Source organism: Lepisma saccharinum, chromosome 30 (assembly GCF_977018435.1).
Source record: "Lepisma saccharinum chromosome 30, izLepSacc3.1, whole genome shotgun sequence".
Lineage (NCBI taxonomy): Eukaryota > Metazoa > Arthropoda > Insecta > Zygentoma > Lepismatidae > Lepisma > Lepisma saccharinum.
In genome coordinates, this window is record NC_139258.1 from 263,195 (window position 1) to 385,090 (window position 121,896).

At 38.9% G+C, this 121,896-nt stretch overlaps 1 protein-coding gene and 1 pseudogene across 1 annotated transcript; both read left to right on the forward strand.

Annotated features, from left to right (window-relative positions):
- The first annotated feature begins 7,532 nt into the window (after nucleotides 1-7,532).
- On the forward strand, nucleotides 7,533-121,279 carry LOC145981709 (ABC transporter G family member 2-like). The gene is made up of 23 exons (XM_083115111.1): nucleotides 7,533-7,725; nucleotides 28,010-28,127; nucleotides 31,654-31,843; nucleotides 41,499-41,644; nucleotides 43,131-43,369; nucleotides 51,255-51,392; nucleotides 52,160-52,299; nucleotides 53,788-53,956; nucleotides 54,351-54,451; nucleotides 62,185-62,340; nucleotides 63,443-63,819; nucleotides 70,927-71,032; nucleotides 76,938-77,100; nucleotides 86,654-86,771; nucleotides 95,547-95,736; nucleotides 99,899-100,044; nucleotides 105,354-105,592; nucleotides 106,217-106,324; nucleotides 106,857-107,008; nucleotides 112,703-112,871; nucleotides 115,874-115,974; nucleotides 118,839-118,994; nucleotides 120,864-121,279. The coding sequence occupies exons 1-23, from the start codon at nucleotides 7,578-7,580 to the stop codon at nucleotides 121,239-121,241; spliced, it is 3,948 nt and encodes a 1,315-aa protein (XP_082971237.1). The 5' UTR covers nucleotides 7,533-7,577; the 3' UTR covers nucleotides 121,242-121,279.
- On the forward strand, nucleotides 71,088-75,111 carry LOC145981983 (ubiquitin carboxyl-terminal hydrolase 7 pseudogene; annotated as a pseudogene).
- Nucleotides 121,280-121,896: the final 617 nt, after the last annotated feature.

The following is a 121,896-nucleotide window of genomic DNA, read 5'->3' on the forward strand; positions in this document are numbered from 1 at the left end:
AAGAGAAAGAAGAAAGTTGGAGAGAAAATACAAGGAAATTGTTGTTCCATGGCTTCCTGCACTTCTGAACTTTGCAAACTATTGCGATAAATTTGGTAACTAAGCTAAGAAAATTGATAGAAAGCTGGAGTAAAAAGCATTCTTTTCAGTACATTTGAAGCTACATTTTATGTCCTGTACTTGAAATTTATGACCAATACTGATATTCACATTTCAACAAAAGTTGAAGTTTATGATTTTTTTTGTTATGAAGGAAGTAATGTAATATCATCGCTATATATTTTTTTAAAAAATAGGAATATACTGTCTATATCCAAAGTTTTATCAGAAAATATTTGAGCTCTCTTACTGGTTTCGTCTAAAGCTTTTAGTTCACTTGAAATGTAGCTCTCTCTTTCTGTAGATTCAAGATGTTGCCGTTTCTAGCTAGCTACAGGCCGAACAAAATGGTATAATATTTATCCAAGGTCAGATAAATATAAATCGCGTTCTAGATTATTATTATTATATCTGACCCCTTCAGTGTGATAAAAACTTCACGGGGAAATCCCGATTTGCTGGCTTCTACCTGTTGCTTGTACGCACGTATTGATCTTCATAGTTGCAAACTCAGGCAGAAATTACTAGATTTAGTTAATTGTAAACCAAACTAAAGATGTACAGCCAGCGGCACCGTCTATTACTGTTTTCACTCTATTCTCGTTTACAAGGTGTGCATTTCACTAAGGGGAGCAATTTGTGTTATTTTGGAGCAGATTTTGTCATCTGCTTCGTTGGCACCTCTCGTTAAATGGGCGTCTGCATGAACGTCCACTTAAAAAGTATATATTTCACACATAATTTCATTTCAGTCACAGTAATTTATGTTAACTATTACAAGTGCATTGAAGGAACATGATAATTTCTGACTGAAGCAGTGTTTTTTGAGGGGACATCACCATTATAGGGGAACATATAGATCCGAAAAAACTATCTTATTTGCCTCTTCCTGGTGACGTCCATCGCGATGAGGTGTGACTTGAAAAATTCTCGAGAGAAAGAGAAAAATACAATTTTGACGATGTTGATGATCGAACCTAAGACCAAAACTGTGAATTATCACTGGTGGATCCAGACGCTACAGTTGGGAGGGGCGAATTTCAGTCCGGTGCCTCACTTCACCGAGAATCATTTCTAATCTATTCTTGCACTGTTTTTAAGTAAACAATATAGTACTGTGAAGAGGAACCAAGCTGACTTCCATGTTCTAGAGATTAGAGTATTGCTTTGCAAAGATGGGAGTCCAGGGCTGAAATAGATGGTTGTTATTCCTCCAAATGCCACACTAAACGATCGGATTGATTGCATTGTTGTTTTAAGTCCACTTTATGCACAGAGAGGCCTCGGGACTGGAACTACAGTTTAAAATTGGATCCGAACCACTGTGACATTTGCCTCCAACGGGTTTAACGACCAGATGTTAGTAGTAAAGTGAATATACAAAGAAAACAAAAAACTATTCTGTCGTGTCCCAAAGGTGCAAGACCGTACTTGAAGCGAGCATCCTCCGAGCATGGTCTTGGAGTGCGGTCTTCAAGTCGTGGACTGGAAGTGAAAGTCTTTCGGATTGCACTTCGGCTGCAGCGCCAAATACGATCAGTAGATAAAACTGAGTACTCGTTGTTTTCCCCACGTTTAAACACTTGTTTTTCACAATAGAAATCACGTTGCATTTTCAAATGTTCGTACACATACATTTCCACACATTAGAAGCACTTTAACCAACAACTTGTTGACCCATAACGTATATTTAACCTGTGTTACTGGCTTTCCACCTCCGCGATATTAAACAAACGAACATCGAGTGTTGAAATCACGTGACCGAGTCAGCTTCCATCTGCACTGCGAGCTATGCACTTGCGTACTCCTGTTCTTGGCGCTTTGGAACTGTACTAAGTGACGTAACTTCTGACAAAACCATGCTTCAAATACGTCTTTCGGACAGAGCCTCTGTCTAGGGTCTCGACTTCGATCCCTCTTGAGGGATATTTCGCAGAGGTTTAGGTCCAAATTTAAACTGTAGGTCCAGTTCCGATTAGTCTATCATGAGCACAAAGTAGACTTAAATCGAACTTTAAAAAAAAATCTCGATCATTTCAAACTTGGTGATAAAAGGGCGTTGATAATTGCTTGTGTTTTTTGAAGGGGCATCATTATCATGGCCGTAGGCAAGAAAAATTTTCGGGGGGGTTCATTCATAATTGTTCCCATAATTTGAATAATAGAAATAATAACAATAATTATACAATAATAATTAAAATTTCATAATAATAAAAATTTTATTCCAAAATAATAATAATTATTATTATTATTATATCCTTAAAGGGGCTTACTCAATTCAGCAAGTTTTTTTTTTTTACGTTTCGTACAGTGTGTACTGAAATGCACAATTATTATACTCTGTTATCAAATTTTAAGATACCTTCAAGAAAAAGCTCTAAAATTTAGATAGAAATTTTAGTCATAAAGTTTTTGTTGTTTGACCTTATAACTTAATTTTTGGAATTTTGAAAAGTGTGGAACCAGTTACTCGCTTTAAAAACTTAGCCTGGTGCATGGATTGTAACCTCAATCGCGTAATGCGCTACGAAACTGGAGATCCTAGGTTTGAACTCCTATCAAAGGGGGATTTTCAACTTTATCGGACAGAGAATTTAAAAGTTGGAAAGGGAATTTTGGGACAATCATAAGGGAATTTTCAGTGTATATTCCTTGTGACGCAGGAACTAAACTGGAAAGAGGACAGCATAAATGAAAATGGAGGGGTCATGGGTGGTCTGCAATTCCGAGAATAAATCCTGTTTCACTCAACTTTCAGAATTCCAAATGTGTGAAAATTCTAGCTCTATCGTCTCAACATTGTTTCCTTGTATTTGTGTGATGCTTCGAAAAAAAAATTGAAAATAGTTATAGATTTTGGTTTCTGAACTTCCATTAATCCAACATGTCAGATGTTTCGGGGGGGTTTGAACCCTAGAAACCCCCCCTCTAAATACGGCCATGATCATTATTATGGGGAAAAATATGCCTTCTTTGACCCACTTGAAAGAAATTACCTTGCTTGCCCCTCCCTGGAGAAAATCCTGCGGACCAGGCGCTAAAATACAGGAAATAATAGACTCGCAAATTTAACCGATGCTTCACTCTCAAGTAACGACCAAGGTTTAAGCGGTAGTGTATAAAAGTGTAAAGTAAAGGGTTTCCCTGTGCATAGCACCACGCCATGAAGGCGTAAAGGGGGTGTGGGGGTAACGCCCCACACTTTCTTGATCCGGTCGTGAGTGGGGGTGATGTGATCAGCATCACGCCCCTGACCGCCTTTACCCCCCAGGGTTTCCCCCAGGTACCCATGTTATTCGACGCTGGGTGGGCGCCGGGGCCGCTTCCACCGTTAGAAAAGTTCCCGGATTTGAACCGGCCGGGGATCGAACCCGGGACCTTGAGCATGGTAGTCAGACGCGTTACCGACTGAGCGGTAGTGTATGGTCGCCTTTATTTATCGTCAGGGTTCTTCGTCTGAGGCAAAAAACGTCTTTGAACCAGCAGGCGGTGCTTTCAACCCATGACGTATTTGTGCTGGCAGGGACGACCTTGGTGATCCCCTCGTGCTGGCTTCCAACCCCAAGCGCTGTAGACTGAAGGCTTCTCTGCATCCTGGCGATCTTGTAGTGTTGCCAACAATGGAAATACGAAATTCGCTAAATCGCTGGAAAAAATATTATAGGCGAGGGTGCCAATGCAAATTATCCAAGCTAGGGGGATGCCTCATGAAAATTACATCACCTCCTCCCCCCTCCATCCCTTCGAGCATTGCCCGTCTCTCTTCCAGTTCCATGAATTTCGTCACATGCAAGCATTATAAATCCACCAAATTTAGTAATTTTCTCCTGAAGTTGGCACTCTGCTTGTCGTTGGAATTCCACTATTCTGATGACGTCAGCCATGTTGTCATCCTGTTTACTTCTGTTTACTCCCCCTGTCAAAATGTCAAAACCTTTGCGCTCGCAGTGGGGTTTCGGCCCGAGCCATCCCTTCTGAACGGAAATATGTTTGGCAAAATGAACAGTCCTTGTTGTCATAGCAACTATTCACCGCACGTGTTTTCAACGACGCGGGTCGGTGTTTTTCGCAAAGTGTGTATATATGGTCAAACGTGTTCGAGATCAGAGTTCCTTGTGTCGCCCTCGTAGCGTGTACACCATTGATGGGAATTCTTTATATTATATTATATTTATTTATATATATATATATATATATATATATATATATATATATATATATATAGTGACCGAGGCCGTTTTGTTGTGCTGTGTTGTTGACGTGTGTTGTGTTGTTCTGTGTTTTAGTAATTTTCTTAGAAGTTGGAGACATTGCCCGCTTTCTTTGAATTCCCGAGACGGCTGGCCCAGCTGGCGGACAACTCCACGGGGGTGACGGGTAAGCTTGACAGGGCTCCGATCAATGTTGCAAACCAAATTTTCCCACCATGTAATTTCCCCAGGATCGGAGAACAGGGTTGCATATGGCGGGGAAAAAACCCTCTGAACTTCCTCAACAGTCTGGGTCAATGTTGCAAACCAATTTTTCCCAGCACGTAATCTTCCCAGGAATGGGGAATTTTGAAGCCAAATTATGGCGGGAATTATCATGTGGCAGGGACAAGAACATAATTGAACGCTTGCAGAGGAGTTGAAAAAGAGGTCGTTGACCTTCAAACAACTAGAGATACAGTGGGGAGTAGAAAATTGTTGGCTGAGCGGGAATGGTTTTACCAGTTCTAGTCTAGATCGCGTCGAGTGGTCTTGGTGCGTGGAATTTATTTAGAGGCAGTGTGTGAATACAGTATTGATTTAATTGATTGTATTTTTGTGAATGATATGTGCTGTGTGTTGTGTAGTGAACTGAAATGAGGGATATAATTAATAAGCTGTCTTTTCGGCTTACGAATTACGATAAGCTCCAAATCGTTGTGGATTTTTCTTGTATGTCCACTTTATGAACAGATAAGCTAATGGGGATCGGACCTACAGTTAAAGTTGTGTCTAAAACACCATGCATCGAACCCGGGACCCCTTAGTTTCAAGGCAACGACGTTATTACTGCGCCAACAAGGAGTAGCCGAACTTAAAATCGTGAAAATAGGTAGGTTGAAATTTTATTTTTATTCTCGTATATAGGCCTACACAATATGGGTCTCTCATTTATACAAATAAGAATGAAATTCTTGGAATCCTTTCCTTACTGACAGTGTATATTTCCATGCTTTATTTATGAGGTACATAGTTTTAATCACAGAGTCACATCACTTCAACCCGCCACCCCAAATGGGTTAAAAAAAACAAAAACAAGAACACCCCCACCAGCAAATTTTTATCCATTCGAACACTATGATATGGTGCGATATCCCAGGTTCTTAACCCAGTATACGCCACTGCTGGCGTTGTATCGCGCTCTGCTAACCACTTCGCAGCGGAGATCGACACAGGGGCCGGCTATGAAATAGTTTATGTCCATTGCTTAATATTGTTGTTTTTAATGTAAGATTTCGATGTAAAACAAAAACAAATCCAAAATGAAAGAGGAAGAGCCCACCCTTTTTTTGCCGGACAGATTTTCATTTAAAATTCAAACACTACTATATCTGGAGATAGCCCTGGTGTTGGTCTCAGCATACGCCACTGCTGCGGACGTATGATTCAATGAAGCTCACAGCAAAGAAACAAGTCGAACTAGGGTGGGGAATCCTGGGGGGACACCAACAAACTTAGGCTCAACCCCCCCCCCCCCGCCACCAAAATTTCCGGCAACAAAAGATAAGTAATTAGTTTTGATTCCAAATATACTTTATGTGATTTATGAGAAAGTAACAAATTAATTCTCTTATACTATATATTTAATAATATTTTTAAATATTTAATAACTTTTATATATAAGAACATTACAAATATGTATATGCAATGTGTATATATAAAAATATATAAATAATATTATACATAATGTTGAAGTTTTAAATATTTAGTAACTTTTATATTTAATAACAACGGAAAAGGATTTTAAGCTGCAAAATTATGGTCGCGAAAGGGAAAAATGGTTCTGAAAATATTTTCAAAAAGGTGCTGAAAAAATGCCTTTATTCAATGCTCTCTTTTTCTGCACCTTCTGTATATATAATGCGCGCGGACCGCAGAGAGAGCTGTGGTTCTGCCGAATAGGTTTTGTTGAAGTTTGGGTTTTCTCTCACGGGTTTTGCTACGTTATCTTGGAAACTATTGGAGCTACAATGATTATATTATTACCATTTTATAGCTCTCGTTCTGCTCTACAAAATTAGACTATAGGATTTTATGTAGCTGCTCAAGAAGAGTGAAAATTATTTATTTTTCTGTCCAATTTCTTAACAAAGAAAAGGAAGGAAAAAGGTGCAACAAATTGTGTTCATTTTACTTGACTTCATGTTCTGAAATACATATCTCAAACGATTGGTATGAAAACAGGCTAACTTTACAATCCCTTCCCTATTAATAACATAATAAATATGTATATCACGTGTGTGTGTGTGTGTGTGTGTGTGTGTGGGTGTGTGTGTGTGTTCCTCCCCCACCAGTCTTCAGTGATTTGAAATTTGCATTCCCCAAAAAACCTACCTCCCGAGAGGGGGAATCCTCCCCCCAAAGCAAAAAGCTTAATTCGCTCAGTGGTTTTGGATGTCTCAATCGACAACCTGCAACCACACGGAAAGGCGCAGACCTCGCCTTTATAAGAGCACGGTGAGGCACAAGGACTCTTGCTCATCGCACGGAGTCCGGTCAAGCCATAAAAATGTCAAAATATAATGAATGAACCGGCTGTCGGACAGGCACCTTGACCACCTTGCAAACGACAACTCTGAAAAAAAAAAACGTGGGGAAAAAGGAGGGTGTCTTCCAAAAAAGGGAGAAGTAACCTTGAATGGACCAATCACAGAGCCTCTCGCAATGAGCGGGGTTCCACTATGCTTTACCCCATTTAACTCCATGGTTTTGAATTACCGGAAACTTGTCCTCCCGAGTTTCTGGCGATGTACTCCCCAAGTACATTATAGCCCCATGTCTGGTCTTTTGCCTAGGTGTAATCTTCCCATCAGAATAGATCCAGTCAAGCCGGATTTCTCCCTTGCGGAAGCCTTCATTTTCCATGTAGTCATGCACTAGTATGGAACTCCAAGGAATATAGAGTATTTCTACCTACGTAGGACATCGGGTTTTAATCTAAATCTGGTATCAATCTTGTGGAGAGAAGATTAGATAGACGGGAAAAAAACTACAAGAAACAAAAAAGAGAAAGAAGGGGAGCTCCCGAGGATAAAATTCTGCAAGCAGACAAAGCAGCTTCTGGCTTCCTCACAGTGAAGAAAAAAGTCGAACGGAAAAAGTTATTTCCGCTTCCTCGGCCGAGCCGCTTGCATCGAGGTCACGTGATTTGCACTCGTTGTGGGCGGCGCTCCGTGACTTGGCTGCGACGAGCAAAGTAACAAGAAGGCACAAACAGCGGCCAGCGACATGGAAGAGTCTCCCGGCGCTGGGGCTTCCGACACCAGCAGCGAGTGCGACAATGACCTGAAGACGCTCACCAACCTCCCGAAGCGACCTGCCGTCGACATAGAGTTCAGGAACATTTGCTACAACGTAAGATGCGGTTGGAAAATGGGTGCGTATTATTGTTTTCCGCAGTTTTGTTATTTCTTCTACTTTTGACAGATCGCTACGATGAGGATGATGATGGAAAAAACACCCAATGCGAGGCAGACACCACCTTATTTAGAGGCGAAAGGATTGATTTTCTCAGAATATTACAGTTATTATAAAATATGTATAATGCTGCTAAGGAAGTAAAATTAATTAGTACTATACACTATTTAAATTATATATTTGTAGGATTTCGGGCCGGGGGGGGGGGGGGGGGCTACGTGCCTGTTGCGTGTTGCGAGCTTATTCTCCCTCCACTCAATTTGGTACGTCTTGACAATTTTCTCAGGTTTATATTTTAAATATTGTAATTTAAAATTAGTAAAGTTTCAAATCTCTCCGCTTGACACATTATTTCTCACACCCTAAGAAAATTTTCTTTTTTAGATGGTATGAAGTAACCATCAGTTAATAACAGTATTGCGCTCAGGAAACAAACTCTTTGGAGCACACGGAAGCGCCAATCTTTTGCCTCTAATTTTCATTGTACGTACTTCTGAAACATATTATTAGGAGTAAAGGTTTACTGCGACCTAGGTGTTCCGTTAGGTTAGGTTAAAAAAAAATGGAAACCAATAATTATTGCTTTCATGCATTTGTTGTAAGTTTTCCATCTGACTGAATCAAAAAAAAGATAAAATCGACAAAAGCAAAGTGATGATAAACCGTAAGGAACTGTTGTTTAAAATATTATTCATTCCGGTGGTGGTAAATGCTTTAGGTTTGTCACTGTAAATACTTTTCTTTACAGTGCTGATAGATGTTAACATGAGTAACCAGTGTCGTGGGCCGAATTTTCGAAATGAGGGCGATGCCATCCTACAGGTCTATTTTCCATAACTTAATGTTCTTTCACTTTAGGAATAACTTGGCAAACGCTACTGTTAACAGTTTTTATTTGCAGCATTTAGAGTTCGATAAATGATTGAAGCGAATGTGATTCAGGTTCGGATAAAATGAACTAATGTTGAGAAACTTCAGACAAGGAAATTACCGCGTGATGACGCGGATGAAAAATAAACAGAGTAATGTTTGTTTATGAACGCAGCTCAAATAGATAAACAGACATTACGTAATTTCTGGGAGGGGATCTTCTGGAGAAAGGCCTGTGTTGTCTGAATGAACCTCATCGTTACCTCATGCAAATAAAAGCAGCGATACTTGACTTTCAAAATAGAGAGATCACGCTCTTTTCTTTCACCAAGAAGCTTTGTGCAGGGAAAAACAAGTACTTCAAAAGTATTGTTTTCTGTGACTTACAGGCCGTAAGTTACAGCAACTATTATTATTATTATTATTATTATTATTATTATTTCAAATAGGGTTACATTTAAGCTTACAATCTATTTTACACTGATTTTTATCTAACTATGAAAAACAGTTTTTTGTCCTACATGAATTAATGTTAAGGGTTTTATACCCGGTAGACGCACACTGCAGTGCATCGTATCCCACTTTAAATTATAGATCCAGTCCCGATTAGCCTATCTGTACATAAAGTGGACTTAAAAATTCAAATCCCCCGTCATCCATTTCATCGCTCATCGTCACGATAACCCCAGAGGTAGGAATGAGACCTAAGAAAACAGGATTGTTAAATGTCCAGGACTCTTAAATATATTCAATTCCAGTCCAGGAGAGAAAATCAGCAAGCGGAAATGGGTTATGTACCATTTTTACGGATCAATTTAAATACAGTCCAGGAACCATTTTTTCCGGATCAATTTAAATACAGTCCAGGAACCATTTTTCCGGATCAATTTAAATACAGTCCAGGAACCATTTTTTCCTGATCAATTTAAATACGGTCCAGGAACCATTTTTTCCGGACCAATTTAAATACGGTCCAGGAACCATTTTTTTCCGGATCAATTTAAATACGGTCCAGGAACCATTTTTTCCGGATCAATTTAAATACAGTCCAGGAACCATTTTTTCCGGATCAATTTAAATACGGTCCAGGAACCATTTTTTCCGGATCAATTTAAATACGGTCCAGGAACCATTTTTTCCGGATCAATTTAAATACGGTCCAGGAACCATTTTTTTTTCGGATCAATTTAAATACGGTCCAGGAACCATTTTTTTCCGGATCAATTTAAATACGGTCCAGGAACCATTTTTTCCGGATCAATTTAAATACGGTCCAGGAACCATTTTTTCCGGATCAATTTAAATACGGTCCAGGAACCATTTTTTTCCGGATCAATTTAAATACGGTCCAGGAACCATTTTTTCCCGGATCAATTTAAATACGGTCAGGACAGACTGTAAAAAGCTCAACTTGGACCTAATTTAATTTGTGCGAGAAAAAAGTTTCCGGTCCTGTTCCAGAATCCAATAGAACCCGTTAGAATTTACGGGTTTCTAGACCTTTAACAACCCTGAAAAAACTTTAATAGAACGAACGAATGAAATGAGAACAACCGGTCCCTCGTATATACGTAATGACGCAAATGATGTGTAATGATGCATTACAATTCCTGAAACATAAGTCACACTGGGAATCAAACCGAATAGTTATTGTTGCCAGCCTTTCATCTACGAGGGGGAGTCAAATGGAAACATAAAAAGCCTGGAAAAAACTACAGGACACACTGTAAAATGCTCAAATGTACATTGACTGTTATCAACAAAACGACCTCAAGATTGCAACACTGATCAAGTGAGCTTCACACCACCATTTTTGTCATTTTAAAGATGGCGCCTCCTGCATACACATGCACCAGCAAAGAGGAAGAGGAGTGTTTTTTGTCCTCTGTCAACTAAAACTTAGACATTCCACGGCAAATGAAAATTCAATATCTCTGTGCATGCTTACCACGCCAGCAAGTTTACATGCAGATGGGTGGAAAGACCTTCGCGGTGGCTCATAAGTAGGGAGCGGAAGTTGATGAAGTGTCATCTTTTTTCTGACATCTCGGACACGATGCCCATGAAATATACACAATATTACACTTCGTCCAGAACCCAAAAGAGGTAATCTTAAAGTGCAATTTTTTGCATTTTTTGCCAATTTTCGGGATTTATGTCATTTTCCCCGATTTTCGGCATTTTCCCGTAATTTCATTTTGGTAATATTGTTGAGTCTATTCACCAAGGTGAAATATATATCTCGCAGGATTGCAATTTACGAGCAAAAGAAATGCTGAACTGGTGACAGTCTTTGTTGTGTCGGGGGAAACCACCAGGTGTCCGTCTGGGGCAAACTCAAATTTAAGATCATATAAGGAGATTGCATTTTGTTTAATTTCCTTTTTATTTTAATTTTTAACCTGAAACTCACAAATTGAATGGTAATTTTTTTCATTTTTTAGGTCATTCTATAGGTCATATACCTATATTTTTTACGTCATCAACTTCCGGTCCCTACTCATAAGTAAACATCTGATTTTTAGGTTCTAAAAAGTGTGCTTTTAGGTTCCTAAAATACTCTAAAAATCCTAAAACAGGTCCAAAAAAATCTTAACCGAGGCTCGAAAAATCTTGAAGTAGGTTAAAGAAAACTTAAAATAGTTCAAAATTCCTGAATGAAAATGGGACACCTATATCCTGGAATAAGCACTTTCTCGCATAACGTTATGTGTGTTGCCTAACCCTACGGCGATGGCAGAACTTAACATTGGAAATTTGCTATTAAAATCCACTCTTCGCCGTATAGTTAGGCAACAATGGTTTCTCATGTTATCCACAGTCAAACTCCGCAATTTTGTCTGTGAGGATCATCTTATATGCTGAAAATAATCTTGCAATAAAAACTTAGTCAGTGGTGCAAACTTCAATGCTGAAATGTTAGTTTCCAAGGCGTGAATGCCACAAAGCAACGAAGTGACGCGATCAGACACACAGATCAGACCACTTTGGATTGTACAGGTAACAACCACCATGGACTTGGAGAAAGATAAATCGATAGAGAGTACGTTTCAAACAAGTTCGTCATTACATTTCTTCGTGACCAAAGAAAGCAAATGCCTGTGTGTGACAAAACAATCCTGTAAAACCTTTAAAAATATAGGAGGCGTATTCGGAAATTAAGTACCGAAAGGGTGTAAAAAATAAAGTAATATAGTTTCGTACCTTTTTTTTTATTTGCATTGTATTCTACAGACCTTAAACTACTTTTCTACGTAGTTTCCACCATTGTTCAAGCATTTGTCGTAGCGTGGCACTAGTTTTTGTATCCCATCATCATAGAATGTTCCCGCCTGTGACGAAAGCCATCCATGCACTCTGCTGCTTCGACGTCGTCATCCTCGTCGAAACGCTGACCAGCAAGAAACTTCTTCTTCAGATGAAGAAAGAGATGGTAGTCACTTGGTGTCAAGTCAGGGCTGTTGGCGGATGAACAAATTGTTCCCAGCCGAATGACGTGATAACATTTTGAGTTTATTGGGCCGTATGCGGACGAGCATTGTCGTGAAGCAACACAATGCCTTCGCTAAGCATTCCGCGTCTTTCTTTTTGAATTGCACGACGCAGCCGGATTAATGTGTCACAGCAGGCATCTTTGTTGATGGTCTGTCATCTAGGCAAGAATTCAACCATTCTTGCATTGAGAAAACAAATCACAGACCGGACTTCACAGTCGGCGGGCCGAATGATTTTCTTGAACATTTCAAACCTTCAGATTACTACGAAGAAAAAGCATGACCTGCTCCCACGACTGCCTGTGGCTAACCATAGACATACTGGCTAACTAACGGATGAAGGACGTCAGCGAGAACTCACACGGTCGCGACTGCAGCGCTACAGCGGCAATATTTGCAAACTGTACTTACTTTACGAATACGCCTCGTATAAAATCCTAAAAAAGCTTTGTTTAGGCTCATAAACCTAAAATAGGTTCTAACAAGCACTATAGTTTTTTTAGGTACTGTAAAGCTTAGTCAGTTGTTGCATTTTTTAATGAGACGCTGACATAACTTATTATTTCTTACGTATCTGTAAAGGAAAAAAAACTAAAATCAGAGGTGTATTCATAAGTGACTGCACATGATTGTAGATATTCTTCTTCTTGAGGTATACAGGCACTAACTCGGACCTCGTATAGCTATGTGGGTCAGCAATAGGTCTGTGCTAAAATGCAGCAAAGTTGTGCAACTTTACATGCAGAAATATACTAGATAAAAAACAAAAAAACAAATGAAGGTTGTTCCTCGTAACAATGGAGGAGAAGAGATGCTATCAAAACCCGTTTCCGTGTTCAGCGTTCTTTCATTGATCCGTGGTGGGTCCTTTCAAAGCACGAGAACCGGTTCGTTATAATTTTCGACCCTGGCATTCGCCAATCGTCACAGGAACAAATGAAGGACATCCACTTGCATGTGGCTGTCATATGAACAGGAAGTTCATATTCGTGGTTTCCTGTTTATGAAAGATTATGAGTGGTTGGTGCAAAGAATAAAAGAGTTTTCCAATGAGAGCAGCAATTATTCTTAGCTGATAACACCCAAATAACCTTCAGATTTCCGCCTTTACTTGTTTTTAATTAAAAAAAAATTAGCAGTATAGATATTTGATTGACTGAGTTGGTTTTTAGTAAGGCTAATCGGGACTGGACAGTTTGAAGTTGAATCCGAACCACTATGTGCCTCCACCGGGTATCGAACCCGGAACCCCTTGATTACAAGGCGACGACGATACCACTGCGCCATCGGGGGGGGGGGGCACGGAATTGCGTATTGTTTCATTAAAAAAATGTTTCTGAACCGTATTTAAATTCATCCGGAAAAAAAGGTTCCTGGATGGAATTTAAATACTTGATACATTAAAAGGTTCTTTACGGCCTAGAACCCATTTACATTTGCTGATTTTCTCTCCTGGACCGGAATTTAATTTATTTAAAATTCCGGGACCTTAACAACCCTGGTTTAGATATGTACTTTGAATAATGCTGGGATGGATCTAACTAGGAAAGCAACGAATTTAGAGTTTTACATCACTGTAACTCAGAGGGGAGCATATTTTAGTCTCTCTTTCTCATACAAACACACACGATATTATCATAGGCGTAGCTACGGGGTGTGCCGGGCGTGCCTAGGCACACCCTAATGTGCTGCTTTATTAAAGAGAATTAAAGACAGATATTTCAATAAGAGAGAAAATAAGCGGCAGTAAGTTGAAAATGTCATTACTTGGTACAAACGTGTGCATTATCACTGATGAAACGAGTGTCTATAGATTTTCAATTTTTTGATGTCATTGGAGAAAGAAGATATTTACTGCATTCTACTCTGTACTGCAGCGCCATTATTCTATACCTGTCACAAGCTGCACGTGTGAGAGAGCTTTCTCCAAGCTTACCCAAGTTAAAACTAAATTAAGAGCAACTCAGAAGCAGGATAGATTGGAAACCCTGCTCTTGCTATTTGTGGAACAGGAAAAAGCTTAGTCTATTGATGTAAATGAAGTTATTGACGAGTTTAAGAACATTGTACCCTTTGACAGACGTCTCTTGTTATAGATGACGTGTATTTTGATGTATTTGTTTGTAACATTTATGAACATTTTGTGTGTGTGTAATTTCTATGCAATTTGATTTTTTCTACTACATATATTCAGAAATTTTCAACACTATCATTTAGTGAATTGATATTCCTTTACAAACATCAGTCCAGTTAAAGAGCCAAGTGATTGTGTTGCAAAATATGCTATTAAAAAGGTACAGTGTCTCTCAAAAGTTTTAGGACAACGACATTTTAAACTAGGCAACCCAATTTACACAAGCCATTGGTGGGTTGCGTGCAGAGTTAGGCTCAATTTCAGGGTTGCCACATGCACAATAGATATTTATAAAATACGCGAAAGAAATATAAACAATTATTATTGTATAAAATTATTAAAAATATCACTATTATATCGCAAATGACAAAATTCTTTCTGAAAGAAAAAAAAAATAGGTTTTCTAGTATTTCATCGCTGATGAGTCTACAGTAAGGAAAAGAGGTGAGAGGAAACGAAGGAGAGGAGAAAGAGAAAGCGAAAGGAGAAGAGGAAAACTAGAGGAGAGAAGAACGAGAGGATAGACGAGGAGTGGAGATGTAGTGAGGAGAATGGAAAAAGATTCGAGGAGAGATGAGGAAAAAAGACCAAAGAAGAGAAAAGAGGAGGAAAACGAGAGGAGAAGAGAGGAGAGGAGGAGACGAGAAGAGGGAAGTGGAGAGTAGAGTAAAGGAGAGAAAAGGAGAAGAACGAAAAAAGAGAGTGCAGTGGAATCGGAAATCGAAGACAGGAAAGGAGATAAGAGGAGTGGAGAAGAGTGGGATGGAGATAAGATGCGAGAAAAGTAGGGAAGGCGATATGAGATAAAAGCAGAACAGAAAGAGGGGAGAGAAGAAGGAGAAGGAACTGGAGAGAAGAGGTAGTTGCAGAAAATATCGTCTGAGCGTCAAGAATGGATGCATTGGTCAAATTATCGACATGAAACATTCAATAACATTTTGAAATGTATTGGAGAATATATTAGATCGGTGCGAAATGCTTTTTGGCTGAGTTCAGAGCAAATTAAAATCTTCCATGTAAGATCTTTGATTTTACCTGCGATTACACCACTAAAAAAATGAACGTAATTTTTAATATTTATAAGAATTAATCAATTTTTCTCTACTTCTTGGTTCGTTGAAATTGAGATTTTGTAATTCAATATTTCCCCTCCCCCCATCGTTAATTCCAAACTTAATCATTCCGTTTCACACGGCGTGGACAATGAACACAATGGGATATGTCTAAAACTTACGAAAATTTTCTGCCACCTGAAGGGTTTGAACCTACGACCATCAAACTGACAAACCTGAACGGTAGCCACTACCCTACAAGCCTTCGTTCCTTAAACCAGGTAGAAGAACCGCTACATCACGCCTTTACCTTCGAATGAAACAACATTTTTTTTTAAGTATTCTGTCCCTTTAATATTGTAAATGTCGTTTGGTATACTTGTAGTTGAACTTTGACTTTAATTTTGATTTCCTTTCTTGTAGTATAACCGATATCTTCGAGAAATAATTTTCGAAGTGATCAAAGCGAGAATATTGGTAGTTGTGAAAATGCCAGTTATTTCTTCTAACTTATTATTGTGATTAGACATTACTAATGGAAAATATCTAGAGGCTTGAACATTACAGGACGATGTTCTTTTCCTGTGATACTGTAACAGACAAGATGCTTGTTTACTGATGCAAGTCTTGTGTCCAGAACAGTCTTATGAAATGTATTTGCTGTTGCGTAAGGTAACACGAAATAATTACACCGTGTGCGAACTACCAAATCTGTGCAACGTTATACGTAAACAGGCGGAAAATTTTATTCATAAAATCATGTCACATTTGACAGTATTAGTCAAGAGAGACTCGTGGGACACTGTGTTAAGGTGCTGGACTAAATCCTTCTAATTTTTCTTCCTCGAAGAACAACAATTTCTAAGGAAGAGCAACAGTGATGATCTTTCTTATTTCTTTTAAATGCTTACACTTTCCTTTAATTGGGTTAAAAATAAATAAGAATATTGCTTGTATTTCTGTCATTGACGTAGACCAGAGAGAGAGACAGACAGACAGATATTACAAAATAGTTCAAATAATGCGAGCGCCATTAAAAAGTCATGATAATTCTACGTTGCGTACTTAGAATTATTCATACAATAAAGAACATGTCTAATTATGAGTTAACAAAAAAACAATAATAAAGAGATATTTTCGCATCACGATTGCAGTTCGAAAAATTCGGGACAGGGATTGAAAGTAACGCACTGTCCTGACTAAATCGGTGAATCGGACGTCTGCTAGCCTTGCATCAATGATTATAAAACTAAAACCACCCAATATTGCAGCTTGAAGACTTTTGCGCAAGAAACAGATTCATTTATGCAAGAGCAAAATTGAAATTTTTACACATTTCAAAAATCGACGATGTTATTTTCGTATTTATTTATTTATAGGTTCACATTTAAATATTTTAGGGTTCGAAGGGGGAGCATGGCTCACATGGACCCTCCCCTGGGTACTGATCTTACGTAGACAGTGGAAGAGAAATTTTGGAGAATCTTTCTATTAAATTTAGTATTTACATTCACCTTATGCTCAGATAGATTAAACCGTTTATTGACAATCGTGAACTTTTCGTTTAATAGATACTATTTGGTTTTAGACGACGGGAGAACATTGGTCGAATTTCTTTTCTTGCTCTTTTGAGAGAATATATATATGGTAGTCTAGCTTGCTCGCGATCAAAGTGACTCACTCACGCTATTCAAGGCCGCTTCTTATCGCAAACACTGTGGTTCGATGCACAGTGTCTGCGCCCAGCACGTTACAAGTGACCAGAGTCGAATTTTAAAGAGAATCTGAAGAATGGTAGATTTCATCAGAGGCGGCTAGGTAGGCACCAGCTCAACATGCAATAGTTTAAGTGATAATTCCTGACAAACAAAAAAACGTATTGAATAGTTATTGGGATAGTAATACGTGTATCCGCTCCTTTTTAACAATGTAAGCTCGAAGACAATCTGTGTTCCATTTATTTATATTGGCAACTTGGTCAACCGGAGGTTATTTTATCGCCTTCGATGATCGAATTGTCTGATCGATTATTTTTTGTTTACCCAGGAACATGCCCCATAGGAGATTTCCGAGACCGGGTTACGCTACTCACTCGTAGCTCCCCAATTTCTTCACGATGGTGGGTTTCTACCGGTCCCATACACAGGCCGAGAACCTAGAGAGTGAGCATAGGCGGACTCGAATCCATGCCGTCCTGCAGTCGGAGTCCAAAGCACAGCTCCTTTGACCGCACGGTCACGGAGGAGGACTTTTCTTATCTTACCTTTGGCTAATCGCGACGATGAGGATGAATTATGAATAGAAAAATAAAGAAGGTCACGCACAAAGTAGAGGACGATCTTCAACCTCTTGGGATGACGAGTTCAAGCCCTAAATATGAGGATTTCAACCTTAGACGACCTCAATTTCAAAATTATAACCAAAATGCCTACTTACACTAAACTTCTCATCAAGGCCAAAATAGTTTGTAACTGTGAAACTACCCCTGAATACAAATTGACATTTTTTTCCATGTGAGTAAGAATTCAATGTGTGGCATACAGACATAGATGATACCTTTTGAGAAACAATTAACTGTACCCTGTCCCAGCATCTCTGGAGCAAAGCCACGCATAGCGGAAGAGAAGTGGGGAGAGAGGATCGAGTGGACAGAGCGAATCAGTGCACGCTGCTGGGAAGGTTGGTAACTGCAGTGGTTTTCCTCTCTCCACGCAATCCCATTCCTCTCACGTGTTCATCGCTGCTCAGATACTTTTTTTCGTTCACCTGCTCCAGAGATAAGTGGGACAGAGTGTAGTTCGCATACATGTAGCAAGTAAAGAAACTTATCCCAGAATGAAAATTCCACGTAGTTTTAAAACGTTTGTTTAAGCAATGAATGACTGGAAACGGATCACACATAATTCCCTTTCCAAAAATGTCGAAAATTAATTTCAAGACATTTCATATCTATTCACCATATTCCAAGTTATAAGGAACTATTTCGTAGATGTTCATGAAACCGTTATAAAATTACAAATAAAATATATTCACAAGCTTAGATATACTAATACGAACAAAGAAATTTAGAGTTAAATTTCAAATGCATGTGTATAAAGTAATTCTAGAAGTAGAGAGCTATATCTGAGTATTTAACTTCTTTTTTGCAGATAACGTTACAATATTGAGGCGACAGAATAATTAGGAACTGTAGCTCCAAAAAAACAAAGGGCGTAGTGTATTGGTTAGAGTTCTTGAAAGCATTGCGGTCCCACGTTCGATCCTCCATACTAGATGTTCCTTAAAAAAGAATCCCTTCCATTAAACAAGAGCATGGTAACATTATTTGTAATAGCAGTATATAGTCGCTACATTGTTCTGCATATGAAATTTATAAAGAAAAAATAAACAAATAAATGAATTGACACACGTTCAACGGGATATTTTTATATATAAGATCGTGAATTATGATACTCTAACGATAATTGTGTACTGCTTCAAAGACATTGACACATATTAATGAAATAACTATTTATATGTGTGGCAATTCAGGACATGCTAATTTTACCCCTTTTCCCACTTGAGTTCAATGCAAGGATACCTCCGCAAATATCGAATGAAAAGTTCTCACCATGTGCAATTCTCCATTAAATGTTTTCGCCGAGTCTTACTACTTTCGTTTTCTTTGTTACAAACAATACTTGTTTGAACGTTACATGCAGGAGAGTTACATCTACATTTCACATTGGTCAGCTCCTTTTACCTTGCTTAAGGAGCGAAAGCTTGTAGGGTAGTGGCTACCGTTCAGGATTGTCAGTTTGATGGTCGTAGGTTCAAACCCTTCAGGTGGCAGAAAATTTTCGTAAGTTTTAGACATATCCCATTGTGTTCATTGTCCACGCCGTGTGAAACGGAATGAATCAGTTTGGAATTAACGATGGGGGGAGGGGAAATATTGAATTACAAAATCTCAATTTCAACGAACCAAGAAGTAGAGAAAAATTGATTAATTCTTATAAATATTAAAAATTACGTTCATTTTTTTAGTGGTGTAATCGCAGGTAAAATCAAAGATCTTACATGGAAGATTTTAATTTGCTCTGAACTCAGCCAAAAAGCATTTCGCACCGATCTAATATATTCTCCAATACATTTCAAAATGTTATTGAATGTTTCATGTCGATAATTTGACCAATGCATCCATTCTTGACGCTCAGACGATATTTTCTGCAACTACCTCTTCTCTCCAGTTCCTTCTCCTTCTTCTCTCCCCTCTTTCTGTTCTGCTTTTATCTCATATCGCCTTCCCTACTTTTCTCGCATCTTATCTCCATCCCACTCTTCTCCACTCCTCTTATCTCCTTTCCTGTCTTAGATTTCCGATTCCACTGCACTCTCTTTTTTTCGTTCTTCTCCTTTTCTCTCCTTTACTCTACTCTCCACTTCCCTCTTCTCGTCTCCTCCTCTCCTCTCTTCTCCTCTCGTTTTCCTCCTCTTTTCTCTTCTTTGATCTTTTTTCCTCATCTCTCCTCGAATCTTTTTCCATTCTCCTCACTACATCTCCACTCCTCGTCTATCCTCTCGTTCTTCTCTCCTCTAGTTTTCCTCTTCTCCTTTCGCTTTCTCTTTCTCCTCTCCTTCGTTTCCTCTCACCTCTTTTCCTTACTGTAGACTCATCAGCGATGAAATACTAGAAAACCTATTTTTTTTCTTTCAGAAAGAATTTTGTCATTTGCGATATAATAGTGATATTTTTAATAATTTTAGACAATAATAATTGTTTATATTTCTTTCGCGTATTTTATAAATATCTATTGTGCATGTGGCAACCCTGAAATTGAGCCTAACTCTGCACGCAACCCACCAATGGCTTGTGTAAATTGGGTTGCCTAGTTTAAAATGTCGTTGTCCTAAAACTTTTGAGAGACACTGTACAAGACGTCATTTTTTCTTTGTGCACACCCAAATATAAAGTTCTAGCTACGCCTATGGATATTATTAGCCCCTGCAAATGTAGTCACGGGCAACACAAATGGGAAACACCTAGATCCTGAAATATTCGCTCCCCTGAAAGGCGCTATATGTGTGTTACAGCGGTAAGGGGAGCGAATATTTCAGGATCTAGGTGTTTCCCATTTGTGTTGCTGCCGACTGTACATCCGGGTGTGGGTAGGGTTACAGTCGCCAGAGCCTCCTTAGCTTGTTTATTGTATTTTCCAATGCACGCCGTGACCAAGAGACCCTAACGCAGTGAAAAACGGGATTCGACCAAATGTTCCCATAAAAGTGCATGTACGAGGGTTGTTCAAAAAGTCAGGGTTTGATCCTTCAAACGAGCCCTTGCAGAATTTCAACCCAGTGAGTTGCGAGGTTGTTGTTTGATAACGCGACGTAGGTGAACGTGCAAGCGTTTGGAAAAGTGATGGTCAAAACCACCTGTTGACACGTCAATTGTTTCCATGCCTAAAATCCATGAACTACCCTCGTAGAAATTCAGCCGACGGTGACCACTCATCCTTCAAGCAGCATTTTTTGCTTTCGTCCTTCGACAATCGGCGGAAGAAGCTCTATTCTCCTCGAGCTGCACAACGGCTTCGAGAAGAAAATTAACAGATTTGCATTCATGATGCAGTAAGGCTTCACCTATTGCGCTGCTGTGAAGGCCACGGATGACGTTTGGTGTTTTCGCTATTCACTGCTGTCGAAGCCACCAATCGTTTGGCTCATTTAATATATCCAGTCTGGGGAAGTGAATTTGTAAATAACAGAGTCATAGTTAGTTTCGTCGTCATAAACTAACTCAGTTTGAGTTAATCTTTTTTTAAAATGCATCTTAATTATTATTCAACTGTTATTTCATACTTCAGTAATATTATTACAGTTTCATTTATAAGTCGTAGAACGTGTTACATGCATAAACTCAAGCAGTTTTTCTTTAATGATCATTACCTAAAATTTTTATTAAGTTATAATTGATTGATTTGGTTTATTTTACTTCGCTGTTCTGCCACTTTTGGCAAACCGCGACGATGGATTGATTGAGTTCGTGTTTTAAGTCCACTTTATACACAGTTAAGGTTACTCGGGACTGAGCCTACAGTCTAAGGTGCCATCCGAACCACCATGAGCCTCCACCGTATCGAACCCGGGACCCCTTGATTACAGAGTGATAACAATTCACAAACAATACCCATGGCTAGGTCGGGATTCGAACCCGGGACCCTTGGCGTCGTAGCTCGCCATGCTAACCACTCCGCCACGGGAGCCAGCGATTAATTTTAAGTTAAAAAAAACCTGACTTATTTTACGTAAAAACAAGAATATTCAAAGTAAATCTTTATACGTATTATGAAAAATATTGATTGATCGAGTTTAAGTCTACTTTATGCACAGAAAGGCCAATCGGGACTGGACCTACAGTTTAAAGTGGGATCCGAACCACTATATGTGCCTCCACCGGGTATCGAACCCGGGACCCCTTGATTACAAGGCGAGGACGCTAACACTGTTATGAAAATATTAAGCGACCCATAGCTTTTGCTCGTATATGTTTGTGTATGTTTAATAAGGACCATATACATAAAATGTGTGTTATGTGCTGTGCATGTATATCATATATTTATATACACATGTATGCGTGTGTAACATTAAAATTGTATTTGTATCTTTTTTAATGTTATAAATTTGTCCATTACTTTCAAAACCTAAGGAAATGTAATTTTTACAGAATTAATACAGTTACCGTTGTTTGAAAAAGTAACTGTCGAAACACACACAAATTCTTTGTGCTACTTTTTCTAACACAATGCAAAAATTGCCAGAGAACACGTTTACCTTCAGAATTCTTCCTTTATAAGCGAAGTTGCATTCTAAGACAATAATTTTTCTGGTGCATGAAAAGTAAAATGCTGGCAACAGTATTTACCAAGTTCTGCTTTGATAGGCTACAGAACTAAGAGATCAAGTCCTCAATTTCGCTTGTTACGGAGGGCAAACTTTTCTCACGCTAATTACTTATATTTGAGAATCAACACAAGCGTTACGCAATATTTCGCACATGTCAGTACATGACATGCATTGTTCCATCAGGAAGTTGTAGCTTGATTTGTGTTGTGTGTGAATTTGGTAAATGTAAGATTTTCAATCATGGACGCCCGGAGGGGGGGAGGGGGCACTTGCCCTCCTGAGATTTCTGGAAAGAGTTGATGTAATTCGAATGTTGAAATTGTTGGTATATTTCATGACAAAAAGTATTGCTTTCTGTGACTTACCGGTCGTAAGTTACAGCTACTATTATGATTATTATTATATATAGGGTTACATTTAAGCTTACAATCTATTTTACACTGATTATCTAACTAGAAAGAAACAACTTGTTGCCCTTCATGAATTAATGTTAGATATACAGTTGTTAAATTGTACATAGATATACAGAATATGGAAATTACAAGTGTATGTAATTTTTAAAAAAAACATAATTATTAGTAGTAGTAATAATAGTTTGAATATTTGAATTTAAAATTTTGGGTGCGTCAGCACTAAGGCTATTTTGCACCCGTCACATTATACGGGGTCCAGCCCTTATCGCTACACATAACATAACTAAAATCATAAAATATTAAAATCTTCTGACTTTCGTTAAAAGCTGAGTCTGTAAAGGAGCACTCAGCACGAATAAGGGCAAAACACAGGACAACACAAACAAAATTATACTGGCTATGGGGCCAGTCGCCAGAGCCTCGTTAGTCTGCAGTCCAGGGTGTACTACGTGGAACTGAGGTTGACTATTGGGTGCACTACGTGGAAGGAGCACCCCTTACACCCCTGGTAGTAATAGTAATGTAATACGTAATTAATAATAACACGATCAAAAAATAAAAACAAAAGTAATAATAATAATAATAATAAAAGTTTCTGTGACTGCCCCCCTGAGTAAAGATTCTGTGGGCGCCCTTCTTTTCAATAAGAACTTTAAAAGCAGAAATGCTTTGATTCGTTTTTACTTCGCTTTTCTTCCACTTTTGGCTAATAACAAAAATGAGGATGAATGACGATACGATGAAATTTAACACCCACGTAGGGCGCTGTGCTAACCATTGCGCCACGGAGGTTGGCTACCGGAAGTGCATCTTGCATAACAACCACTTGGTAATTAAGTATGGAGAATTACGTATAATTAACATCCCTATCTCCAGTTACTGTGCCAGGTGGAAAGAAATGATTCAACGATGGTTTCCGCTCTTTACTTTCGTGTTCCAGAGTTCCGAACAGCAAGGGCTTCACTTATCGCACCCAACTCAAGAACCTTCTTGGTCAGGCGCTGCATTTAGTCTTCTGACGTAAGGCTAAATGCTTTCGTAGTTAGGCTAAATGTTGTAGGAGTGTATCAATCACGAAAGCATTCCGCGCTTATGTCAGATGACGAAAAATGGTGCTTGAGCAAGGTGTTTGAATTTGGTGCGATGAATAATATGCGAACACCACACACAGCTAAAAACAGTATCCAGCTTTCGGCATTGAATCTACGGGAGATTTAGTCGCGACAAATTTTGCCATTGTTTACGGAAATGCCTATGGAATGGAATTTACATTTTATGTAATATACAGATCAAAAGAGAGAATAGAAACTTACATGTTTCTTAGTCCTAACCCATTTGTATATGCTGCTGCTCATGACCGTATTTAGAGGGGGGGTTTCTAGGGTTCAACCCCCCCCCCCGAAACATCTGACATGTTGGATTAATGGAAGTTCAGAAACCAAAATCTGTAACTCTTTTCAAAATTTTTTTGAAGCATTACAAAAATACAAGGAGACAATGTTGAAACGATCGAGCTAGAATTTTCATAAATTTGGAATTCTGAAAGTTGAGTGAAACAGGATTTATTCTCGGAATCGCAGTCTACCCGCGACCCCTCCATTTTCACTTCTCAACATTCAGTGTTGTTCCTACGTCACAAGGAATATAGACTAAAAATTCCCTTATGATTGTCCCAAAATTCCCTTTCCAGCTTTTAAATTCCCTGTCCGATAAAGTCGAAAATCCCCCGTGATAGGAGTTCAAACCTCGGATCTCCAGTTTTGTAGCGCATTACGTTCGCGATTGAGGTTACAATCCATGCACCAGGCTAAGCTTTTAAAGAGAATAACTGGTTCCACACTTTTCAAAATTCCAAAAATTAAGTTTTAAGGTCAAACAACAAAAACTTTGACTAAAATTTCCATTTAAATTTTAGAGCTTTTTCTTGAAGGTATCTTAAAATTTAATAACAAAGTATAATAATTGGGCATTTCAGTACACACTGTATGAAACGTAAAAATAAACAAAAAAAACCTTTATGCTGGATATTCACTCAATTATTATTATTATTATTTTTATTATTATTATTTTGGAATAAAATTGTTTTATTATTATGAAATTTTAATTATAATTATTATTGTATAATTATTGTTATTATTTATATTATTCAAATTTCTGGCGACGCCCATTGGAACAATTATGAATGAACCTCCCCCCCCCGAAATTTTTTCCTGCCTACGGCCATGCTGCTGCTGTAAAACTAAGCATCAATCAAGCACTGAATGATATTACGTCACTTCCGCCCGCCAAATGGTTAAACGTGCAATATCTTTCAGTCTACTTGAAGTTTTGTATGTCTCGTCTAATTTGGGGCCAGAGGGGGGGGGGGCAATGGGGGATTTATCTCTCCTAATACTCTAACTTAGAAATTTAGTGTAATCTATCTCCGTTATTAAACAATATTATTATCTTTTAAAAATAAAGTATTTTTAAGCCGACGGAAGTTCCTGTGTAATTGGACCATCTCGCTTCGTTCTCCAGTAAATTACTTGTTTTTAAGATTCACGTATTTTATTCGTTAGCCCAGGTGTGTTACACCTACGATAAATTGGTCACACATTGGAAACGAATAAAGTATGTGTAGTGGTTTTGAATCTGGTGTACGAAATCATGTTTATATGTAAATTTAACTGAACCACAGAAAAGGAAAATAAACGGGGAGGGGAACAGAGAAGCTGGAATTCTTCTGATTTTCGGTGTGTCCGGACACACATTATATACGCCCCTGTTTAATACCTATCAAGACAATAAACAACGAGATGGAAGGAGGTTTTCCTTTGTACGACTGAACTTTAAGGAGGGCAAAAGCCTTGATGAATCAGAGGGTGGGTCTGTGCACGTATATGCTCGGAATGAGTTGAAATCAGGAAATTAAATGGTCGACTTTTGATTTCGCCACCAAAGGTCTTGAGTTCGAGCCCTGCGTGTTCCTCTGCGATTATCTGCTTATCAGTTTCATTCTGACTGTCGCGACTACCCAAGCTGGCACAACAAGAATGTAAAATAACGAACGTACAATTTATTTAACGTCTTACCCTTTTGCGTTAATATTGACGACAAGGATGCACAGGTGAAATGTATACTGGAATAAAGACAATACACCCATGTCGTGGGCTGGCTTCTAACCTGCGACCTCTGACTTTGCAGCACGTGCCGCTACCACGCAGCCACGGAAGTCGGCAATGGCAAATATACAATCCAACAGTGGCTGTGATTGGGTTCCAAAACCGGGGTGGGGGCAAAGTGCCAAATAACAGTATATTTCCCGTTGTAGATAAGGTTTAGCATAGTGCGGGGGCAAAAATGGAAAAAGTGGGGGCAACTGCCTCCTCGCCCGCCCCTGTGATCGCCGCCACTGCAATCCAAAGTTGAAATTGAGGCGTAACAGGAAAGGTTGGTTTCTACAGGATTATACATCGCCAGGAAACTTTCCAAAGCTTTCCTACAGATCTATTTGTCCTACACGCACAACTGCAAATTGGAGAGTTGTATTTGGAAAACAAACTTGTTTAATGCTTGTAGCAGTTACAGTAGAATCGCTTTCTTCTCAACAGTGGCCGCTCTTCAGATTAGCTACGCGAGACACGTTCAACTGTTCTCTGTCACGTTCTTCCTTCCTCCCTTGATAGGAAGGACGTGACAGAGAACAGTAGAACCATGTGATAGAGTTTTCGAGCGTTGCTCGAGGCAGCTTATCTGGAGTATTCACGTGACGACTTCCCACGTGCTTTTCCACAGGGGTGTCCATAACGCATTCCTATCCATTTCCTCATACCACCCGATTTTACAGATTTCTATGCACAATTTATCTGGGGCAGACAAAAGTCACGGAAATAGTAAATCTATATTTTACGTATATACAAATGCATGTATGTGTGTGTATATACAGGGTGACTGGTAATTAGATGTATTCCCTGAAAGGGGTTAAACTAGAGACAATTTGCAATAAATTTGACCATATGATACCCCGTCCGAAAATTAGTAGTTTCGAGATAATCGAATTTCTATTGTTTTTTTAAAAAATGACAATTTTCCACATAAAAAGATGAATTGAGAAAAAACTGCTCATTGTATGGCACATATTTCAGCGTTTTCTGATAGCTAACAAATAAGTGGTTCGTTGAAAAAAAAAGCTTTTCCCAAATAACAATCACATGTAAGTAACGGGTGATGATAAAAAATGCACTCTTAGTTTACTTGGCAACGTATTAATAACAAAAATGGTATGACACGAAGCGTACAAATTACTTTAATTACTTCCTTGTGTCATCTGCTATCCAACAAGGTACAAATGTTGCTAACAAAAAACAATAGAAATTCGATTATCTCGAAAACTACTAATTTTCGGACGGGGTATCATATGGTCAAATTTATTGCAAATTGTCTCTACTTTAACCCCTTTCAGGGAATACATCTAATTACCAGTCACCCTGTATATATGTATGTATGATTGTTCCGGAACTCACGAACGCCTGTAGCAATTTCAACCAAACTTGCTACATATATGACTTGCAATCTGAAAATAAATACTGTAGAGGTACGACACCCCTGCACCCCTAGAGGTGGGGGTGACGTAAAAATAATAAAAATCGACCGATATTAGTGTGGAATCCATAGCTTTCGGGGTCGCTAAGATGAATAGTGACACTCCCAATGCCGTTCATTATCTACTCTTGCTCCTGGAGGTGAAACTAAAAATGTTTTGAGTTAAATTAATATTATAGTGAATTTGTAAGAGATTTTACTTTATAATTTGTATACTGTACTTATAGTACTTTTAAATACCTGTAAATAAAATTAGTTACATTTTACACTATAGTTAGAATTCATTACAATACAAGATTGGGATAAATAAATAAATAACCGGCCAACGCCGGATAATCAGTTAATAGTAAATAAAAAACCGTACACCTTTTCAGCACGTTGGGACTGCGTTCTGTAGTTTAACGTAGAGAATAAAATCTGGCGCCTCCTTGCTTTTTGATATTCTCAAAGCATTGACTCCCGGATCATGTAAGGATCCGTAGAAACTGCCTGACCCCCCCCCCCCCCCGCCCCCGCCTTTCATTCCCTGTCGTACAAAAATTTCTGGCGAAGCCCTGATAGGAAGAATTGGGACAAAAGCATTTCTGGTGTCATACAAGTCACCGAGTTGACGTGTTTTGGTTTTTAAGAAATATGTTTTCCTTGTTACCACCGAATAGAAACTCAGCGGTTTACTGGATATCTTTGCCACCGACTGTTCACAAGACTTTATTTTCGACAAGAATTTTTAAAGTTTTTTCTTCGTAATCGAACTTTTCAATGTCATGTTATTATTTTAAGAAAATATTTACAAAATGTTTTCTCATTGCAGAGCGCATGGAAATTTTGAAATCTGTGAGTGGAAGATTCAAGTCCGGTGAGCTGTCGGCCATCTTGGGATGCTCTGGTGCCGGAAAAACTAGTTTACTGGACATACTGAGCGGATACAGGTAGGACGATCGACCTTTATAATAACGATTTAATTGAAGATAAGCATGAACAACTATTCCAGACAAAAGTGCCTCCAATAAACACGCATTCAAAACTTTGCAGCCCTTCCCTCCTTTGTTCGACACACCATCAATATGTTAAAGACTCGCTTTCTTTTTTTTCTGTGACTGCGTGTTTGCAGGGGTGGGGCATATTGGTAGATTCTTTATTGTTGTCTGTTTATCTTAGGGTTGATGCAAAATTAATGGCCGATTTTTGAACGATAACTTTGCAATGCTACAACTTGATTCAAACTTATGTCTATTTATCAAAATAAAAAAAACATTACAATCAACACATTTTGGCCAATGCATAGAATTTGGGCTTGTGCGAAAAATAACCGATATACGTATAACCAATTGGAATTGATTGAGTAGAAATTGTCATTTTATTTCTTTATTCATGTGAAGGTATTAATAGTAAATGACATAGTTTTAACACCATTAAGCCTTGTTTGCATGATAACCAAAAACTCAATATGCTGACCAAGGCAGAACTTAATTTATTTTAAAACATAAAGTAAACGTTACGTTTCAACCTTCTATAGTCGTTTTCACGTTCAGAAGACACAATGGGCTCTTATGGGCAATGCTTTTCTTATGGGAAATACGAGCGCGCTGTTGTCAAATTTCTCGATTTACAAATTTAGCTTACGTAAAATCGGTACCTGCTGTTTTGCAGGAAATTTTGTAGAGAATACGATGGCGAGCACAAAAAAGTGGTAACTTGTTTAGATATTTTTAGATGAATTAAAAACGCAAATTTTCTGTGAAAACAAAATTTTTACATTATTTTCATTCCTAACGTTGAAACATGCCGTAAAATTGAAGCATTCATTATGAAAAAAATTGACACTGTTTTCTAATTGTCATAGGTGATGGTGGTGCTCAGAATTTATCAATACTTTAAAGCATATTTGCATTAAAAAATATTTAAATAAAGTATGTGGAGATTTTTTATATTCGTGCAGTAGAAAATGTCGTCGCTGGCCATTTTTTGTTCTGTAATTCCAAGTAAAAACTTCCAGCGACAAAGTTGTGGAGAAAATAATGAAATTATTTTTTATAACCACTCAAAGGTTCCCAGAAATATTACTTCCATGCATTTGGAGTTTCTTTTTAACCCGAACCGCGCGCGAAGTAAGGGGACGTTGTCTGGCCATCTTGAGCCGACTCACCGCAGCATTCCGGCTAATCACCACCAAGTTTTCGAGTTGTTACTTTATTTCCATTCAGTAAAAATATTAACTTCATTCAGTTTGTTATAATAGAATTGCAATTACTTTAATTTAATAATTGACAATTATTTCCAATGCTGCTGTTGTGAGCAACATTAGTGCTGTCGCAAATACACGTTGTTTTTGTTTACATTACTACTGAAATGAAGATCACCTTTCAGTTTCCAACGTACACATAAATTCATAGACAATAATGAATTTATATATATATGTAACACATTACCATATCTCAATGTTATTCTATGAAATAATTACAGAGAAAGGCGAATGAATATTAAATGTGCCTGTGTATTAAATTAAATCTAATGGGAAAATGACATGCTAATGAACTGTAATGTTCACAGTATAATATTAATATTAATAATTACATATAATTATCATTATATATATAAAATATGTAACACCTACATTGTGAAGAAAGCTCATCATTTCCCGGCGACATGAGCTAGCGCAGTATTGGCAACACTGTGCGGTTTCTCCATAAGCGCCGTTGTGTCTTCTGAACGTGAAAACGACTTTAGCAAGGTCTTCTTCCGACTCTGCACAAATACAAATGAAATAAGGTACAAAAACAGGAAGATATATATACACAAAAATCACAATATTATTAGAAAGTTGTTTATCTGGAACATTCAACTGCTGTTTCACCTGGCAGAGGCGATTTAGATAAACATTTCCTTTCATCTGGAACGTGGTTGGACTTCTTATCTCACGCTCTTTTCCTTATTCTGTCATTCTTCATTACTCTTCCTTCGCTCTTGTCCTTTCCACTCTTTCTAACACCTACTTCCATTCTTTGTTTATCTTCAGTCCCCCATTTCAGTTCATTGTGTCTTCTTCACCTTTCTTCTCTATTTCCTTGGCCGCCTTCCATTTTCTTTCTAGTATTCTCTTCTCCCTTCCTATCTGCTTAACCTCATCCCACTCTATACCATGTCCTGTTTCTCTCGTGTGTTTAAATATCGCATTTCTCTCTCTCTCTCTTAAGTCGTACATCATCCCTATGTTGTTATAACCTGTCTTTCAGCCTTTTTTTCGTTTCTCCTATGATTTCAGCTTCACACTGTATAGTGTACATAGTGTATATATGTATTTACATATACATCCATTCCCTGGTTGTAAGTATCGGTAAAAAAATATCGATTATTTCTAATGAGTGTCACGTGAGAGATATTATTAATTCCTTTGTGTTATTCAAGACCTACTTGACCGCCACATTCGCATTCGGCATTTGAGCTCGTTCTTATGCAGGCGTTGAGAATTCTTCCGTCGACCCAAACGATGCTTTCTAAAAGTTCATTGCATGCAGGATAAACAAGGCGAACGCCCGTGGAAAGTGGAAAAGCTTTCGACGATTTCAAGGAATCAAGAGTCGTGTCAAAGGACGTAATGATTTGTATGCAGATTGCGTATTACGTCACTGTCTGTCGTCCTTGGAGCTTCTTCGTACTAAGCCTCTATTGTCAGCCTGTGACGATTCTTTCATTACAAAAAGTTACCGATGAGTCGGCAAAACATTCAATTCAAGGTTGATTCGCACAATCGGTCCTTCAATAGCTTGGAACTGCGTAAATTGCTTTGAATGCTAGATACCTTTAGGAGCAGATGCAAGCAAAATCTTGTGTTCAGTTTTCATCTCGTGATATTTCCGTCCAACTTCTGTAGTCAGCTGAAGCTGAAGCAGTGGCGTAACTAATGCTGCTGAAGGGGTCCTCCCAAGGGCGACCGAAGAGAGGGGCCAGGGGGTTATTTAGAAAGAATTTACATGGTTCAAATTGTGAAATTCTAGCGTGAAAAGAATAAAGGGCACCTTGACAGCAGATTGAGTACCTATGCAAATTATCCTAGCGCTGGGGATGCTTTATGAGGATTCTCTTAACTGGGGGAAAGCATCACCCCATTTTTCCCTCATGTCAAATGATGAAAAAAAAATATTTAAGGCAAAGAGAGAAGCTAATTGACCTTTGTAAAAATTCTAAAGGAGTTGAGGGGGAAATGAATTGTTTTTTGTGTCAAGGGTGGGACACAATAGAAAACACAAATAAAACAAAAAGTTAAAATAAACGAATAACATGCAAAATACCTTCTACTTTCTAACTTAATTATCTATAATACTCGAATATTTATCCAACAGATAAGTTTAGATTGTTCAGTCATAAGATATGATAAAGTTGCATTGCATTTAATTTTTAAGATTGAGCTTGAGGAACACTCTCGCATGATAACTAGATAAATTCCGTTCCTTGCAGGGCCCTCGGGGTGTCGGGGGAGATCCTGACGAACGGCCGCCCCAGGAGCATGAGGCACTTCCACAAGCTCTCCTGCTACGTGATGCAGGAGGACCTCCACCAGCCCTACCTCACGGCGGAAGAGCTCCTCACCATTGCAGCTCATCTCAAGCTGGGCAACGAACTCTCGCCCCGGGAGAGGAAGGACGTGGTAAGCTCAGCTGGGAACTTTTCTGGTCTAGTAACGTTGTACGATTTCTTTATCATTTATTCAATGATATCACACTTGGTGGGGCGGGGGGCAACTGTGAAATTTTAAATGGAAACCCCCATTTTGTATTGTAGAATCGGAAAGAGGACTTCATTCCGAGTCCAACGAGCTATCAACCATCCTCCTAGCTCAATTAGGAACGGAGATATGGCGATAGATCCCCTTCCATATCTATTGAAAGGTCTTGACGTACAGATTCCGAATCTCCAATCGCTTTCACTCTAGCTCAATTAGGTGTAGAGCGTCCCTTTGAATTATTTTTTTTGTTTTATGAAATTTGCACTTTTTTTTTTTTTTTTTGGCGAAAATTTAAAATCGCCATATCTCCGTTCCTAATTGAGTTAGGAGGATGGTTGATAGCTCGTTGGACTCGGAATGAAGTCCTCTTTCCGATTCTACAATACAAAATTGGGGGTTTCCATTTAAAATTTCACAGTTGCACCCCCGCCCCACCCCCAGGTGGAGAATCAGGTGTGATATCATTGAATAGCTTTATTTCGTTTTCCGATTCGATGTGTATTTCTCACGATATGTGACCGTTCCGGGACTTTTGGACCACCCTGTATATATATTGTTATTTTCGAATATGGTTGAGGAGACACTAATATTCTTTCATATTTGACAAGATGATAAATATTTGTGATTAGCTAGGTAACTTACATTATACACGAATTAAGTTGTTCATATTAGTACCTAATTTTGAAATTTATAACAGATTGAAATGAGTTGTTATCTGTAATTAGGATTTGATTGTTACAAAAGGTATCCCGCAAAGCGAAAGCGCTCTACTTTTTGTAAACAAATTTATTACGCGTTCATGTTAGTACGTAATTTGTTTTCATATCCAGATATTATTATAATTAAATCAAGAAGACTTAGGTGGGAAGAGTTTACAGGGTTCTTGTTGGGAAGCCTGATGGTAAGAGACCTGCAGGAAGGCCAAGACGAAGATTGAGGGATAACGTTGAGATGCACGTATAGGAATTCGATAAAGATGGAAAAGATTGGATTGATGTTGCCTAGGATAGGGACAGATGGAAGACTTGTATTGCTGCATCCATAAACTTTCGGGTTTAAGAAGGCCAATGTGCCGTTATTTTTTAGTAACTTTCTGAAATCTGATTTGCTTTATTTTAACTTCGCTCTTTGTGCCACTTTTTGGTTAATTTGCGAAGATGGGGATGAGTGATGACATGATGAAATTGATCAATGGACACTTACAAACATCCATGCCCAGGCCGGGATTCGAACCCGGGACCCCCTGACGTCGTAGCGCGGGGCCGGCAAATCTGATTTGATCTTTAAGTTGAGATGTAAGAAGAAAGGAAGACTGTCATAAAAAGAATCTCCAACGACAGATGAAGCGTGTAGAGCTGCATGCCGACTCTGACAAACAGGTTGTTGACGCCGCCAGGAGCGTCAGATGTTGCGACAGCAAATGTTCTTTGGAATTGCGGTGGTCAGGGACTGTAATGGCAGCTCTCCTAATTGCTATGCTCGTCTTCTGCAGCAGGAATTTCCCAGCGAGCAAGATGCAGGCTGTGATTAAGATTTTTTTTGTTCAGTAATAACAAGAAATCGGGGCTTTGGAAACGTTAACAGTGGTCATACATGAATGAACCCATAAAACGTGAGAGGATGCAGATACGCCTCTTGGCTAATGGAGAGGTAAAGGTTCCTCTGAAGCTTTTAAGACTCAACACTTCTGGCAATGCTGCCGCTGATTTGCGAGTTCGTGTTTTAAGTTCACTTCATGCACAGAAAGGCTAATCGGGACTGGACCTATAGTTTAAAGTGGAATCCGAACCACGAACCACTATGTGCCTTCACCGGGTACCTTGATTGCAATTCGATGACGTTACCAGTACGCCATCGGTAGGCTTACCATATTTTTTGGCTTCCAACCCAGGACATATTCGCGATCAACTCGTTACTGCTGAATTTTAGTTTTTTTTTTACAAAAGTAAATTGAAATTACTTAAAAGCATTAACATTTTATTGGAACATTAAACTATAAATTTTACAAGAAAAAATATTAACATTATTTTCTAAAATATCTTATATTTGTTCAGTTTTCACGTGGTCTTCAATATCACCTCTTCCTTTATGTGCAAGAGAAAATGCTCCATTACAGAGTGTACATTGCACACGTTCACTGTCGTTACAGTTTCAAGAATTTGTATTCCTGTTGCAGATTAACGTTAAATACACACTTTCCTTTGCCCATTGCCAAATGCAAAGCCCTTGTAAATACTTATAATTGTCAAAAACGTGTAGACGAGTTACTTCACACGCTTGCAAGACAACCAAGACTCTCACGGAAGTACGGAAACGGAACCGTTCGAAAGTCGATTTCTCGAAGAAAGAAAAGAATCGATCCTTATAATCGATCGATTCTTGCCGGTCATAAATTCTATACGGCGCACGCTTTTAGAAGGAACATGAGTTCGGCTAATACCCAGCCACCAGTGCTACTGCGCTGTTGCCAAACTAACTGCAAGCGGAAGGGAAAGACAGAGAATGCTGTGTCCAATATTTAACTATTTTTATGTAATGCATACACAGTATGAATGAGTACAGTGAAATAATATAGTGAATATTTCTACACAGGATTATAATATCATATCACTGTAGCGTATGCAAGAAACCCATACCTGAAAGAAACTTGAAGGTGTTTATTCGTCTTCCTCGGTCTCCGTGTCACTGATTTCACTCGTTTCCGAGTCACTCTCCTGGAGGTTAATGATTAGATTTTGCACCCTTGGTGCCTGTACTACTGGTGCTAGGTTTTGAGAGTGACATTATTTAAAATAAAAAGAACACACGGAACACACACTATCGCACGAAAGGGCTGTATTTAATCTTTTCACAAGCTGTTCTTTGGCGCACGACTGAACGATAAGCGAATAATTTTACACCGGCCTTGCTACGAAAACGCTGAACTCAAACTGACTCAGACTTTTTAAATTTTCGAGAACGCCCAGAACAATGAAGGGTCATTGTTTATATCGAGGCGAATTCAACACCCACAGTTTTCCCTAGACACAACAACTCAGCTGCGTCAACACGGTGGCAACGAAAAAAACAATCGAAAGGAAATGGAAAGGTGATGTTTCCCTTGTTTCTCCAAGGAGCGATAACTCCGGCTGTAGGCGACGGAAATTCATGGGACTTGGACAGTTAGGTTCAAAATGTATTTCCCCATCTTATGATGAACCTTAATGTGGCGAATTTTATGAAAACTTCTTGTGCGCAAGAAAAATACAGAACACGGCTTTTAACTTCCGCGCCGCAGTCTCCTAACTGTACAACGTTGCACACCTGCCATTGGCTGATCGCCACGCACACCCTCTGCGTGGCCCCGCCCGATATCGCTTCTAAAAGCGTGCGTCGTATAGTCGTGTTTCATGTTCAGATTCTCAAAACCCCGGACATTTTGCAATCCCGGACAGCACTAAAAAAACAGGACTGTCCGGGCTAATCACGGACGTATGTTAAGCTTAGCCATCGGGGAGGTCTAGTTCACCACTAATCAAAAATACGATTAATGGAAAAGCAGAATATTACTTTTAACTGAAATGTTTGGATTCTGGTAAATTTAAAATTAAATTGCTAACGTCAATAGTTTATATCCATCCAATAACGGGTTTGTAATTTGTGAAAAAATCAAGCTTTCATTTGAGAGTGAAAATAGCAATTTTTTGCCATTTTAGGTTATTTGTTAATAACTTTAAGGTCATTCTAAAAGGTAAATTCTCTACATTTTTTAGGTCATCAGTTTCAGAGTCCTAGTAATTGCCAATGCCACCCCAGAAACCTCGATTTGCCTTCGAGGCCTTCACCCTTCGTCATTGGAGAAAGGAGGAGCCAAGGGCTGGCTGATTCGCGGATCCCATTGTCTTTTTTGCCGTGGTCATGAGCTATTGATGTTCTTTCGGAAACAAGCTCTGACGTAACGCGCCTGTCCTACATGAGAGAGCGTTGACTCGGAGAAGTGGGGCAGCCGTCAATGGGTTGCGTCCTTGCGCGAAATCACACAAACAACCAATTGCCTCATTGTTCGCCGTGGCTCATGTTCTAAGCTCTAAGTAATTGTTTTGCTCCACCAGAACCAGAAATCAGGGGGCCAATTAACGGGGGGATGCCGTGACCCCCCCCCCCCAACAGAACCCCCAAGTATCCGTGGCAAGAAGAGTAGATTTTAATCTCTGCTAGGGGTCATTTTATACCCCCATAACAAAATACAGAGCATTCCCTGACATTCCCTACAAGACTCGGCGGCAAGCGGCCCGGCGTCAGCGCTTTTCTTTCCCGCTGAACGGAATAGCTAGAGTCGGCTATTAAAATTACAGTTTTCATATTGTGTACTAACCTTGACTACAGAAGTTAAGTCCATCTGCTGCAACACATTCTTGGCATCTCCCAAGGAAATTGGCATTTACACGTGCAAGTTCGTCTACTATAATTCTCCCGATTTCTCGTACAATACTCTCATTTAACTCACGGATGGTGTCTTTGTATACTTTATTTTTTAGATTTTACGAGGTTTAATAAAGTGGCCTATGTGGAACGGGAACACCAGGAAATTTCGTTACAAAACGTCGTCGCACTTCTCCACAATTCCTCTTTCCGAAGTAACACTCGACAAGATAAATCCCTTGTTGTAATAGAATAGAATAGAATAGAATGGTCTTTATTTAAGCAGGCGTGTTTCGGCCTCATGGGCCGTTCTTACAACCAACCCTTGTCAAAGATACAATAAATGAATAAAAACAAAAAGAAAGAAAAAAAAACACATAATGATCATGATAATACAATAAAGATAATATAAAGATTATACAATGATAAAATAATACATTGAATAGATTAGTATATATACTGTTGAGTAAAGATAAGTAATAAGTCTTCGGTAGTTCAATGTGTATGCCGGGGGGGGGGGGGGTAGGTTAGGTATGCATTATATGATGTATAAGTGCAGGTGCAATTGTTAACATATGAAGGTTAATTAAGTTGTTGGGACAATAGTAAGTTCTTCAGATTTTTCTTAAAACTTTGATGGCAAATAATGTTAGTCAATGGTGCAGGCAGTTTGTTCCATTCCCTGATCCCTGTAACAATGATGGACTTGTTATATGTGGCGGTTTTATGTTTGGGGATTTTTAGATTGTGCTTGTTGCGGATATTATGTTCGGCTGATGTTTTATGAGAACAGATCTTATCGGATAAGTATTTTGGGGAGCCACTCTTAAGTATTTTGTGCATCAAGGTGAGTGTTAAGTATTTTCTTCTATTGTTAATGTTTAGCCAAGAAAGTTTAAATAGGGGGATACATGTTCCTTTCTGTTTAGGTTAAATATGAAACGTATACAACAATTCTGAATTTTTTGAAGTTTATAGTTTAAGCCCTGGGATATATTACTGTACACTGGAGCGCAATAGTCTAACGTGGATAGGACAAGTGATTGCATAAGACGATCTTTAACATTAGCGTCCAGAGCATGTTTTAAATGATACAAAGATTTAAGTTTCCCCATACAGTTTTTCACAATAAATTCGACTTGTGGCTCCCAATTTAAGTGTCTATCGAACACAATCCCCAAGTTTTTGCTTGTATCCACTTCGCATAGCGGTATACTGCCAAGAGTTGGAGGAGAAGGTGCGTTTTTGTGAAGTTTCTTAAGAGTACCATGAGTTCCTATGGTCATGAAGCAAGATTTTGTTGGATTTAATTGAAGGGAGTTCCTCCGTGACCAATTTGTTATAGCATCAAGGTCGAATTGAAGTTTGGTCATCGCATTATCGTAGTTTTCTGTATTACACTGAATATAGATTTGCGAATCGTCAGCATACTGATGGTAGTGGCAATATTGGACAGCGCGGTCGAAATCAGCTACGTAAATCATGTATAGTAGTGGACCCAATATACTTCCTTGAGGGACGCCTTGTTGAACAACTAACCATTTAGAGTATGTGACTTCCGGTTCCCGATATTTCACACGTTGTTTCCTGTTGCCGAGATATGATCGAAACCAATTTAACGCGTTTCCGGTAACGCCATAGTGATACAGTTTGGCCAATAACAATTCATGATTGATCGAGTCGAACGCTCTTGAATAGTCCAACAAGACTAAAAGTGTAACTTCATTTTCATCTATTCCTTTACTTACATTGTCTACGATATCTACCAGCGCAGTGCAAGTACTATGCATTTTTCTGAAACCAGATTGAAAGTGTGGTAGGAAACCTTGAATATGTGAAAGTATTTGTTCATAAATTACTTTTTCAAGTATTTTGGACATTGTGGATAGAATGCTAATAGGTCGTAGATCTTTTATTTCTGTGGGGTTGGATTTTTTAGGTATAGGTGTTACTTCGCATTTTTTCCACTCTTGAGGGAACCAACCTTTGGAAAGGGAAAGATTAATAATGTGCGTAAGAGCTTCTAAACAAAAGGGGATGCAATACTGTAAAATAGTTAGGTTTATGCCATCATAACCGCACGCTTTCGATTTCATTTTGTTAAAAATTTTACGTACTTGTTCGCTACTTACTGGGGAAAAAAAGAACGTGTCATTGTTGGGTTGCTCAAGATACGTGTTGGTTTCATCAATCACCGCTGCATTGTTATCTGAGGGTGCACTCGGCTTAACAAAGAACTCGTTTACCGCATTCGGCCGAAATGTATCTGGGGAGAGCGCATTACTCTTTTTATTTGGTAAAAGTCCCTGGCTTCTGAGGTTAGACCATAAATTTTTAGCATTTTTTACATTCATATTTACCGTTTCGTTATAGTGCTTAAATTTTGCGTTTCTGACTGCTTTTTTGGCTCTGTTTCTGAAGTATTTGTACGATAGGAGAGCGTCTGGGTCTCCTGTATTTACATATCTCAGATGAAAGAAGTCGCGCAACTTCCAGAATTCCCTTACTTGATTTGAAATCCAGGGGGCGGGAGGTTTGGTTACACGAATTTTTCGCTGGGGGGCGTGCTTATCTATTAATCTGATAATGTTATCATTCAAGGCCTCCACCGCTGCATCTACGTCCTCGTTTCTTTCGATTTTGCACCATTCCACATTTTCCGCGTCTTTACGAAACTTGTCCAAGTCCATGGTTTTGAAATTTCTAATTTTGATAATTTTTTTAGGTTGCTTTGGTGCGTACAGGTCAAATATGGAGTATGTTATATGGTGATCTGTGATTCCAGGTAACTCGCTCTGCCCAATTTGCTTTACAATTAAATCTTGTGAACAAACGATTAAATCAATTAATGACTTTGACGTCGCTGTCACTCTGGTTGGCTTGGTAATTAATTGTTTCCCGTGAACTTCCTTGATTATACTCTGAAGGAGTCTAGTACTGCTTTCGTTTTTTCTTAACATGTTGATATTCCAGTCGCCTAACGCAATGAAGTAATCGTAATTTAAGTATAGGTGTTGGAGGATATCTGCTACGTGACTGATGTGAGTATAGCTGACATTTGGGGGTTTATATGCTACCATAAGTCCAATTTTTTTCCTATCGATAGTTAATTCGATTACAAGGTACTCTACGCCGATATCATTATTAACGAACCCGTCTAAAAGTTTCCATTTAAGCGATTTAGAAATGTATAAGCACACACCACCTCTAGATTTGTTTAATCTATCTTGTCGAACTAATGTGTAATTTTCGATGTCTACTATATTATTACTAATATTCGGTTTTAACCAGCTTTCTGTAATGGCTATCAGGTCAAAGTTTAAGTTCGATATCATTTCTTTAAATTCATCTATGGAGTTGAGTAAACCTTGAATATTTAGATGACATAATTTAAAGCCATTTTCAGATCTATTTATTTCAGCTTCGAGCTGTTCCTTTATATTGTAATTGCTGTGGCGGATATTAATGGGCGACTCATCAAAGTAACTGGAGTGAATTCTGATTGGGAGTGGCGTTTCTGCACCATTGACTACATTGGTAGGGTCATTTATATTTATCGTTTCCTCCACTGTTGGTCATGAAGTATATATTCTGTCCCAAGTGTGAATTGCATATTGGAATAACAATGAAAATGTGCATACGCATAAAAAAACAGGTGCTAGTTATCATAGTGACTTATTACTACAATCAAATTTTTAAAAATGTAAAAAAATAAATGAAAAATTTAAGAATAAAAAAGTAAAAATTAATATAAAAATGTGAATACTGACACAAAAAAAGAAAAATAAAAAAAATGAAAATATTTGTTGATTAACTAAAAATGGGAGAAATATAGATTTTTGAGCTTGCCGATATATTCTGGCGTGAGTTAGAATACAAGCTGAGGGTTGTTTACATTTATATAACAGTCTATTATGCGACAGGTTCATGCCCTCCTTTCGCCACCATTGAGGAATGCAGAGAGTATTGCAAGCTTTGTATGGTTCGGCGCGGAATGTTCTCCTGCATTCCCCTACCCTCTACTTTTGACTGGTCACCGTTGCCCGTACGTCATTGATGGGGGAAGCAGTTCCAAAAATAAACGCAACCACCGTTAGGAGGGGAGTGTGGCGGAACAGCGTTACTTTCTGCTGAACTTTGCGATGTCCTCCGGGTCACTAATCCTAACCACGTTTCCGTTGTGTAGGGCAAGTACATTCCCATCGGTTGTCCATACTCGTTCGAATATTTTACTAAGCCTTACCTTGTGAAAAAGGTCCAAATTTGTTTTTGTTAGGTTTTCAGTTATGAAAATACCTGTCCCTGTAGCCTTGAGGTTCTTCTTGTTCTTGTAGACCAAGTCTCTCTGGGCGTAGGTGACAAAGCGCGCAATGATCGGCCGGGGTTTGCCATCACGTCGCGGTGCTCCCAGTCGGTGAACACGATGAAACACATTTTGTGGCACTTTCACTTTCACCTGCTCATTGATGATTTTTGAAGCAATCACTTCACACTTTTCACCCTCACTTTCATTGATGCCATGAAAAACAAGGTTCAGGCGACGGTCATATTGTTCCAGGGAATTCAGATCCTTTCGCACTTGCTTCACTTGCTTGTCTAGCTCAGAGATTTTCCTCTCGAGATCGTTTTTTACTTCTTGAATGGCATCCTCCACGGCAGATTTAATTGCAGTGGTCAGCGCTGGTTTAATTTCTTTCAACACCGCATCACTTGCAAATGCCAGGGCGATGCTCGGCATGAACATCGGGAACAGGGCTCATGGTCTCTGTTGCACGACAATGCACCGTGCACAAGAGCAGGTTGGTACGCCAGTTTTTGTCCAAAATAGGGATAGTGGAGCTCAATCCCCCCCCATATTCTCCAGATTTGGCTCCATGCGACTTCTGGCTATTTCCAAAACTGAAATTGGCGTTGAAAGAAATGCGTTTTGACACTATTCCAGACATCCAAAAGGCTTCGACCGCGATTTTGGAGGCAATTCCGAAACAGGAGTACCAAGACTGCTTTACAAAGTTCTACAACCGCTTCAGTGCATGCATTGACTCACAAGGTGTCTATTTTGAATAAACGTTATTGCAAACTACCAATCCACAACGTCTTGTCTTTCATTTCATTAGTCACCTTTCCCACTGGACGGACTGTGTATTTCAGGATGTGTGTCCCACTTTTATTGCAGGTGGCTGAGATGGTGAGGAAGCTGGGCCTGACGTCCTGTCGCCACACGAGGTCCGAGAGCCTGTCTGGCGGGGAGAGGAAGAGACTCTCCATCGCACTGGAGTTCGTCAACAACCCTCCCGTGGTGTTCGTGGATGAGCCCACTAGGTAAGTCTTCGGAAAGTTACCTTTTAAAAGCAACAGAGCTATAGTTGTTGCATGCAAGACCTGAACACGGTCTGTTCATTTACTATCAAAGTTTAACATTCATTTTCTTCAATTATCATAAACGTTCGATGTTTAAATATGAAAATATAAAGGAGAGCAAATTCAGAGTAAGCCTTTACACTTGAAACAAATTACGTGACGAAAAACATTTGCTCGCAATAAAGATTAAAATTTAATTTCCAATTCTTTTTATCAAACTACAATTTTGTTATTTACTGTTAAAATACTAAAAAGTTACCTTAAAAGTAACTGTTAATTTTAGTACTCCTTACTGATAAAGTAACCGAGACATAGTTACTCATTTCAAAATTTAGCTAGTCACGGTTAGTGTAAGAAGAGTAAGAAACAAAAGACGTGCAAGTCAGACCGTTACCTCTCAGATGTTCAACAATATCAGTGAACATGTAAGAAGGATAGAAATCCAGTTCGAATATAACTAAGTGTATAAAGTTCAAAAAGCAAAAATATATTGAATATTATCGAAAGTGCTCTCAAATAGAAATAGCTAGATTTGCATAGATATGTATAATTAAGCAGCATCTTAATGGAATTAGTTTTAGCGATATGAATCGCCCTATATTACTGAAGCAAATTCTCATCATAACCATATTTACTAAGACTAGTCAAATCTGCGCCTATGCAGATGATCTAACAATTATAGAAAAGACAGAAAATTCAATGAAACAAGAACTACAAAAAGAAACGGAGAAAGTAGGACTACAGGTAAACACCGAAAATACAAAATGTAAGTTTCTATCACCTGAATACACAGAATACAAATAGAGGATACAGAAATACAAACCGTTCAAAGCCTTAAACACTTTGCAATGGTAATAAGTAACAACAACCACATGAGCAAAACAATTTTGGACAGAATACTAACAGGCAACAAACAACAATCTACAGTTATTCAAGAGCAAGCTAATCGACAGGAGAACTAGAATGAAAGTTAGTGAGGCCAGTAATTACGTAGAGTTCTGAATTGTGGACTCTCACGAAGGAAGATGAAAACCGCCTGAGAGTTCTTGAAAGAAGAAGAATCAGGAAAATCTATGGACCAGTAAGGATGAATGGAGAATCAGAAATCGATGGACAAGATATAGTTAGATTCATTAAATCCCAAAGAATCAGATGGATGGGGCACGTTGAAAGAATGGGAGAGGAAAGATTGCCAAAGAAAATAATAAAAGAAAGAATGTATTCAAAGAGGGAGACCAAAATCAAGATGGAGGGACCTGAAAAAGATGGAAATGGGAGAATAATACCAAATAGAGAAGACTGGAGGCTGTAGAACCGGAAGGTAAGGTAAGCTAAGGTTAGCCAGGAATGGGTAGAACTTTGGAAAGAAACTAACGAACAAAGTGGATCACAGCTGAAAAATGTTTCCCCACAAAAACCTCGCCGTTCACAACTTTTTCCGTTCCAGTGGCTTGGATTCAGTGGCGAGTTCCCAGTGCATGCAGATGCTCCAGACGCTGGCGGGCCAGGGGCGGACCATCGTGTGCACCATCCACCAGCCGAGCGCCTCCCTCTTCTACATGTTCGGCCACGCCTACTTCCTGGCCAGGGGGCGCTGCATCTACCAGGGCTCCCCAAAGCAGCTCGTGCCCTTCCTCGAGTCCCTGGGGATCGACTGCCCAAAGCACCATAATCCGGCGGATGTGGGTGAGTGCCACGACGCGCCTTTCCTCTAAGAGATCGCCATGCAGGATTTACTTCTTTGTAATCGTAGTAATAAGTTTCTGCATGTCTTATAGTGGAGTCGCTGAACCAACCGGCGTCCATTCACAGCGCAGAACAGTTATTTTGACAAAATTCTGTTTCCCTGCTGGCTGCTTCGGGGAGGAGGGATTTTAAGGTTGCCGATCCTTGCCCAAGCGGTTGGCGTAATTGGCTGTTTGACCTACGAGTTCCTTCGTAGGCAAACGAGGCAACAGAGGGGTCACTCCCATAAAGGCGGTCCCCGTGCCGGGTGGAACGACGGCTTCACTATAAACAAAATGGCAGAACTTGCTTTCATGCAATAGCTTCGGAACAAACAATATGTTATTGCTTTTGCTTAACTATTCTTCAACTTTTACATTGTTATTTTTATTAAATTGACTCCCCTTTCCTTAGAAAAAATAGAGATTTTTTTTTCTTTTGCCAAATCATTAGTCTGCCATGTTAAAGAATTACAATATATTTTTTTAAAATAATGAAAGTCTCGTATGTTGAAGACTGGGGGCACAGGCTACCCTTGGTCTCCTCTGGCGTCGTCAGGGATGATTCCTAAGCAAGCTAATCTAACACTAATGTCACCGACATTTTAGGCAATTATGTTAATTTCCGTATACGATTGACAGAACTATGATTTGTCATGTGTGCATATTTTATTACATAATTTCAGTTTTATAATATAATTGTTTTTCATAGTTATTGGCCAAAATATGGTACTGAAGCTCCAGAAATTTAATTTGCAGACCCATTGTTGCTTTCATTCACTTATGTCTGTGTTGATGCTATAAAAATTCTTCCAATTCACATCGCGTGGAGTGAATGAATATTGTATGCATTTAGCCCATGTTGGCTAAAGATTCCGGGGGCCACAAATGTGGTACCAAAACTGGAATATCATGTTTACAATAAGCAATAAAAAAATGGTTTGAGGTAATTGTGTCGTCCTTGATAAGAGATCAGTAATTAGCGGAAGTATCCTGCAAAAACATTTTAGTTGTCCCAGTCGTGTCTTCCGGGAAGGCCATCAACTTGGCTGCTCCATATTATCTTGTGGCTTGTCTCGAGTGAAAAGTGGTGTTGGTTAGTCGAGTTCTCGTGCACCACTGTGAACAATGAGGAACACATTCGTTTGGAGGTTATTGCAAGAAGCACATTTCAATCAACGCCATTGGCTCCATGGTGAATAATGAACTGATTATGAGACAAATACAATGATACCCCAGGGTTCGAGCCTGGAACCTTGTAACACTTTACATTAATAAAACATTAAAATACTGACGAAGGCACCCTCTTAATAGATTCAATCTATTGTGAATACCCTGTTACAGTGTTACCACTTTACAGCATCGCCAAAAAGGAAAGAAAGAATTTTGAATTTGAATTTAAAATGTTGGGTGCGTCAGCACTTAGACCATTTTGCACCTGTTACATAATACTGGGCACAGCCACTTATCATAACAAAAAAAAAGCGTGTCTGAAAACTAAAATATCCTTCCCTGGGTTAAAAGCTGGGGCTGTAAAGGGACACTCAGCACACCCAAGGACAAAACACAGGGCGACACACGCACAATCCTACGTAGGTCCACACGCCAGAGCCTCGCTAGTCTGCAAAATGCAGTGAGGTTGACAATTGGCTGTACAACGTGGAAGGTTCACCCCTTAAACCCCGAAAGAAAGAATTAAGTGATTGATTTGCTTTATTTTACTTGGCTTCTTGTGCCACTTTTGGCTAATTTGCGAAGATGAGGATTAGGATGAGTGATGATGCGTCTCTTAGGTTTACTCTATCGTTTCACTGAAATTAGTGACATCTCAGACCTCACCTTGTACTTCAAATCATTCATCTCCCCAATAATAGAATACTGCCCCACTCACCTCTCCAGAATCGATTCAGCCTTTCACTTCTTCCTAGCTATAGTCCGTCACAGGGTTCCCTCATTACGCAATTTTTCATCTCTGCATCTCCTGTCTTTTCTAAACATACAAACTGCTTATCAGCGACGTTTGCAGAATGATTTCAGTTATTTATACAAAATTGTGAATGGCAAAATCCGCTGCAACACACTTCTTGAGGAATTCCACTTTCGAGTACCTCTGCGCACAACACGCAACACAAGATTATTTTATACAAGAAAACCTAGACTAGAAATTCAAAAAAGATCTCTCTTTTACAGACTTGCAGCACAATATAATGATCTCCCCTCAAATATTGATATATTTTCCTCCGAGTTTGCCTTTCGGTCTTCCATCAGAAGAAATACCTGTATTTTTTTGTTCATTTGCTATTCACTTTTATGTTGTTTTGTTACTCTTATTTTTTATTTTTTTTATTTTTATGCTTATTATAATTATTGCTTTCTCATTGTTGACAATTTCAGTGCAATGTGCTGTATCTAATATTTTCTCAATAAATAAATAAATGATATGATGAAATTGACCCCTGGCGTTGTAGCGCAAGGTGCTAACCACTCCGCCACAGGGGCCGGCAGAATTAAGTAATTAACTAACCATCTGACATAACCTCACTTAAAAGCTGCAACATAAAGTTATAAATGTGTTCATTAGTGACGCTTCACTAGCCATAAAACGAGCAGACGATGTTGCCCATTGGAAGAACTGGCCTTCAGTCTTCTCAACGCTTCGTGTTGTTCGGTGTGGAAAGCACTTTTACACTTTCTAAGGTGAAAGTGAGCTTGTAAAAGCTTGTCAGAAAAAGCCATTGGTAGATTCGCTCTTCTCGTATTGCGTAAATCCCTCCTCTTATCTCGTGAAGCACTGAGCTTCCTTGCTCACGCGAAACATCCTGCGCTTAGTTGAAAAAGAAAACAGACTTATACGAATTATAAACGTGTTTCTCTCTCTCAAAATAAATAACAATTTATAGTATTTTGATGCTCTTGTTTTAAAGAGTGAATTACGTCCAACTACAGCGTGGGACAGAAAAACCTGATGAGTTTTAAAATGATATAACACAGTAAATAAAACGAGTTCTTCTTAATCATGTGCTAGCCATATGTATGCCATTATTATTGAAAAAAAAAAAAATATTTACACCAACAATAAGTGCGGGAAATAACATCTAGCAAATGGCGCCCATGTTCGTCCACACACTGCTGGACTTCTGTTTTCTAGGGAAGAAAAACATGCCGATTGTTGTTTTGTTATTGCGTCATCGCTGGTGGGGACTTGAGGAGCGGAATCCCATTCCGCTCCTCAATAGCTGCTATTTCAGTGATCAGGAACCGTGGAAAACTCAACGCATCACCCTTTCATTGTTGTCATATTTTCTTCAATAATAATGACCAGGGCGCGGATTTTGATAACATGTCATCTTTTTTCCCTTACGTAGTATGCATTGCTGATAAGTACGGCTCGGAAGTTGAGGAAAAATCTTTTTTTTTTTTTTGCCTAGTGTCCGAAGACGAGGCCCAACATAATATATGTTCATTTTGGGTCATTGTAGGCCAGAAAAAGGTGGGTTTTATTTGTCCTTTTTTGCGTTTTTTGTCTTATTGGTCCTTTTTTAACCTTTTTAAAGGTCTTAACGGCTTTTTTTTTCCAACTTCATCTTCTTTCGACTACGTTTTTACTGCCCATTCTCAATTCGAATCATCATCAGTTCATCACCTCTTAAACATCCTTTCCGTAGTAAAGAAATAAACATAGATGTCCAGCCCTTGAAAACTTTTCCAAACATGAAATTCTATCCACTCTTCAAATTCACGATCCGTCCCTTCGCCGTCAAGTTTCAGATCTAACATTTCTTTTCAAAATCATGAATGGACAACTTTTCACTAACGAACTCTTGCCACATCTTCGCATCCGGATCCCACGTACCAACAGCAAATGCAACAACTTCTTTTACACAAAAGCCTCAAGGCTATCCCTAGAACAAAGGTCATTTCTCTATAGGCTACAAACAAGGTACAATACACTAATTGATCCTCCAGGCTTCCATCTATCTAAGCAGGCTTTCAGAAATGCGTGCATCAAGCAGCTGAAGAGAAATTAATATTTGTTATACCCTTGTTATTGTTTTATTATTATTGTTTATTTTTTTATTGTATTATTCTTGTTACATATGTGTGCGTGCTTCTCATTTGTTAATTTCTATTTTTCTCGCTGTTGATATCCTGATATAAAATGGATCCTCTCTGTATTCAGGATTTCTCAAATAAATAAATAAATAAATAAAAATAAATAAATAAAAAAAGAGAAATAAATTTAAACCGATCCCTGAAACGAGAGAAAAAATCATTTTTGGACGACTGAAGCAGGTACGTTACAAGATCCTTTAACCGTAACTTGTCCGGAAGGTCGCGCTGTAACTGGCAACTTTCTCTTGTTTTGAAGCTTTCAGCACGGTGTATACGACCATATACATTAAATATGTAATTAAAACTGAAGTTATTAATTAATTTGGATCACATTTATACGACCTTTTTTTCAGTTTTAAGGTCCTTTTTTTATATTTTCAGGTCTTTTTATAAGTCTTTGTTTGGTAATTTATAGGTCTTCAACTTTCGAGCCCTACTGATAAGTATTAAAATCCTCTTGTTATAATAATGTGAATTGTTTTGTGCATTTTTCTTCACATTTTCTATTTTTAAAGATTTAGGTCATTTTTTTTCAAGTTTTACGTTATTTTGTGGTTTTACGTCTTACGCCTTTATATGGTACTTTTTCTTGCGTAATTGCAAAGAAAACTTAATGAAATTGCATTGCGTTTCACTCACTCATTTTTAGCCACGAACTGACATTGATGTCGGTAACAATGAAAACAAGAGTCTATCGCCATGTGATTGTAGGAACAAAGCAAAGCAACATACCGCTCTACATGACCTACCCCCAATAATTCTGAATAAGGTAAGGTTTTTTATACATAAAATCCATATACACCTTGTAACTTCGGTTCTACCTTTAATGACACACATACGACTGTAAGGGTAGCACATGAATAAACACGAACTCTATTTCATTTACTGTGTTACATCATTTAAGAAATCATCAGGTTTTTCTGTCCGACCCTGTACTTCTTTTGGAAGTAAAGGATAAGTAGGAGTGCAGCATCCTGAGTACCAGAGACCAGTGGCGGCCGGCAGCAACTATGATGGGTAGTGCCAACGTGATCAAGTAAATAGAAAAAAAACAACCGCAATGCCCCCCGCCCCCTCCTTGAGGTTGCGCCAATAGCCAAGATGTTTGTCCTCGTTTGGTAACGTGGAAAACAACATGTGTTTAAGTAATAACGTACTAATCCGATTCATCTTCACTCACTAACCTATCTTTATACACTACAGGAAACTTCCCTAAAAATATAACAATTACAAGAGGAAAGGAAAAACAAATCCTATCACCTTCTCCTCCCCCATGCACACGTATTCTAACTGGATGTCGAAAATATCTTTGTTATGAAAAGAAATTGTCGAAATGCCAAAGGAAAGTCGCATCATCATAGGATATTTTTAAAAAAGGTCTGGATGGCCCTCTTGGTGCATCTATCTGTTATCAAAAATGTTAATTTAACTTTGGAAAAATATTAGGTTCGTTTCTCCAAAAGTAGGCAGAAATTACTTCCCCAACGGGTCTTACAAACCAGTCGTATTTAGCGACTTTTTTCTGAAGGTGGCAACTGTGTCGTGTCAACACTGCGAAAGTTCCCTCGCCAGGCCAGGCTAAGACTGGCACGGTTTTTTATGGGCTAACCCCGCCCCCTCCCACTTTGTTCTCGGCTCATGGTGGAAATGTTCCTCGCTGAGACTTCTTCAACCCTCTGCACGTGTGTCAACTTGGATAGGTCCATGGGTTAGGCCAGCTCTTGGGCGGCACGCACTGTTGCCTCGCGAGGGTACGAACGAAACAGCTGGCGATGCAGTGAGGAGGTTTGGGCGGTCGTCACGTCAGCTTGACCGATTGCAAGATTCGAATCTCCTTGTCTGTAAACTATTAATGTATTCATTTAACTTTACTTGGCGACGTATGAATTTCTTCCGAGGGTAGTGCCATGGCACGGCGGCTCTACCCCTTGAGCCGCCGCTGCCAGAGACTGTAAATGTCAAAATATGAACTTTACTAAAAGTTTCGTTAAATCACAGCAGAAAGGGTAACAAATAATTTGTGAAGAAATATAAATTGCAAAGAAAAAATATTACGTATATAACATAATGTTTGTATGTTAGCATTTTTAAAAATTAGTCAATAGTATGTTCATAAGTCCATACCCTCATATGGGACTGGGCTTACAGTTCAAATAGGATCCGAACCACTGTGCCTCCATAGCAAATCAAACCCACGGAGTCTTAATTTCATTGGCACTATTAGGAGGCCCATTTTAAAGATTGGTACTAGAAGCAGTGCCGCGATTACAGCAATCATATCAAGGTATGATATGAGGTGTGGCTAGAAAGAAACCGGATTGTTGCTACAAAATCTTTTATTGGTTATTTTATACAATACAAACATTACCCCCTTCAAAGTACTCCCCTGCACTATCGATACACCGCTCCATACGAATCTCCCATTGCTGGAAATCATTTTCTGAAACCATGTTCATGACCTCCGTCGCTTTTGTACTCACAGATCCTACGGTCGTAAATCTGATTCCTTTCAATGCTGATTTGACCTTTGGGAGTAAAAAAAAGTTGCACGGAGTGAGATCCGGCGAATGGTGGATGTTCTAACACTGGGATCCAATTCTTGGCCAAAAAATCCTTGAATGGCAATGCCGTTTGGACAGGAGCATTGTCCTGATGAAGAATCCATGACTTGCTTTTCCACAAATCAGGTCGTCGTCGTCTTACTCGCTCACAAAGTGTCCTCAGCACCGTAATGTAATAATGTTGGTTGACACTTTGACCTTCGGGTACCCAATTAACGTACAAAATCTGACGGATATCGAATCAATTCACCGACATTTGCAATGTTTGATTCAGTTTTTGACGTGCAAGGCCGTCCAGGACGCAAGTCGTCTGCGATCACTTCTCGTCCCTCTTTAAACCTTTGAAACCACCCAAACACTTGCGTGCGTGATAAACACTTATCTCCGTACACTTCCTTCAACACAACATAAGTTTCTGTGGCACATTTTCCTAGTTTCATAAGAAACTTCACATTGATACGCTGTTCCACTTTCACACTTAACTTTTTTCTCCGACGGAGGACAGATGTACGGTTGGTTCACTTCGTCCACAAGCTACAGCGGAAATGAGCGCCGCGCACCCTGGACAATCACACAGTGGATAGGCAGGATATCACGTTATACACTCATGCACCGCTTGACCTTGACGCTCTTGCCGTTTGTCGACAGCAACATCAATCCGTTTTTCTTTCTAGCCACACCTCGTATATGTGACGTTTGAATTTCTCACTTGATATAAGTAGACATAAAGATAAGGTAAAGTTCCCCGTGCACATAGGCCGGTTTAAAGGTGATGTGATCAGCAACACGCTCCCCAGCCGGCTTTACCCGCCACAGTTGCCTCACGTGTCCATTGATTTAAGGGTGGGTGAGCCCCAGAGCCGTTTCATTCGGGAACAAGGCCGAAAAAATTCCAACATTACATCACCTCTCTCTCTCGTGGCAGTCAGACGCCCTACCGACCGCGGCTCTTTTATTCTTCTATATTTAAACTTTTCAACTGCAAAACTGGTTTTCAGAAAGTGTTATGTTAAGGAGAAATTGCAATATGTATTTTTTGAAAAAGCTTCCGAGACAAGCACGCTCAATAAAGGCGATTCTATTTTATTCTATTGGTTTTAGTCGCTGTATTTTTTATCTTACCACGGGACTGAATATTCTTTTCCGATAAAATTTATCTTTTGTTCCTTCCAGTGATCGAGTGCACCCACGGATCCAACAGGAGCAACATCGAGTCGCTGTCCTCGAAGGTGGACAACGGGAAGGTCTCCGTCTCATTCTCCGTGAGCACAGAGAAGCTCCCGCCGGCGACGGAAGACAACAGCAAGAAGCGTAAGTGCCAGCATCTAAAACGTTATTTAAAAATTTGCCTCAATTTTTTATAACTAAAGCAATGTGAAAATCTTATGCATAGAAGAAACCGTAAAAACGCATGTAAAAAGAACACCGATTTTAAATTAACAACACGGATATTTGCCTTAAACCACGAAAAATAACCCCCAAATTTAGGGGAAAATAAAACAAAAACTTCACGTCCCTACTTATGGGAACAAAAGTCTATCGACAAGTACGGTATACCAAGTATCGTGAGAGGCGAGAACTAGCAAATTGGTAGCCAGTCCATCGCCAACTAGGGCATTCCTGCTGTATATCCAGTTCCGTGTGATTGAGGGTCAATTTTTAATAAAAGCACAAACAGTAATTCTGGTACAACATTCTTCAAATTGCTCGTCCATCTTTACAGATATTGTCTGTCTGCGCAATGTCTTATAGGAACAAAAGACTATCGACAAGTACGGTGTAACGTGAGAGGCGAAAACTAGCAGATGGGTAGCCAGTTCAGCGCCAAATAGAGCATTCCTGCTGGATACCAGTTCCGTGTGATTCGGGCTTAAGTTCTGACGCATCCAAAATTATAAAAATCAGTCAATAAAATATTCACAATACTCTCCGAAATTTCTGTGACACCCCTATAACAATTTACACAAAAACTAACTTATGATGAATTTGGTACTAAATGTTACGTGCTTTCAAGTTAAAATTCCCGAGTTCTCTGATACCAGGCGAAGACTTGTTAATATTTCCGCCGTCTCTTTCAGATCCTCTGGATGAAGTGGACCGAAGCTGCAAGGACTCCATTCCTCCCGGGGAATTAGGAAACTTGGATTTCCCAACCCCGTTCGTGGACCAGTTCTCCATCCTTCTCCGCAGATTCTTTCTTCAGTACTTCAGGAACAGGGTAAGGACGTAAATTAATTTTCATTCATTCATGCATTATTCTTGCATACATTATTTTTATATCATCGCTGTAACAATGAAATTTATCTCCGGCTCAACGATGTTGCTTGTTGATGGGTCATCAAAAGCTTTTCTTTCATGTTTCAAAGCGTTGATTTACGAGTTTGAACTCTATAATGTATTTAACATCTCTTTTTCATGTGTTCGATACATTTCTTATACCTTTGCTCAGCTTTCTTAAATTAGCAAGAAATGATTATGAAGGTTGGCATATGAAGGAAGCAGTTCGTGCGGCAGATATTTATTATCAATGGTAGACTGATTATTTTTTAAATAGTATCTTATCCTCTAATATTCTATTATATTCTATTTTGTAATTTATTGCTTATAAAAGTTAATTATTTTCACGGGTCCTGTATCCCATTCTACACCCTCGATTTCGGAGGTTTTTTTTTTAATGAAGATTATGTGATGCTAGTTATGAAGAACAAAAATTTGGAGCGCGGAAACAAGTATTTACGAATGTACAGCCGTTTGAAGTTGAGATATTGTCGTTTGAAATTGTCGAGTCCAAATTTCCCACAGATTCCGGGCTCCACCCCTGGGGTAACTGACCTACCTACCGCTACCGCGGCCCCGCCTTTATATATAGAGTCCCTTTTAAAGGCATTTTAGAAATTGGCCTGAGTCACCTGCCCCCAACACTATTTCTCATCGTTTTCCGCATTGACACATGAAGATACCAAAAATGAAGGCTAAAATTAAACCTAAGAAGGTAACTTACCTCTTTTTACTAAGGCCAGGCACTGAATTGCGGGTCGAAGTTAAATTTGTAAGTCCAAAAATGAAGTAACTCCTACGTTGAAAGTCCTTGTTGTCCTTTTCCACAGAATACCACCCTCCAATCCCTTCCCATCATAAAAATAAGAAGTCTCAAATTATCCCATCCCACAAGTCATTTAGAAAATACAACCCTCCCCTTTACGGCCTGCAGTTGCCAAAAAGAAATAATTAATTCCAATTTCTGAACTCGCGTAAATGAAATCCAATGTCTGAAATGTGCAACCCGCCAATATATAACACAAACAACATATCGCAATCGCAAATGTTCCCATTGCACAAGTCAAACATAAGAAGAAAAAGTAAAATGCAGACGTGCGCCTGTGACATGAATCAATCATCCGCCATCATAGAAGCTCTGAAAACCCTTTTTGAATTTTAATTTTTTTAAAAAAACGTAAGTTTCGTAGCACGTAGATCTAAAAAATTAACTTCCGCGCTATTTGCAAACACTGTTTGTTATGAGAAACTAAATATTTTCACGAAAATATTTGAAATGTGCCTGAACTCGAGGGTGTAGAAAGGGATACAGGAGCCCTTTTCACATTCACTGAACTAGTTTTGAAATCTGCAGAAAAATTCTGGGTATTAATCGTGTTTATAAAAGTACATGTGCCATAATTTTAAAATGTTGTTACTATTGTTGCAGGTGGGAATACAAATACAGATCTCAAGCTACGTGGTGTGCGGAATGTTATGTGGCCTCATCGCGTATGGCATAGGGAACGATGCGTCACACATGTTGATCAACATGAAAATCCTTTTAGTCAACTTAATATTTGTAACATTCAGCCATCTGATGCTGACTGCAATATTGTGTGAGTATTGCACATTGTCTGTTAAGTAGTAATAATAAAATATCACAGTTTGAAGTGTGGATGGTTTAATACGACGTTTTCTTATCGTCCATATTCATTATGAAAATTTAGAAAATAAATGAAGAGAAGATGTATATCGATGGATCAATTCGTTGCTTGAAACAGATGAATAGCATATTGAAATGATTAAGTCTGTTAGCTTACATACAATAAAATAGTAGTATATTAACGTTTTTATTTGTATGTTCAGTTTATTTATTCACTATGGTGAACTATTTAGATTCAGTCACATGAGAAACCTTTATTTTCTTCCTGTATCAATAATTTTCTAATGTTCGATATTGTTGAAAGGGTACACTTGATGATCTAACGTTCCTGTTCCTTCACGTTGCAGTTCCTTTAGAGATGAAAATGCTGAAGCGAGAATACAACAATCGCTGGTACTCTCTGAAAGCTTACTACATGGCATACACAGCGTTTAAAATACCAATCAATGTAAGTACATCAAGGTATATTTTATGCTCTTAAGCATTGTCATTACTTCGGAACAAATGCTCATACAATTTGTTTAAGAAAGGACTCAAAATTCAGCATTAGCTATTTTACATCGACAAGAGAAAATAAAGTAAAGTGATTTACGTGTCTAGTTTGCAAATATTTCTCTCTGGTTTCATTTGGTAGATTATTGAATTGGGTAGTTCATAGGAGAACTGTATTATATAACTGTAAAACGGCATACTCCTTTGCCTCTGATGGTAAATTTTTGTTCTCCTCTTGGAATTAGGTTATTAACAGTTTAAAATTTAACATCTACTATTCTCTAAACTTCACCAAACTAGTTGTAAGTTTCATTCTCTCCCCAAAGGGCATTCTTTGCCCCATCTCGTTATAATAATAATAATAATAATAATAAATTTTCTTTATTCAGCGGGCGAGGTTCAGTCAAGGGCTGCTCTGCCACCTAACCCTTGTCAATATGATAATATATATGAGATGATATTATGGTGAATTATGTAATACGACCCTTTGACGTCTATTAAATAGATATGTTTGAAACCAGTTTAATGTTGAAGGAGAAAACTTGTAATATTTAAGTTTGGCTAATAATAAATCATGCTGCACAGTGTCAAAAGCCTTACTGAGATCCAGAAGTACTAAAATAGTGACTTGCTGTTTGTCAATGGCATAGGGAATATCATCCACAACTTTCGCAAGAGCAGTGGCTGTGCTGTGTTTCTCACGAAATCCGGATTGCAGCGGGGGCAGTAAATTATTCGTGTTAACGTAGTTTAACGTCTGCGAATGCACTATTTTCTCGAGTACTTTAGATAGCACAGGCAAAAGACTGATAGGCCTAAAGTCATTGTAAGAAGTGGCGATCTGCTTTTTCTGAAGTGGCAGGATTCGTGCTTCTTTCCACATTTCAGGAAAGAGATGAGTTAATGACGTGCGTTAGCGGAGATAAAATATAAGGCAAAGAAAGTTTGAGCATTTTAGTGCTGATACCATCTACTCCAAAGCTATTTGAGCGTATGCTATAAACAGGCGCGTGCCCAGGATTTTCGTTAGGGGGGGGAGGGGGTTATGAATCCAACACATTTTCCAGTTCACAGGTCACATTTCTTGTAATAAATTAGATAATTAATATACTTGGATTTTACCCCAATGAACGCAATAAATGTATTTGCTATGGATGCTTCATGTTTTTATTGCATCATATAAAAGCACCTGCTTGAATATTTCCAAATTATTAATATTTTATATTTAATTGCTCAAATATAATTTTTAAACAAAAAATATGTACACTCAACATTGTAACAACATTAAAGAGATTAAGACTACTTGATGTCTTAAAGACAGTAATAAATAAGGTACCAAAGTTCAACAATTTAGGCATCGAGGTTTCTGTGCGAGTTCTGACAATATGTCATCACAAGTAACTTTTATATCCCGGTGAATGTTCAGAGCAGCTAACCCATTTAATCTTTCTTCGCAAATGGTATTTCTAAGATAGGTCTTCAACCGCCTCAAAGTTGAGAATGATTTCTCATTTGATGTTGTTGTTGCTGGGATTGTACATAATATGCGCAAACGTGTGTTTACCCAGGGAAATATTAGTTCACTGCATATATCAATTGCTTGAAGAGCATTTACTGGACGTCTTTGCATTGCTGCAAGATGACGATACCACAGTTTCATTTCAGTGTGAGTGTCGTCGCCTCGTAATCAAGATGTCCCGGGTTCAATACCTGGTGGAGGCTCATAGTGGTTCGGATCTTACTTTAAACTTTAGGCCCAGTCCCGATTAGCCTTACTGTGCATAAAGTGGATTTAAAACATCAATTCAATCAACATTCTGCTTGTTGAGGAGATGATTTTGCTAAATATTGTGTACATTTTTGGCATTGTATTATTATATTATTGGTCAAAACATTTGTTTAACAGTCGACAAACAAATACGAACCCCTTCAGTAATTAACATTTTCTGCAACAGTGTCATTAATGTGTCATATTCATTTTCATATTAGGTCTATGGAGAGGAATTTTGTATGTTGTTAACGTTATGGAACTGCGAAACCAACTGTTGAAGGGACCACTCTCCCCCTTCCCCTCCGGAGCCCAGTACCGCACCACAGGATCTGTCACTGAGCCTGAGAAAATCTTGCCAGACAGTGCTCGAAATGGAAAAGGGAGGGGATATTTGATCGATTTTGGAAATACGAGAGGGTACATCCTTGAATGGATCAACATGGAGACAATACAGTATGTGGAGGATGCTCAATATCCAAATTATTCTAATTGGGGGTATGCTTTGTGAAACTTTCTTAACTGGAGGCAGCATCCCCTACTTCGACCACTGATGCCAGAAAAGATGCTTTCAGAAAATGAATTTATTACTGCACACGTATATTACTTATTGTATTTGTTGCGTTTGTACAAGAGAAATATTCAGAAGATTTGTAAGGAATATTTACAGTTCATAAGATGCCTACCTAGTCTATCCCGTGTTGTAATACAAATTTTATCCCTTTCCTACAAAATAATAAAACTGTCCATGGCAACCGTGATTTTATAATGTGGTTGCATACATATACACTGTATAGTAGCACCAAGCTTTCTGGGACCTGGGAAAATACATGAACAAAGGTTTCCCCATGGCTTTAACTAGCGACACTAGTGCCACTGCTCCGACGCCAGGGTTTCAAATGCCTTGGTGGATCTATAAGATAGATAATATCATTTTTCGAGGGTTCGTGAACAAAACAAAAAGTAAATGATTTTAAAGTCCATTTTATATTCAGATACGTTAATCGGGACTGGGCTTAAAGTTTAAATCGGGATACGTACCACTGTGCAATGCACCTTCACAGGGGATCAAACCCAGGACTTCTTTGATTACACCACCATCGGTGAGGCCCCTTAAATCATTGAGGAAACTCGTTCATCTTCATGTTCTCTCGCCCTGCGAAAGTTTATTGGTGATATAGGGTAACATCCTACACACGTCTTCCAGACATACACACGCGGCACCCCCCTCCCCTGCACACACAATTGTATACTTACAGCACATGCTATGCCCTCCCAGAAAACAATTCTAAATCCGCCTATGGATATACTCTATGTGATCAAAAGTATCCGGACACACCGAGAAACGTGTGTTTATCATAGAGGGCGACACAGTACTGCAATCTACCGAGTGGAACACATAGTCAGCGAACTCAGTAGCCTGCAGACAGTGTGAGACAGCAGTATGGGATGGTCTGAGGAACTCACAGACTTTCAACGTGGTCAGTTGGTTGGGTGCCACTTGTGTTGGAAGTCTGTGTGAGAGATTTCCACCCTCCTAAACATCCCTCTGTCCACTGTTTCCGATGTTATAGTGCAGGGATGTGTACAACCCAAAAGCATGCAGGCCAACCTTCCATGTTGACCTCAGAGACCATCGAGTGTTGAAGAGGGTCGTACAGCATTATCTTCAATCATCCATCGCCAACATCACACAGGTATTCCGAACTGCATCAGGATCTACTCCAAGCACCATTACTGTTTGGCACAAGGTGCGGCAACTTGGTTTCCATGGCCGAGCAACTGCCCATAAGTGAAACATCACACAGACAAATGCCAAACTCCGCCTCGTGTGGTGCAAGGAGCGTCGAAACTGGACCATAGAACAGTGGAAAACCGTTGTGTGGAGTGATGAATCACAGTACACAATGTGGCGATCCGATGGTAGGGTGCGGGTGTGGCGAATGTCTGGTGAACGACATCTACCTGCCTGTATAGTGCCGACAGTGAAATTCGGAGGTGGCGGGATTACAGTGTGGTCATGTTTCTCCTGGAGGGGGCTTGGCCCCATTGTTGCTTTACATGGCAATGTCACCGCACAAGCTTACGTTGACATTTTCACAGATTTCATGCTGCCTACCGTCGAAGACCAGTTCGGGGATGACCATTGTGTCTTTCAACACGACCGAGCACCCGTCCATACTGCAGGGCTTGTGGGGGAGTGGTTTGAAGACAACAACGTTCCACTAATGGACTGGCCTGCGCAGAGTCCTGATTTGAATCCCATAGAACATCTCTGGGGTGTTTTGGCATGCCGACTTCTTGCTAGACCACACCGATCTACATCAATACCTCTTCTCATTTTGGCACTCTGCGAGGAATGGGCTGCCATTCCTCAGGAAACCTTCCGCCACTTGATTGAAAGTATGCCTGTGAGAGCGAACGCTGTCATCAAGGCTAAGGGTGGGCCAACACTGTATTGACTGCCAGTGTTTCCGATGGAGGGTTGCCCAAATTTGTACTTTCTTTTCAGGTGGGTGCCCGGATACTTCTGATCACATAGAGTATCTGCTATCAAATAATGAACGTCACTTACCTCGACAGTTCCTTGACATAATTTTGCAACAAGGTTTCCAATATCTTCTGTTATGCCTTCTTGTTGAACATCAAGAGTCTGAAAGTTCGCACGTTTCACTCTCGCAATTCGGATGGAATTCCTCTGAACTTAAATCGACCTTTTCTGACGTTCTATTTGTGGAAGGTGAAGCTTCAACTTCCATTTTTTGTTTCTTTTGGAAATAATCTAATAATGTATTTCTCCTCTTTTTTCTATCCATCTTTAGTTCCACGTCAAAAATCTATTACACACGCAGAAACGTCACACACAACACGACCACTTCGACTTGCTACCTTGCAAACTGCAACTCGCTACAACCCCAGTGAACATCAGGACTTGGGACAAAGATACCGGGCGGTCGAATGTCTGAAACATGCATCCAGCTTGGTCCAGCTCAAATTACGTCACCAGTGTTGACAGCAACCAGTAGTGTCAGTAGTGTTGGCAACTGCTAAATTATTTACGCACAAATTCAAGTGAGATCTTTCACAAATGTTACAAGAAAATTCAATAAACTGAAGGCTGGAAATTGGTTGAGAAAAAAATATCTAATTTGTAAAGAGCACAAGAGTAAAACGTATAATATTTTGGCATATTAATTGTCTTTATTTTGTTAATGAAACTGACTGGGCCAGTGGGGCTATATAACGCATCCCTCACTCTTCCCTTCCTCCCGGCATGCTATTGTACAAAACATCGCTTGCCTCCTTCGTAAAACCATGCCTCGCTACTGCCTGCAACAATTATTATTATTATTATTATAATTATTGATATTTTGAAATAAATATGCATCCAGGTGCGATATAAGATTTTGACTTACTTTGCCTACTAATTGTAGTGATTCAAATCTCACAGAACTTTGCTCTGCTGGCATAAATGGTATAAGAAGGGAAAAGAAAGAAAAGGAAAGTTAGCAACATTGTCGTAACAGGAAAGAAAGGGAGGGTCAAGGGTCATCCTGGGTGAAAGAAAGGGGAGGAGGGATTCCTTCAGTTCGCATTCCAAGGGTTACGGCTCTTTTCTTGACCATACTGAGAAGGAAATTCTCCTTCCTTTTCAGTGACTAAGGAATGAATGAATGCCTGTGCATTGCTGAAACTCAACTCAAATATTATCAAAAGTAATTGAAGAAGCAATACATTTCTCATTGCCAAATGTAAACATTTTACAATATTGGCAATTTGGTACTCAAACACATTTATGAAATAAAATTTATTTTTGCTTTGATTTTTTTTTTTAAATGACGAAACCAATGGGGGGTTTTAACCCCCACCACCCCCCCTGGGCACGCCACTGGCTATAAATAGTTCTATGTACATCTTTTTCAGTTACCTCAGTAAAGCTAAAATATTGTTCAGCTTTATTTGCTGAGCCTTAAGTGGAGGAGGAATTTCAGATTCATTGCAAATTTTACCAAAATGGTCATTAACAGCATCTAAATCTTCAGTGGTACTTATGAGAGAGAATGTATTATCGTGAGACTTTTTATTGTTAACAATACCCAATTGTTTCAACTCATTCCATGTTTCTCTCCGGTTTAAATTTTTCCCGCCAAATTTGAAGGTAAGGTAACATTTCTTTTCTTGTCTTATGACAGTTGTTGTAAAGTTCCGGAGTTCTTTATATTGTTGCCAGTCGCTTGGATTGTTCCAACGTTTGAACTTTCGTAGCGCGTTATCTCTGATTCCCATCAACAATTTAACATTACTGGTGATCCACGGTGCATTTTTCTTATTGTGTTTCTCTTTTTTTTTTAGAGGTGCGTGCGTGTCAAAAACATTTTGTATATTTGAGGTCAAAAACTCCACTTTATTGTTAACATCATCAAGTGAGTAAAGCTTTGACCAATCTACATCAGTTATGTCTTTTGCAAAAATTTCTTCGTTGAAGGTATTAAAATTTCTACAATAAACGTAGCTCGCTTGAGGTTCCGGTTTCTGAAACAAGAAATCAGCGTACGCAACGCAGTGGTCTGATTTACCGATTGGGACAGTGACGTCAGTTTTAAACACTAATTCTGTATTGTCGACGGCTATGATGTCAAGCAGCGTTTTACTTTTTTCGGTGATACGGGTTGGTTTATTAACTATTTGCGTTAGACCAAATGAATCAAAAATCGATCTTAAAAACCGTGTTTCTGGTTTATTCGGGGTGAGATAATCGCAGTTTACATCTCCTAACAGGAAGAGATTATCAACTAATTCGGATATTAATTCTTCGAACAATGTAAGTTTTGTATATGGGACATTGGGCGGTCTGTATATGGAACATACACCAAACTGTTTATTCATGTACTTCAGAATCAAAGTTTATGTTTCGATGCCTTCAGTATTTACTTTCCTCTCTATTGTTCGAACAGTTAAGTTAGATTTATGAAAAACTACAATTCCGCCACAGTTATTCTTGGTTCTATTTTTTGTTAGCGTTTCATAACCCTGTATACTAATTAGAGATAGTGGTGTTCCGTCCTTTATCCAGATTTCTATAATGACAATCAAATCGAAGTCTCCCTCTTTTACAAAAAGCCGCAGTTCGTCCATTTTCGGAACTCGTTGGCAAGCAATGCAGTGCTTCAACAAGGGGGAGGGGTAAATAAATTATACAGCCAATTGCCTAGTTCTCCTAAGAAAGAAGGCGCATTTTAAATAATAATATATCTCCAAACTCCTCCCTCAACGGCCATGCTTTTAATTTCAAAATTCTTGATCACGTTATTGAAATATCCATGCTTGTTTTGGTAAATTCACAACAGACCAAGCAAAAGAGAACACTCACTTCAACCACTCGTTCTTCCTACACAAATGGAAGATGTTCCGAAAAGATTAGAAACTAACTCGTTATTGTTCAAGGGAGAGCAAGATAACTGATTTGAGGCTTAAAATTAAACTAAGCTTTGAAATCATAGGTCATTACAACAGGAAGAAAATGCCCATGTTCATTTTTTAATAATGTATCATGTTAATAAAAATAGTATTTCGAATTTGATAGCATTTAAGTAAGCATGGACGTCCGGAAGGGGGGGGGGTGCCCCCGCTGGAAAATGAAAGTAAACCAAAAATTATATATAAATAATATATATATATAATTTCATTTCAGCCACAATAATGTGTGTTAATTATTGCATGAATATGATAAATTCAATTTTTTTTTTTTGAGGAAACAACACTAATATTGGGGAAAATGTGCCTTCCTTGCCTCTCCCTGGAGAAAATCCTGCGGACATCCATGTGTCTATGTTACAAGATCCTGTCATAGATAAATTTCAGATCGTATCTTCCCCATCCACCTTCGTAACTGTTCATTAATGAAATGTTCTTCCTTACAGATTCTCCTGGACATGATATTCATATCGCTGACATACTTCCTGACCAGTCAACCGCTCGACTTGGATAGATTCTCCAGGTTCTCCTTGGTCTGCTTGCTAGTGGCTTTCACGTCGGAAGGCCTGGGGTGGGTCATTGGATCACTACTCAACAGCGTAGTAAGCATTTTTACTTTTGTCTTTTATATCGTTCTTCTGTCACTTTTGGCTAATCGCGACGATGATGATGAGTAGATTAAATTCGAACCGTGGGCGTAACTTGAGCCATAATTTTTGGGGGGCAGAATCTAATTTGATTGATTGATTGATTTGCTTGAGTGATGATATGATGAAATTGATGAAAAAACACTCACAGGCCGAGATTCGAACCTGGGACCTCTAGCGTCGTGGCACGATATGATAACCACTCCTCCACCGGGGCCGGCAGAATCGAATTTGGAGCTTAACTGGGGGGGGGGGGGCAGAATCGAAAAGTTTTCCATCCCATAAAAATACCGTCTAGGATAACTGAGACATTTGCGAAATCACAAATATTACTCATAACTTTGCTCCTCAGATCCAAGGAAGCTAAAAAAATGTAAATTTTTATCAAACCTGATTTTTTTAGGGGGGGAGCGCTCCCCCTTTGCCCCCGCGAAATTACGCCTATCAATACATCATATATTAATTGAGTCTATATTTTACATTATACATATATGTATCTAGAAATACATTACGGGGGGGTCCGACCAAGTAACTCAATAACAATATAATTATTCTAATTATATTAAGATTATATTAATTAAATATGTAAATTAATTAATATTGTATTATTATTACATGAATAGGTAAAATGGTAAAAAACAACATATATAACAGCAGGTAATCATTATCTAGCTTACGTCTAGTTAAGGGCGGAAAAACTTTTATAAAAACATCTACCCTGTCAATGAAATTAATGTCAAAAAGATAAAGAACTGAATATTTATTGAATAACAAAAAAGGAGTTAGATCCAATTGACGAAAATAAAGTTGGTGATTGATATTTTATGCATAAGTAGGAGTGTGCATAAATGTTTGGAATTGTCCTTCAAAGCCGTATGAGCACAATTCCTTGCCTTCCAATAAGTTTATTTAAATAACCATCGATTATATAACAAATGCTAAATTAATTATATTTTCATTATTTAATTTTAGTAAGTCTTTCGGGGGGAGGTCCTGACCCCCTGGACCCCCTCCCAAAATACGTCCGATTCTTGCAACATGCACACGTGTTTTTCAGAACGCCTGCCTGGTGGCGTCCGTGGTCCACCTGCCCCTGCTGATCATGGCCCTGTACGGCATCGACTTCAACCACCTCCTGACCAGCACGTGGAGGGCCCTCATGCAGCTGAGCTTCATCCGGCTGGGCCTCGTGGGCCTCGCCAACTCCATCTACGAGGGCCGGGGCCCCATGGACTGCCGCGAGGACCACTGTATCTTCACGTACCCCTCCTTCCTGATGAAGGTCCTGGGCCTCCGGGACACGGACTACTGGATGCAAGTGCTGGGCCTCTGCGTCAACATCCTCTTCTACAGGGCCCTCAGCTACGCGGCCCTGCGGTGGAGGGTCAAGCACTCTACGCATCTCTACAAGAACCTCTTCCGCGGGCCTTCCTAGCATTGTCTCCCGAGACTTGTATTATATCACAAATAAATATTTCTTTTATTTATATGTCAACGTGGGATTTTATTAACCTCGTACCCATTTGTGACAAAGAAAAGATGAAAGAGGACAATATTTGATTTCTAGGTAGAGGCGGTATAAAGTATAAAATAATTTTGCTAGCTTAAATGCTATGGAAATGCTTCCAAAAATCTTACTTTACACGGAAGCATCTCATGGAACATTTCTGTTAGCTCTTGCGATTACAATGTGTAATATATACAGCACGAAAGACACGTAAAGTTACACCATCTATGGTGAGTGCACGCTGATTACAATTTGAAACTAAAATATTTTCCCATTCATGCACAGTATGGAGGAAACTCTAGGGGGTAAAGGCGGCCAGGGGCGTGGTGCTGATCACAGCACCCCCACCTTCGGCCGTGATCAAGAAAGTGTGGCGCCCTAACTCTACACCTCCTAAACGCCTTCATGGCGTGGTGCAAAGCACAGGGGAGCACTTTACCTTCTTTTACTTTCCATAAACAGTATATAAAGTATGTATTCAAGCAGCGCCATTGTTTTGTACCTAATACCGTTCGTTATTCCTCTCGGTTGAATAGTTATCGGCTTTTAAAAATGTGAAGTGTTTACATCTCACTTGGCCACCATTACATCTGCACTCGTGACCTAGAGGTCGCTTCTGATTGGTTATGCTACGGAAATAGGACCGATTGTATAAGATTGTTCACTTTACACGGTAACATTACGCCTTACGCCGGCTTTAGACGAAACATTTCCTTTAGCATTTTTGCTAGCATAAATGCTATGTAAATGCTTCAAAAATCTTATAGCAGATCGTATTTTACACGCAAACATTTCATGTAACATTTCGGGTAGCTTTTGCGATTGCAATGCATAACATATACAGCATGAAAGGCACGTCGAGTTACACCATCTATGCTGAGTGCACTGTGTTTACATTGAAACAACTAAAAATTGAAATAACTAAAATATTCTTCCATACGTGCACATTAAGCGTTGTAAAGTATGTATTTAAGCAGTGCCACTGTTTTGTATCTAATAGCGTTTTATACGAAACCTTATTCATCTAGGTTGAATAGTTATCGGGTTTTAAAAATTTGAAGTGATACATTGTTTACATCTCACGCGGCCGCCATTACAACCTCGCTCGTGACCTAGAGCTCGCTTCTGATTGGTTACGCTACGAAAAATGCTACGGAAATAGGACGGGTTCTATCCTTGAGAAATGCCATGAAATATGCCATGGCATCTGAAATGCCATAAGATTTTTCACTTTACACGGTAGCATTTTGGTCATGGCGTAAATGCTAAGGAAAATGCTATGGTCTAAAACGGGCCTTAGCATCACTGAAAGAACCAAGGACCACTAAGCGAACGCAGGATTTTTTTCGGATGAGGTTGGAATTGTAAAAGTGGATATTACGTAGCTGCTTTCTAGGTAGAGGAGGTATAAACCAAAAAATATTTTGCAATTAATGTTTTCAACCTTAGTTTTAAAAGTTGTTCAAAAACAAAAATGCTAATCGGAGGTCATTTTAAGGGAAATTTGCATTTTCCACTTTGATTTCCTCCGAGTCCTTTACTGTTTTCATTTGATTCTTCTTTCTTATCTGGAGGGGCTTTATCTCCCACCAGCTCCTCCATCGTATGCCAGTAGAGGTCTTGGCACTTTGGACTTGGGTAGTAATTAATGTTGGAAACAAAATAAAATTGCTAGGGTACTGGGTTCGAATCCCGGCCTCATCATCGGTGTTCTTTGTGAGTGTCCCTTCATCATTGATTGATTTGCTTAATTTTACTTCGCTTTTTGTGTCACTTTTGGCTAATTTGCGAAGATGGGGATGAGAGATGATATGATCGAATTGATGAATGGACACTCGCAAACATACATGCCCAGGCCAGGATTCGAACCCGGGACCCCTGGCGTCGTAGTATCCCTTCATCAATTTCATCGTATCATCACTCCTCGCAATTAGCCAAACGTGGAAGAAAAGCTAAGTAAAATTCAGTGTTTGAATTGAAAAACATGTTTCAGGATTAAAAATCTATTTCTGTTGACTGAAAACTTCAATTAAAGGAGGGAAAAAATATATGTTTTAATGGAACGAATAAATAGGATGCAATATATATTGTGCCATGTCTACCTGGAGAAAAAAATGCGGAAAATGAATATTTTCATTGTTATGCAAGACCACGTTTCAACTAGCTGTCTTGTTACAATAATTTTAAGTTTCATTTTCTCAAGTCAAATTTACATTTTCAATTATGGTTAATTTTACTTGCTTCCATATTGAAACAAATAATAGTTCTCATATTTAAATGTGAGGTCATACTATTTCCTGGTTTCACCTAAATTTCTCTGCACTAAGGTAAATATCCCTTCATATGGTAGTGTGCTGGCGATACTTGCCACATTAAATTTAACTGTTACCATGTGCATTTTTCAAAATTCAACAGCACGCTACTGAAACTGAATGATGCTCAGTGGCGTGCCTAGGATTTTCGAAAGGGGTTTTACGTATACTTTCTTCTTTCTTTCAAACCCAGCAAAATATAAACAAAATAGAACAAATTCAAAGTAAATTCTTAAGACACTTAAAGTACAAACTAGATGGTATATACCCTCAAATGGAATCCCGTGAGAACCTTCTCAGATATTTTAACCTAACAACTCTCAACAACAGACGCATCATGCATCAGCTCATTTTCCTCCACAAAATTTTAAATAATCTCATTGAAGCTCCTTTCGCCCTGTCACAGCTCGACTTCTACGTCCCCTCAAGCAAATTACGACCAAGAAGGCAACTCTTCAGCCTCCGTCGTAATAGAACCAACGCTCTGACAATATCCCCAATTAAGAATACGTGTAAAACATTTAATGATACCATCAAAAGTGAAAACATTGTGGACTTATTTTGCCCGACCACAATTTTGAAAATGAATATACTAATATTACATAAATTACGATAGAATCTAAGACTTATATGTTTGTTAAATGTTTTCTGTCTATATACTACATTCATTTGTGCAATATTTCAATAATGTTATCACAAAATTATTGTATAATGAACGCCATTAATGGGTAATAATTGCGTTCAATTTCTGAAATAAATAAATAAATAAATAATCAGTCCTCATTTTGCCATCCATTCTTACCATTTTTTTAAGGAATACCGGGTCAAAGGAGGGTTAGGACACCACCAACCTCGCCCCCCCCCCCCCCGGCCATGCCACTGATAATGTACATTTAGTGGCATGTCCAATTAGGTGCTGATATCCCAATTGCATGAGTGATAAAGTGAATCAACGAAATGAAATAAAATAATGTCTGGCTAGTACACAATTAATTGCCAGGTTTGCAACAGACCCAGAAGATTGGAATTTTGTTTTGAACATTTTCTCTTTCCACCAGTGGTCTCTGTTAATTCTCATTGCATTATAATGTAAAGTGGTTATAGAAGTCTGGGGAAAGGAAGGGGGTAAATGAGTGTGAGCTAAAACTATATTTTACACAAGGCACTTAGTCGGGAGGTGGGCTTGGGGGATTTAAGCCCCCCTGAACAGGCACGTATCTAGATTTATATTTCGGGGTTCCGCCGAAACAAGTCTCAATAATAATAATAATATCTAATAATAATGATAAATTAAAATAATATTAATGTGTAAATTAATTAATATCGTATTATTATCACATGAATAAGTATAAAGACTTTAATAATAGAGATACAACCGCATGATTATCTAGCTTACGTGTACTTAACATCGCCATAATTTGCATAAAAAGAACTGTCTGCCAAGGAGAGCTACATGAAATCGATAGAGAATTCATTTTTATTCAATAACAAAAATATAATTTTAGATCTATTTGACGAAAAGTAAAGTGCCCGATCCGATTAATATTTTATACATAGGCTATTATTATACAAAAAAGCTAAAAATATATTTTGATTATTTAATTTTTAGTACTTGGTCAGTCTTTCGGGGGGGGGGGGATCCGGACCCCCTGGATCTCCCTAAATACGTCCTTGCCCCTAAAATCCTACGAATATCTAATATAAATTAGTGTAAAGTGGTAATTAATTGTACTTCCCTCGCAGGATTAAACATATTGTATAAGTTGCAATATACTGAGAAATTCATTCTCAGGGCTTCAACCCCCCACTTTCTCGCCTTTAGATGGCGGCTGCTGATACGGGCCTGTTTCACACGTATCCATAGGCGCAGACTCCATGGGGCTTGGGGGACTCGAGCCCCCCCCCAATGTTAACGATGTGGGGGCAGAGCCCCCAAATAATTTTGCTTAAGAGGATCTAATGTATTATTTTGCTTCTCTTGTAAAGTTTACTCTGAATTGTGCCACATGAACTTAACTTTAAATACACATTTGTAATGTTATAGACCATCAACTTTAAGGGCCTACGACCAGAGAGCAAAACACATGACTTATTACTATATACTAAGCATGTAATTGTGAGTATTGTTAACAACTTTACTAAAAAGAGTTTGAAAAGAAGATGTGCATGAACTAGGGTAGTGGATGGGCGTTCGGGCTACAAATGGCTCTCACATGACATTCAGAACGAGATCATTGATATATTAGGGAGATCTGTTTTGCGATCCGTGGTAGCAGATATTAAAAGTCGGGAATATTTTGCTATTATGGTTGACGAAACTTGTGACATATCCATCCGTGGACAATTAATATTCTGCATTCGAACTGTGAATAAAAATTTTGATATTTTTGAGGAATTCATGGGCTTTTATGAGATTCCGAACACTGAGGCCAAAACTTAAAAAGGGAGAGAGTGAGTCATTCATTAATTTATTTCAGTGATCAGAGCCCCCCACAAAAATTTGCATGCACGTATCATGTCATTTCAGCCAGAAAAAATTGCATTAATAATAAGGGACTGATAAATACAAATAGCCAGGTCATCATAAGAATGCAATGGCATCAAACTGAATAGTGTTTTTTGACAGAGAAATACGTATTTGGGGAGAAATACGTCGCTTGCACCACCCCCTTGTAAAATAAAATCCTGTGGGTGTTACCAAGGGTATGAACATTCAAAATGTGACGTAGTACACACGGAAGGCGGTAGATGGCACTACCTCTCAATGCGGTGGCAGAGTCCTCTGCCGGGTTTTTCGCAAACTTCGTGCGGGAGAAAGTCACGTCTACATTTTGGCATACAAATGCAAGAAGCGTCTCGTAAGGCTACCGACCGTCTTGAAAGGGGGGGGGGGGAGAAGACGGACGTAAAGGCAGAGGAAGAGATATAAGTAGAGAGAAAGAGGGAAGGAAAGAAAGTGGACTTAAAACTACAATTTTGGAATGCAGCAGCATGCATGCAACAGTGAAACAAATGTGAATTGAATTTAAGCTAGAGTTGCGTCACATTTCGTCATTGAGAGCAAATATTCAGTGACCGTTAAAAAGGTGTGGCTAACAGACAATGCCCATTATTCAATTACATGCACTTGAATGTATAATTTCTATCATCTTAGGAGTGTTTAACTTAAAGGAGTGTACTGTGTTCCCCTCTCTTAAAGGAACGCAACTTGGGTTATGATAAAATGACACAGTTGGAATGAATTCTTTCGAATATTTTCTCTCCGATGGCATAACGTTGTCGCTCTATAATGAAGGAATCCTGGGTTCGACCTCTGCGATTGAAGCGCAATGCATTTTGGTTCGGAATCCACTTTAACAAGTAGGCCCAGATTATCATATGAGCACAAAAGTGGACTTAATAAAGAACCAAAAACATCTGTCATTTCTCGTGTTTATTTTCTTTACTTCAGCTGATCTAAAAATCATGTCAGCGACTCAAGCTTTCCTTCCACCCCTTCCCTCTCTTTATTGATTGATTGATTGATTGATTTGATTTATTTATTTTTATGCCACTTTCGGCTAATTTGACAAGGTGGGGATGAGTGATGATATGATGGAATTGGTAAACATCCATGACCAGGCCGATATTCGAACCCGGGACCCCTGGCGTCGTAGCGCAATGTGCTAACCACTCCGCCACTTTCCCTCTCTTTATTTCTATACAAGTAGGAAAAATTTATATGTGGAAAGAGGACTTCGATATAGGTTTAGCCACTCATTATCAGCCTAATAATTAAGTAGCTAATTTTCCTCAAATCTGCAGATGTTATATAAAAATTTAACCAGTATTCTAGTGATTGTTCGAATATACAATTGTTATTCTGGATGCCATATCGTAATTTGAAGACCAAAGTTATATAAAAATTGTGATAATGGGAACATCAAGTTACTGGTATTCCAATATGGACCTAATTAAAAATGTCGAAGTGATTTCGTGCGAAGCTGAAGGAAGCAACCCGAAGAGGAGATTCTCTTGTTGATTAGTAGATTACTTCTAGTTAGCAACGTCAGGGGTCTAGGGTTCGATTCCCAGCCTGGGCCTGATCATCTCTGTGAGTGTCACTTCATCAATTTAAACCTCACGTCTCAATTAGCCAAAATGGGCCTCCCCTATGGCGCAGTGGTAGCGACGAAACCTCGTAATCAAGGCGTGCCGGTGGAGGCACATAGTGATTCGGATCCCACTTTCAGCTGTAGGCCCAGACCCGATTAGTCTTTGTGCATAAAGTGGACTTAAAACAACAATTCAATCAATCAATCAGTTAGCCAAAAGTGCAAGTAAATAATTTAAAACTAAAGTCAAAGTCAGCCCAGGGCTGACATCAAACGCAAGGTTATCCACTTTGTATGATGTCAATCGAAATACGACTCGTAATTAGTAAAGATTTTTGCGTGATTTTTCGTATGTGGCGTGACGGGTCCACCTATATGGATTTCTCTTACATTAAGTTCGTCTTCATTTGGCTCGCAATTTTGCTTGCTGATCAAGAGTGAAAGGTAAGGTCATGTGTACAGTTTCCATTATTAAAGTTAGTTGTAGTGTGTTCTTGTAATATTTAAGTGAAGAGAACGTTGTTGTGCATGCTGAACAGGCCACCATCGCTTCCCAATTCGCATTCAAAAAGTTTATAAAATTATATGATTCATTATGGCGTCTAAGAATGTTGTGGTCTGACTATAGTCACATGACCCGGCTTCAGTTACAACGCGCAGAGCTTGCTCTTCCAGTTTCATTCCTCCATGATAACAGAAACGCTGACCAAAGTCAACAGAATATTGTTGATAGGGTCATATAAAAGAAGAAGAAGAAGAACTTTCATTACTTACACTGTTAGTAAAACGTTCACGATACAATGACGTGTCACCAGTATCTTGAAATATAGTTGAGGGAAGACAAGTTATTATTCACAAGAGAAATATGGAATTGGAAGAAGATGAATCGCGCTTTGAAACGGTTTTACGCTTTCCAGTTCATAATGTAAGTAGTCTGAAGGAACCGGAGGAATCATTGCCGCATTCCTTTAGGAACTTAACGTGGAGAATCCAGGTGATGCCACCCACTATTCCAGTTAAAGGTAAGCAACAGCAATCTTGTTCATGTATATTTCTTCAGTGCGACGGGGACCCGGATTCAAGGTCGTGGAGCTGCTACGCTACTGCAGAATTGCAATTATTAAATCAACATGGCGGGAAGTCCTTCACAAGGAACATTCGACATTTGTTTCACGCAAGTGATAATGAATCAGGCATTTCTGTTCCGTGGCATGATGTACTTGATCCTCAAATGGGATACATAAAATATGACAAAATAATATTAGAAGCTCATGTACAAGTAGACCAATCCCGTCCCGAAGCCACGTTTCACTATAGACTGCAGAATGTTCATAAGCTGTCCAAAAAGAAGGTCTCGCCACCATGTTACATCCGTAACCTACCATGGAGAATTGCGGTTATCCCACGTGTGATTACGAACAAAAAATATTTAAGTGTCTTTCTCGAATGCAATGGAGATTCAACATCAACTTCTTGGAGCTGTTTTGCCAAAGGAGAATTCACCCTATTAAGTTCAAGAACAGACAGGGAACCATACACAAGAGCCATTCGTCATTTGTTCTGCACGGAGGAGAAGGATTGGGGTTTCTCCACTTTCATGTTGTGGAATGACGTGCTGGCTCCCAGAAGGGGCCATGTCAGAAATGGTAGCATCACGATAGAAGCCCACGTGGAAGCTGATGCTCCCGTTGGAATTGCTTGGGATTCTAGAAGATTCACGGGATATGTAGGATTGAAAAGCCAACGCGTTACAAGCAAACTGAACTCCACACTGCAAATTCTGTATTTTACGACCTACCTTCGCAAAGCAGTGTACAAAATTCCAACAGAATATGATGATTCAAGAGAAAGCATTGCTTTAGCGATCCAGAAAGTGCTTCACCAACTTCAATTCAGCCCTGATCCTGTGAGAACAAACCACCTAACCAGGTGTTTTGGATGGGAAACCTCATGTTTATTAAGACACAATAATCAATCATTACTGAAAATAATACTGGACAAATTAAAAACTATTATGAAAGGATCGTCTGTAGAAGGAACAGTGTCGAAACTTTTCGAAGGAGAATTTATTTCTTGTCTTAATTGTGAGGGTACGGAACACTATTTATTTAATAAATTCTACGAGATTGAACTAGATATCAAAGGACAGAATAATATTGAAGAAGCTCTTAAGAACTATATGGCCACAAGGCTTATAGAAAGTGTTAAGCATTATAGTAGAGAGTACAAGTTACAAACAACAGGAAAAAGCATTGGGTTCTATTCCCTTCCACCTGTTCTTCACTTTCAAATCAGAAGATTTCAATATTTCCCTACCACCAATTGTTCCATCAAATTTAATGGCAAATTCGAATTCTATGAGAAAATTAATCTTGAAAGGTCTGAGATTATTCAGGAGAAAACTATTTCAGAGTACATTCTACATGCCATTGTAGTGCATAGCGGAGATTCTCATGGAGGCCATTATATTCTGTACATAGATCCAAAATGTGATGGCAATTGGTATAGGTTCGATGATGAAGTGGTTTCAAGTTGCTCCAAGCAGGAGGCAATAATGGCTAATTATGGAGGACATGGAGAAGGTGAGGATGAAGCTGTAAAGATCTGCACGAACGCATGTATGTTGGTATACATTCTAGAGAGTGAACTGGAAGGTATCCTTCAAGAAGTAAGGGACGACGATATTCCACCAGAGCTTGCAGCAAGGATACAAAGTGATCAGAAGTTGGAACAAATTCAGAGGAAGGAGAGAATACAATCATATTTGTACATGGTAGTGAAGGTTTTGCTGGAGGATAGTTTTGACGGCCATCAAGGAATTGGTCTCTGCGATCCAGACAATGCGAAGTACTTAACATTTCGAGTGACGATACAAACTACGCTAAAGGATCTCCTGAAGATCTTCTCTGATTATTTGAAGTATCCTGTTCAACAACTACGACCCTGGCTCTTAAGTGACAACGAAGATCAAATGTTGCGTCCTGTGTTCATGGATGTTGACGCAAATCTTCACGCACGTGTAATAGACCTTGCAGATGATGCCCGCATCTGGAGCATTTTCTTGGAAGTAATTCCTCCAGACTCAAGTTTGAAAGCCTTGCCTCCTTTCAATGTCCACACCGACGTGTTACTGTTCTTCAGATTATACGTTCCCAAGTGTCAAAGGATGGACTACCTTGGTCATCAATGCATGCCTCTTACGACCACAATGGATGACTTAATATCACTTCTTTGTAAAAGAGCAAATTTTTCTTCCGATACCAGGCTGTTAGTGTTTAAAGAAAAATATCCTGGACTGATTAAGAAAATAAACATTTGTAAGGATTCCTTGTTTAGTGTTGTGGGAAACAAGATGCAAGTAGTAATAATTTTGTTCCAGAGGGCCGATGAATATACTAACAACTTACCAACATGTGATCTATGGATCCCGATGGAAATATTGTTTTGCAACATTGCATACCCTAACGATATTGGCTTCATTATGAAACTGCCAAAGACAACAAATTACAAAACAATGGTAAAAGCTGTTGCACAAAAATTAAGAATTGATCCTGCTGTGATTCAGTTCTTCATGCCATGCAATGATACCAGTGAGGTTTCAATTCACAGAGTACACGAAGACACATTAATGGATTTAATACATTCTTGCAAGCTTAACCAACCAATGATATACTATCACATCTTTGGGACTACAAATTGTGTGAGGGAAAATGGAAAACAGATTAGATGTGTTTGGGTATCAGCTTCTCTAGAAGGGAGAGAGTTGATATTGTCCCCAAGAGCAAGTGAGACAGTTGCCGATCTTCTTTACAACGCAAAGAAGGAAATGGAATCTGTACAAAGTCGTGGAGAGAATTTCAGATTTACTGAGATACACAAAAACAAGATAGTCCGTGTTCATAGAAATGATACACTTCTTGAAAGTCTGGATGTTACGAGGACGTACAGGATAGAAGAAATTGTCCAGGATGAAGAAAATATAGCAGATGACGAAGTACTAGTTCCAGTGGCCCATTTCCAACAAAATGTATTATGTACCTTTGGAATTCCATTTCTTCTGAAAGTTAAGCAACGTGAATGCTTTTCTGCAGTGAAAGATAGAATACAGAGTAAACTAGGTATACCAGATGAAGAGTACGAGACATATAAGTTTGCAATGGTAATCATGAATTGGCCAAGATTCATTTGTGAGGATTCGGACATGATCAGTTTCACAGTTTTCAAAGGTTGTTTGGACCAGGAAGAGACATCAAATACAACACCGTGGCTTGGTTTGGAACATTTCAATTGTGCACGTGGGTCAGAGGTAGAAAGAAACGAAATATAACAGGTTAAATGTTATGTAACATTCAATTTCACAAACTGTCTTTTTTACATAGTACTGATTTAAAAATCTTTAAAAACTATGAACTTTTCTGTGCAAGAGTTAACTTAGTTGCTTAACTGCTGATAGACCGGTCATCGTCCCAGAAACATTTTATAAATTAATGTCATCTTTCTTGTTATTCATGAAATTGAATTTTTAAATAAAGAACATTTCACTATACAAACTCTTCGACTATAAATTCAACACTTGAAAGACTGCAGTGCTACGATACGCTTTGAGTGATTTAAGACAATTTAAATATTCTGTCAAATAATAAAAGACGCTGAATTTATTTTCAATTACTTTTGGAGTTGTTAAAAATATACTTGTAGTAGATTTTTTGTCAATGTTCTATTGTTGCAAGAGTTTGAAAGTAGAATCTTGTATGTTATGACTGTTAGTAAGTATATTCTAAATACATTCACATTTATTGAAATTAAAACTTGTTCATATCTCAATGTGAAATGTTGTGTTATGACTGTATAATTGCTTTGTAAGCATATTCTAAATAAATTCACATCTATTGAATTTGTAACTTGATCAATGTGAAAATTTCACAGCACAATCGGTGGCGGAGATTGGGTTAAAAAATTAGGGTGCATGGTGCCAAAACGGGGGGCAGGGAAGACAATCACAGTTCACTTTATCTCGTTAGTGCGGGGGCAAAAGTGGGGGCAGTTCCCTAATCGCCGCCACTGAGCACAATAATAAATGTAAAATCATCCTGATCAGAACGGGCGACATCTGGAAAAAGACACCTAACTGCGTTTACACAAGTGTAATTCCGTTACGTAATGCAATGGAATAAAATGTAAATGAAGAACGACATGCCAGATGCGGTCTTCCGCTTTTGTCCGAAGCATCATTTGGGTCACTCGCTTTTTTACTTTCTCTTCTTATGTAAAAGAAGAATGCTTTAATACATCTTGGGTGGGGTTTCAATACAGTAACAAGTAGCAGAGCGAAAGTAGGCGTACGGAAAGAGGGGCGGTAGACGGCATAGGCCACCGGGAAATATTGATTTATGTGACTTCGCTTTTCTTCAAGTTTTGGCTCATCGCGGAGATGAAGATGAGATGGATAAAGGGACAATCACACATGGACGACACAACAGTGTTTAGGTGCCAGAGCCTCGTTAGTCTGCAAAATGCAGTCCAAGGTGTATTACGTGCAAGGAAAGTTGACATTTGGGTGCTTAAGATGTAAGGTGTACATACCCCACCAAGAAAGATTGATTAGGTTTATTTTACTTCGCTTTTCTGCCACGTTTGGCTAATGGCGAAAATGAGGATGAGTGATGATATGATGAAGAGACACTCACATGAACATCCATGCCCAGACCGGGATTCGAACCTGGGACCGCTGGCATCGTAGATCGCTATGGTAAACACTCTGACTAACCCCTTGCTATCAAGGGATCCTGGGTTCTATCTCTGGTGAGCGCAATGTAGTCGGATCCCACTTTAAACCAGGCTTGTTAAAGGTCCGGGAACTTTAAATAAATTCAATTCCGGTCCCGGAGAGAAAATCAGCAAGTGTAAATGAGTTCTAGACCGAAATAACATTTTATATTTCAAGTATTCCAATTCGGTCCAGGAACCTTTTTTCAATGAAACAATACGCAAGTTGGACCGAATTTAAATTGTGCTAGAAAATGGTTCCGGTCCTACAGCGAAACCCAATAGAACCCGTTAGAATTTATGCGTTCCTGGACCATTAACAACCCTGCTATAAACTGTAGGCCCAGTCTCGCTTAGTATCTCCGAGCATAGAGTGCGCCTGAAAACAAAGTTTAAGAACAAGACAAGCATTTGTAATTCGAGACGGGACAATCGCTGCCAAATCTCGTCTCGTCACCATCTCTAAAGCTCAACGCCCACTGAGACGCAGAGAAACGCGCCAACAGAAGCGTTTCCGGCATCTCAGTGGGCGATAACCTTTAAGATAACATGCAGACTTCTGGCACGGAAATTCCAGGCGTTTGCCTGTAGTGGGCGTTACATAATTTGATATCAGTAGAAGCAGACAACAGAAGTTCTATTGCGTTCTGTTGACGCGTTTCTCCGCGTCTCACTGGGCAAACGAGCTTATTTCCCGAGCAATTTGTTTTTCATTGTCGCTGATGACTACAAAAAAGATAACAATGGTGCTGAAACAGGTAACGTAATCGGAAAGACGTGGATGGTTAACCCCATCGTTTCTCCTCCAAGGTCGTCGCCAGAGCTCTCCTCCGCCGCCTCTGCCAGTCGCTTCAACTCACTCGCCGCGAGTAGACCATGCCGTGCCAGGCTCCACGGCCATCAACCTCCACCGCGGAGGTGTCGGGGAACGGGACGACGCTCGAACTGGGGACCTTGTCTTCCCTTCCTCAAAGACCAGCCATCGACTTGGATTTCCAGGACGTTTCTTACGCTGTGAGCTGCGGCTGGAGGAAAGGTATTTATCTTTGTCGTTTGATTCAACCTGGTTTGGAAAAAAACAAGTTTAGTTTCAAGCAGGGTTCTATTGGGTTCCGTAACAGGTCCGGAACCATGGTCGTCCGGAAGGGGGGCAAGGGGGCCGTGTCCCCCCTGGAAAATGAAAGTCAATTAAAAATTATGTATTTGACACACATATATGTGTTAATTATTGCATTAACACCATAAATTCAAATTTAAGCAATGTGTTTTAGGGAACTACACTCTTTGGGGGGAAATGTGACTTCTTTGCCCCTCCCTGGGAAAATCCTGCGGACGTCCATGTCCGGAACCATTCGTCTCGCACAATTTAAATACCGTATTTAAACTGATCCGGAAAAAAGGTTCCTGGACCGTATTAAAATTGATCCAGATACAAAGTTCCTTAACCGTTTTTAAATTGACCCGGAAAAAGTTCCGGAACCGAATTGAAATACTTCAAAGACAAAAGGGTTCTTGACGGTCCAGAACCCATTTACGCTTGCTGATTTTCTCTCCGGCATGTTTAACAACCCTAATTTCAAGTGTACGGGAATCTGGACTGCGCTCAGAAATTTTGTCCTCTGTATCGAGCGAAGATGTTACATTTAAGTGGGCAAATGTTTTAATAACGCGTGACATACTGTACGTCCGTCTTATTTTCATTAGTTAGTTTCAGTCAATCATGAGCCATTAGGAACCTATTCTACTGAGAGAGTAAAACTTAAACATCCGTGACAAGCCTGATCAACAATTTGTAGAATTTCTTTCTAACGCAGCAAGTTCTTGTGAAGTCGGCACATTATGAAACCAAAATTCCTATTTTCGAACCCTGTTTATTGTATCGTTTATTCAGCATTACCCTCATCGTTGCGATAGAAAACCGAGATTTACTTTATTTTACTTCACTTCTTGTGCCAGTTTTGGCTAATTTGCGAAGATAGGGATGAGTGATGACATGATGAAATTGATGAATGGACACACAAAAACACCCAGGCCGGAATATGAACCCCTGGCGTCGTAGCACGATGTGCTAACCACTTAGCCACGGTGGCGAAGTTTGGGCAGCGTTACAGCACATACTATTGGCAATTATGGTTGATTATAACAACCTGGATCAACTCCAGATTAGCTATGGAGTGGTTCTGTGAAATGGCACAGGGTCTTGTACAAGTAAATCTATCAAAATTATTTCTTTCGGAACAAAAACAGCAGTGCTGTGTTATCCCATTATCCCTACCTGCAGAGTACTTGCATTGTAAAACTGCTGGAAAAGTTAGCAACTCGAGTATCCTTCTTCTTGTAATATTGGTGACTGTCGCTCATTCCGCTCTTAGAATGTGTAGGGGATATAGCACTTTGGAAAGAGCTGTGCAGCGCAGTATTTGTGGCTTGGGGTTATTTAAAATCCATCTGAGAATACAAGAAATGGGGAGGAAATATAATCACCTTAGGTACAGTTTCATAGCTACCAACGATTGATGAAGAAACAAACTTAATTTTGACACAGCAACTACGAATATCTCGGTAAATGCACAGTTATTTTCAGTATCCATTTTGAAACTATTAGACTGTTACGAAGTTACAGCCCACCCCGTACGTTTGCGTGCATGTGTGTGTGTGGGTATTAATACAGAAGGTCGTTTCACGTCCATGGTAACAAAATTAGAACCCACCTCACCTTAAGAAAAACCGTGACTCCACGAGCGGTGGTGCTCCACGTGATACCCCTGTCTTGCAGCAATGGCCCTGCAGCGGAGTTTCCATTGGAGGAGACTGCGTTGAAGAACACATTGGTCCAAACGATCATATTCCTCCTCACAAGCTTTCCAAAGACCCTCAATTGTGCGGGGCCATCTGCTTCCCAAGGCTCGTTTCAACAACGGAAACCCACAAAAATCCATGGAAGAGGCATCGGGGGATTGCACAGGGATGTCTGTAAAGGGGATTGCATGAATGCCCGTTTCACGAGTCATCCGATCCATGTATGCCTGCGTGGACTTTGCCGTATGACTGGAAGCCTTGTCCTGGTGGATGACAACACGAGATGTGTCGCTGCTATAGAAAGCAGGATTATAATGTCTGTAAAGTGGCTCCAAAATATTCGTCTGGTAATAGGCTGCATTTATTTTAGCCTTTTTTCCCACTCTGCGCAGTGGAAGTTTGCCGTTATGGCAGTAACCACCAACAACCATGAACCCGCGTGGAATACTTTCAGCACATTCACGTACCCACTCAGATCGACCTCTTGCATCACGTGGACGATAGTAGATGGTCCTTTTTTTACCACATCCCGACAGATACACCCATGCTTCTTCCAGGGACACCACATACTTCCAGCGGTCCCTTACCAGATGACGTTCGTAGAGCTTCCGACTGTTGGTCTTCCTCTCCTGGACATGTGAGGCACGCAACTTATGAACTTGAGCCTTGTGCATCCGCACAAGTTGTAAATCTTGGGCTATGATGCGATTTACAGTTGCAGGGAAACATTGCACTGCCTGTGCAATCACTCTTTGCGTTGCAGGGTTTTCACATCGCACCAAGGATCTCACTTTCCGCACAACATCGGAGGAACGCTTGGGCTTCCGATATGTCCGAGGCCCACTTTGACTGGTTCCAGCAACAGGTACGGTGCAAGCTTTATGGCGATTCAACACTGCATTGATGCCCTTCTTTGACACATGGAATGCTTTCATGTGGCACTGTTTAATTATCTGGCTATAACTATAACCAACGTCGGAAAGGGCACAGATGTACCCCTCCCAAAAGACTGGAATTTTTGGTGCCATATAAACACGCACTCACACACCAACCATCGTTTTTGCAAGTCAACACACAGTACTTTCGTCCTACTGGCTCTGGGTGCTCTGTGCTATGCCTGCGTGCTGCTCCCTGGTGATCGAAATAGTCACCATCAACGTGAAACAACCTTCTGTATTAACATTACTGCTAAGGGTTAATACTAGTATTTAGGAAAACATTCAGTTTACAATAATATATATTGAATTTGTAATAGAGTAGCATTACCTTATCTGAATGGGCTGTCGCACTCTCAGATGAAAAGTGGTGTCCGCAGGCACGTAAGGGGGAGGGCTCCGTAACAAGTGTCTTCAAATAATAATAATAATAGTCAAAGTCGCAATATTTGTAAAACAAATATGGCGTGGTAAGGATATTAACGTCAAATAGATAAAGAATTTAATGTTTATTGAATATCAAAAAAGAATATTAAATCCAGTTGAGGAAAACTAAAGTTCCTTGTGATATTTTATGCATCATATTACAACTAGTAATAAATCTTGCACTGCCATTCAAAGCCGTATCATCCTTGCCTTCCAAGAAGTTCGGCGGAAACAAATAACCCTTGATTAAACAAGTATATTTTCATTATTTTAGTTATGTTACTATTTCATTAATTAATTTTAGTACTTACTAAGTCATTCGGGGGATCCGGAGCCCCTAGCCCCCCCTAAATACGTTTTTTGGGTGTCCGTACTGAAAATGGAGGCTGATGTCGTGAAGTATCTCCTGTACAAGGTTGTATGACATGTAGTACAATCTCATCTTTGTAATCTGAATCAGATGTTGTTAGATTTTCTTTTATTTGGTGTTTTAAATCCACTTTGTGCACAATAAGGCTAATCGGGACTGGTTTGGTTTGGTTTGAGTTGCTGTTTTAAGTCCACTTTATGCACAGTAAGGCTAATCGGGACTGGACCTACAGTTTAAAGTGGGATCCGAACCACTTGTGCCTCCACCGGGTATCGAACCCGGGACCCCTAGATGTTGTTAGAGTTGATTTATAAATGCAAAGCGGTTTATTACTTTCATTGTTCTCAGTTTTAAAGAAATGTTGGATATGCACTTCTTGCGTTAACTCCTTCAATATTAAGATGCGTGACCCGCTCCTAAAACTGACCCTGAGTTAAAACGGTTAGGTTAGGAAGTGTCCCGTTCCTGATTGACTAAATATCTTAGTCATGGTTTGCTTTGAGTCCCCCTTTGTACCCAGATGCAATATCTACAAAACAAACAGTCTAAAGTTTGATTGGAGCTACTGCATTATGTCCTTGCTGCGGGATCTCATGATTAACCAGTTCCCTGGGCCTCAGCAATGGCAAAGTCGTCGCTTTGTAATCAAGGTTTTCCCGATTCGATTGATTGATAGATTTGCTTTATTTTGTGCCACCTTTGGCTAATTGCGAAGATGAGGATGAGTGATGACATGATAAAATTGATGAGTGGACACTCACTAACATCCATACCCAGCCTGGGATTCGAACCCGTGACCCCTGACGTCGTAGAGCGATGTGCTAACCACTCCCGGTGGAGACGCATAGTTGTTCGAACTGAATGTCCAGTCTATCTGTGCATGGCTTGGACTTTGAAGAAATATATATATATATATATATATATATATATATATATATAAATAAATCAGTTCGTTGCAAGGTTTCCGACTGTGGTTTACCTTCAAGTGTCACAACACTCAATGTGTCCGATGTTGCGCTGCAAGGGAGTCGAAGGATTGTGGCATAATTGTGTTATAATTATTATTAACAGTTTTGTTATCACTTCCACTAATTGCATGTTCTGTAAACTAGACACATCTGATTAAAAAAATATTCACTAAACTTCGGTAAAACATTCACTTACGCTGAATTTCTGTATTTAACTTGCATTTAATGGTAAAATACTCATAAAATTTCTCGGAGCAATGCCAAGGTTTAGAAAAGCACTGTTAAATGTTTTTGAGGAACAAGTTTTAAATAGTTATTTTATTTTGCTATTATTACAATACTAAGAAATTTTAACAGTCTCATTTTTGTGCGGGCCTTGGATAGCCTAGTGGCAAATCCTCCCTGGTTAAGGTATATTAACAGTTTGAGCTTTGTTTTGAAGTTCAATTTATGGACTGAAAGGCTAATTGGGACTGGACGTACAATTTAAAGTGAAATCCGATTCACTGCGCAATGTCTCGCACTGAAATGCAAGAAATGGAACAAACTGAATGAAACAGTGAGGCCAAATAAGTCCTCCAGAGCCAACAGCGGCCATACAGAAGTATGATGCGTGTTCGATTCTCGATTGCGACAACGGGCATAATTGCCAGCATAATTTCAACACAGACGAAGAAAGGGAAACCAGTTAATTGAGAAATGGCTCCAGAGCGCTTCACTGGTCGACCTTCTCCAAGCAGAAGCGAATGAACCTCGATTACGTCATTGGTGTCCTACATCAAGGCGCTCGGCATTAAGAACGCAGTCTTCAAGAGCTCCCAAGACTACATTATGTAAACTGGAGCCGCGTTATGAGGGTCTCCCTTATGGCACAACGCTAGAGCAACCATGCGTTCTGACGTCACAATGCTTTCATTTTTACGCTAAATGCCTAAGTTGTTAGGTTAAGTTCTGTTTATTTATGGTAACACCTAACCTAACAATGAAGGCATCCCTCGTATGACGTCAGAACACGAATTTGGTCTACGGTAGTCAGGGTTGGCTAGGTAATTTACTAGTTACCAGTTTTTTACGCAGATGTAAAAAAAAGTCTTTTTTAAACTAGTAATATAAAAACAACTTTAATTATATTATATTTTAAACTTTTTCTTCCATATTTCGGTACAAATCATTATTTTCTGAAGATTGTTTACACAGCCACCTCGAGCCCTAACCGTAACAGATTTTTAAAAATAGAACTGCCCTTACACATGTTTTATAAATTTGAGAAACCTGTTGATATGTACAGTGGGATCCATGAGTATTACCGTGCAAATTGTCCATCACTGTGTTCGTGCACTTTATTTCATCCAATAAGAGCTTCAAGAATTAAGAGAAAACTCAAGAGAAGCTGTTGACAACTTCTGCACAGCATACATAAAAATCCATTGTTTAGAAACACATAGGATGTAAGAGTCATGGACAATTTGCACGGTAATACTCATGGATCCCACATAACATAACGATTAACAATAATTTATTTGGATTGGATTTCAAAGTTTTAGTAACAGATACAAATTCCTTTTTCATGTGTATTATATACTTGCTAATTGTGATGTGAATATGAATATGGCAGTTTGTAAAATTCCCATAAAAGAGCACATACAAAGTCGGAATGAAAGATTTTAAAGCATTTTTTCCTACCACTGGCATACATATCAATAACCATAGCAAAAAAACATGTTTTCATTAATTTTTTTGTTTGATTCTAGCTTTTTACGTACGTGTTTTTTTAATGTAGAAATCTTTTTTTAAGCGTAATTGCACAACCCTGATCGTAGTGCAATAAAGGAGACCCACGTTACGAAGCGTCACGCACAATCTTTCTAAGAACATGTAGTTCTTAGAGGGAATTTTCAAGCCTATTTTAGTTCGCCCCCCCTCGGAAAATATGCGAACTAAGAAACGCTTCTTTTCTTTTATTGCATCCGCTATCAGGGAAATGGTTTTGCTTCTCTTGTTGACATTCTGACGCTAATTTTACAGCTTGCTTTCCATTCTAGAAGTACTTACGGTCACAGAGCGACTATTATAACTCCATTGTTTCGATTTCATTTGATGGAGGAAATTTCCTCCTCACACTGAGCGAAAGGAAGCTTGCAATCGGGATGCAAACTTTAACGACCAGGTTTACTGTTCATGTCTCTCTTAACCTTTCAACGGACTGTTGTAAGCTGGAAGATGGAGGAGAGAACTGCATTTACTGAGCGTTCAACATCGGTATGCTCCGTGGTTATTATTAATCAAAAGACACTACTCGGTAGCGGAAAATTGATATTTACTTATTTTCAGATATTTGAGCGAATTGGCCAATCAGGTTCACTCATCCTGCAATAAAGTAGAATATTTGTTTGCCGACATATCAAATTCTAGGGCCTCCCTAACGTTGTTGTCTTGTAATCAAGTGGTCGCGGGTTCGGTACCCGGTGGAGGCACAAGTGGTTTGGATCCTACATTAAACTGTAGCCTTTCTATGCATGAAGTAGACTTTAAACCAAAACTCAATATCAAATTCTACATTTGTATCTGCAATTTATTGAAATTTACAAGACAAGAAATAAGATTAAAAAAAGATAGCCAAAACAGTACGAAGTTAAACAAAGATCAGTTTCACAATAGCATTACTTATGAACAATTAATTATTTCTATGTTGGTGATAAGTAGGGAACGGGGGTGTAAGGGGTGACCTTCCACGTAGTACACCCTGGACTGAAGACTAACGAGGCTCTGGCGACTGGCCCCGTGGTCAGTATAATTTTGTTTGTATTGTCATGTTGTCCTTATGTGTGCTGAGTGCCCTTTGCAGCCTCAGCTTTTAACAGAAGTCAGAACATTTTAAGATTTTTTAATTATGCAACGTTAGAGTTGTTATTTGTAATGATAAGGGGCTGGCCCCCGTATAATGTGACGGGAGCAAAATGGCCTAAGTGCTGACGCTCCCACAATTTTAAAATCAAATTCAAATAAGTAGGGAACGGAACTTTGTGTGCTAAAAAACTCAGAAATATTTTTTTTTAATGTGTCATAAATATTGAAAATATGTGATAAAAACAGGAAAATATGTGACAAAATTAAAAAACATTTGGTAACAAAAACAAAATATTACATGCATTTTAAACACCTGAAATCAGTTTCTAAATGCTTAACTCTTAGTGAGCTATTTTTTGGAAGAGTTGTAGTGGATCACCTTAATTTTTTTTCCAAATTCTCCATTGTAAATCTGTGACAATTATCTCTAAAAAGCATCTTATATTGTGAGAAATATCGCTACACGTCACAAGAAACAATTCTTGCATATTTGAAGCACGAAATGTCACTAAGGCTGAAGTTTTCCAAAGCTTCCTCTTCATTCCAAAACACGTGCAATTTGGCACAAAGTTTGAAAACCTTGGTTTTTCCCAAAAATTTCTGTACATGGGGGTAATATTTTCCCCAATAGGATCGTAGGCGAGGCGTCTGCCAGCGAGCGTGTTCAAAGACAAAACAAACCTAACACTCTCGATATGAAAGAGGTGGGGAAAATAAACATTTTTCCTTCGTGGATTTCAAGGTAGCTGAAGTCAATGAGCGATTTTATGTATTTAAAATGAAAATTTGCAAAGTATGTATTTACATACGGAAAACTGGAAGAGACGAATATGAACTGAATATGTTTACTTGGTTTGAGATGATGATGAACTGATTCTGATTCGGTAGCCTATGGAATAAGAAACGTTGAACGAGTGAGAGCCTGGGAGTGTGTGTCAATTCATTCGACTATGGATTCGAAAGTACCACAACGCGCGAATTTCATAATTTTTATTCCTTTCGTTTCCTTGCATATTTCTTGAATTTCTGTTGTAACTTTTCAGACGTATGTTTTATCCTGTTTTTCGAGAGAAGAGTGCTTCTATTCTGAGTTCTTAGGGCAGAGAAATAGAACTCTGTTATGGTTGTATAGAATTCATGCCTCTGACGAAACTTGACTATTCGCGGGGGAAATGCTGTAAAATGAAAACCCCAAAGATTTATTCCACGGACGCGCCACAGTCCGCCCACAGACCTTCCCAGAACCTAGCTTAAGCGCCCGAGCAAGATCTTTACTGTTAGAATATTTTATTCTCACGTTTCCATCCACTCGATCGTTTCCATCGTCCAAAGCTAGTAAGCCTAGAAAAGTTGCCGATGCGAACCTCAGCAAAACTCGGCCATTTTCAGCTCGAAATTTGAAATTGTGCACTGCTATAATAATATTTATAATAATAATAATATCGTATAAATAAAGAATAAATCAAGCTATAAGAAGAAAGTAAAGAACTAATACAAAGTCTAAATATTTCCCCCACATAACCCGCAAGAGAGAATGTATTTGAAAAATTCACAGGGGGGGGGGTCCGAACCTCCTTCCTCTATACAGAGACAAAAAAGGTAAAGTTCTCCCCTGTGCTTAGCACCACGCCATGAAGGCGTATAGGGGGTGTGGGGGTAACGCCCCACACTTTCTTGATCCGGTCGTGAGTGGGGGTGATGTGATCAGCATCACGCCCCTGACCGCCTTTACCCCCAGGGTTTCGCCCAGGTACCCATGTCATTCGACTCTGGGTGGGCGCCGGAGCCGCTTCCAACGTTAGAAAAGTTTCCGGATTTGAACCGACCGGGGATCGAACCCGGGACCTTGAGCATGGTAGTCAGACGCGTTACCGACTGAGCCACCGCGGCCACAGAGACAATAACATACAAATTATATAAAGAATTATACATATTATAATACACAGTATCCCCCAATTTTTAAATAAATCAGCCAGAGAGAGGACCCCCTCCCCCATTACAAATGAGATTCAGATCTGGTGACCGTGCAGCCAGCAGGCCTCATCTCCAGGAAGGTATCAACTTGGAGCAAGCTCCGGCACCTACCGACCCCCAAAATAGTTAGGCTGGAGAGTTCAATGAACTAACCGATTTCTGATTCCTCAGTTTCGTAGACAAAAGTTGCTATTCCAGTGTACCATCGTGTGCTTTCCAGTTAGAGAAATCCTGTGAAGGAAGCACTGACCAATTGTTCCTCCCTTGCAGCGCCGAAGAAGATCCTGCACTCTGTGAGCGGGACGTTCAAGTCACGTGAGCTGTCCGCCATTTTAGGATCCTCGGGAGCAGGGAAGAGCACCTTGTTGAACATTCTCAGCGGCTACAGGTAATTATGAAAATGTATTTCCTATTTGCTTTCCTCACTCTACTAAGACAAAGGCGTTTCATATTTCTTATTCCTAAAATGTAAGTACTGTACCAGTTTTGGATTATGAGGATACAATATAGGCACAAAGTTTTGTTTCATGAATATTGGGACACACAGGAGATGTACTACGTAGAAATTTCAGCAAATAGTGCAGGGTGGACCAGGACTTGAACATAGGTCTCTGGCATACCGTGCCATTTCTCTACCACTGAGCTACCGAGCCGGCCCCGCCTGACTGTTCGCTTCCGCTGTTTTACCTGTGTGGAATCTCGTCTGTCAGTGCTACCGCAACGCGATCTGTTGCCTTTGAAACACTGTGGACGTAAATTACTTAAATTAGGCACACACAGGAGATGTATTACGTAGGAACCAGGCAACGGTGTTTCAGACACACGAGTTCGAGTCCTGGTCGATCCTGCATTGTTCGCTGAAATGTCTACAAAGTTTTATTCGTTTGAATATGTTGTTTGAAGTCCACTTTATGCACAGTTAGGCTAATCCCGACTGGATCTACAGTTTGAAGGTGGATCCTCCACAGAGTATCGAACCCTTTGACACAAAGTTCTAATTCGTGTCCCATCGCAGATATTTTTCTAGTTTTCAAGTTTGGAAAATAGTATTCATTAATAAAAATGAAACGTTCTTTAGTCAAAAGAACATGATTTAACTAAAAGAACAAATAATAAGTTCACATGAAAGACTCGAAAGCATACACGTGATGCCTCTCAGGGTATGGGGTAATATCTCTCTTCCTTCGTTGGTCAAAACAAATCAAAGTCAAGTTTTCGCTAAGAGAAAAGAATTATATTTTACGTCTTAGCAAAATAAATACTTATGTGCATAAAATCCACTTCAGTCAAAGAAATAACAGCTTCTTACAATTCAACTTAACCACTCTTTTAAAACTCGAAGCCCGAACTCTCGAGTCAAGACAAAAGACACTCGTAATTCCCATGGCAACAGCTCTTAACAAGATAATTATATACAGGTTAGTTACTATCCTGACATTATCAGTGATAGGTAAATTACAGTAATTGATATTACAAAAACAATAAACATTTGTACAAGAAAAGATAATTAATAACAATAGATATTAACAATAAATATTTGTGCAATGGGAAAGGACGTGTCAATTGCCCCCTCCGAAGAAAAATCAAAATCGACGACGAACTGGAAAACTTTCAACAGTCTAGGAGATTTTGGATTCAGTCACCGACGATTTTCCTCTTCATCTCAGGAGAACAGTTGAATTTCTTGAGGTTGTCAAAATTAACCCTCTTCACTTCTTTCCTTGTTCTGGGGTCCAACAGAAGAGCAGTGTTATATTTTAATAAACTAGCTACGAAAGGGCCGGTCCATAAATAGAACAACTTGGAAATAGTTTTGTTGACTGCAGAACTGAGCCGATGACATCTTAGTAACACAAGATCGCCTTCCTCTAAGTTCAGAGCATGCAACTTCTGTTTTAATTTCCTCCTTAGAAGAGCGTATCGCTCCCTTAACTGTGCCTGTATAATTTTATCCTCCCATTCTTCATCCTTCTCCTTCACCTCAGGCCATGGAAAATTTCTCAGCACGTGAGATGAAACTGGATGTCTGAAAAATAACTCAGTTGGACAGCAGCTGGTGATATCTGACACAGAATTATTTAGCAACCAAGCTACATCATATAGATGCTTGGACCATGTCTGATGGTCATGTTGGCAGTACACACGAAGTATACGTACTATTTCCTGGTTAGTTCTCTCAACTGGATTTCCTTGCGGATGATAAGGCGTTGTACATACATGTCTTATTCCTAAGGATTCACTAAAATCTTTCCAAGATTTTGAAGTGAACTGGGATCCCTGATCGGACAATATAACTCTCACAATTGGATAATGAACAAAATACCTCTCCTTCATTATCCGGATGATCTCAGAAGTACTGGCTCTTCGCAGAGGGTAAATCGTAACAAACTTGGAGAAAGCATCAATTAGGCTAAGTATATAACAGTAACCAGAAGAAGGTGGTAACTTTCCAATAATATCAACCGAAAGCATTTCATGAGGTCTCTTGCCACTGATATGAAGCTTCTCTTTCAATATCCCTAATTTGTCAGGCTTGCTCTTAGCACATATGAGGCAATCCCGTATGTAATTTGAAATATCAGCTTTCATTTTTTTCCAATAGTATCTCGACTGCAACTGTCTGTAACACTTTCCCATGCCAAAATGACCAGAATCATCATGAACAGATTTTAACAATGGCTGTCGTTTCGAACTAGGAACACACAACTTGTATTGTGGTGACTCACCACCGTAACATCTAAATAGTAATTCATGATGAATTTTAAATGATTTTCGTAATCTAGTAAGAGACAAATCATCGTCTTCGCTGGGTTGTTTCAATCGGAACATGGTTTCAGAGCAGAAATTATCATTGGCTTGAGCGAGCTTCCATTCACTCACTTCCATATCTTCATCTTCCTCCCAGAGCTGATTAATGTGATAATGTGGCACCTCTGTCTCCAAATTTCTTTCATTCTCCAATCTTACAGGATAGCGTGATAATGTATCAGGTACGAAATTATCTTTTCCTTTTATATATACTATTTCGAATTGGTAAGATTGTATTTTAAGCGACCAGCGGGTTAAGCGACTGTTCCAATTCTTACTGTTCTGCAGCCACTGCAGACCTTTGTGATCGGTATAAATTTTGAACTTTCGTCCTTTAAGATAAACTGCAAAACGTTCGATTCCAAACAAAATCGCAAGACACTCTAATTCATGGGTAGAGAAATGGAGTTCGTTGTTTCGTAACTTCCGGCTGGCATACTGGATAACATGAACATCTGGTCCAAAAATTTGGAAAAGTACACAGCCAAATCCTTTTGCACAAGCATCCGATTGTAAACAAAATTCCTTTGAAAAATCAGGCTGCGACAGGGCAGGAGCACTAATCAGTTCCTGTTTCATCAACTCAAAAGCCTCATCTTCTAAATGGGTCCACTGAAATTTCTTATCTTTCGACAGAAGCTGACAGAGGGGCTCGACCTTCACAGCGAAATTGTTAATATATTTCCTTCTCCAACCAGCAAATCCTAAAAATTTTCGAACATCCTTTCGACATCTAGGTCTAGGAAACTTTAAAATAGCATCATTCTTTTTCGGATCTACTCGGATAGAATCCCCTGAGATAATGTGACCTAAATATAAAATCTCGGATTTGACCAGATCACATTTTTTTAGTTTTACAGTCATTCCGACTTCCTTCAATCTAGACAAAACATAATTAACATGCTGAAAATGCATCTGCAGATTACTGTCGTAAACTAACAAATCATCTATGTACTGAGTTAAGAAAGAATCAGTTTCAGGTCCAAATATGGAGTGCATCGCTGACACAAACACTGAAACTGCATTTGCAAGACCAAACGGCATCTTCGCAAACATCCATTGACGCCCTTTGTAGGAAAACGCCGTGTACCGCTGACACTCAGGTTTAACTGGGATCTGAAGATACCCGGATACTAAATCAAAAGAGGTAAAGTACTTTGCACCTTTGAACTTCTGGAGAGCTTCATCTATTGGTTCAACTGAACTCCTTGGAACAATAATCAGCTTGTTGAGCGATCTAAAATCGACACACGGTCTTACTGTACCGTCCGGCTTATCTACCACAATAAGAGGATTTAAATAGGGCGAGTTACATGGCACAATGACACCCCAATCTACCCATTTTTGCAGTTCAGTTTCCAATTTTTCTCTTTTTGCTACAGGTATTGGATATGGTCTCTGGCTCACTGGAACATTACTCATTAGTTCGATTACACATTCTAAGTCTTTGGCTGTGCCAGGCCTTTCCGAAAACACCTTCTTATGACCCATGAAAATTTCATACAGTTTGGCTTTTTGATCCATGCTCAGCAACAGACTAGAGTCAATCTTCTTTTTTATATCTTCGGGAGAAGTGGTCCACTTGTCATAGCTAGCTTCAAATTTCCGGATGCTCATATGCTTATCTACGGAATTATCCTCTTCTAGCTCCTTTTCAATCGACTCTCCATCCACCTTTAAATATAATTTTCTAAGTTTAAGATTGATCTCTGCTTCATACTTTTGCAGGAATGAGTAACCCAAAAGCAAATCGGAAGGCAAACCCTTAACAATGAAGATTTCCATTGGAATGGCGCTCTCAGCAATTTCCAGCACAATACTACGTTTGCCAACAACTCTAGTGCGACTTTTTCCAGCAAAGTCAACAAGTCTAACTTCAGGTACAGATTGCAACGTAGCCCCGGGAAAATTTTTCTTTATTTTTGCCCAAACATTTAAACTCATCACTGAGACCTCCGCTGCAGTGTCGACTACACAGGTTATGTCTACATTTGCTACACGTGCCTTAATTTCTGGGGCTCTTACTGAATTTTTACACTGAACGGCTTGCCGTAATTTACATCTAAATTCCTTTTCCTCGTGATTTATTACAAGTATTAGTTTCTTATCTTCATCTCCAGAATGGGAAAAGTCTTTTGCTGCCCCCAGTTTCACCCGAGACTGCCTAACATAAGGGGACGTTTCTATGCTAGGCGAGGGGTAAAATCCCGCACCTGGTCAAGATTAGATCCGGTATCCCAACAGAAGTTCCTCGTTACTGCCACACTGCGCTGTTGCTCAACGCTGGGGTATGGTTCAACAATGTCTGTCTGAACGCCACTGCTCGTCATTTGAGTCCCTGGAGCATTATTGCTATCTCTCGGTGGAGATAAACGTTGTTGACTTGGCGAAGAAAACCCGCTGTTAGGATACGGTCTATCGTAAGGATTACCTCTGGAAGCTGGATATTCTCGTCGTGATCTAAACTGACGCTGTTGACGGTAATTATTTCCATTTCTAGGGTATGGACTCTCAGCTGGGTTACTCCTATTTTGTTGCTGAACTAAGCGAATTCTAGACGTTCTTTGAACATCTCTGCTGTTTTGTTGAGAGCCAGTTTCTCGTCTCCATGTAGACCGCCAAGCATCTTGTTCCTCTGCTTGCTCATATCTCTTAACAAAATCCGCTAAGAGATCCACGGTGTTCGGAGCATGAGCTAAGCACAATTGCTTTACTCTAAAAGGTAGCTGTCCGATGATTAGGTTAACTACTTCCTGCTCGGTGTAATGATTACTCAGATTCCTATAGGCAGAGTACACAGACCAAACATATTCCTCCACATTGTTATCACTCTGCTTATTGTACCGCCTAGTCCTCACAGACGCCAATTCCTTCTCTTTCGCTTCTGTTGAAGCGAAACGCTTCTTGAACTCTCTGCAGAAATCAGAGTAAGTGCGGAAATCGTTCTTATGCGAATAAAACCAGTGATAGGCCTTTCCAGTTAACAAACGTGGAATGATTTCAAGCCTATAATGTTGAGGAATCTGTAGAATTTCCAGGTTTGTATTCAATTCCTTTAAATATATTTCAGCTGAAGTAGCGATAATATTGCCGTCGAACTTTCTCATAGAATTTATGTCTGCCATTCTAGGAGTTACCCCAGTGTGTACAATGCGTGAAGTAGGCTCTCTTCTGTTTCTTCTGCTGCGAGCAGTTGATTCACTGTCTGAGGAGCTGGATTCGTTCATCTTCTTGTACCTCTTTTTCCGTGACGTCTTTCCTTGTAGGTTTGAAGCTTCATCTGAACAGATGGGATAAAATGTCGATCTTCCAGAACCTTCATCAACACGGTGGATTTTAGGATGATCAGAGTTCGTCTGGATCTGTAACCTATTCAGCTGATCAGAAATATGAACAATTTCACTACAGATATGACCAACATCTGAGGAAAATTTGTCTTGTTTAGTTTCAACTGTTTTCCTCCATTCTTCGTCAGCTTTTCGGTATCCCTCGGTTTCATTTATATTCTCAGCAAGTTTCTCTGCCACTTTGTGATTAATGGTATCTTCTAACTTGTCTGTGATAACAGTTACCTGGTGATTCACATTTTCAAACACTTCCTTTCTGAAACTGCTCTGTTCTTCAGCGGTTTCCTTACGAAAGTTACCCTGAGATTGTTCAACCTCTTCTCTCAACAGGGCAATTTCTTTTTGTACATTTGATTCCACTTGTAGAGAGTTTGCTTCACATGTCTGACGTAAGTTAACGATCTCTATTTGAATGCTTTCTTTTATCGTGTGTTGATTTTCTTCCATTTTTACAGTCAAATTGTCCAGTCTCTGTCCCATCTCCAAAGCAGATTCCGTGAGTTTCGAATAACCCTGTGAAAACTTCTCTTCTAAGCGCCTTTCTGACTCCACCAGATTTCTACCACTTTCCTCTAACTTTAAGTTCAAACTGCATTCCAACATGGCTACATTCTCCTGAAACTTAGCTTCCAGATTGCTGGAACTTTCTCTAATGTTTTCCTTAATTTTTGATTCCAGAGAATCCAAAGCAATGGCGTTTTCTTGGATCTTTGCTTCCATAGCCCTTGTACTTTCCTCCAACATAATCCGTATTGAAGAAAGCAGGTCTGCTGTAACTGGAACTGACTGCACTGGAGATTCATTTTCCTCAGCCGATGATTTACCTGCACTTCTCAACATCTTCTTATCCATATTCTTCTAGCACAGAATTTCCATCACAATCACAAATCAATTACTCTTCACGAACACACAAAAGTGAACACCACTAACGAAACAACAGATTTCGGGCCCCGCGTTGTTGCGCCAAAATATTGAAACGTTCTTTAGTCAAAAGAACATGATTTAACTAAAAGAACAAATAATAAGTTCACATGAAAGACTCGAAAGCATACACGTGATGCCTCTCAGGGTATGGGGTAATATCTCTCTTCCTTCGTTGGTCAAAACAAATCAAAGTCAAGTTTTCGCTAAGAGAAAAGAATTATATTTTACGTCTTAGCAAAATAAATACTTATGTGCATAAAATCCACTTCAGTCAAAGAAATAACAGCTTCTTACAATTCAACTTAACCACTCTTTTAAAACTCGAAGCCCGAACTCTCAAGTCAAGACAAAAGACACTCGTAATTCCCATGGCAACAGCTCTTAACAAGATAATTATATACAGGTTAGTTACTATCCTGACATTATCAGTGATAGGTAAATTACAGTAATTGATATTACAAAAACAATAAACATTTGTACAAGAAAAGATAATTAATAACAATAGATATTAACAATAAATATTTGTGCAATGGGAAAGGACGTGTCAAAAATCAAATTCTATTTTACTTTATTAAGAAATAAGCAAATGTAAATAAGAAATATTCTAAACATATTTTTCAGAATTTTTGCATTGGTAAACAAGGGTGGCCAGTAGCTGTTATGGCAGAGAAAGTAATTTTTGAATTTACGAGGAAGCTATTTCGTTTCAAGTCAATGTGAGGTGCCATTGATAACACAGAACATCTTTAAATTTAATTCTTGGGGAAAAAAACGTCCAAGGCGACCAAAATGCTTCAAATGTCCGATTATAGGCTCAATTGCACTTCTTCGCTTCAGCATCTTTCTATCAGAAAAACTAAGGCTTTTCTTGCTATATGGCGTATCTGTATACTTTGCTTTTGGACTTTAAATTATTACCTCGGTAGCCAAGATCCACAAATATCTTTTTGGGATCTTCTGCAACCTTTTTCACCTCATCAACCATCTCAGATAGGGTATGTCCATCGTATGGATTTCCATGAAATGACTTTATTCCAACTATGAAATTACCTCTGCCACTCACCGCTATACCAACCTTGTTGCCGAATTCGTATGGTTTGTGCAACTTGCCTTTGCCTATGCACTCAACATGGAAACTATATAGCACCTTATTTTATTTTTTTGTAATCCTCTTTGCCACGTTTGCAAAGTACAGATTGGTTATAATAGATCATATTAGCTTTTTCTAGAATTGCTGCGGCTTCTGGCGAAATAGTCAATGACAGTTTGCAAATACCACGATGGCAAAGTCTTATTAGACGGTCAAGCCTGCTTTTCAGCTTCTTCATCTGATTAGTCCGCTTTTTGGACTTGCTATCATCACGATATTTCCAAACCTTCATTATTCCACGCTTGTAGTACTTTGAATATGTATCATTTAGCGATATACCTAGATCCTTACAAAGCTCAACTATCTGAAAACGCGCCTTTTCCATTAGATGACAATCATGTGGATGTTTTATATGCTTTGGTTGAACTGTCGTGTCAATAATCACGGGTGCCAAATCTTTTTTTTTTTACTATGCCAATCTTGCAGCCTATTCTGACAAGCTCCTTTAATATCTCACGACAACCAGATTCTCCTAGAGCTTGACGAAATCTTCTTATGCAACTTTCAGATACAATTATGTCATTTTTGAAATAGTCATATCCACAAAAATACTGCCAATAGGAATTTTCCTGAAGCTCTTCCTCAGTATAACATATAATATAACGCGCCTTTCATGTTGTATACGTTATACATTGCTGGAGTAACACTCGGAAACCACAGACAAAAACGCTCCTTTGCACACTCACAGATTATCTTCACATGGCGAAACTTTGCTCTGATTGGCTGTTCCATAGAATCCAGTCGAGGAAAGCAAGTAGCAATTAGAACATGTCCTATTCCTCCAAACCAGTCAAACAGTCAGCCAGGCGGCCATGATTGCTACCTAGAAAGTTAGTTCAGCGCCAACTAGGGCATTCCTACTAGAAATCCAGTTCCGTGTGATAGGGGCTTAAATCCAGGAGATGCCGAACGTTAACGACTTTTTCTCCTCCAGATCAACTGGAACCACGGGCTCCATTCGCATCAACGGCCACCCACGCAACATGAAGGAGTTCCACAAGCTCTCCTGCTACATCATGCAGGACGACCTCCACCAACCCCATCTGACGGTGGCCGAGGGAATGACGATAGCTGCCAATCTGAAGCTCGGGAACAAACTCACCAGCGAGCAAAAAAGCAATTTGGTAAGTGACTGGAAACAACATTTTTTCTCGCTAGAATTCACACATACCGTCGCTCACGTGATAACCGACCTTCTTCATTCCCCATGAACCTAAGAAGAGGACATCCTTTCCCCTTCCGGTTGCACTTGCATTTCCTGTACGTACAACGCAGAACCTTCGTAGGGAGCGGGGCAGTCATTGCAAGCACCAAATGAAAGAAAGCTAACTAACTAACTCTCTAGGCATCTTAAACCCGAAGGCTCATGGCTGCAGCAACACAGGCCTTCCATCTGTCCCTATCTTGAGCAAAATCTATATACCCTTTTCCATCCCTACCGATTTCCTTTAGGTCCATCTCAACGTTGTCCCTCCATCTTCGTCTTGGCCTTCCTATAGGTCTCTTACCATCAGGTTTCCCAACAAGAATCCCGTAAACTCCTCTTTCCTCTCCCATTCGTGCCACATGGCCTGACCACCTAAGTCTTCTTGATTTAATTAATCAAATAATATCTGGACATGAATGCAAATTATGTAGTTCTAAATTATGTAACCTTCTCCACTCACCTGTCTCCTCATCCCTTTTAGGTCCAAAGATTTTCCTAAGGATCTTATTTTCAAATACTCTCAAGGGACCAAGTTTCACACCCATATAATACTACAGGCAAAATTACTGTTTTGTATATTTTAACTTTTAGTTTCTTAGATATTAAACGAGAAGAGAGAAGTAACATGCATTTCCTGAATTAAGCCTACTTTTTATTTCCTCTTTAATATAATTTTCATTTGTTAATATTACTCCTAAGTATTTGAATTTGGAAACTGGTTCAAACGAGTTGTTATCAATAATTAGATTTTGATTTTTACCTAACACTTGGTTTCGGCCTGTAAGCATATATTTAGTTTTTTCTTTGTTAACTTTCAAACCTATCTCTTTAGCAGTTTGGAAAAAAAATATTTTAGAAAGAGAAATATGAAAGAAAGATACAAACATTTTCGCCACACTTTGGTTTCTGTAAGTCATATCGAGATTACATACTATTCGTCCTTGGTGATGCACTGTAACTGACACTTCTGGGTCAGGGTTGTTAAAAGATTCAGGAATTTTAAATAAATTCAATTCCAGTAGTGAAAATCAGCAAGCGTAAATGGGTTCCGGACCGTAAATAACCTTTTTATCTGTAAAGTATTTCAGTTCGGTCCAGGAACTTCTTTTCCAGATCAATTTAAATACGGCCCAATGAAACAATACGCAACTTGTACAGTGGGATCCATGAGTATTACCGTGCAAATTGTCCACGACTATTTTCATTAATTTCTCTCTTGCATCCTGTGTGTTTTTAAGCGATAGATTTTTATGTATGCTGGTGCAAAGTTGTCAACAGCTTGTTTTGAGTTTTATTTTAATTCTTGAAGCTCTTATTGGGTCAAGTAAAGTGCAAGAGCATGGTGATGGACAATTTGCACGCTAGTACTCATGGATCCCACTGTACAGTGGGATCCATTAGTATTGCCCTGCAAATTGTCCATGACTATTTTGATTAATTTTTCTCTTACATCCTACGTGTTTTTAAGCAATGGATTTTTATGTATGTTGGTGCAGAAGTTGTCAACAGCTTGTTTTCAGTTTTCTTTTAATTCTTGAAGCTCTTATTGGGTCAAATAAAGTGCACGAACACGGTGATGGACAATTTGCACGGTAATACTCATGGATCCCACTGTACCGAATTTAAATTGTGCGATAAAAAGGTTCCTGGACCTTCACAACCCTGTTCTGGGTACCGAGACGGCCTTGTAGTATGAAATTAACAATTTTCTTCCTACATCAAATTTACATGACAACCAACTTCTTCCGACATATCAAACTGACATGTTACCTGATTATATGAAAGTTAAGTTACTGGAAACAACAAAAGTAAAATATTGTAGCAAGAACAAAAAAGTAAAACTAATTTTACTGCGATTTGTGTTAGCATTTATGTAAATAATTAAATAAAACTGTTAAATATTGAAAATATTCGCTATTCTTATGGGTACGTCAACACTAGGGTTGTTTGCACCCGTCGCATGTCCTTTCTTTACAGTCTGTTGCGGACATTAAAACACACCCATGCCCTCTTCGGGACTCGAACCCGAGACCTCCGGATCAAAGCGAGTTGAGACGACCACCCAACACGCTACCGTGGCCGGCATAAGACTGTTATGTTGGCCTCTTAATGTAAATACATAGCCTACTTTTAAATAAAAATGTTAATTGTTATCTAAAAAAACAAATGAGCAGACACACGTTTTCCATGTTACATTTCATTTGCATGAGGAATATAATAGCTGCTTAAAAACTGCTATACGAAGACGTAATTTTTATTTTTAAAAAAGGGAGGGAGTGAGTCATTCATTCATTTATTTATTTATTTCAGTGATCAGAGCCCCCCCCCAATAATTTTGAGAAGTCGACGCCCCTGACCTGATATAGCACATTACTTGGATATTGATCCTGTTAGCAGATATAACCCTTTGAATACTCAAAATTTGCGAAATTCGCATCCTTAGAATTAGGCCTATCTCAAAACAGCATCAAGGTAAAAATACACTAAGTATGCCAACTTGTAGGTGAATATATGTACATACTAACACAAGGAAATGAAAAAGCTTTGGGGCCTCGTCCTATTTTCGAGAAAATAATTTTTAAAATACTAGGAAATGTCAATGTAAATTATCACACTTCCTCCCCTATCAGAAAGTGGAACAGACCTTTCTCCTACTTTTCTTTGTTCCAAATGGAACAGTCCATGTCTTGACAAGTTGTGGGACAGTTTTAGTTTTTCTTTTTTTGATGGATAGCATAGTGGTAACGTCGCATCCTTGTAATCAAGGGGTCCCGGGTTTGATGCAAGGATGAGGCACAAGTTGTTAGGATTATGTTATGTCACTTCAATGTTACATCCACACTGTAATGCGTTGCTTCTGTCTGAATGTTCTCTATACTTAACAAGATTGTTAGTTACTTCATCAGAGATTAAGATTTAATTTAGCCTGTAAATTACAGAAAACAAATTGCAAGTACTGTCGGAAAAAAATCTGGCGTTTTGATAGAAGGTTCCTTTCATAATGAATGGGCCTCTATAGTGGCATAAAGTAATGCTGTTGCCTTGTAATAAGAAGGGGTCTGAGGTTCAATCCTCAGTGGAGGCAGAATGTTTCAGATCTCATTTCAAACTGTAGGTCCAGTCCAGATTTCTTAGAGATTTTTTTTTTTGCCATTTGCGACCAGTCTTATTTGCTTCTGCTTCAGTTTTAGTGGCAGTGTTTTTCAACCGCCAGCCTGCAAAAGGTCCGTTGCACCCAGGGGTTGACAACTAATTTAAATCTAATTTTATATTTGACAGCAAGTCTGTACATAATTGATGATTATACCATAGTTTATATATTAATATTAATTAAGGGTGCATATTAATTTCCATATAAACTTGAAAAATCAGAAATGTATTTATGAGTGAAATTTTTTGATTCAGGGCATCGACTTGTAAGAAATAAATTTACTGGGCTGTGTTCTCTCAAAGGTTGAGAACCACTGCAACAAACACGCAAAATACATCACTAGTTACTCCGTGAATGTCCATCTAACCAAATTCTACATGATGCACTGGAAAGCCAGAATACAAATATATTTTACTGAACACAAAATTTAATGTGAAGAGATTTGATACTAGATTTTCATAAGGTATAGCAGTATTTTATTTTCTGCTCCATGTATGTGTTTGTATAACAAATTCAAACATTGAAAATCATATCACACTATTAAGTTCCATTAAAAACACATATAAAACTACCCTAGTTATGTAAATATGTTTATACTACATCGATATATTTAATAAGCTTACCAAAATATGAAGATAACACTCGGAAAGAACCTCCCATTCAAAAAAAGCCAGCTTTCTTGAAAACACTGTTTATGTCTAGCTACGAATTTCATACTGTAAATTGTATCTTATATTTAAAAATGAGTGTGTATTTTACAGTAGGGAGATAAAATACTGCTAACTCCTGTATTTTCATTGATTTGAGACACTTGTGAAAAAAACGAAAAAAGCCGCGGAAAAAAACTCAGTTTTTTTTTCAACCTCTTCCAACTCCAAACACTGTTTACCGGGACAAAATATATTCTTCTTTGTTCTCCATGTTGCAGGTGACGGAGATCCTAACGACCCTCGGCCTGCAACACTGCCGGGACACTCGGTCGGAGAGGCTCTCTGGGGGGGAGAGGAAGAGGCTCTCCCTCGCCCTGGAGTTCGTGAGTGACCCCCCCGTCGTCTTCCTGGATGAGCCCACCAGGTCGGTGCCTTTTCGCTCCTCTGATGTTCAAAAGAGTGCAAAGTTCCCTCGCAATTAGAGTGACGACAATGGCGACCTTGAATTAGGAAGGGGCTCCCATGAAAGCTGTTTCGAACCTGTAAGGCGTGGTGCTCAGAAGAGGTCGTGCCAGTGACGTGTTCAGGAGTTATGCAACTGCAGGCTATTACGTACATTTTTATTAATAGTCAGCCCTCATTTTGCTATATTTTCGTGCCATTGACGTTCTTCTTTAAAAATACTGGATCAAATAGAGGGTTATGACCCCCACCAACCCCACCTAGGCATAGGCGCCGACTCCATGGGGCTTGGGGGGCTCTAGCCTCTTCAATGTTAACGATGTGGGGGCAGAGTCCCCCAAATAATTTTGCTTAAGAGGATCTAATGTATTATTTTGCTTCTCTTGTAAAGTTTACTCTGCCGCATGAACTAAACTTTAAATACACATTTGAAATGTTCTAGACCATCAACTTTGGGGGCTGAGACCGCTAAACCATCAACTTGGGGGGGGGGGGCTATGACCAGCAAAACACATGACTACTATACTATATACTAAGTATGTAATTATGAGTATTGTTAACATTTTACTAAAAATAGTTTCAAAAGAAGATGTGCATGAACTGGGGTACTGGATGGGACGTTCGGGCTACAAATGGCTCTCACATGACATTCAGAACGAGATCATTGATATATTAGGGAGATCTGTTTTGCGCTCCGTGGTAGCAGATATTAAAAGTCGGGAATATTTTGCTATTATGGTTGATGAAACTTGCGACATATCCATCCATGGACAATTAATATTCTGCATTCGAACTGTGAATAAAAAAAAGGGAGACAGTGAGCCATTCATTAATTTATTTCAGTGATCAGAGTCCCCCCAATAATGTTGACAAGTCGGCGCCCCTGCACCTAGGGCACGCCGCTGGTTCGTGAATCCCATGAAGCATCAGACTGTCTCTGAACATGCTCTTATCTGCATTATCAATGTATTTTCCCAAGGGGGATTCATGGACCCCAGGATTTTTTAAAGAGAGGGAGGCCATATTTTCCGGCCTTGTCCCCACATAAATCGGCTCTGGGGCTCACGCAGCTTCAAATCAAGGACAGCCCATGGAGGGGTGGGGATAAAGGCGGCCGGAGCGTGGCGCTGATCACATCACCTCCAAAATGTGCCTTCATGGTACGGTGCTGTGTGCACGAGGAGCTTTACCATGTCATTCTTTTTTTAGGAATACTGGGTCAAATATGGGGGTTATGAGCAGTGGCGTGCCCAAGGAGGGGTTGGTGGGGGTTATAACCCCCCTCTTTAGCCCAGTATTCCTAAAAAAAAGAATGTCAAAGGTAGAAAAATATGACAAAATGAGGGCTGACTACCAAGAAAAAGTATATGTAACCCCTCCCTTTCGAAAATCCTGGGCACGCCACTGGTTATGAGTGACCTCAATCAACCCCCCCCCCCCCTTGAGCATGCCAATGCCCATTCATTTTCCTATGTGTAATGCTATTTAATATTTTATAAGCGATTTTTAAATGAAATGTATATTGCCTATGTTTCACTTTAATATTAGGTTACAGTGTTCATATGTAAAAACATGCACTTTTTTGTCAAAATTATTTTTTAAAAAATTCAGGATGAACTTATATTATGACCACAGGCATAGAAAGTAATGCAAAAATGACAAAAATGTAATAAATTTAAATATTTTCCATAGTAATGTTTCCATAACATGATGTTCTAATGATGTTATCCCCAACCTCATATAGAGATATATAAAAATTACATTTAAAAAAAATGGAGGGGATGGTGTTCCAAACAAGAAAATATTTTTTCCTCCTCCACTCTTCGGGATTCATATGTAAAATATCAGCATTGTCATTTGCCATTGCCCTCTTGCAACATGCATACACACGTACAGTCACGGACACTTCTGGGTTGTAACAATCCCATTAACTTTCAATGTGATCATTGCAACCCAGAAATGTCCATGACTGTACACATACATACATACATACATACATATATAGTGATTCACTGTAATTCTGTGTGGATATAACAATTATAATTGTTGCCTCTTTTAGATGTGCATCAAGATATTCTGAGATTTAACAAAATGTATTATTAGTAGGGAGCGGAAGTTTGTGACCTAAAAATATAGGTATATGACCTAAAAAATGGTGGAAAATGACGTAAAAAATGCAGAAAATGACCATTAAATTTGTGAGTTTCAGGTTAAAAATTGAAATGAAAAGGAAATTATACAAAATGCAATCTTGCTTTAAAAAAAAAGGCACAAAATGATACGACATGCACATTCAATTAAAATGTGCAACGAGGATTTCCAATGGAAACAACCAAATACTTTTAAAACAGTTTAATGAAAAAGTAGTATACACTGAATCAAGAATATTACCAAAATGAAAGAAGTGACAAAATATGCCGAAAATCAGGGAAAATGACCTAAAACCTGCAAATTGGCCAAAAATGCAAAAAAATGCACTTTAAAATTACCTTCTTTTGGGTTCTAGACGAAGTGTAATATTGTGTGTATCTAATGGGCATCGTGTCCAAGATGTCAGAAAAAAGATGACATTTCATCAACTTCCGCTCCCTAATTATTAGTAACAGATTATGTTTTTCTTAAATTCTACCCAGTGCCTGAAGTGAAAATTGCTAGCTGTGGACAAGGACGCCCACACAAGTGGGCCAATGCCTGAGATATCTGGAAAGACCATGTAATTTAAATGGTGAAAGGGTTAGTGTGAAAAAATGGATGAGGGGTGCCATGAAAACCAGCAGATTAAGTGCCTAAACGAATTATCTTAGTGCTGGGGATGATGAGGAAAGCATCATTCTATGTCTTCCTGCTGCCCCCTGAGAACAAATCCTGTGATCGGCCTTGGCTCGGGGATGTTTGGTCAAGCCTTGGGGTTAGCTGCAAGGATGACTCTATGGTTTAACATGGTGGCATTGAAACATCTTGCTTTGCAAGAATTCTGCTACCTTGGGGGATTCCATCCTCCCTCACTTCGAACACTGATCTGCCACATTAATTGATTTGTAGTGTTGAAATGAAGAGCTCTATTATGAGGCTTTTAAGATAGATGGTATTTGATGAGCAGTTTGTCTTGTGTGATTCCAGATGAAAATAATTTGAATTGCTTGTTATGAACCTGTGTACGGTGTATTTAGTTCTTCTTGGTAAATCCTATTTGGTCTTGTTGGTTTTGGTAGTTGGTTTGGTAGTGTTGATTTAACAATATGCAGGATACTGTTAGGATATTTTATCTGTGACAAATAATGGTTTACAGGATCAATAATTCTTACAATAATGTTGGTCCCGGGTTCAATACCCAGTGGAGGCCCAGTGGTTCGGATCCCACTTAAGCTGTAGGTTCAGTCCTGATTAGCCTTTCTGTGCATAAAGTGTACTTAAAACAACAACTCTTACAATAATGTTCTCCATTTTGAAAATATCATTCCTCTTTGAACATTATGTCTATATAATTATTGAAAAATATCTTACTGTCTCTATCATAAGAACTGTTTCTGTATTGTAAGTTTTACATTCTATTAACTTTACTGGGAACATTGATAATCTGGACACCTACGCAATCTTCTTTAATGTTGTATTGATAATTGACATTTTCCAAAGACAAACTCATTATCTAAAACTCATTACCAGGTAGCTCCATGGTTGATTATATTTTCACAATGTATGGAAATTTCATGCAGTGATTCACTGTAACAAGTTGAACTCGAGGCTATCTGTGAAGCCCAGAGAATATCAGGAAATTAGTCTTTTCTGAGCTCACATCTTTAGGTTCAGCTTCTTTGAAATATTAAAATTATTTTACTTTTCTTCAACACACAAACAATTAAAATAAACCATAATTTGTCTTGGAGAAAATGAAACTATTAAAATTATTGTAACAACAGAGCTGGCTCAAACATTACCATGAGCACTTTTGTATTCCGTATTCGTTTCTTCACCATGTAGATAATTTTATATCAATATTTCTTTTTTCATTCATTATGTTAAACATATATTTTATTCCTTCATTTGACAGGTTTTCATCTTTATGCTTATTTCATTTTTTAATCCAAAAACTTTAACGAGAAGAAAACACCTTCACCCTTCAGCACATTTTTTTTCAAATTCTAACATTAGAATATGGTGAGATTGAACTCATGATACGCCAAACAAAGGTATTCAGTATCTGATGCCAACCAACTACCATAAAAAAATACTTTGACCGCTTGCAAAGTATTAAAGGTTTGAACATAGCTACCATGCGAATGAATGAATGAATGAATGAATTAAAATTTTTGGTTGTGTTGGCACTTCAGGCCATTTTGCACCCTTCAATATATTTGGGGAAATATCCCCTTACCTAGAATTCTGACATAAAAAATTGAAACAAGGGATGTAAAAAGCCCCTTGGGAGAAATATTTAAAGTGCAAGGTTGTAAAAAGACCTGCACAAGACAAAACACAACACATTATAAAGTCAGAATGCACTAAAGCTTCCTCACAGACGGTGGAAGAGGGCAGCTCTTCACAAAAATCTCTATCCCCGGCAGGAGGGGGACCGTGATTTTTTCCACCTGTTCAAGTGGCTCCGGCGCCCACCCAGCATTATATAAATGTAGGTACTCTGGGGGCTAAAGGTAGCCAAGGGTGTGGTGCTGATCACATCATCCTCACCTTCAGACGTGATCAAGAGAGTGTGGGGCCCTAACTCCACACCCACTATGCGCCTTCATGCAGAGCTTGCTGTTGGACATCAAACTGAAATTGTCAATATCTTTATATGTAAGGGTTATGATACACCAATATATATATATGTGTGTATCTTATGTTAAAATTATCAAACTTTATTATCATGTATTTCTATTTGACATGTCCTATACTACTTTATGTGTATCTTATGTTAAAATTACCAAACTTTAGTATCATGCACTTCTACTTGACATGTCCTATACTACAGATGTACCTACTTGTACAAAATTGTAGTCCTTGGATGCAAATAAATCATATCATATCATGGTGCAAAGCACAGGGGAGCACTTTACTTTTACATTGTTATAATTATTATTATTTTAATTATTCTGTTGTAGATTGTATTTATGGTGCACATAATTGAATTTTGTAGTCTTTATCTTTTTTAATGTAATATAAAATGTGAAGATTTAAATTTGTGTGGCTCAGTGCCGTACTATATATAGGCCTACTTGTAAATTTTAGAGTAACTTCTAAAAGTGTTGTTCCAAGTGTTGCTTTTCTCTCCAGCGGCCTTGACTGTGTATCAATCAGGCAGTGCATCTCCATGCTTCGAACCCTGGCCCATCAAGGCAGGACCATCGTCTGCACCATCCACCAGCCCAGTGCCTCAGTCCTCAAGATGTTCGACCGTGCCTATTTCCTGGCAAGCGGGCGCTGCGTGTATCAGGGCCCCACAGGGCAGCTGGTGCCCTTCCTCTCCTCCATAGGCATCGACTGCCCTTTGCACTACAACCCTGCAGATTACAGTAAGTGTCTGCCATCAAATATTACTAAAGCTCATAATGAAAAAAACACTGTAAATTCACCCCCCCCCCCATCTTTGAAGCTTCTTTATGATTAAAATATGCTTTATTCTCATTAAACAGAGTTTAAATCAGATGCCAAGGAAATATATTTTTATAGGTTAAAGATTGTTCGTGAATATCACAAGCATCAAATGAAATAAAACCTATATTCTACAAGATGAGAACTGTTGATAAAATTTTCAGCTTAAAAAAAATGAGATATACATATGCATTTTAAACAAGTCTTTTAAACATCATAAATAAACTGCTGTGAATGAACAACACTATCCAGCTTGTTTTGGTAATGTGTAATAAAGTATGTTGATAATAGGGGAAAACTGTGTTAAAATATAGCTGAAAAAGCTTCCTGTTAAAAATATCCATAGCACAAACTGTCTTAATTATGATTTAAGGGCATAGTTTTCCTTAGCAAAGACAAAATGCCCTTCAACAAAACGTTCAAAATGTGAATTTGACATTATTTGATTCTAGATTCTATTTAATATATATATAAAACAATATAAAAATGGTGTACATGTGCTTCAAATATGTTTGATTTTGTGCATTTCTTCCCCTATCTTTCAGTGATTGAAATCACCCACAGTGACATGGCTAGCAACATACAAACCTTCAGTGCTGCAGTGCAGAATGGGAAGCACAACTATGGCTCTTCAGAGAATGAGCTGTCTGCAGGTAAGGGCTAATGGATTGAGAGAACTACACATCATCATCACCACCACTGCTACCATCTCTGTGGTTGACTTCATCATCTCACCACAAAAGGGGTGTTTCTTTGTGAGCGTCTCTTCAACAATTTTGTCTGATTCATTGCATTCATTCTCATCATTACAATCATCCAAAAGTGGCATAAAATAAGGCAAATAAAATTTATCATTGACAATTTTTTTTTTTTTTTTTAAGATGTGCGAGTTTTGTGATACTTCACATTATAACAGCATATGCCATGGCTTACATAAATTCATCCTAGCCCATTACACCAAAGAATATACACCATAATTATTTTTATACAGTAGATTAAGAATAATACTTGATACCTAGTGGTGGTGGCGATTAGGTTCCAGAACTAAGGAGGCAAGGACATGGTGGGGGGGGGGCAAAAGTGGGGGGAACTGCCTCCCCATGCCCCCTAATCACAGCCACTGTTGATACCTATTGCATTCATATTTTGTAACAATCAATTTTAAAAAATGTATTAATTTTTCAGATTGTGCACTAAAAGATAAAGTTACTGAAACACACATTCATAGAAGAATGGATTATTCAAATCGACTGTCAAACTTTGAATTTTCTACTTCATTTTGGACACAGTTCACCATCTTACTGAAAAGGATGTTTCTACAAATGAAAAGGAATTCAGTAAGTATTAGCAACAATTTTCTGCAAATGAATATGCATTTCTACTGTTTCCCACCCACAAGGTGGTATCAGTTGCGAAAGCATTTTCAAATATCAAATATCAGGCACAGATAGATTTAAGAGGGATTGAGGGGGCTGTAGCCTCCATATGCAAAAGGTGCCTCCACTGAGAGGAAAGTACTCCGAAGAGGACCAAAAGTGAAATCAATGGGATATTTTTAATGTGATAAAAATACTTTAAAAAGCAGGAATTGTAGCTTTCCTGGCGATGTGATTCAATGTGTCATAACTTGGCCTAACATTTGTAACTGAAATTGTATGAAAGGGTGAACGGAACCTCCACATATATAAATCCTGGATCTGATAATTGTTTAGTTCTAAGTCATTGAAATTGGGATGGAATTCTATGGAAAATAAATGGGAGAGAGGGTTGCAGATTTTAAATTGCTATACAAGATCATTAATAGAAACTTAAGATCCAGCATCCTACTCCACAAACTCTCCCTCAGTTCCTGGACATAAAACACTGACCAAGGAAACTTTCCACACTGCAACTCCCAGGCTCTCACCATGGACATCCGCAGGATTTTTCCAGGAAGGGGCAAGGAAGGTATTTTTTTCCAGGGGGGCAAACAAGCCAAATTTTCCCTAATAATAGTGTTCTTCCCTCAAAAAAACATTGCTTAAATTTGAATTTATCATGTTTGTGCATTAATTAACACACATTATTGTGGTTGAAATGAAATTATATGTGTGAAAAATATAATTTTTGGTTGACTTTCACTTTCCAGGGGGAGGGCACGGCTCCCTCTTGCCCCCCTTTTGAACACCCATGGCTCTCACTCATACAACGTTCACTATTCCATAGGCTACCAAATCAATTTATCATCATCTCAAACTAAGTAGATATATTCAGTTCATATTTATCTTTTATCACCAACATAGAAACAAATGTACATAAGTAATGCTTTTGTGAAAGTGATCTGTTTACCTTTGTACTGTTTTGGCTTGTTCATCTTAATTTAGTATATCTTTTGTATTTTTTAACCTTAGTCTACTGTTTTACTGTTGTTTCTCTCTTAGTTTAAAATGGCTTCTGCTGTACTGGAAATTTCAATAATGTCAGTCAGTTTAGAGCAACCCAAGCAGTTCCACCCAGCAGCCTATCTGAACTCATGGTACTAACTGTATGGTTGACTGTTAATGAAGAAATCTCCCAATTCTGCAGTATTTTTAGTACAGATTTTTCTGAAGCTAAGTTCAAATTAAATGTAAATAACCTGTGACTCTACAACCATGGAAGGGCCCGACTGTCAGTCTTGCTCCCACAATCCTACCTAGAGGTGTGAAGATCTTCAACCAGTAATGGGGTGACGTGGGGTCAGCACATCGAATCCTCAGCCATTATAGGAGATTTCCGAGACAGGGTTAAGCTACAGAGCGACCACAAGGAATAAAACCTTGGACGAAAAGTCTTCCGTTCAGCTCGGGCCAAAGCATAGTCCACTCTCCCCCTCCCCTCCACGTGGGAGTACGGTGCACAGGAGTTGCGGGTCTGCACAGGTTTTTTGATTGTGGTTCAACAATACTCACTCGTCGCTCCCCAATTTCCACACGGTGGTGGGTTGCCACTGGTCCTATACACAGGCCAAAAACCTAAAGACTGAACTCAGGTGGACTCAAACCCATGCCGTCCTGCAATTGGAGTCCAAAGCACAGCACGGCCACGGAGGAGAACAGTGGTACATTGTAGCCCCCAAACTTTTGGAAGGGGTACAGTATCCCCTAAATCCCTAGACCCATGTTGTACACCTCCCCCCACCAAATAGTTCTGTTGTTTAGATAACTTCCTTTCAAGATGAATTCAAACCACAGTAAACCTACTGTACAACGTTGAGATATAGTTAGTAATCCAAGTTAATAATAACTTCAAATATAAGGTTCAGTAGAGTACCAAAACCATACAATACTTCAGTAAAAAGTCACCAGTTAATGAACAGACTCTGCCAAGAAGCAGCAGCATAGTGCAGTTCTCTGTGGTGCCCTTCAGTGGCCCTTGGTAATCGCAGAGTGAAGGACGGACATACTTTCTGGCTGCCTTAGCCGAGACCATGGACGGAAGTGCGCATGCGCCAACAGGATGCGTTTAGTGGCTAAATAGGGGTGACGGAGCTTTGGACAGGAAGCGGGTTCCTTGAAAATCGTCTGCTGTAGAAACAGCAATGAAGTTTCAACATAGTAACATCGCCGCCAAAATACATACAGAGATGTTTACGAATTATGTAAGGGTTAGGTAAGCCAGTCATATACTATATCAGGAAAGTATTCATATCGTCACATTAGTAGATAAACTTGTTTGTAAATCAGTAGCTTTATTTTAGATCATTTAATTAAATTGATCTTCCTAGTAAATATCATAATTAGCACAAATGTACACAACATTAATCAGGATAGTATTCAATAATAATAATATTGTTGTATATAGTATTATAAATATAAATGTTGTAACTGAATGGCTTGTGACATTTTCTAGCATAACGAGGGTGTTTTGTAGAATGTGCAACAGGGGCCAAAACGTCCCAATTTTCCTCATTCCACTTCGAAACGGTTTGTTGCGAATTGTAAGAGCCATCGCAAACACAACACAGAAAGTGGTAATAAACACAACAAGCGAACCCACACAAGCGAAATACCACAGGGTAGTTTCGCGAGCCCCTCTCCGTGCTTCCCCTCTCACATTTGGAATCGTCCTTTCCAGGTAGTTTCGTCTTCCTTGGCCGGACTGTACAGCTGCAAGAAGAGATGAACTTTTACCTACCTTCATAATTTCTGTTATTGCCTTATATGCAAGGGAAAGTCAATTGAAAACCTTGATTTTTTTTTTACCTAGTAGATCTCTGCCAAAATGCAGCACACTTGTGCAACTTTACATGCAAAGACCCATTGCTGATCCATTCTCAAGTCTGAGTTAGTGTCTGTGTACCCCAAGAAGAGGAATATTTGGAATGCAGGTGCAGCCACTTATGAGCCTTTCCAACCATCTGCCTGCTATCTGAGGCCATTGTTGAACTTGTTGGTGCAGTATGCATGCACAGAGATATTGAATTTTCATTTGCCGAGAAATTTCTGTAAGTTTTAGGCTGACAGGGGGGCAAGAAGAAATCATTCCTATTCACTGGTGCATGTTTGTGGAAGAGGGAAGAAAAGTTCATTTTCAATAGGTCTCTGACTTCCCTGACCGGGGCGGACCATAAAACCATTAACTGCATCCTCTGCCAATACATCTGTTTGTTGTGTTCAACAAGCAAGAAACAGGGACATAAATGCCTTGCTTGGGATTCGTGCTACTGAAAATTGAAGAAGTGTTTCAAACTGAAAACAAAATTTATGAAGAATTATTTTGCAATATTTGTCAACAAAGTAAAATTTCCAGCAAATACAGGAGAGTTTCCCGGGGCCACGTGGATGTTTGCCGGGGCCCCGTCTCCCCCCTCCCCCAAACAACGTCCCTGACACAAGCTTTACATAATTCCTGAGTATACTTACTGATGATAATTAGGTTTGAGTAGATAGTAGCCAGGTACTGTTATCCTCAGTTGTAAGTTTAATTCTTTGGACCCTGATGATTAGTTATGTGTGTGTCACATTAAATATCATATTCATAATTACTGATGGATGAGGTATATGCTGTATTATATCCAAAGGTATTAGAGCTAAAAGTTATTGCCTTACATTTTTCATTAGTTAGAAATGTATTGGAACTAGTACATGATGCAGAGTTTGAATTTGTATTCAAGATTTGAATACTTTCAAGTGATTGGCCTCCCTTCTCTCTCTGTAAAATGTGCTAAATGTGTGTATTGCTCTCAATATGAATACACCAAGAAAAGTTTAAAATGTACTTAGTTTGGAGCTCTCCACTAAAAGTTGTCAATGTTTTAGAAACTGCGTGTGTTCTTTTTCAAGGCACAGTGTCACTATCAGCACCCAAGATCTACATCTCAAGCTGTGTAATGTGTGACCAAGCAACAAGTAGTGTACCTTGAAAAACAATATTTTAAGAAACACTTTAATGGAGATCTTTTCTTGGTGAATCCCCTCGCAAACACATGTTGGTAATCTTCTTCGTATAGTTTGAACTCATTTAAAGTCTTAGCTATCCTGTAACAATTAGTCAAGATTTTAGTCCATTTGTTTATAGGTTGATTTGGTTTATTTTACTATCACTTTTCTATTACTTTTAGCTATGAGTCATTATACAGTAGACTCGCGATTATCCGAGCTAATTGGGACCGAGACTACCTCTGATACGGAAAATCTCGGATAATACAGAGATACTGTGCTAATAGGTCGTAAATGACGAAACAACACTTAAAACTGCATAGTAATTATTTATTACTAGTACAACATAAATGAGAAGATTACTTTTTCAAAAAGTGTTTCATAGTTTTTTAGACACACCTTTTCCGTTTGCCACTCATACTACATTACTGGCTTAGAATAGGCTTATACCCAGATTTAAACACCACTGTAACAATCGGATACAACAACAATGTAACGAACACATGCAGAGCGGACGGTGACTTGACTCCAACTTAGTAAACAAACAGGGGGTGCGTTATGAAGCGCGATGTTTTCCAACCACTCCCTTGGTTAACCCGTTAACCCGGAGCCTCTGTTAATCGCGAGTCTACTGTATAATGACTCAGACTGGGATTTGAATCTGAAACCCCTAGAGTAGCAGCATGCTGGGAACCACAGAGATCAGCTTAGTCCACATGTTATTGTCAAACCTTACTACTTACATGTGTCCAGCCCACTTCTATTACAACCATTATCCATGTTTAATGATATCATTTAACTTCATGAATTATGCTTTATATTTCTTTACATGTTGACAATACAGATCTATCTACTATTTTCTGCATTTTTTTTTTTTTGCAGGTTTTCAAAGATATTTTCCTCAATATTCATGTCTTACTACTACATGAACAAAAAACATTCATTAAAGAATTTATCTTTGGAAGAATCTGTAATAAGGCTCTTAAAATGTGTAATGAAATCACTGAGATAGGCCCCTTTAAGGGTGTGTGTAAGGCATCAGTCTTGCTCATTATAACTCTCCCAGTGCCAATTAACTATGAAAATTTACAATATTACAAGGGCGCCTGCAGGGGAGGGAAGCAGGGGGATCTTACCCTCTGAGATTTCTGTAAAGAGTTACTGTAATTTGAATGGCAAAATTAGAGCAATATTTTATAACAAAAAACCTTCGACATGAAGAAACATGACTCCGATTGATATTTGTGCATTGTGAAAGAGTACAAAAACACAAAGAACTGTTTATCAACAAAGTGACATGTTTATAAAAAGGAAGAAAGGCGAATCCAGTTTCTATCTAGACTTGAGTCTGAACTTGTGTACAACGCCAAAGTATCTTCAATTTGATTTGAATTTTATGATTTGTAATGTAATTGTAGTAGTAGCAGCAGGAGAAGCAATAGTAGTTGTATTAACAATAATAACGAAAATAACAGCAATAATAATAACAGTAAAATAGCAATAATAATGATAATAATAATAGCAATAATAAAGTTTCTATGAATCTGCCCTCCCCTGAGAAAACGTCCTGTGGGTGCCCTTGCAATAGTACAATAATACAGAAGTAAAATAATTCTGCCTTGTATTTTGCAGATCCCATTGAAGATACAGTTTTTTCATCATATCTTTTGTGGGATATTTTGGGGATTGCTGTTCTATGGAATGGGAAATGATGCAGCACAGACGTACACCATTGTTAAGTTCCTCGTGGGAGTTCTTGTCTTCTTCATCTACAGCCATTGCATGATTCCAGCTCTGTTGTGTAAGTAAAGTTTTTATTCTAGTGGCATTTTAAAATATTTTTTTTTAAAGTCCTCTTTCCAAACATTTCAACACATCAAAGTACAGGACTCATTCAGACAGAGGAGTGAATTTTTTATCTAACATTGGACATGGGTATAAGTGCAGGGTAAAAGTAACTGACTTAATCTTGTTATCATGATCATTGCTTCAAAAAAAAAAAATATCTTACAATGTGCCATTTATGTTACCTCAGCATGTGCATTCTTTGTAAATGTTTCTTCATCAATTTTATCTAATCACCACCCATCTTCATCATCACAATTAGCCAAAGGGAGTCAGAAAAGTGGAATTACATTATTAAAAAAAATACAAAAAATAAAGACAAGTTTCTTGTTCTTTTGTCATAAACTGGCATGGAAGTTTTAAAGTGGTTAAAACTTTTAAACTACCATGCCTTTCAAAGCGACCCCTATTAGGATATGCATAGGGTTACCAGATAAACTTTAAAAAAGATGACATTTTTAGATTTCACAAAAGAATTTACAGAAGTGTGTATACTAGTGTTTTGGTTAGATTGGCTTTTAATTTTGTTAGTTAGATCATAAAGGAACATCAATGTGCCTGGTGGACAATAAGACATTCTGCCTTGGAGTTGTTTCTTCCAGAAAACCCTTTTGTAAGTCATCACTAAAAACACATTTGTGTTTTAGCATGGTTCATCAGATCGACACAAGTTTACTTCTCCACAGCATACAGCCTACTGTTTTCTTTCTTCCTTTTTATTTTTTTTTATTTTGATGTCATGGAACTCATATCAAAGACAGGCATGGCATCTCACATACTCTTATTCTTACCTATTGTTAGAAACTTGCATCTCACCGCGAGCCATGGTAGATGACACAAATGCTTTGAAATCAAAACCTCACATGGCACGGCGGTGACAACAGAAGAGACTCAAACGTCCAACAATTTTGTTTTGTTTCTTGCCTTTGCATTTGCAACTGAGAGTATTGTATTTAGATCGAAATTAAGAATATAAAATTTTGATACGATCCTGAAGTTAAAGCAGTTGTCAATACCCCAAAAAATAGGACATGTCTGGGTAAAAGAGGAAGTCTGGTTACCCTAGATATGCACTTACTTTTCCCTGTACTATATCTTCCATACACAATCCAAGACTGTGGCATGTGAAAGTGCAAGGGCCTTATACAAAATTTTGTGCTTTCCATGTTTTTAATCAATAATTCACAACAACTAGAGGACTCAGCAGTACCTGACAGATGTTAAAGAAACCATCCACCACCAGACTTGTGAAGCATTGTATCCATACAAAAGCATGCAGCGGGCATGTAACTCTCATGCTGATATATATACTTAGAAACGCACACACCATTATACACTTCCCACACAAGCTGAATATTGACAATGGACAAACACACTGGATCCCTCTACTCTAGCAGGCAGACTTTTAATCTTCTAAACTGTTTAGTCATCCCTGCTTGTGACGAGCACAATAGTTACAATGTTGTGTTATGTTGAGTTATGATGAGTTTGTAATGTGAATTTATGAATGTACGTGTTGTGTTATGTTGAGTTATGATGAGTTTGTAATGTGAATTTTTGAACATACGTGTTCAAAATGAAAAAATGACTATTGAATATGTTAAACAGTTTGTAAAATGTTATGTACCATATCTAAGTTATGAATACAAGAAATATTAATATTGGAATCTAGTTTTATGTTGATAAAAATGTGTAGGTTTCAAGCTGACAACAGATTCTTATCAAATGTTTAGCTTCTTGCGAACATCTGGTCTCTTCCACTGTTGAGGAAGTTTTCAGAAAATTCTTCCTTTTTAGCTTTTCCCAAGAGGCTTTTTACACCCCTTGTTTTAGTTTAGTTTAGTTTATTTGCGTCCACGGACTACCGGTGTGTACAAATTACAGTACATGGTAATATAGTAAGTAATACAGTAAGAATTTTTGATAAGGGGACATTTCCTTGTGTACATCGAAGTGTGCAAAATGGCTAACGACGCACCCAAAAAATTGTAATTCAAGCAATAAATCAGTCAAGAGCAGCAGATGACACCACACATGAGCAGACAATGACAACACACCTAGTAGCAGTTTCTGTGAAAACAAAACAAAGCATGTTCCTAATTGGGTGGCACTGACTACCAAAATTAAGAGAACTTTGATAAATCAGTTTTGTGGATTAGTAAGTACATTATTCAAGTGAATTAAAATAATCCTTTAGTTTTTAAAGACAATTTTCATCCGCTTTTCCTAGAGTTCTCTAGAAAAAAATATCAAATTAAACATCTTTACAATGCCCAGTGTAAGACACATCCACAGATTGCAATCCAAATTCTGCTCCATAAAGCTCCATCCTACATTGTTGCACCTGATGTTTTTTCTCTCCCTTGCTTATGCAATTATGAGCTGAAATGTTAGTACAACTAGTGGGGTATGTTAGAGTACAATCCTGCTCACAAGGACAACTGGTGCCTCGGTGCCTCTTACTTGTTAGTCTTTCTGTGTTGCCACGGATGATATTTAAAGAGAGCATTAGACAGACTGGAAAGACTGGCAAATATAACAAATAGCAGGATAAAGAAAGGGTGTTTCAAACTGTTGCATTGTGACTTAGAGCAGCCATGATTGAGGCCAGTTCTTGTAAGCATACGGAATTCAAGCGAGCAAATGGGTGATACTAACACAGACATTCGTCATTTTGAACAAACACGCTATGTGGTGGATATTTCCTTGCAAATGATAAGTAAAATTGGACACATCCTGACATCACATGAAACCCACCTATATATACTCCCCACTTATATCAAATTCTTGGATATGCTATTGTTCTTTTGGCAAAATGGAAAGGTAACTTGTTACTGTACCAATAAATATTTATGAATTGAAACCACATGTTAGTAAAACTACTTTAATTTTCCTTAAACAATCCAGCCTTAAAAGGCTTTGTAAAAAAGGATTTTCATCTTTTACATTTTCTTGTAGATCCATTTGAAGTGAAACTGTTGAAGCGAGAGTATTTCAATCGTTGGTATGGACTGAAGGCTTATTATATGGCATTTACTTTCACGAAGCTCCCATCGCAAGTAAGTGAACCAAATATATTTCTCAATTGTATTCACTTTCTGTAGAATTATTGTGCATACATGACTACATGTGTCATTTTCCAACTAAGCACTTTATTCATTACAAATACTTTAAGCTTTCTTTCTAAATCAATTAAAATTGGGTTATACTGCTCCCTACACATAGATTTGCTTTGAATCCATAGGTTCTACAAGTTGAGTGTAACTGGTGGTTCCACATTCACTTGTTTTTATACTCTGCACTCCACCTCAAAATAGTATTGTATAATAAACAGTATGTAGAAGAGGAAAGCCAATTTCATAATACATATCATAAACAAAATTTTCAGCAATCTATTTAGATATGTCAAAACTGAACTTCCATCCCAATTTTGAACAAGTTTTGAGAATTGATAAATTGAGCCTTTGTGCAGTGGCAGCACCAAGATTAATCATCTAGGGGTGCGCTGTTGAAAATAAGAAAACATGTAACATGCATGTTTTAGCTACTAAATCAAATACCAATGAACTTTTAGTAGGGGCCTAAGATAATATGCCAATGAAACTGAAGAATACTAGTGAGAGCAACTTCATTCATTTTTGAAGAAGTTTTTTCAGGATATCAGCCAGGTGATTTCCGGATAGGCTTCCGAGAGCTAACGTCACTCTCATCTTCAGGAACTGAAGTGATTGATCTTCTCGAAAGCTCTGAAGCCTATCTGGAAATCACCTGGCTGATATCCTGAGAAAACTTCATCATTCGCCACCAGAATAGCTTCAAGAATTACTTCATTCAATTTTGTTTTATTTTAGCACATAAATGATAGGTTTGGAAATTTGAAGGGAACAGGTTGTTCAAGGGAGGTCAATGATATACATGAACAACCGGAGGATTTTGTCCAGGAAGAGGCACACAGGGTATTTCTTCATGGGACATATTTTTCCCTTAATAATGTTGCTCTAAAAGAAAAAAAACATTCCTACAGTTTGGAGTTATGTTCCTGCAATGATTTTATAATAATTTAATTAACATAAATTACTGTGATGAATGAAATTATATGTTTTGCCTCCAGATATCCATTAATAACGAGGAATTAACCTCAGAGTGGTTTTACAGAGACAGTGTTGGGAAAAGTTTCTGCCCGGGGAATCAAACTCAGGTCTTGACAATAATTATTATGATATTAGTAAACATTCTCAATCTCCCTTATAATGAAACTTTGCTGTTGGTGACTGGCAACAATAAAAATAGTGGAAAGTATGTTAAAATTGCACATCAGAGATTGTGGCTTTGCTGTCTGGACAGCTTCACACCCGTCATAAATGCTACGTAAATACAGGAAAGTAAAAACACTTTATGACTTGTTTCTTTCAAGAATTAATTTGATGAAAAATGAAGTGTATCCATATTTTATACAGCGTTATTCATATGTCAGTGTCAAATTTGGGGAACATCGTGTGCGTGATGTATGAGACGTGCGAGTCCGAATCATGTACGTATGGAATCAGAAACTCTCTAAGTTTGTGTCACGTGAACAGTGCATGTTGTGGTGACGCGGTTGGCCGCTAGGCGGCAGCAGTGTACAATATGGCGTTCTCAGGTAACGAGAGAGCATTTTGCGTGATACAGTTTGCGAAAACAGAGGTTACTGTGACCGTTCAGCGCCGATTTCGCACTCGTTTTCAGAAGGATCCACCAGATCGCAGGACCATCAAGAAGTGGTATGAAACTTTTGAGCGGACAGGGTGTCTGTGTCTACCTAAATGACCTGGAAGGCCGGGACCATCAGGTGCCACTGTTGAAAGTGTTCGTGAGTTGTTTGCGCGCAGCCCTCGGAAATCGACAAATCGTGCAAGTGTGTAGCTGGGAATGTCTCAGTCGACTGTGTGGCGTATTGTTCGCAAACGACTGATGATGAAACCGTACAAACTGCAACTTGTACAGGCGCTCACAGAAGGTGACAAGGAGGTTCGCACAAAATTTGCCATCGACATGCAGGCAGCAATGGCAGACGACGATAATTTTGGTGACAGACTCGTTTTCAGCGATGAAGCTACGTTTCACTTGTAGGAGAAGGTTAACCGTCACAACGTGCGGATTTGGGGAACCGAACACCCACATGTGACAGTCAAGCATGTGCGCGACTCCCCAAAGATCAACGTGTTCTGCGCCATGGCAAAGGACAAGGTTTACGGGCCCTTTTTCTTTGCAGAATCCAGTGACTGGCATCACTTATCTGGATATGTTAGAACAATGGCTTATTCCCCAAGCGACAGCAGACAGAGGTAACTTCATTTTCCAACAGGACGGGGCCCCATCCCACTTCCATCGACTCGTGCGTGCGTACCTGAATAAGAACTTACCGCGAAGATGGATTGGATGGACGCATTACTGACGATGACGTCACATTGTTTTGGTGGCCGCCAAGATCCCCAGACTTCACACCTTGTGATTTCTTTCTCTGGGGATATGTGAAGGACAGGGTGTTCATTCCATCGCTTCCAGCTGATTTGAACGACCTCCGTTTGCATTACAGCAGCGATAGCAACGATAGACCGTGACATGCTGGTGCAGGTGTGGGCAGAATTGGACTATCGCCTGGATGTCTACCGTGTAACCAAAGGTTCACACATTGAGCACTTGTAAGGTATGACAAACAAACTTTTTGAGATTGTCTTTCTTTTTTTATATCATTCATGCTGATATGTCATGTACTTATTTCACAATAAAACTCCGAAATGTGACATTGCCTTATGAATAACCCGTATATTATGAACGTGAGTCTGCTTAAATATCTACTTCAACCTTTCTACATCTGAAATAGTCCATCATGGTCCTTTTTGTGCTACAAAAGATGTGATTAAAACATTTTCTTTATTTTCAGATAATCCTAGGAATGATTTACATATTCCTCACATATTTACTAACAGGCCAGCCTCTAGAGCCTGAACGCTTCTTCCGATTCAGCCTGATTTGCCTCCTGATTGGCCTGATCTCTGAAGGCATCGGATGGTTTGTGAGTTGCATTTTCAAAAGTGCAGTAAGTTCGTTTTTCTAATTCAATATACTTAAACGTGATATTCAGATAAAACTAAATTTTAAAAAGTGCAATGAGATAAATTATTGAAACCAAGATTCTCCAAGAAACAACATGCGTAATCTGCTTTAAAAATAACTATTAATGAAATAGATATACTAAAGTCACAAATTATTTTCAATTTTCTTCTGTTTTAACATAAATTCTTCATACCAACAAGGTAGTGGGGTGGGTGGTCAGGTGGTGAAACAAGCAGCCGATGCACTTCCCAGCAAGGTGTCTTATCCCATGAATAGCAGCAAATATTATGTAATAGTTGTTATAAATATGGAGCATCAGGTGGTAGGTGGGTGTCTTCTACCTCCCACTGCCCTCTCTCATATGCAATATTTGCCACTGAACCCTCTCCCAAACACCCCATAAAAACTTCTGAAAATTTTCACCCATCTTCCAAAAATGTTTCACAAATGTTTGATTTATGGTAATTTTGGTGGCCAGTCAGGGGCCAGGGGGGGGGGGCTGAGCCCCCCCTGGCAGGGTCGCCAGCCCCCCTCCTGACACTGCCGCCAGCCCCCTTGACATTAGATAAAATTATTTTGTATTCTAATTTGTTTGAGGTGAAGAGTGAAAATGTAGACAGAATATATTTTGTTCCCAACTTCGTTCGTTCATCCTGTTTATGAGCAGAAGTCTTAGCAGCGGCAAGTGTTTACAAGATTCTCTAGACTTTAGAAAGATCCTTCATAGGGAGCCTTCTCGTATATCTGCACCTTCCCTGCCCCTGTTGCAGCCTTTCGTTTGACAGAAATCTGTGACTTTGACGTCATTATCCAAATTCCTTCCACATCTGCGTCAAATGTCAACAGCTCCCAAGTTTTGGGAACGAATGGGAGTTTTTATTGCTTCGGCCAGGGGTGGAATGTACGATAAGCACTATGATTGAAGTGAATATCATACATTTTAACATGTATGATATAAATATCTATCATCAAAAATAGTATGGAGTGGGTACTCTGTAGCAGTCATTAACACTTCAAGAGATGTTTTAGAAGATATAGAAAAAACTATAGTATTTGTATGATATTTCTACGTTTTATATCTTAAATTAACTTAATGACCCCCGACATACATAATTTACCTTCATTTAATACTGTTAAACTTTTGAAAAATGGACTTGGTTTACAAAGCCACCTGATAACCTGTGAGCTCCCCCTGATAACCCGTGAGCCCCCCTGGAGATCAGTTCTAGCTACGGGCCTGTGGCCAGTGAACCCCTAAAACTTCCATTCACCCACAACAAGAGAATTTCTAGGTATGGAAAGAGAAAAATTGTTGAGATTTTCTCCTCTTGCTTAAAAATTTCCTCTGCCATAAAATTACTGCAAATTAGTGGAGAATAATGTAAAGAACAGGATTGTGTAGTATCCATTGGTAATGTAAACAGTAAACAGTAACAATGATGATGATAACGATAAAATGTAAAGTTCTCCATGCATAAAACACCATGCCATTAAGACATAATGATGGTGGACAACTTCCAATATTTCTACAATTAGCTCACAACACTTCATCATTTATATTTATTGTACTTAGGTATAAGAGTGGTATAAGAGTTTTACTCACTGTGTCTGGTCGTCGTCGTGCTCAGAATTAAGTATTAATGAACAATTATTATTGTATGCATGCACTAATAAACATATCACAAAACAATTAACTGAAATATTACTGAGATCTCATGAAAACAGAAGTCAAGTACAGCAAATGCTGAAATATATCTGGAATTATGATTAGATTAAATTATTTGATTATATGCATTTGTAAAGGAACGTATTTTTTCTGCTCTTGTGAATTTAACTATTTTTGTTCTTGTAGAGTGGAGTGGTGATCGTCTCTGGAATAATTATTCCTCTCCTGATAATGGCTGTGTATGGGCTGGAGTTCGCTCGCTTCATCAGCAGCTGGATGAGGAACTTGATGCTGATGAGCTACGTCCGCCTCGGTCTAGTGGGAACAGTGACAAGCCTTTACGGAGAACAGAGAGACCAACTGGATTGCAGCGAGGACTTTTGTCTGTACAAGCACCCAGAGCTCATGTTGAGAGACCTGGGGCTGGGGGGAGCCTCCTATTGGCTCCAAGTGATGGGGCTCGTTGGCAACCTTCTTTTCTTTCGAGGACTCTGCTACGTGGCTCTTCGGTGGAGGTTGGATAAGAACAACTCGCTGAGGTTTTTACATCGCATTTTCCGGTAAATGTTGTATTTATTTCAATATAAAATAAAATATTTTATCTCAAATAACAGTTTGGTATTTTGTAAGTCGTACATGCTACACAACCATCATCATTACACAGGGTGTCTACCAGTCAAGAATGTCAAGAAAACGTCAAGACTTTTTGCTATTCGCGATTAAAATTAACCGATATGCCATCTGGTGGGATTTTCAGGAAGTACTCTAAGTAGGATACGTTGTGTTGAAGTCGTTTAAAGCATGGGGAATATGCGAGAGAGTAAGGTCTACTGTTCAGTTTTATTTTCCCTCTAGATCGTTTTATGGGTCATTACAAATTAAAACTTTTCATGTGTTTACACCCCGTGGAATCAACAAAATGAAATTTGTTAATAAATCAGGGAAAACGTAATTGACGAAGATTGGTAGGGGGATATAACACTGTACATCGGCAAGGAAATTACGAAGAATGCACGAGTCTGCTTACTTTATTTTTCGAGAGATAAATATATATTACCATGAAAGTAAAGTTTTAAATTGTACTTTATAAATAAAGCTTTTTTTTTCGAAAAATCATGAAGCGTCTTACCCAATGCGTCCATGTATTATTGGTATTACGTATGTGTGAAGTTGTGAACAGGTGAGAGTCGATTAAGAGAGAAGATGAAAATAGTTTGAG

Coding starts and splice junctions, on each gene's coding strand:
- LOC145981709 (XM_083115111.1), top strand. CDS start 7,578: ATGGAAGAGTCTCCCGGCGCTGGGGCTTCCGACACCAGCAGCGAGTGC. Junction 53,957..54,350: donor GATGCTGACTGCAATATTGT/GTGAGTATTGCA, acceptor TTCACGTTGCAG/TTCCTTTAGAGATGAAAATG. Junction 77,101..86,653: donor GAGCTGCGGCTGGAGGAAAG/GTATTTATCTTT, acceptor CCTCCCTTGCAG/CGCCGAAGAAGATCCTGCAC.